This window comes from Pinus tabuliformis, chromosome 1_2 (genome assembly GCF_031772625.1).
Source record: "Pinus tabuliformis cultivar Carrire ecotype Pingquan chromosome 1_2, CPIR1, whole genome shotgun sequence".
Classification (NCBI taxonomy): Eukaryota; Viridiplantae; Streptophyta; class Pinopsida; order Pinales; family Pinaceae; genus Pinus; species Pinus tabuliformis.
Window position 1 is genome coordinate 79,607,074 of NC_142298.1, and position 144,179 is coordinate 79,751,252.

The 144,179-nt window shown below is 39.1% G+C and overlaps 1 protein-coding gene across 1 annotated transcript; it reads right to left on the reverse strand.

Moving 5' to 3' along the window:
- Nucleotides 1-23,854: 23,854 nt before the first annotated feature.
- Nucleotides 23,855-100,480, reverse strand: LOC149204520 (Trm112p-like protein). The gene is made up of 3 exons (XM_089393307.1): nt 100,242-100,480; nt 100,053-100,107; nt 23,855-24,460 (listed from the first exon to the last, which is right to left on the reverse strand). Exons 1-3 carry the CDS (start codon nt 100,307-100,309, stop codon nt 24,341-24,343), a joined length of 243 nt encoding a protein of 80 aa, XP_089249433.1. The 5' UTR covers nt 100,310-100,480; the 3' UTR covers nt 23,855-24,340.
- Between the last annotated feature and the right edge of the window lie 43,699 nt (nt 100,481-144,179).

Below are 144,179 nucleotides of genomic sequence, written 5' to 3' on the forward strand. Positions count from 1 at the left end.
AATTCTCCTAACACAATAGAGCAATCCTCTCGGGCCAAAAGTAGTCAGAAACAATAGACCTAGGAAACGATAGTCAGATGCAGTTGTATCGACTTCGGATTTGGATCACCAAGGGATGCGGCCCTCAAATAGCTTTGATATCATGTAGTAATTTACAGGGTAAGTTCCTTACATAGAACACCAAAGGACACCGCTCACAAACAGATCACAAATCAATACACCAGTATTCTTGACGTGGTTAAAACCCTCAAAGAGGGAAACAATCCACGACTTGAGCCAACACGGCCACTTCAGGCAATTTATTAATGTAAAATAAAGAAAATTCACATAAGCTTCTCTCATGAACGGTCACCTAACAAATGACCCTCCATGCTCTTTAAATAGATATCATGGACCAATCAGGTGTTAAGCCACGGATCAAGTGTTGGTAATACCGAGGAGAGAATGAACTGTTAGATCACTTCATGTCTAGAACATATTATAACCATCAGATTGTAAGTTACAAAAAGTACATACTAAAGAAACACACTTTACCTAACTATACACTATACCAAGTTATACTTAATTATTTCCTGTGTCGGAATATCCTAACATGTGCATGGAAGATCTCAAAATGATATGATCTATGAAGAGTTACAACACACACAATACTACAAATTAGATACCTGACCAGGGTACTCTAATCGGATGGAACTAAGGTGTACTCAAGTTTTAGCCACTCTAGGTACCATCAGACTCTAACACCAACCCAGGTATCTACGTGCGTATCCAAGGTAGGAGCTCCAAGACTAGCTCCACCCTCCCTACTTTAGGATCTAGACATCAACACATAGGCCGGCCAGACATTACAGGAAATTTCAGCATGAAAGTGGCCTCCTAAGGAAAAATCAAGAAATTAATAAAAAAATGTCATGTAGACAATTTTTTAATATTACTTTACTTTTTATCTATATTCTACAATATTTATTAGCACGAGATTTAATAACATTTTAAATATATTATTTCTAATTTTTTACTTTTATCGAAATCCCTCAATATATGGCACTTTTATTACAATAATTGTCTATATATATTTTATATTTATATTTATTTATCTATATTTATATTTTATGTTTAATTACTATATATATTTTATTTTTAACTAATTATTTTGGTGTTTTTTTAATGATATTGTCTAATAAAGCAACAATTTTGCCCAGAATATATTTTTTGGCCAAAATCTGGTAATCTGCGCTTTCTAGAGTACGTTTTTAGCTATTCTATATTTAATTATTTGACTATTTTATATTTAACTATATATTCTATATTTTTGGACGAAATATAGTAATTTGTCCTTTTTGGAATACGTTTTTTAACTAATTTATATTAACTATAAATATAATTTAGTTTTAACTATTTAATGATTTTGTATTTTATATTTTATCTTTATCTACTTTTTAACTATTTTACTATGTTATATTTAACAATAATTATATTTTATTTTTAACTATTTAACTATCTTATATTTAACTATAACTGTCTATATATATTTTGTTAATTTTTCTTAGGATTATATTGTTCTTTGCTTTGATAATTGCATTTTATCTTTTTCTTATCCATTTCACCCCATGAAATCATAAAATTATTCAGATTTACATCATTATTCAGCAAGAGATGCAAATATATAGAAAGAACAATATCATCATCAATGCAACGGAACATAAAGGAACAATAGAAGAAAATCATTCACACATAGAGACACCAGGATTGGTCGTAGACCAGGTAAAAACCCCACAAGGGGGAAAACCCTTCCAAATTCTTCTTCTTGTTAGATTTTCATAAAATGTTCAACAAAGAGTGGGTACAATGATCCATATCTTCATCCATACAACTATACAGTAAAAATTAACTAACCAATATCTATGAGATGAACCCAATCATATTTATACTCAAAACCCTGATTCAGAAACTTGTAATGAATTGTCATTGTTTGTGGTCAATTGTTGAACTTTGCGGTGAACGAGCAAAAACTTCGAAAGACTGAAATTCCATCTTTAGGTCCTAGTCGCATGGAAGAGGAGTCATCCGAGCGATTGGGAGAGCCCATTCGCTCCCTTAAGCCTGGTATGCGAGCGACTATGGTCAAATCTTAACTGAGGCACGTGTGCGACTGAGATTCTGAAAACCCTAACTTTGAGTCGCATTAATGGTGTGTTGTTCATGTGACTAGAAAGCTCCAGTCATACGGATGAGTGGCTACGATCATATTCTTTCTGTGTTGTGCCAACGATTGAGGCCCAAAACCCTAAAACAGAGATGCGAGTTTCGGACCCTGCAATTTCAACTCAAAGCGAACCTATTCCTCTATAGATCTGTGCGAGCCAAAAACAAGAAAGATAATAGAATAATTTCCCATGATGATTTCCAAATGAGGTTGAGTTCATTTGTATTTATAGCCTTCAAAGGTGTCCAATTTTCTTTAGAGCCGATCTGATCAAATATGCACATATCGATACATAGATTCAAAATCTAACTTCTACTTGTCCAAATAAGATGATCTTTAGGTTGATTTTGGTCCTCTCGAAAATAGGAGTTCAATGCAATCATCATCTTTATCAAATGAGTTTTCCAAGGTAGAATTTGACCCTATTTGCACAATTTAACACTCCCTCTCAACTAGGAAGAATTCCACCTACCAATATTTGTCTGTTGATTAGCATATCATCCTGTCATCAAGTTATATCCAATTAAATGTCGTCACTACTCATATCTTGCTTATTCATGTTTGTCTCTTGATTTTCCCTGCTCATATGTTGAGCATTATCGAATATAAAAGAAGAAGAATTTGTTATCGGAGGGGAGCTCATTCTACAACCCTCTATTCATCAAGAAGCCACTGCTACCACCTGGAATCACTACCAGGGGGGAGCCATTTCTACAACCCGAATCATCATCGAAGAGCATATCTTCAGGGAGCACATCTCAACCTGGAACCTCATCAGGGAGCACATCTCAACCCAGAATCTCATGGGGGAGCTATACATCTACAACCCCATATCAAGCAATAGGATACACATGGGAGCACATCTCAACCCTGGAATCACATCAGGGAGCTCATTCTCAACCCAGAACCGCATAAGGGAGAAAATATAAACCCAATCCTATTACCTGTTAATATTCCCATCGATGACTCTAAGAAGTCATGTGGTAGAACACCTGCATCATAATCTGGATGAGATACTCGACTTACCAAGAGGTAAGGATCACACGCCTCCAAGCCTCCTCAACTCGTTGGCCAGACGGGGAGGGACAATCCCAACAAGCCCTGATTGTGGGTATGATGCCAACTGGGGTATAATCTGCAATGACTAAGGTGGGGGAGATACCCGAATTTTCAAATCGGAAAAGGATCACACACCTCCCATGGGTGACGAATAGGGGTGATACCCTATTTTCCAGATATCCCTCAACCCCGTGAGCTCTCTATCTCAATTACACACCCTTTGAGCTCAAACAGGGGAGGAAGAGATGGATTAGTGTCCTCGATCAATGATGCTCTATGTAGATCAACAACATATCATCATGCTCATATCTGATAGTCATCATGTCTGAATAGAATGTATCTCGTGTTTATACAGGACATCAAATCAAATATCATATTAGAAAAAAATATACATATAATAAAAATGATACCATAGTCATCCTCCCTCTCAAAGAGGTGCCAACCACAAGCCTAAGCTTGTCTCGTACATCAACATTGTCTCAATGAAGGTATTTCAATCCCAGCAATATAAGTGATTCTCTTCCAATTAGATCCTATTAAGTATTATTGCAATGTATCTTTGTCATGTCCAGAACTTGTCCAATCATCTCTTTGAAGAGTTTCTTCATCATGCCTCATAGTTAGTCATGCCAGCAATATCGTACTCAACGTCGGTCGTGCTCAAAGCTAAGGACTTCTCATCAAAACATCATGGAATATATTTTATGAAGGCAGTACCCAAATTTGATCATCTTATCAATAAAAATCCCAAACAACATCATCACATATCGTAGGAAGAATATCTCAAACTCAAAAATTGATCATCGCATGAAAATATCTTGAAGGGTGCATGGTGGAAACTCAATGTTTATGAAGCATCTCAATCATGAAGCCAAACATATATATATATATATATATATATATATATATATATATATATACATCAATGCTTCAATCAACTGTTAGTTGTCAAGTTAGGTTCAATAATGTCTTTTTCATAACTTCTTGAAATTCAATCTGAGTGTCCAAGGATTTGCATTTCCGTTTTCCAATAATTCTTCAATAGCTTCACTATATAGATTCAGCATGCCATGATTCTTCATTTCAAACTTTAGAAGCCATCTCCCTCTTACTTTGACCATCATAGGCTCATCACCTATCAAGAATAGACCATTAGCATATAAAACCAAAATCAAAGTCATACATTCGATGAATTTTTGAAATAATTTGTCAATGTGTACATATCAAGCTCGAGGAGCTTGCTTCATACAAAGATTTCTACAAACACAACACTTGACCAAATCAATATTCTTATCCTTGCATAAATCAATATTGTGCAATCAAATTAAATCAACTTATCAAGCCTATATCAAAACCATCAATATCACTATAACAAATTCTCAGGAGACATCAAATATCAAGTTGCAACATTCTTTTATTTTCCAAGCACTATCCAATCAAAATTTATCAGGTCATCCTCATGATCGTAGCATGAGTCATTTATGCTACTAAATATGAATGGATACATCAGATACAAATCATATAGGTTTCATGTGTATACCAAGAATGAGTCATACAAATTTCATCCATTCATTACTTCATATTGAATCACAACAGTTTATACTTCAACCAATGTACCAAGGATAATGAGGCCAATACAAAATCAATGTCAACATTAATCACAAAAATTAATTATGTCCATATAGAAATGTCATCAAGGAAAATAATCAAATATCAAGTCAAATCATTAGTTACCAATTCAAAACCTAAATTTGTTATCACAATGAGTTCTATAGCTCCAAACATATCAAAGTTATAAATTATTATCAAGCATCATGTCAAGCTTCCAATAAGCCAAATCTTCTCAAACTATTGCAATTTTTATCAGACATTGTTATAGACTAGCTTCAATGATCAAATCAAGATATCATATGGATATGAATATTTCGGTCACCTGCAAACACAAGTTTAGTCAACATGTCCACATTATCGTAAGTCAGACTTCCCTATTATTTGCTCCGTGTATGTAGGATTGTCATCCTTTAGGTGTAATTATGATTTTATGCACAAAACTTCATTTTTGCGTCCTACAAGTGTATTTGTACCCATAGGCCAAATTCCATGCAGTTGAGGCTTACAGTAAGGACAATTATCTCTTCTTAAATCAGAACTTGTTGCATACCAACAATATTAGATATGTGTCTATTTGTCCACAAATCTTATTTCAACAGTAAAGATTATTTTATACATATAATTAAAATGATAATAGGTGTAGGGATATTATGGAGAGATTCTCCCTCTAAATGGGAAGCCACTTTAGTCATCTTAGTTTAAGTCATCATCTTGTCTATAATATTTCAATGCATCAGTAGATATGTTAAATCATAAAGTCAGCGATATATCCATCATGGTCATAACATGTTAGCATCATCTACTTTACCATCACATCATGAGATCAATCTTTTATCAAGGGTTAGAGTCAAATAGCTAATAGGAGTATACTTCAAGAATCATGACCACAACATTACTTCTTTGTCACGTAACTTAATCCATTAAGTCAGGGCATTAAATTTTACCATATGCCATAATTATCAAAACATAACCATGGTCAACAAAAGATCTTTAATATGAATTTAATTGTTATACTTCTATCATCATGGCTACCATGCTTTTCACAAACAATATCAATAGTGTCAAGTTATTATCTACTAGAATCAAGGTGTTATCCTTCTTTACGGAATCAAGATATTCAAAATGATAGATGTTGGCCAAACATCAAGTATACCACTATATCAAAGATCAATATTAAGTAGCTTCATACAATCAAGAAGTTCATCATGTCTAAAAGGTAAGATACTTGTTTACTATCAAGTGCACCATTTCATTATAAGAACCATGAATCCAAATCACTTTCATATGCATGAACCATTTGTGAAGGAGACATTTTCATCATACCTTGGGGCTTACCCTACCATCCAATATAACATTGAAACAATGCACCATACATACCTTGAAGTATCCAAATACCTGTGCACCTTCTTGTTTTACATAAGTAGTTGTAACACATTGTCAACTTTTCATCAAGTGCCTCTCAACGCTAGTTCTTCTTTTCCTACACTAGTCATGATCCTCAAGAAGGATTCACTTATCACAACTCATCAGGAGGTTATTAGCATCTAAATACTCACATATACATGCAAGAAGTATAAGTATTAATCAAAGAAATAATCAAATCTTAAACAAAATTAAAGACATAAAGAAGCACCATAAATAGAAAAAGTACTTATTTTAAATGAGAGGTGATTATCTTCCTCTTGAACCATCCTTCAAGAGCCATCACTATCCATTGCTCATATGATAGTGTTCCCTTCAACCAACTTCATCAACAACCAGGCCTAATAGAGACTATCCCATCTAGGACTCCATCAAATCAATCACAAGTGCTTGAATATCTTCATATTGACCATGCTAGGGTTTCTAGATTGCATATCTCAATTCTTTGCCATAAACCAGGGTTTCTCTCAAATCTTAACCTCATAATATCCATCAAACCCTAATACATGAGTTGCCTAGGGTTTCCTTCAAATCCTAGTATTATTTTAGGTCTCCTCCATTTTCTCTTGCTTCCATCAAAGGTGTCTCCATAAGGGTGATCTTCAATGACTTTGCTTTAGCCTAGCTATGATACCATGTTAATTTTTCTTAGGACTATATTTCTCTTTGTTTTGAGAATTTCATTTTATCATTTACTTATCCATTTCACCCCATGACATCATAGCATTATTCAAATTTACATCATTATTCAAAAACAGATGAAACTGTATAGAAAGAATAATATCATCATCAATGCAACGGAACATAAAGGAACAATAGAAGAAAATCATTCACAAATAGAGACACCGGGATTGGTTGAAGACCAGGGAAAAACCCCACAAGGGGGAAAACACTTCCAAGTTCTTCTTCTTATTAGATTGTCATAAAATGTTCAGCAAAGAGAGTATACAATTATCCATATCTTCATCCATACAACTATACAGTAAAAATCAGCTAACCAATATCTATGAAATGAAATCAATCATATTTATACTCAAAAACCTGATTCAGAAACTTGTAATAAACTGTCACTGTTTGCGGTCAACGAGCGGAAACTTCGATAGACTGAAATTCCATCTTTAGGTCCCAGTCGCATGGACGAGGAGTCATTCGAGCAACTGGGAGAGTCAGTCACTCCCTTAAGCCTGGTATGTGAGCAACTATGGTCATACCTGAACTGAGGCATGTGTGCGACTAAGATTCTGAAAACCCCAACTCCCAGCTGCATGGATGGTGAGTTGTCTATGCGACTGGAAGGCTCCAGTTGCACGGATGAGCCTTTGTGTGATCGGCTGTGATCGAATTCTTCTTGTGTTGTGCCAGCGATTGAGGCCCAAAACCCTAAAACGGAGATGTGAGCTTCAAACCCTGCAATTTCAACTCAGAGCAAATGTATTCCTCTACAGATCTACCTCAGATTTGTGCGATCCAAAAACAAGAAAGAGAATAGAAGAATGTCCCATGATGATGTCAAAATGAGGTTGAGGTCACTTGTATTTATAGTCTTCAAGGGTGTCAAATTTTCTTTAGAGCCAACCTGATCAAATATGCACATGTGGATAGATAATTTCAAAATCCAAATACTGCTTGTGCAAATAAGATTATCTTTAGGTCTATTTTGGTCCTCTCGAAAAGAGGAGTTCAATGCAATCATCATCTTCATCAAATGATTTTTCCAAGGTGGAATTTGACCCTAACTGCAGAATTTAACATATTTTATATTTAACTAATTTCTTTGGTGTTTTTCTTGGCATGGTTATTAATGTCAAATGGGCCCACATTTTTAATTTATATTTTTCACTAATATCAAGATTTACACTGCATTAATAACATTTTCGATATTCTAATCATATGGGTAAGGTAGGTAAATAACATTAATAAAATATTTCACAAATACCGAAATTAATAATAAAATATTTCACGAATGCCGAAATTAATAATAAAATATTCCACCAATAACCAAATTAATAATAAAATATTTCATGGATACCCAAATTAAAGAATTTAAAATTATTTAGGAGATGTACCTCTTTTTTAATTTAAAGGATTTTGATTGGTTTACATATTATGACATGGAAATTACGTGAAAACTTCATGGGCACTTTTAGGCTAAAATTTCTTCTAATGTGTCCTCCCAAGCTTCTTGTTGCCACAAGATGCTTCATTTGTCCTTATCAACTAAACTAGATATATATACACCAATCCAAGCATGCTTCAAACATTCAACCTTTTTACAAAGAGACCCTACACAATCACAACCCCAATCAGTAATAAACCTTATATACAAGTAAACAAAAGCCTTAGGGGTCCTCAATCATCATGATGCTACTTATATCATCATCAAGTTATCCAAATACAACTTGTCAGAAGCTTTCTCATTTCTTCAGTAGCATAGCCCTAGTACACTTCAACTCTTTTGTTTGCAACTTCATGAATCGTGAACATCCATCTGTAGTTCATTCATTCTTCAGTTTCATTATTTCTTCAACGTATTCATTATGACTATCATAATATGTCCTCCCTCTTAACTGGGGAGATATACCTTCTCTTCTAACCATGCTCCCTATCAACTTAACAACTTCCTTCTTTTATAGCATTGGAGAGACCTTATCCTTTCAAGCCTTCATTTCTTTCTCATGGAATCAAAGTCATCTTCAAAATCATCATTCTTATAGCTTCCTTCATCTATCATTATTATCATCTTCAATTATGAATATCTTCAACATCATTAAGATTATGTACTTGCAAAACTTTAATAGCACGTACAACCAAATACAAATATATGAAGTTAACTATATCAAAACTATGTCATTATAATGGAAGAATAAAAACATGCAAGCTTTAAATATCAAATACCTAAACCTAGTTAGGTTCATATTCAACAAGAGTCACATCTTTTATATTCTAGACTTCAAGAACTTGCTAGGGTTTTGTTACAAACCCTAGACTTCATCATCAAGACTTAAAGCAAGACATAAATCCACTCATAGCACTAGGACTTCAATATTACTTCCTAGAATTCATAACAGATTCTACTAGGGTTTTGTTACAAACCCTATATTTAATTAATCAACAATCAAGTTAGCACACTCGCATATACATAGGATTTCATTATCATGCACTATCATCTCATATCAATATCTATTAGGTAAACCCAATATACAAACATCAATATATTAAAGTTAGATATACAACAATTTTGACCAAGGATAGGGTTTCGAATATACACCTAGGGTTTCATTCCTAGGATCTTACTTTAGTTATTTACAAGGGTTTTTCTCATAAACCCTAAAAATCTAGGGTTTTTATTATATAACTTAGACAAACCCTAAAGAGATAGGGTTTTGACCACAACATTACCAAAACACTAAACTTCAAAGAATAGGATTACATCATATGTTCTAGACTTTATCAATAACCTTTAAGTAGACTAGGGTTTCATTATTAACATTGACATGATGTTAGCAACAAGAGGTTAGGGTTTTATAGTGAACCCTAAGGGTTAGGGTTTCACAAAAATGACAAGAGATAGTATAACGAGGGTAGATTCAATCTAATGATTAATCACCCTAGCAAGAATCTTTATGATTCAAAACCCTAGACATAAGGATGTTAGTAATGTAAAGAAAAATTCAAAGGTATAATGATCATACCTTTTGTATGAAGAAAACCTTGCAACAAGTCTTGTAATCTATGACATACCTTGAGTTGTTCTTTAACAAACCTTATAGGACATCAAATCTTGAAGGGCTTCCCTTGCAACAAAACTCCTTTCATGACTCAAGTTTATCCTTTGAAGTTTCCTCCATAACCTTTGTCTATTCTGCCAGCTCTCCTACCAAAGAAAATATAAGGAAAAGGTTATGAGAATACAATACAAATGAATCTCAATATGAGGAGGAAACCAAACATGAAAGATGAAAATAAAGAACATTATACTTATATTTTGATAAAATGATGAAGGATCCCTCTTAATTTCTAAGGAATACCTACAACTTATCAAAACAACTTCAAGAATTTTCTAACAAGACATATTAGATCTATGAATCCTAAAAATCAAAACATAAAACATTACAAGACTTAGAATAAAAGGATATGCAAGGGACAATATCCCTAAGAGACTTTAGCAAATAAGTCTTTGACTTCGGATTCTTCATCCTTGTTTTTCTTGGGTGGAGCTTCATCGGCAACACTTGCATGTTCTCTTTCTCTTCTTATTTCTTGGGTTCTCAGGACATTGACTTTTGTAGTGTCACATCTTATGACAATTATAGCATTCAATCTTTGATAAATCACCCTGCTTCTTTGGTCCTTTGAACTGTTTGTACACTCCCTTCTTCTTTTGATTCGCAAGGTAGGTATTTGAGCTGTTGTTTTCATCATCCTCCTTTTTGCCACTTACTAATGAGATACAAGCTTATTCTTAACTGCATGCATTCCACATTTTTTCAAAGGTTCGTGTATCCTTCCAACTACTAATTCTTGATGCAAAAGAACTCCAAGATTTTGGTAGACAAAGTAGTGCAGCAATCACGAGTTCTTTCTATGATAAAACTTAATCTATAGCTTGGAGTTCATCTTTTATTCTAGAGATCCTTATAAAATATGATGAAACAATATCACCTTTTGTCATCTTTATTGTTCTTAGTTCATTCTTGAGACTAACTATTTGACCAATGTTCTTGATGGTAAATAACTTGGAGAGGGCTTCATACATTTCTTGAGAAGAATCTATATTGGATATGTATGGGATTAGATTGTCCTTCACTCCATCTACTATTAGATTCATGGCCAAGATGTCAGTTTCCTTGAATTTCTCCTTTCCTGCGTCATTTGTAGGTTTCCTAACTTTTCCTTAAACAAGATCCAAAACTTTATGCTTAGCAAGAATAAAAATTATCATCTTCTTCCATGCCCTGTAGTTGGAGGATCCTTTTAGCTTGTTTTCAGACTTCATTGTCATGTCTTCTTTTCTTGATATAGAGAGTAGACCTTCCTCTTCTTATATGATCTCATCCTTTGGCTATTTTAGTAGATCTTCAAGTTTCCTTTTTATTTCCTCCTTCACCTTAGCTCTAATTCCATGTTAGAAAATCAAAAAGGCAGAAAGATTCTTTTATGTTGATAATTACTTGCGATATTCTTGTATTCTTATTAAATTTCCTTATGTTTTTATTTTATCTTATTTTAATCAAGCAATCATCAAATCAAAACATGAAGATCAACGATACTAGATGTAGGCACCCAACCAAGCCTAAAACCCCTCTCAAGGCGAAAACCCAGTCAAAGTCTTCCACTAATCAAATTGAGATAGACCAAGACCTTAGACCTAACAAAGGATTCTTCTCACTCCACCAAGTCAGCCCTCAAACTGTCCTTCTAGACTCCAAAGATCAACTGCAACAATATTGCATCACAGACATAATTTCAGCCCAACTACTTCAGAATTTCAACCCAACTACAATTTTGCAATTTAGGCCCTCCTGCAACTTCAATTCCTTCCACGTGTGAGACAAAGAGAGAGAGAGATAATTTGATTTCTTTTGCTTGTCAGAGACTTCCTTCTTCTTCGTTAGTCTTTCCTCCCTTTAATTTCACACCCTTTTATTACTTCCATCTAGTGCAGATCGAACTTCTTGGTTGATTCTCCAAATGAGGTCGAATAGTTGCCTTTATTTAGTGAATTTGTGAGGTCAAATTCCCTTGATGAGGTTGACTTGTCCTTCCTGAGGCTGACTTGGTGGAGGAGACCTAAAAGACCTAATTTACATCAAAATAAAAAAAATTCTTGATAGGTGAAGCCCAAGAAGGGTCTTTTACATGATTACAAAGACAAGGACTCTTGACATAAATCTTAGAAGCCTACAATGGAGACTTTGACCTTAAAACCATTGACCCAAGCATGAAACTCATGCTTTAATTAGTCAATAATAATAATAATAATATATTTCTTTTGATAAATACATTACATCGTGACTCAAGTATAGTTATGAAGACTGACACTAGTTACACTTATCAATAGTTCAAGTCCCAACTCCTTATACCCTAACCTCGTTGGGGACATGCACAAAAAATAGAGAAAGAGTAGATCCCTCTAATACCACTTATCTAAATTTATATGGGAACGAAATGAAATATAGAATTAAACATAAATACAAAGCTATAGTGAAAATTGAACTTCAATGGAGTCTGGGTTGGATCAGATGGACGCTGGTGCTTGGTCTGCAATCTGAACTAGGGTTTTGCTTTAGGGTTTTTTCGCTGGTCACCATGGCGGGGCGCGGAGGAGGGAGTTCAGCTCCCTCCTACAGTCAAGTGGTTGCGGACAGAAGCAAGGGAGATGGATCGCATCGCTTCAAGAAACCAACGGAGATGGTAACAGAGGCTACGAATACAGAAAAACGAAAACCATCAGACCTCAAGGACAGGAAGAGAATCATGAGGAAGCTAGTAAGGAGAAGAGGACAAAGGTTAGCAGTCAGAAAGTTGCTCCTATGAGTACATCTGGGGTCTGTAAACCCAAGTCGACCACTATTCCTTGAGTCGTTTTAAGTGACCCAGCGATGCAGGTGCACAGAGAACACATGGCGGAATATGTTGTTATCTGTAAATTTATGGGGATTTGGCCAATGGAGAAGGCTTTGCAAGCATGGATAAGGAACCACTGGAAACCAAAGGGGAACATTAACTTGCACCTTGGGTCCAAGGGCTTCTTCATGGTGGTGTTCACAAGCTTAGAGGATAAAGACAGAGTGTTCGAGGGAGGACCCTATTTTTATGCTTTTGCAGGCCTTTATATGAGACCATGGGTAATGAACTTTGTCCCAGAATGAGAAACTTTCACCTCAGTGCCGGTATGGATAAGACTCTACTCCCTTCCTTTAGATTATTGGCTACTGGAGTCTCTAAAGGCTATCGGCAACAAGCTAGGGCATTTTATAAAGATCTCAAATGCTACTCTAAGAGGCAAATACACTTCCTTCGCCTGGATATGTGTGGAAATGGACTTATCTGGGGCACTTCCGGATGCAATCATTTTAGAAGTGTATGACGAGGAATGGATGCAGGCGGTGGACTATGAACACGTCCCATTTAGGTGCCGTAAGTGCCATGAACACGGGCACCTATACAGGGACTGCCCATTGAACAAGCTGGAGAGCAATATGAAAGCCACTACAGGCAAGGATCCTGAAGGTTTTACTAAGGTTGGGGGTAAAGGGAAAGGAGGCAAGTGGTACCAAAAGAAAATTAATGAAGACGGACAACCGAGCAACAATAGTTTCAAGATCTTAGAAGAAGAAGTCAAAAACAACGGGACAAACCAGGAATCGGAGAATATTCCCACTGAGAAGGAAAGGGATGCTAATATGGAGGATATACCAGAAAAAAACAAACAAAAGGATGATATGCCGAGCATTATGGAGCTCAGTAGGGACCATGAGATGATCCCAAGTGAGGCTAGAATGGAAGACCATGAACTGCAGGAGATTCTAGAGAGGGAGAATTTAGATCTAGAAAAGTTTCTGGAGCAGGGAATCACCAAAGGGGTAGACTCTCTACCAAAAGAGGAGTTTGATAGGGTTCAACAGCTCTTCCTCTGGAGATCACAAACGAAGTGTTCTAGAGTCAAAAGAAACCATGATAGCCAGGAGAATAGGGGAGTGAAAACGATGGAGGATACACCGATGCATTCTTCCAAGAACCTGGGTAGGAAAAGAGGAAGGAAAAAACAGAATGAGCTGCTGACTGAATGTGGGAAACTTATGATTAACTTAGGTAAGATGAGGGATCTCACCAGTTACTCCTTTACAAACCTTTCTTAATGAATCTTACAACTTGGAACATTAGGGGTCTAGGAAGTAAAAGGAAACAAAGAACTCTTAGCAGTAGAATAAAAGAAGAAAAATCAGATATGGTTTTTATTCAGGAAACAAAATGTTCGATGGACAAGATCAGAGAGATACACAGCAAATGGTTAATCAAGTATGAGTATCTAGAGGTTAAAGCGGACAACTCGGCGGGTGGGATTCTTACTCTATGGGATCCTCAAAAACTTGGAATCCTGGATGCTGAAGCTTCTAGGAACTATCTATCATTGGTGATTCAACCTTTGGGTGATAAGGAGATCTACATGATCACTAACGTCTACGGTCCTCAAAAACTAGAAGACAAACTTAAGCTTCTCGCCTCCATTGAGGAGCTGAGAGAGATATATCTAGACATGCCTTGGATTCTGGCAGGGGATTTCAATATGATCAGATCTCTTACAGAGAAAAAAGGTGGTACCAGAACACTAGGCAAAGACTCCATTGCCTTCCAGAACTTCATGAATAACATGGGGCTAGTGGACACAAAAACAGTAAATGGCACTTTTACTTGGAATAATAAGAGGGGAGGGGCTTCTCAAGTCGCCTCTAAATTAGATAGATTCATAATCTCATAGGACCTCCTTCTCACAGGCCTTGATATGTCATCTTTAATCCTTCCCTTCGGAGGCTTGGACCATTGGCTTGTCCAGCGTGAAGCTACTTTTATGGGTACACCAAGGAACAGACCTTTTAGGCTTGAAAATATCTGGCTCTCTCACCCTGACTTCACCAGCAATATTGACAAATGGTGGACGGAAGATGTTGCCGTTCAAGCAACTAAAATGTTCATGTTGCAGCAGAGACTTAAACACATCAAATCTAGGCTGAAAGATTGGAACAAAAAAGAGTTTGGTAATATTTTTAAAGCCAAAAGGGAAGTTGAGCAGAAACTCCAGGAGCTTAATCAGATCATCATCTCAGAAGGTTTTACAGTGGAACCGAAAATTTCAGGTTGACTCTCTTCAAAACGAATGGGAAGATCAGTGCACGTGAGAGGAGATTTTCTGGAGACAGAAATCGAGGGTGCAGTGGATTAGAGAAGGAGAAAGAAACACGAAGTTTTTCATAGATCAACTTTGGATCACAGATCCCATAACAGAATTTCATAACTTAAAGATTCTCAAGGGAAAGAGCTCGTCTCTCACAAAGAAATGGAATATGTCCTAGTTCAACACTTCCTTAGCATAGCAGAGGAGCCTCTCATCGACAGAACTCGGTTCATTAACAAATTCACAAAGTTCATTCCTAAGCTTGTAACCAGGGAAGACAACCACAATCTTAACAGGCCAGTGTCTAAAGAGGAGGTTAGTGAAGTTATCAATGAGATGCAAAATGGGAAAGATCTTGGCCCTGATGGTTTCAATGTGGACTTCTTCAAAGCTTGCTGGAAAACAGTCAAACAAGATATCCTTGATGTGGTGGAAGACTCTAGAAGATCCAAAACTATTTTGAAAGCTCTTAATGCCTCTTTCATATCTTTGATTCCAAAGCAGGAAAAGGCTATGACACTGGACAAATTCAGACCGATAGCTTTATGTAATGTGGTGTACAAAATTATTTCCAAAGTGATCGCTAACAGACTCAAGCCTCTTCTTCCTACTCTTGTATCAGAGGAGCAAACTGGAATTGTGGAAGGAAGACAGATTCTTAACAAGATCATACAAGCTCACGAGGTGGTACACTCACTTAAGAGAAATAAGCAAGCTAGTATGATCATGCAGCTGGACCTAGCAAAAGCTTATAATAAGCTAAGGTGGTCTTACAACAGGGCAGTGCTAGGAACTTATGGCTTCGACCACAACTGGATAAGATGGGTTATGGCCCTTGTATCCACGGCTAGCTTCTCCATTCTACTTAACGGCTCTCCCTCTAGAACCTTTATGCCTTCTAGGGGTCTCAAACAAGGGGATCTGCTCTCCCCCTTCCTCTTTGTTCTCATGATGTGTTAAACTGGAAACTAGGGCCAAACTCCATGTGGGTCAGCTTATTTATGACAGCTGATATTTTTATTGGATCCCTCTCGTCGAGAGGTGTAGGATTGATTTAAAGATCATCCGATTCCGATAAGTATTTATGGAGATATGAATTTATTTTGATTATGGATTTATTATCTAGCCGACCAGCATCTTATGTAGGCTCAAGAAGCCCAAACGTCATGTCCATTCAACCTCCACGTTTTAGTATAAATAAAAGAAGACTTTAAGTCATTCGACACACTCACTCTCTCGTGATCTCTCTTAATCCTGTTTTGGGTTTGATGGAGAAGAGATCTAAAAGGAGTGCCCTAATGGAGAATGCAGTCATGAATTAGCAAGCAATGGAGATGTATTCATCTATGAATAAAGCCGCAGGGATATAAGTAAACGCAGGACATAAAGCGCAGTTATGAAGAAAACGCAAGACATAATGTTATATATTAAACGTTGTTCATGTTATATATCCAATGTTGTTCATGTTATATGGAACCACGTATATATACGCAATATGGAACCATGTTATACGCAGTCATATGAATATGGAATCATATTATATATGCAATATGGAACCATGTTATACACAATCATATGAGGAATGGTTATACGCAGTCATATGGATATGGAACCACATATATATACGCATCATCAAAGACCTAACACATAGGCAGAACGTTGGGTCATGAAACCTCCACGCAGATCAACCCAGATATACCACGCTATGCTGGGTAGTCAGATATACCATGTAGATCATGATACGCTTGGAATTCAAGTCATTTATTAACACGCAGGCAGAACGTTGGGTCATGAAACCTCTACGCAGATCAATGCAGATATACCACGTAGTTGAAACACTGGACAGTCATGATACGTTGGGCATTCTGATATATGGAACGCAACAATCATGGGATGCTACACTGTATGGAACACAGTCAACTAGACTCAGTCATATATATATATACGCTTCATGATATATGGAACGCAGCATCATGGGATCCAACATGGTTATGAAGATCACTGGTCATATTGACAGTGATAAGCAAATAATGGACTACGTGGAGGATAGCCTAGCTGTTTTGCTAGGATGCAAGCCATAGCAAGCAGCTAAGGCTGATAATTGTATGAACTCCATAATGAAGGAACAGAAGGATAGCATGGGCAACATTATGAGCAGCATGATGGGCAACATTATGAGCAGCATGATGATACATGATGCAGCATGATGATGTTGCACGGTAAGGTGCAGCAGATGAACGAAATGGATAGGTGAAGCCGTCACCTAGGAGAATCAGTTGAAGCAGAATGTCTTCAACTAATCTCATGTATCATCGTTATAGGAGATGATCTATGCTCAGATCTAGATAAGTCAAAGTATTGACTTCTGATGTAAATGTACTATCTCTCTCACTTTCTCTGCTGAACTTTGAAGAACATAAAAGAAGAATTGATCAAGGGTTTCCCCACACATTGTGGGGTTTGTCCCTGGCTAGCGCCACATCTTGTGTCCTCTTGTCTTGGCATGTCTTCTGCGATTTATATTTATGTTCTATCTGCAGTTTATCTTAATGCTGATGTGATTGCTAACTGTGAAAATTTAAATAAATTGCTCTAGCATAGAACATACCTAAATTTAACATGATGGAAGGGCTAGGCAAAGTGATCAAAATGGAAAATGTTGAAGGAAGAACCAGGGTCTAAAACTTACCTCGGATGGGGCTACTTCTACTCATCAAAAATTTGTTGATGACACAATGCTGCAGGGCATTCCTACGGTCAAGGAAGCTAGAGCTTTCAAACAAATCCTGAATGACTTTGCTTTGGCCACTGGTACAGAGGTAAGCCTCGACAAATCAAAGGTGGTTTTTTTCAACATTGACATTGCTATTCAGAGGAACCTCACCAGAATTCTCAGGTTTCAAAGGGATCAGTTACCTTCCAAGTACCTTGGAATGCCTCTTACTGACAAACCTCTGAGCAAGGGAGTGTGGGAGTCGGTAACTAATAAACTTCAGGACAAAGTCAGGAAATGGACCTGCAGGTCTTTGAATTTGGCGGGGCGTCTTGTGCTTACAAAGGTTGTCCTGCAGGCTATACCCATTTTCATGTTTTCAGCTCTTCCTGCTCCCAAAGGAGTTATGCAACAAATCAGGAGTATTCAACGAGATTTTCTTTGGGGCAAAGGGGAAGAGAAAAAGAAGTGGGCTTTGGTAGCCTGGGACAAGCTCTACAAACCTAAGGCCCATGGTGGTTTGGGGCTTCATGAACCTGAAATCCTCAGCAAAGTTTCGGGAGCCAAACTTTGGTGGAGGTGGCTCAAGGAATTGGCAACCCCTTGGGCCAAGCTTTGGAAACAGAAATATGCAAATAATTGGCAAGAGAGGGATCATATCCAAATGTCAGGGCTCATCAAGGGCTCCCACATTTGGAACCTTGCTTGGGAGAATAGAGCCATTGTCCAACAGCATAGTTTCTGGGAGATCCGAGTTAGGAACCTTGCACGGTTTTGGGAGGATAACTAGCAACAGGAACCAAATTTGTTTAGAGAAGAACTAACCGCTCTCAAAAATGACACTAACAACAAAGGTTTACTTATGGTAAGTGACTTCTAGGATCAGGTAAGGGACAATGGTAAATGGAGAATGTGGAAGGATCTTGGTTATAGTGAAGAGAGTCCTTTGAAGGCCCAGGCAGATTCCCTTGCTCTTGACCTGGAGCAGAGGAAGATTTTGGTGTCATCCTCGTCTAACCAACTGAGATGGGGTCGAAACACCGAAGGCACCTTTAACCTCAAAGAAGCTAAACGCATGGCCCTAGGTTTTGATTATCCAAACCCTGATTAGGTTTGGAATGACCTTTGGCAGAACTCGCAATGGATGAAAATCAAGTTGTTTATGTGGTTGGTTCACCAAAAGAAAATTCTCACATGGGAGAATCTTCTGAAAAGGGGATTTGTTGGCCCATCCAAATGCCATCTATGTGGCTTACAGGAGGAGACAATGGAACATTTACTAAACCTTTGCCCCTTCACCTCAACCTTGTGGGATTGGGTGGCCTCAGTCTTCAGGCAAACTGACAGGGACAGACTCAGCATCACCAACACTTTGAAGAATTGGAGGAAAGACTTCTCAGGTAATGAAATCATGAAGGCGTGGACTCTAGTTCCAGGCTTTATTATCTGGGATTTCTGGAAAGAACGCAATGGCAAGATTTTCAAGAACAAAACAGGCTCGACCCAGAACATCATTGTCCAAATTTTACGACATCTCAAAGATACCGTTGGAGCCCTTATGCGGAAAATTCCTAAGGACCCTCCATTGCCCCGGGATGCTAGCATACTGTTGCAGTTGGGTCTCCATTCTCTGGTTCCCCAAGGCACTGACAAGGGTGTGAGCAAAACAACTACTGGTAAAGATATCTGGCAACCTCCTCCGCATGGTTTTTTGAAAATCAATATAGACGGGGCTTCTAAGGGCAACCCAAGGATGGCTGGATTTGGCGGTGTCATAAGAGATGAGCAGGGGTGCATAAAGGATATCTTTCATAGTCATTTGGGGACTGCCACTAATAACATGGCGGAGCTCATGGCCTTAGAGCAGTGCTTGGAAATCCTGATCGAGTCAAATTTACACAATGCCATCATTGAAGCTAACTCTGAATTGGTCATTAATGCGGCCAAGAAAATGTGTAATGGAACGGCACCTGGAAAAGTGTCAAAACATTGGAGGCTATCGCAGGTCTTTCAGCGGATTCATTCCCACTTGCGAACCCTGAGAACCATCAGCTTCATTCATGTGCGAAGAAAATCCAATATGTTAGCTGATCGTCTGGCGAATGAAGGAGTGCTATGTAAGGAAAGCTATATTCGGTACGATTGGGATTCTATACCCTCTGGTAAACTGCGTGATGATTGTCAATGACAGGCTGCCAAAGATATGGCGCACTTCCAGACCATGAATAATGAGCAGGAGGAAGACTAGCGGAAGTAGGAGAGAGCGGAAGTCCTTGAGCCTGGTTGAAGTGCCGCAGTAAATCCTAACCATAAAAACTCAAATGAAGAGAAGAGCGAAGAAGTGAAGTGGTGATGCACAGTAACCGTTGGATCTAGAAGATCAACGGACAATATTTGTTCATGATGGGCGGCCAAGATTAAGTCGCATAAGATGGAGTTAAGAATTGAAAGACGGAAATTCAATCTAAGTATTGGCGGAAGGTGAAAGGCGAGAATCAATCTAGATCGTCAGATCGACATGGTGGATCGACAGTGATCAGTAGACTAGCGGGAGTAGGAGAGAGCGGAAGTCCTTGAGCCTGGTTGAAATGCCGCAGTAAATCCTAACCGTCGATCCCACAGTCAATGCTTACGTCATAGTCAACTACGGGGGTCGAGAGCTAGTTAATCCGTATGCTAGATGAAGGGTCACAGACCGTAGGATTTAATGGCCTTCGTCATCCAACGGATATCGGGCCGTAAAGAGATCAAACTTTAACCTCAAGGGCGGACCCGAACATTTATAGATTAAGGTTGTATAATCCTTATCGGCTCCGTAAGGCTGTTAAATGTCGTGTAAGTGGTCCGATCCGATGTCATTGTGGACCATCGAATCAAATGGGTTTTGATCTACGGTGCTAGATCACCGAGCAGCTCTGTTGATCAGAGGAAGTATTAACCGTCGGATTGAAGGTAAGATCGACGGTGGAGATTGAGTGATAAGGCTTGGGCGAGTGGACCCGAGAAGATTATAGGCGCGGTTTCAATTTATTTGAAGTCCGGATGTTATCGCATATCGCATGCGAGAGCGATGAAATCACATGATGGTGCGATGCGATATTGAGACAATCGTTGATCTAGCAGATGAGATCAACGGTGGAAAAGGGAAATCGCATATCGCAAGTCGAGAATCTTGTGTGCATATGCTTTTGAGTCTTTGTAACTCCGCGATGCGATATATGATTTTGGGTTTTGTTGACCCTATTGTCTGGTAACCATCAACGGGTTTGTCTTTTGCTGGTCTTTACACGTGTAAAGACGTGTACCATATGTAATCTTTTTATCGGTTAATTGAAGGCTCCACTCTTACTTGACCAAAAAAAAAGAAAACTGAACTTCAATTAATTAATAACAAATATTGAAAATTGTATATATGCAAAATGGAAACAAACTAGCTCAAATAATGGAAGTATCTCTGAAAAAATATGTGACGACTACATGTCTTCTGAACTATGTTACAATGAGGCTCAAAGGCCTTTTTGTTATTGAGAAACAATGGAAAACCCTAACCATCCAAAAACCTAACCCTAATAGATGAAGCGCCAAAAATTTGTGGACCTCATTAGGGTTAGTTGGTACATCAACTTCCCGGGGTCGTAACTTTGGCATACGATCTTTGTTTGATGCGTACGATACTTTGTTAAAACAATCTATCCAAGGACAACAAAGCACCAAAAGTTTGTGAACCTCATTGCGGTTAGTTGGTACAACAACTTCCCGGGGTCATAACTTTGGCATACAATTTTCATTTGACGCGTACGATACCTCATTAGAATGATCTATCCAAGGAAAACAACTTTCAACTACAAACCCTTGCCATGGGTTGTGGGTCTTCCTGTTTTCCAAAAAAAAATGTCGTTTAGGGCTTCAAAACGACTCCAGAAGTTGACGACCTGAAAAACTACCAAAAATAGTAAATTGTGCTACAATTAAGAAAACTAAAAGAAAGTGTCGGGGGTCCAAGTGGAATAAGCGGGTGGCCACCAATATCCACTTGGATCACACAATGTTTCTTTTAAAACTAGAATTAGTCAAGAAACCAATATTTTTTGTTAAATGATGACATTTTTGCTAGTTTTGGAATTAGCACAAGAGTTTGGTGTACCATTCACAATGCTTTGGAGACTCAATGTTGGTTATGAAATGGATGTGCAAAAAGAATTTTACATTGTGATCCTTGTATTTTGAAGTTCATGATCTACTTACATCTTACATACATCTTTATCTCATATTTACATGATAGGAATAGTGTTGCGAATGAGCTCTTAAAAGAGAATGGACAATGACAATATAATAATGGATCATCGGCCTAAACTTTAGTATTTTAGTGTTTTATCTAAGATTTCTATAATGTTGGACTTTCATAGTTCATTTAATGAATGGCTAATGTATTAAATTGAATCATTTTTGTTTTTTAAGACCCTACAAATGTAACTGAACATAAACAAACTTCATTTTTTTTCTATGATGAATCAGATATAGGAATGTCAACTAAAGAGCTCAACAACACTTGTGAATGTTATAGGAATTTAACTATGCATTTTTGTTATATTAATAAAAATACTTTTTCTATATTTTTATTTTTACTTTTTACCTTGGGAAACGAAGAAAAAAAAAAAATATATATATATATATATATATATGAATTTTAGCAAAGATCTTTGGCTAAGCAATTTTTCTCATACTTTGTTATTGATGAATTCGAATATGAACACAAATCAGGAAACTATGCTACATGCAAGAGAACTCCCATCATTTTACTTTTGTACACACAAGGAAAATGAGCCCATTAGATGATAAACATTGCTACAACCCAAGTAAATGTAAATGGAAGAAACTTAATTATAGATATACAAGAACTTAACTTGATGTTTTAAATGAATATCTCAAACTATTTGATATGCAGAGCAAATTGATTGGTGTTGCAATTGTAAAGGGAAGCTAATATCTTCTACTGAAAGTTAATTAAAGATATTCAAGCACCTAATCTGATGTTTAAAATGACTACCTCAAGCTGTCTGAAATGCAAAGTAAAATTATTGGTGTTTCAGTGATAACTTGAGGCTTGTATCTTGATGAATAACAGTAAACACGTCTTTATCTTGATCAATCAGAATTAATGTGACCTACGTCATGCATAATTATAAATAAAATAGTAAACATGATTTATGATGTAAACGAGGACATTACTATCTTCAACAGAACTGTTACAACTTAGGGGGTTTCTGTCCAGATCTTTCAATCTAGCTATAAGGTTTTAACAATCCAGACGTCTTGGTCCAAAATTTAAATTTTACACGAATCCGACAAACTCACTGGTAATATAGGATCCGTTACCCACTATATATTACTTCTCCAATTACAATTGTGCCATGCAGGATTTGGAGTACATGGTACAAAAGACAGTCCAATTTAACAGTCAATACTTGTTGAACTTCGATTTTCATTTACTTATTTGCATTCTAGATGGCTTCAACTAATGCAAGGATCTATTTGATATTCAGAAAAAGGTACATGTCAGGACAGTATATAGTGGTTAGGAATATCCAAATGACATGTGAAAGCATGCACAAAGTCTATACAGATCAGAATGCTCTCAGGAGGTTCACCATTCCTACTTGTATTATTCAGATATTCCTTGTGTGATCATACCTAAATAAAACTCTTTCACTGAAATGTCTTTTGATCGTGTAAAGCCTAAAAGGGAGTTCATTGAGACTTGCATGGAAATTTCTATCAAACAGGATACCTTGTCACTTTATAGATGTAAACTAATAAGCTAATAGCCGCATCATGGAAGAAAACGAATGGTTTTTCCAATTTTTAGTTAATAACCAACAATATTTGCAATTGTTAGCATACGTACCAACATAATTACCTTCATAATGTAACAGAGCAATAGAAGCCAATATTGCTAAACATAATGCAATTGTCAATAGAGAATATACAATTTTTGGTTCAGTGTCAGTTAGAAAACTTTCAGATATTAAATTTAACCAAGAACAGACAGGATTTTACAATAAATTGATAGTAGCATGTCATGAACAGCAAAGGCTTGATCAGCATGAGGCAGAATGAAGATATAACCTCGCATTCAGCTCTGACATGATCGTAACCTTAACATAAATTTCACAATGTTCTTAACATGACACAAGACCATGCAATTTCTATTGAACTAAGAGTAGCTTGAAATCTTTACCATGCTTATTGAAACACCAAGTCCATTGTGTAATGGTACAATGTTTACTTTGACTGATTTCTTTGCCATCTTGTTGCTGCATTACATAGTTCTATAATGACCAAAGACTGCAACATGTCTTTCTTCACATAACGTAGCATTAAAGAAGTTAACATCTGTAAATAAAATATTTAGTTGCATGCAAAGTGGACGCCCACACTATGTCTTCCCTTCCACAATCCTATTTACATCATCAGATGAAGACACAGTGTCTGATGCATCTTTTGTATTTAGCAGTTGCCCATCCACTGGTACTAAACATGGAATACCATCAATAACCTGCCAAAAATATGGGTTAGATACTATGAATAATAAGAAAATTTTAACAGATATCCTAAAGCTAGGATGGAAAAAAATGTTTGTTTGAACTATATTTCAAAGTAGTGTAGAAGTAAAAAATAAAATATCATTTTAAAACAGAACCTGGTACACAACAGTTTCATATTGTGCAGATCTACATGGAAAGTGAACCAACAAGGCACGCATGCATGTTTTAAGTGACAAGCATCAATTGGTACATAATCTCATATGAGGACAATCACTGGTTTTCATTCAGCCCCACTTTACTAAAGCAGGGAACCTCTCCATGCAGAAAGAACAAGTGTATCCTAAACAAATATCCAAATAAAACATGCCATCCTAATGTAAATTTGTTTTACATGTAACTTATTACCCACCCTTCAGCCGATAAGCAAGAGTCAGATATTCTTCCTGGCTCACAAAGAGCCTCAAGCAACAATTGGCTCACGAAGAGTGAACATGCCACAAGTGGGATTTAAACTTGGGTGGGGAGGATAACAAGTTCGCCTCTCAACCACCTGAGCGAGACCCAATTGACAATCATCCCAATGCACTCCTCTTCATACACATCACCACCTATGACCAAGCTCCTGAACATTCTGCCCAAGAGCAAAACTTCCAGTATCAGGGTGCCAAAAACAATCAACAATAGAGTACACAGGATGATAAAATTTTACAGGATTTACAAAGAGTCCCCATGTAATGGAATCATCAAAGTGAAAAACTTAATCCCAAATGCTTTAGCCTCTGCTCAACTGAAGACTTGCCTTTTTCTTCCTGTTCATATATGTATTCTACACTATTCTGTGTTGCTAATCCATAGCTAGCCATCCCTACAATCTTTAAAAAGGTTGCCCTGGCTTTAAGTTCATCTTGATTTCTAACTTGTCGAAGCCACTGCTGAATTCACCTTCATATTTTTCTCTAATTCCTTAAAATCCATTGCATGTTCGGAACCATTCATTCTCATCCTTAAGTGCCTTTGGACTATACTCATCATTTGGAACAATTTACCCTTTTTAAAAGTTTGCCGTCAAGTGCTCCAAGCTTATACTTCCCCACAATTTACATCTCCAGCTAGATCAAAAGAAAGCCAATTTTCCTCCATCCAAGCTATCATTTACACTTAAGGATTTACTGTCTTACATCAAGCTCTCCAAGAAGGCTTACATAACTGCAAACCTTGCCTCACACAATCCCTCACTTTGTTAATGCATGTTGTAACTCTCGCCCCATTGACAATGTGTACTTAGCAAGCTAATATATTTTCTCTTTCTTCTCTTGCCAGTACCCACTCCCTTTTTGTGACTTTCATTTTGCTCTTCCCCTTCCCCTATCATATGCCCATATATATTCTCTATATGTATTAGTATGTCTTCCAAGGATCTTTTGTTGAAGCTGGTTTTTAACCCATGTTCTTGGCTAACTCACAAAAAGAATCTAACACCAGTGATTCTTTCCTCCTCCATCAAACCATTGCTAACTCCAAGAGAGTTATTTTTATTGTGTCTCCTTATATATATATATATATATAAAGAGAGAGAGAAATACCTTATCCTTTTCACCTTTTCCAAATGCAGTATCTAGACACAGGACTCATCTTGTTCCCCAAAAGAAGAAATTCCCTTCTTAAATTCATCCAATTAGATAGTATAGATGGCTACAAGCCTTGTAGGAAGGAATTAATTTACTTTGGCTTACATAACTGCAACTTTGCCTAACACAATCCCTTACTTTGTTTAGACATGTTGTAACTTCCACGCCATTGACATTATGGACTTAGCATGTTAATATATTTTCTCTTCCAGTACCCACTCACTTTTCATGAGTTCCATTTGCATCCTCTCTATACATTAAATCCGTACATCTTCCAAGACTCCTTTGTTGTAGCCAGTTTTTTACCCATACTTTTGGCCAATACATAAAAAGAAGCTAACTCCAGCAATTCTTTCCTCCTCCATGGAACCATTGCTAACTCCAAGAGAGTTGGTTTCTATTATGTGTCTCCTTAAGTATGCAAATATACATATACCTTATTTTTTTCACCTTTGCCAAATGTAGTATCTAGAAAAGTGTAGGGCTTATCTTGTTCCCTAAAAGAAAAAATCCCCTTCTTTAATTTATCCAATTCGATAGTATGGACAGCCACAAGTCTTGTGGGAAGGAATCAATTTACTTTAGCATTCATGGACGTAATGGAATCAATAGTCATTTGTTCTCCTTCATCTATATCACACTCTTCTCCACACCACAGATTACCATCAACTTCAATCATTCTTCCTGGCTCCTAATACCTTCAGTTAATTTCCTAAAGGTTTGAAGTCCCCTCTTGGACACTTGGGAAACTATTGAAAGTTCCTTTTCACACACCAGTGAGCATCCTGCAAACTGCAATGTGCCCCTTGCTCAAAATAATCTTGCCTGTGATCCACAATAGGCCAAGCTATCCTTTAAAAGCATGAATGATGAATGCCTTCTTAGACAAAAGAAAGATAAGTTTCTTTTATTAAGGAGTAGCAAATTCTTTCACACGTTTTAAGGCATGCCAATCAAGATAAATTCACCTCAAAAATACAAGTCACAAAATTTTTTGTCATGTGGAATCCTCAAACCTCATTATTTCAGTTTTTTCAACCAAATCCCCATAAACTCTCAGGCCAACCAAATTCATGCCACTGCTCCAACTTTAGATAATTTGCAAAATTATTTTCACAAGCTAGAAAAGTTGAACATAACAAAGGTTTTCATCCTTTTTTTTAAGAATGGTACAAGTCATCCTTACGTCGTCCTTCAAGTATTCAACGAAGTAGTCTTCTCGGGTTTCTTTTGCAACTTGGATCGCACATTTCATCCCATCTCCAGAAAAAAGTGATACATCACCTTTTGAAAAATATTAAATCCATTACAAAAGGAAATTACTTGTACCAATTGTACCTCACTGTCTTTACATATACTTCTAGAATGTCCAAATGATGCAAGCTTAATGGAAAAAGAATTGCCATGTTTTCATCAACAACTAGCTCCCAGACTACATCCATGCCTTCAAAGCTATCGCTAAGGAATCTTCTTCCAAAATGTGTATCACTTCATGCATTTTCATAAGGGAATTATCTCCAAAAATCATCTCTTTGAGAGGTTTCACACACTTGTAATGTTAGAGAATATCATTGCATCAGTAATGAAGCTTTATCAAAGTGAAAGGTGTTGGAAACTAGGCAATTACTGAGAGGGAGGGTGAATGAGGAATTGTGTCTTTTAGCAATGACCAATTTCAAACTATTTTAACAGCCTTTTAACTTTTTCTTTAACAATTAGCAGAGTTATATAGGTGTTCAACAATTAACCACGAATTCAGATGCAAACACAAGCAACACATGTAGACACCAGATATAAGTGAAAACCCATAAAAGGAGAAAACCACGAATTTTGTTGTAGCTGTAAAGGCAAGCACCCACTCCCTCTTTTACATCAATTTTGAAGGCTTCTACCTATAGGAGGCTTCAACCTCTCTTTTATTTGCAAGATACGACTTGCTAGAAACACTCACCCCCACTTCTTACAGGCTCCAACCTATTCTTTTTCAGACTACGACCTGAAAGGAGACACCAATCCCCTAATACATGAAAGACTTATTTTGCTGGCCTACCTGACCTTTGATTCTGAATTATTTCTTCTCTTTGACTCTGTTCTATACTTTGTCTCTGCCCCCTTTACATTTGTCTATCTCCTCTACTCCTCTTCCTCAATTCTGTTTCACTTCTACTCCTCTTCCTTTTTCTCTCTTTGCTAGGCAATTCACGAACTAGGTCTCACAAAAATTCAATTCACTAGCAGCTCTGCATTCCAAAATCTATCTTTATATAACTCTATGTCTCTTTGTATTCCAAAAGTGTCTCTTTGTGGTCCACCTATTCGTTTCAAATTCTTTCACATTTTGAAGATCAAAACGAAACAAATGCATCTTGAAATATTCCGATTATGATTATTCATTTCAAATTGCAAGTTAATGATATTGTCATTTATAGAATCCAGAGAAAGAAAGCATGCTCCCTCAACTTCGGGATGTTGCCTAGTTTTCATCTCTGCGATCTTATACTCAGTTCATTTTTTGTTTCCATGTGCATCTATTCTGGAAGCTCTTTAGTTATATCAGTTAGTTCACAACTTTTGCTTGGAGAGGTATGCAACAACCAAAATGACTTGTTTGTATTGACTCCAACCAATTCTAATGCCACTAGCCTCATCAACCCATAGAATCCAGAGAAAGAAAGCATGCTCCCTCAACTTCGGGATGTTGCCTAGTTTTCACCTCTGCGATCTTATACTCAGTTCAATTTTTGTCTCCATGTGCATCTATTCTGGAATCTCATTAATTATATCAGTTAGTTCACAACTTTTGCTTGGAGAGGTATGCAACAATCAAAATGACTTGTTTGTATTGACTCCAACCAATTCTAATACCCCTAGCCTCATCAACCCAAAGCATAATGATTGATTAGTGTGCTCCCTTGCTGCCAAGAAATGTCCAGAGCGAGCTGACTTCTCCTCGAACTTACGCATGGTTTGTTGATGCAGGAACGAGTTTGGATCCAATCTGGTATCTCACCTGAGAAGTTTGAGAAGAATATACTCATTGATGCAATAGATAGCCTCATCAAGCACTACTGCGGTGAATAGAGTGCCAGTTGTTCACCAGGTCACCAATTTGTGTCCCCAGTTTAAAAGATTTGATTGTGAGTTGATTGAATGTTGAGAGACTTGGTTCAAAAGTTGCCTGGCAAAAGAGAGAAATAAAGAGGAAGAGGAGCAGAAGTGAGATAGAGGAGCAGAGAAGATAAAGGGGCAGAGACAGAGTACAGAACAGAGCCAAAGAAAAGGAAGAACTCATAATTCAAAGACCAAGTAAACCAACAAAGTAAATTTTAATTCTATCAGGGGATTAGTGTCTCCTTTCAGATAGTAGCTTGAGAAAAGAATAGGTTGGATCCTGTAAGAAGTGGGAGTGGGTGCTTCCAGCAAGTTGTAGCTTGTAAAATAAAAGAGAGGTTGAAGCCTCATGTAGGTAGAAGCCTACAAAATTGATGTAAAAGAGGGAGTGGGTGCTTTCCTTTACATCACAACAAAAATTTGTGGTTTTCTCCCTTTATGGGTTTCCACTTATATCTGGTGTCTACATGCGTTGAATGTGTTTCGTGTGTGTTTTCCCTCAAATTCATGGTTAATTGTTGAACACCTATATAACTCTGCTAATTGTTAAAAAAAAAATTAAAAGGTTGTTAAAATAGTTTGAAATTGGTCATTGCTAAAAGACAATTATTGATTCACACCCCCTCTCAGTCATTGTCTAGTTTCCAACAATTGGTATCAAAGCGGGTTCCTTTTGTATCAACCTAAGAGCTAGAAGGAAGATCTAGCTTATAAGAATGGCCAGTCAGGAAGAGTATTCAACAAATAAAGTTCCTTAGTTTAATGGTACTAATTATACCTTTTGGAAAATAAGAATGAGGGCATATCTCATGTCCCTTGGAAGTTGGTGCAGATGTCTGGGGCGCAATGGAGAATGGCTATGAAGAGCCGCCTGTAATAGCTAAGTTCTTTCTTGGAGTTGATGAAATTGTTAATGTCATGAAGGGTCTAGGTGAAAAAATTGAGTCTACAATAGTCCAAAATGTGTTGAGATCACTCCTTCCCAAGTTTAATCCTAAAGTATCAGCTATTGAAGAAATGTCTAACATTGAAACCCTAACAATAGATAAACTGCTTGGCTCTCTAACAGCATATGAGATAAGAATAACAAAAGGAAAGTCTACATCAAGAGATGAAACATTTAAAGCAAATAAAAAATCTACAAAAGACCAAGAGTGTTCATGTTCAGGCTCAGATGAAGAAGAAGCACAATTTGTAAGAAGATTGAAGAAAGGTAATAGTAAGTATAAAGGCAAACTTCCTTTTAAGTGCTTTAATTGTGGAAGAGTAGGGCATTATGCCTCAAAATGTCCATTAAAAAGGAAGAGAACAAGTCTAAAGGTAAAGAAAAGAAAAAATATAACAGAGTGAAGAAAGAGAAAAGATTTAAAAAGAAAAAAAAATTATACACAAGAAGATATCAGCTTCTATGAAGACAAATGAATCTTCTAATGAAGAGGGAATTAGTGATTTCATTCTTATGGCCCTAGAGACTCAATCTGGAGAACATAATTGAGTGTGAGTTGATTGAATGTTGACAGACCTGGTTCGAAAGTAACACGGCAAAAGAGAGAAATATAAAGAGGAAGAGGAGCAGAAGTGAGATAGAGGAGCAGAGAATATAAAGGGGAAGAGGCAAATTACAGAACAGAGCCAAAGAAAAGGAAGAACTCAGAATTCAGACCAGACAAACCAACAAAGGTAATTTTAATTCTATCAAGGGATTGGTGTCTCCTTTTAGGTAGTAGCATGAAAAAAACAGGTTGGAGCCAATAAGAAGTGGGAGTGGGTGCTTCCAACAAGCTGTAGCTTGCAAAAGAAAAGAGAGGTTGAAGCCTCCTATAGGTGGTTGTGTTGGTTGATGTAGCTTGGACAGGTGTTCTAGCCTCAGGTGATGTCAATGAGGCTAGGAACACAAGAGCAGAAAATATCTCCAAGCCCAAGTTATTCTTTTGAATGGAAATGTCTTAATTAAATTAATTAATTAGTTTTAATTATTTTCCTAAGTTTTAACTTAGGGAAATAGATTAATTAATTAGTAATAATTGAGACATGGTCGATTTTCCTCTAGAGACTTCTAGAAAAGTTTCTAAGTGATCTTAGCCATCGATTAGATCATTTCAGATCTAGATCTTGGTCGTTGATTTCTCAACAAGAGATTATAAAGGAAATCAATGGGAAGCCTTGGAGATCATGATCATGGTTATTGGTGTTTAACACCAGCGAGGGTTTTAGCAGTAGTTGAAGCAGTGAATATTTTCCAGGCTTTTCTTTCATCAGTATTCTTCTAGTTTCCGAGATCTGAAGGAGGAATTCTCCCAGAGTTCTTCTGCAGACAGGGAGGCTGAGTTATTGAGGTTGTGAGGGTTCCAGGAAGGTTGTTTTCTCTGATAAAGGCCAATATTCCTTGTGGAAGCAGTGTTTGCCAGTATGAGGTCATGTTAGGTTGCAGAGGGAGGTTGTGAGCCTTCCAGGGGTTAGATCGACTTGTGGAGGTGAAGAAATATTTTACCGGAGCTTTGTAGACATTTGGCAAGAAGTATTGTAATATTTATCAATTGCAGAATTTGTTGAAGATAATAATAATAAAACCCTCAAATCTAAAGAAATGGTTTTCCCTTCGAGGTTTTTCCAAGGAGGTTTTTGTTGAGAAATGTAGGGCATCATGAATTAGGTGATTTCTCTTTAATTAGTAACTGCTTGTGAGAGCCTTTTATAACTTTAGATTAGGATTTTCTTCACTTAAGTTATTTAATGTTTTTCTTCATCAAACAACTACCAATGCATAAACAAGATAGACAAGAGACACAGAATGTAGGCTATGAGCCAGGGCCAAAACCTCTCACTCTTTGAGAGGAAAACCAGCACAAAATTCTTCTTATAGAGATTTCAATTGACGAATACCAAGACCAAGACCCTTGACCTATTTTCCACTCCAAGACCAAGACACAAGTTCTCTTGACAGTCAACCTTCTTCTTGACTCCTCTTCCACTTCGACCTTCTTAGCATTGAGACATTGTCACCACCGAGATCTTATCACTGTCTTCACATCAAGATCTCCTTTACTGTGAGACCTCCTCGTTGTCATATTACCGAGACCTTACTTCTGTGATGGCACCGAGTCCTTTTTCTACATGATAACATTGATTCCTTCTGTGGTGCACCGAGACTTCTTCCTAAGCTAGCACCGAGACCTTTTTCCTGAGATAGCACTGATATCTTTCCTTTAAGATAGCACTGAGACCTTTACTGAGATTCCACCAAGATTGTATCACTGTGGTGAGACTTCATTACTGTGTGTATACTACAAACTCTTGTTGTAGTAGCACCGAAGATAAGATCACCTATCCGAGTTCCCTTTCTGAAATGCTTGTCACTGTAACTATGATCCGAATTACAAAGGTAAACCGAACTCCTTGACTCTTCATCGAACTGTAGTCTCCTTACCGAACTATGTTTCTCTTCCTCTCTGAAATAGTCATTCGAATCTCAGAGCTAATCCGAACTTCTGTCTTTGTGGAATAGTTTGAGGTGCCTATTTATAGTAGTCTCCTATGAATATACGTTGACAAGACCTTATGAAGGGTGTGTCTCTAATCAGGTGAGCCGAAATTAGTCTTCTACTTCATTTTGAGGCCGACTTTGAAGAGGAGAACTTGTGCTTGTCTTTGGAGGGCTTCTAGACAATTCTATAGACTCAGATACATTGTACCATGCCCAAGAAGGGTTCTTCGTGACATTGACTCTTTTGACAAATCCTAAAGGCTCACAATGGGAGCCATCTAAAAATAAAATCTCTTGCTCATCAAACCCATGAAGCAAGTCAATAATAATTGTATTTTCTTCTTTACATCATTTACAAAAATCACAATGACATGTCATTATAAAGACCAAACCTAGTTACACTTTTCAGCACTCCCTCTTAACTAGGGAGATATTTATAATGGTACTTGGCCATTCTCAATCTGAAGAATTTCTCATAAGAAGAATCGGATTGGTAACCCATTTATATAACATCATATCAACCAGCATTGTCACATAGCAAGGCCTTGACTAACATCTCTATCTCTCCACAAGATCTGAGCTCAATGTTGGCGAGACCAATGATTTATAGACACCCTAATCATTGTCTCTCCTGGAACATACCCCACCCGGGTTCTCAAGGTGTGTTCCACTAGGACTATTCTTATCTTGGATTCCTAGTCCTCAAAGAATATCGGTCCTCTACGACTACTCTTATCTTGGATGCCCTATCTCATCCTCAAAGAGCATCAAATGCCAGATGTTTACCCAATCCTCCATTTTGTCTTCCCAGGTGAAGACCAAAATGATGTGTCTATCTCCCCCTCTCAATTAGGGAGGACATATCTATTCCAATAAAGGAATGTACTCATTTCTATGAAATGAATGTACCTAAGCTCCCTCTTAGCTTAGGAATTTCCAAGTTTCTTCCAAGTAAGAAACTTGTTTCCAGACTCCCTCTTAATTAGGGACCTACAGCAGCTCCTCAGGTGGTGATAGATCCCTATACTACTAGTGTAACCCCTTATTGTTATTAGTGCAACCCCCTTATTATATTGTTGTGCCCATCTAGTCCCCATATTGTTATTATTGTGCCCCATAGAAGCCCAATATTGTTATTGTTGTGCCCTTACATTATTATTGTTATGTCGGCTCTGATTATATTATGACCTCTTAGACTCCTATATATAGAAAGGAGGTCTTGTCATTTGTATCATCCAAGAATTGTTCATTTGTGTAATGTAAAGGAGGTTGCCCCCTCGAAGAGGCTGATTTTAAAGTCGTTGATCTATTTTTCTATCTTTTTGTGAGTTGGTTTCATAACAGGTGGAGATGAGAAGACAACCAACTGCTTGAAGAGCTCCTTCCTTTGATGTCATTAATTTCTTTGTCACAGAGTCTTCATCTTTTGGGATTTTTTCATAGGGCACAGACCATCCATCACTTTCATCCATGAGTCAACCATGTCATCATTCCTTTCATCAGAAAGAAATCCATTAGTCTACATCTCGCCTTGCTTCATGTCAGGCTATCTTCTTCGGAAGGATCTTACATCCTTCTACATGGTCCTCTTGGAAGACATCCACAGTTCTTCCCTTGGCAGTCCTGCATAAGCCCATCCAGATATTTGTTCAAAAATAAGAAATGAACACTTAAATCAAAATTACCTTTGTGATGGTCTTTCATCATGACATCTTCCAGTTTGCATCAGCATCCTGCATACATGTTGACATATCTCCCAAAGATATCCATTGTCAAGGGTCTCCATCTTTTTCAGACTTCCATCAGAGTCTTCATATCTTTCCGGGAGATTTCCTAGTCAAATCTTCTAGTTCTTGGATGTTGATTGCCTTTTCCATGGTTGCATAGTCCACGATCTCTTCCTTCCTTTCTTCACATATTTCATTCCCAAGAACTTCCAATCAGAGTTCCTCTAAATACTGTCAACCACCTCATTTTCATATGAGGACATATTATGTTGATTTCATCTAGTGTGACCCATGCCTTCCTACATCCTTTCATAGGAGGAGATTCCTTTCCTTTGATCATGCTTCTCAAGATAGAGCAGTGATCCATGTTACCTGCAACCATATGACATGACTTTATAGTACAAGCATACATACCTCATTTACCTTTAGGTCATCTAGGCTTCTTTCAGCAGCTTCCTTGGTTTAAAAGAGCTTCAACCCTTGATCTGCTTCATCTCTTATGTCATCATACCATCATCCCATGAATTCCACAAGTTGGAGTTCCTGATGAAACACTTTCTTCCTCTCTAGATTGGTGAACCTTTTGATGAATATTCCATCAGAGAATCTTGAGGATCTTGCATATCCCTATCCAGCAGATGTTACCTTTTGATGTATGATGAGCCTTGTCCTGGATGACTTCTTCCTTTCCTTAAGTTTCCAATGAGGTTCCCAAGAGCTATATCCTTCATATTTGATTGCCATAGATTTTGTTCCAGTTGTCCTTCATGTTTCCCTATGGTGATGTCACGAGCTCTTGCTTCTAATGCTTTTCCTCTTTCTTGGACTTCCTTCTTTTCAGCTTCCTCCATTTCTTCGGTGAAATGGGCTTCTTCTTCATCTTTCTAGATATTGCCCTTCTTGAACTTAGGACAATCTTTCCTATAATGCTCCTAGCATTGAATCTTAGCTATGTTCCTCTTTCCTTCCGATAAATGTTTTAACACTTTTTGCCCTCAACCTGTCATCTCCTATCTTGCATAGAAACCACAAGTTGTTGAATGGGATAGCTTTCTTATCCTTATAAACATTTGTTACCTTGTTCATCATTTAATGCATTTAGAACAACGAGGATTATCTCCTTATCTGATATCATCTCTCCCAAATCTTGTAGTTGAGATCTTATGAGGATATCCCTTCATCCTTTGATACCTTTGATTTGTGTAGATCAGATATAAGTGATATATAGCATTTTTAGAGAATAGTTCAACCAGCTTCTCACATATCTCATTTGATGTCTCCAATCCTGCTACGAGGGAATCCTTGACGGATTCCATAAGAATCTCTCGAGCCCTTAGATCCTTTTCCATGTATTCAGATAGTACTTTACCTTCATATGGTTTGGATACTTTTATAATAACTTTGTTTTCTTCAAGGACTATTTCTATCCTCCTTTTCCATGCAAGGAAGTTTTGATGACCCCAACCAGCTTATAGATCTCCTTGCACAATGAAATCATTTTACTAGATTAGATTATAGAATAAAGATACTTACTTGACAAGTGAAGATGAAATCTTCAACTTGATCCCTTTGATGGTGGTTGACGAAGATGTATTAGTGCCCCTTTTGGATGATAACACCTTTTGATCTAGCTCCCTTTGTTGATGGTGATTGATGAGGATGTCTTGATGCTTCCTCGGATGATCTTCTTTAAGGATAAGGAGGGGATCCTTGCTTCAATGAGAGGGAACTTGCCTTATAGCCTTTTGAAGATGATGGCAATGCCTTTAGCCTTCTTTGGATAACTAGCCTTCAAGATACTTCGACTTCTTCGGTGGTGAATGAGTGTAGATCCAGAAATGCTTCTAGGGTTTCGACTTTCTCCAAGATGATGTGATCTTTGTCCTTGAAGTGCTTCTCTTGGATGTCTATACTTTGGGCTACCTTGCTTTGTAGATCTCTTCAACTTGATGAGGGTCTTTGTGGTCTTTTGATGATGACTAGAGGATCCAAAATTTTTGTTGGTGTAGACTTCTTCTTTGATGTAGATCTCGAATTCACTTTGATATCCTTTGACTTGATTTGATGCCTTTCTTGAAACTCAATCCTTGAGTGTCTCGATAATATGCCCTTCCTTGACTTAGTCACCTTAGCTCTGATACCATGTTAAGGAATCTAGGGCATCATGAATTAGGTGATTTCCCTTTAATTAGTAACTGCATGTGAGAGCTTTTTATAACTTTAGATTAGGATCTTCTTCACTTACGTTATTAATGTTTTTCTTCATCAAACAGCTACCAATGCATAAACAAGATAGACAAGAGACATAGAATGTAGGCTATGAGACAAGGTCAAAACCTCTCACTCTTTGAGAGGAAAACCCGCACAAAATTCTTCTTATAGAGATTCCAATTGACGAATACCAAGACCAAGACCCTTGACCTATTTGCCACTCCAAGACCAAGACACAAGTTCTCTTGATAGTCAACCTTCTTCTTGACTCCTCTTCCACTTCGACCTTCTTAGCATTAAGACATTGTCACCATCGAGATCTTATCACTGTCTTCACATCAAGATCTCCTTTACTATGAGACCTCCTCGCTGTCATATTACCAAGACCTTACTTTTGTGATGGCACCGAGTACTTTTTCAAAGTGATAACACTGATTCCTTCTGTGGTGCAACGAGACTTCTTCCTGAGCTAGCACCGAGACCTTTTCCCTGAGATAACACTGATATCTTTCCTTTAAGATAGCACTGAGACCTTTACTAAGATTCCACCGAGATTGTATCATTGTGGTGAGACTTCATTACTGTGTCTATACTACAAACTCTTGTTGTAGTAGCACCGAAGATAAGATCACCTATTCGAGTTCCCTTTTCGAAATGCTTGTCACTATAACTGTGATCTGAATTACAAAGGTAAACTGAACTCCTACACTCTTCACCGAACTGTAGTCTCCTTACCGAACTCTGTTTATCTTCCTCTCTAAAATAGTCATCCGAATCTCAGAGCTAATCCGAACTTCTATCTTTGTGGAATAGGTCGAGGTGCCTATTTATAGTAGTCTCCTATGAATATAAGTCGAAACGACCTTATGAAGGGATGTGTCTCTAATTAGGTGAGCCAACATTAGTCTTCTACTTCATTTTGAGGCCGACGTTGAAGAGGAGAACTTTTGCTTGTCTTTGGAGGGCTTCTAGACAATTCTATAGACTCATATACATTGTACCATGCCCAAGAAGGGTTCTTCATGACATTGACTCTTTTGACAAATCCTAAAGGCTCACAATGGGAGCCATCTAAAAATAAAATCCCTTGCTCATGAAACCCATGAAGCAAGTCTATAATAGTTTTATTTTCTTCTTTACATCATTTACAAAAATCATGATTACCTGTCATTATGAAGACCAAACCTAGTTACACTTTTCAACAGTTTTGTCCAAAAATATCAATGTCCATTTTGCAATTGGCTTTTCTCAGAGTTTTCACAGTGTATTTTTGGTGAATATTGCAATCGTGTTTTTATTCAGTGTTTGCAGGAAAATAATTTTGCTCTGAATTAAATACATTGGATAATCACCAATTGATTGCAATAAGCGATATTTTTATCAATTTTTCACAGGGTGTTTACAAAAGCTTATGTAAAAAGGGAGTGGGTGCTTGCATTTACATCACAATAACAAAATGCATGGTTTTTCCTTTTATGGGTTTCCACTTATATCTGGTGTCTACATGTGTTGCTCTTATGTGTTGATTCTTATGTTGTGGTTTAATGTTGTTTACATGTTAGATCTGTTATTCATATGATGTATTGTTGCTTATCTAATAGTTCAGATAACTATTGAAAGAAAAGTAAAAAATTGGTAATTGATGACCATGAATGCACTATATTGATTCACACCCCCCTCTTAGTATAGTCAAGCTTCCAACAAAAGGTTGGATCCATACCTCCCAAGGGATTTTACAAACATCAAAATATTTTTTGGGATTAAACAAGGACAACTTGTCATCAACAATCTCGATTTATATACATATAAGCCATAGGTTACAACAATCTCTGAAAGAAACCACACATACAAAGATTATAATTGCCTCCTACACATGTTGGAACTTGGGACAGACACCCAATCATCCATGCAATTCCACTTCCAATGCTGGGACAAAATCCAACACCCATGCAAGTCTATTTGTGAAATTGGGACAAACACCAAACACCAATGTAATTTCCCCCTGCAACACTGGTCAAATCACCTCTAGAGTTGATTAAAGGAAATAGCAATATCCATGTCACATGCACTTACAACCATACAAACAACAAAAACCTTGTCATGGGTCACACATGTCTATGTAAGACTTACACCTAAATTATACCCATTTACAATTATGTGAACTTGGAATGTCTTCATCTCTTTAACTCTCCCAAGGTAAAATCTCTTGGGTCTTCCAGACCTAAAACACGTTGCTCTAACACCATGTTAAAAATGGAAAGTTATGGAATTTCATTACATAAGAACCAATTCTCCCTTCACCAGGGTCAAAGAATACAACCCACAAAGGGCATGCCATCTCACTCAATCTCTAGTCTAATGCAATGCATCTACCTTCCGTTTTACACGATTTCTATGCCTTCATCGGTTACATGAGAGACATTGTCCACATCTCTAAACCAGTGGCTACCAAACTTAAAAACAATAGTTGGGCTCCATTCATGTTGTAGTGGTTTGGATGTATTGTAGTCGAGGACAAATGCAACAGTTAGTGGGTCAATGTGTTCAAAGTTGTAGGGAATTGCTATTTTTGAGATATTGACTGTGTTTTTTGCCGGTTTGTCTATGTGGTGAAATAATGTGTTGCAGAGTGTTATTGCAAAGAAGAGAAGTTGCAGAAGATTGTTCATAGTAACAACATTGGATGATCTAGAGATCGATCTACTATGTGAGAGGCCCAACCTAGGATCACACATGAGTTGATCATTTAATTGTTGAGGAAACTATTTCAATGCATTGTACCTGCAGGGTCAATGGAAGAGATTTTTGTCATGGTTGAGGACTAAAGTGATGCATAGAGACTTTTAGAAAGCATGATGTATGGTGATATCTTTATGAAGTGATTCTTGGAAAGAGCTTGCATTGGTGTAAGTCACCAAGGTGTTACTATATTAGTTAAATTTGAAAAGTTCATTTAGTTGTATTAAAATTGTAAAAGGGTATACCACTACAAGATCCAAAATGGCATGAGCAATGCTTAATTTGGTCATGTCAATAGGAAGTGGGTCCATTGCTTACATTAGTTTAGTTCTAGCATTTCTAACAACGGTATAGACAAGATAGAGAGGTTGTTCCTTTATGAGAGTTGTTGACACTTGAGCAAGTGGGCTATTTGTTGGTTGTGGGCTCTTGATGGCATTGTAAACCTTAGTGTGATTCAAAGAGTGGCCATATATTTACAGCTTACGATGCAATCAATAACTTATATGGAGCATTTATTGTTGAGGATTGGCTAAAGACTTTACCAAGGAAGGCAACAAATTCGGTAAAAGATTCATAACAAGTGCTTCTCATGGGAAAGTGTTGGAAATATACAACCGATGTTGAAATTCTACAAGGTGTGTAGTAGAACATGATTTTCTGATAGATAATTTATTCCCAATGATTTTCAACCAATATTCTATACTACTATCATTGAATAATTACACTTCAAAAAAATATCAACAATAATTGAAGCGAAACAATAAAGATCATATTTAGATAGCCATGCACAATAGAGACAACAAATTTTACCATGGGAAACCCAACCTTGGGAGAAAACCCAACAACTTTTCTTTAGGAGAAATTATTCTTTAGCAAGGTTTACAAATCAACAATTTGTCTAAAAATATGTGCTAATATCAAATTCAAACTTGATCATACTATAGTCAAAATCTGCGGTCAATGCCCAATCAAACTCATTCAACTCTAGTCAACTCAATCCAAAAACAGAAATCAACTCGCTGGTCAAAACTCGCCCTTCTTCTCACACATGTAGTTGTCCAAGAGAGATAAGAATGATGGAGAAAACTTGCTCTTTGTTGATGTTGAAATGAGGCATCACAATGTCTATTTATACAAGTTGAATGGGTGTGATAACCCAAGGGATATGTCCCTTCACTGGCCTAGGCCGACATGACTTTCCTGGGCCAACTTTTTAGGCTGACTTGAAGACTATTTAGCAAAGCGGGAATACCTTCTGATGCTATACAAAAATCAACACTCCCTCTTGGCGAGGGAGGTATTATCTTTAGCTGAAAACAGATTTCCCCTCAGCTAAAATTTCTCCTCCACAGGAAAAGTTCATGAGCTTGCTATGTTGATGTAGTGTCTCCTCATATGCATGTCTATAGATATAGATCACTCCATCCCGAAACAGCAAATGTGAGCAACACAGGTCATTTACCTCCAGCCAAATCAGCATGGCTTCTCAAGTAAATGTATCCATCTCCCCTAGTCAAATCAACATGGCTTCTCAGGAGAAGGTTTGCCCCTAGGCCATTCACCCCCGACCAAATCAACATGGCTCCTTAGGTGGATGTATCAATCTCCTTTGGTCAAATCAATATGTCCCAGCCAAATCAACATGGCTACTCAGGAGAAGGTTTGCTCTACACTGTAGTTGCCCTAGGCCATTCACCCGTAGCCAAATCAACATGGCTTCTCAAGTGAATGTATCAATCTCCTCTGGTCAAATCAGCATGGCCTCTTAGGAGAAAGTCTGCCTGATCCTATAAGGACATCAACACTCCCTCTCAATGAGGGAGACATTATGCATCACGCCAAGCTTGTCTCTGAAGTATACAAAGTTCGCTCTAGACAGAGGCTTGGTGAGAATGTCCACAATTTGTTTGTCTGTGGATATGTACTGGAGCTTCACTACTCCCTTCTGCACCATGTCTCGGATGAAGTAATATTTGATCTTCGCCTAATCAAATAGCCCTACAAGTAGCTTCCAGAGCCACATTGTTTCCTGCCATGCAACATTGGTTGTGATATACTCTGCCTTTGTTGTACTGAGTGCGAGAGAAGTCTGCTTCCTGCTAAACCAGGAGATCATAGCCTATCCCATGTTGAAGTAGCACCCTGAGGTGCTCTTTCTGTCCTCTGCACTCTCAGCCCAATCCAAATCAGTATATCCCTGCAGCCTCACTTCACCACTTGAGACATATCTCAAACCATATCCAATTGTACCATGCAGGTACCTCAACATGTGCTTTGTTGCATGCCTCGGCTCAACCATAAACTGTAAAGCTTCCTTCACTAGATCCATCACCATAGCGGCTTTCTGGTCACTTTGAGTGGGTGCTACCTGTCATACTTAAGCAGATCCTCCTATGGCGACCTTGGTTGCTCCCTTTGTCACAGAAGCAAATCCTCTTTCCACTGTTGCTCCCTATGTTACCAAAGCATACCTGTTGTTTGGCATGGTCCCCTCAATGAAGGCATACTGCTTCTAGAGACCTCTCATCTCTAAGCATCTAGTCTAACAATCTCAATCCCATGATATCCTCTTGGAAGGTTGCTCTTTCCACTTTGCCTGATTGTTTGTACATCGTGGGATCCACCAAATCTAAATCTGAAGTGAAATCACTCAACTTCTTCAGATTTGTCACCATAGGTGTAGCCATGGACTTGCAATACATCATGTTGAATCTCCTCAAAAAAATGGATAGTGTACTTCCTTTGTCAGAGGTAAGATCTCATCTAATCTCTGCCACACCTCCAATCTCAAGAAATAATGCATCAAGCCAAGATTCTTCATCTCAAACTTCGAGGCCAACTCCCTCTTGCACCCGACGATGAGTCTCTTTGTTCTAGTAAGAAATAAACCGTCAACATCTAGCGCCAATATCAATGGATCACCAACAACCATGAAGTAAAGGCCTGGATCCACGACATTCTTGGTGAAGCCCAAACTGATCAAGTATCCATCAATCCTGGAATACCATGCCCTAGGTGCTTGTTTGAGTCTGTATGTTGGGTCCCTATAATACTAGTGATTACCCCATTACTATTGTAGTTATACCCCTTATTTATATTGTTGTGCCCCTACTACCCCCATATTGTTATTTTTGTGCCCCATAGAATCCCTCTATTGTTATTTTTGTGGCTTTATATTATTATTGTTAGGTCGGCTGGATTATATTGTGACTCCTTAGACTCCTATATATAGAAAGGAGGTTTTGTCATTTGTATCATCCAAGAATTGTTCATTTATGTAATGTAAAGGAGGTTGCCCCCTCGAAGAGGCTGAATTCTAAGGCGTTGATCTATCTTTTCTATCTTTTCTTGAGCTGGTTTCATAACATTTGGTATCAGAGCTTTGGATTCTAGGGTTTCGCTGCTCCAAACAGGTCATCGTGGCATTTTCGCTATAACTTTTTTTCTGTGATGTTTCAGAAGTCGCAAAAAAAACCCATTTGAGAAGAAATCGCGCTGAACCTTGGGTCCGAATTTCAGAGCTTTTCGCGCGATATTTGCGGAGATATGATCTGAGGAAGTTGGTCTTTTTGCAGACTCCTGAATTACATTCAAAACAGGTGACCTGGGGAAAATCGTCATAACTTTCTCTCTGGGGATCGGATTGAAATTTCGTAAGAAGGTACAGAAAGAGGACGGACTGTAGTTTCTTATGTGTGTGTTTCAGATTCAAAGGTTGAAACAGTGACTCGTGGCACGTCGTACAAGTTCGCTCTACTGAACCAGTCTAAAAGCAAGTCACTGTGGGAGATTTCACATAACTCTTCCTTGGAGAATCCAATTTGGCTCAGACTTGTGGCATTGGAAAGAGGATGCAGAAGGCTACTACAGGTAACAATTTCAGAACTGGATGATCTGAAATTACAGAGATACATCAGATTCAATATCAGGCTTCTATAAAGTGAAAAAAGGTGTGTAGTTTTTTTTTTTAATTTTTGTGTAAGCTTGGTTTAACGGAATTCAAAGGGCATAGTAAAGCATTATTATCGGTAACTGATGCCCCGAGGAAAGAAAATGCAAACACCTAGTAAGGAACCTGAAAGCTCTAGCATGACTCATGAAGAAGAGGAAGAAATGCTACATGATATATCAAAATTACAAGAACAAGTGCAACAAATGTCACGCTCACAAAAGCTAACAGAAGCTAAGATAAGTGGCGTGGAATCTAAGATAAAGGGCATGGAAGCTAAGATGGATGATTCGAAGACAGATTTGAAAAGAGACATGGCAGATTTGAAGATAGATTTGAAGACAGACATGGAAGAATTGAAGAAGTTGCTACAAGAAAGGGTCACTAATGGTGAAAAGGTAGTAAAGGAAACTCATGATGAGAACAAAAGAAATGTTAATCATGATTCCATAGACGCTAATGTTGGATCGAAGAATCACCATATTCCAAAAATCGATATGAGGAAGTTTGATGGCAAGGATCCCGCCACATGGATATTACAGATGGAGCAATTCTTCGATCTCAATAATGTGCAAAACACACAAAAGGTACGTATGGCAACTGTATATTTGGAACCAAATCAGTTTGTATGGTATCAATGGCTTTGCTCTCGTAAACAATTTATCACTTGGGCAATTTTTACGGAAGAATTGATAGCACATTATGAAGATACAAAAAGCAACACTTTTTTTAGCCAATTGATAAGTCTCAAACAAAAGGGTTCAATAATGGAGCACATTGAGGAGTTCCAAAAATTGAACATAAGGGTAAAAGATATTCCAGAGGAGCATAGGATTGATGTGTTCATAGGGTCTTTAAAGGATAATATCCAACATGATGTTCGCCTTTGGGAACCTGATTCATTAGAGAAGGCATTCAGGTTAGCAAGAAAAATGGAAAGCAAAATTATGGCAACCAGGAAGCATACCACTCACAACTATAAAGACGGAAGTGTTGTTGCCCCTAGTCTTCCACAACCTATAAGGTTGACACCACAACAATTGGAAGAAAAAAGAGCAAAAGGGCTTTGTTACAGTTGTGATAGCAAATACACTAAAGGTCATAAGTGTGCTGAGAAGAAATTATTCTACATAGATTGTGAAGAGGAAGAAGAAAAGGAGCAAGAAAGGTCAAAAGAAGAAGATATACTCCAGGAACAAAGCCTAGATGAAGAACAAATAAATCCGACCATATCTTGTAATGCATTGGCGGGAATTACCACTCCTCAAACCATCAAGATAGAAGGACAAATCAAGAAGAAAAAGGTAATAGTGTTGATTGATTCAGGAAGCACCCACAATTTTATTCATTGTAGGGTAGCAAAAGAATTGAATTGCTTCCTATATCCAGCACCAGAGTGTCAAGTGATGATTGCAAATGGAGGAACAATAAATTGCTCTGGAAAGTGCCATAATATCAAGCTATCCATGGGAGAATATGTATTGACTAGCCCAATGCTTTCCATTCCAATGGGAGGTGCTGATGTTGTACTAGGAGTCCAATGGCTACAATCCTTGGGTACAATAGCTTTTAATTTTCAAGAACTTTTCATCAAATTTTCTATGGAAGGAAAGGAAGTTGAATTAAGGGGTATTGCAGGGAAACCAGGAAAGATAATCAGCTCTAATGGTATGACAAAGCTTCTAAAAAAGGAGCAAAGAGGTGTAATTGCACAATTATGTTCGCTAGATGTTTCCACATTGGAATCATCTATTTCTCCAGATCTCCAAAAAGTCCTGGACAATCATTCCAAGGTATTTGAGACTCCCAAAGGTCTCCCACCTATGCGTGATCATGATCATGCTATTCATCTGATTCCAGGAAGTGTTCCTCCAAACATCAGGCCGTACAGATATCCCTATGTCCAAAAAAGTGAAATTGAACGTATGGTTGCAGAAATGCTAGAGGCTGGTATAATTCAACCGAGTCAAAGTTCTTTCTCAGCTCCAGTAGTATTGGTGCACAAGAAGGATGGATCATGGCGCATGTGTCCAGATTATAGGGAGCTCAACAAGCTCACTATTAAAGATAAGTTCCCCATTCCTGTTATTGATGAATTACTGGATGAATTGCATGGATCAATTTACTTCACCAAGTTGGATCTTCGTTCAGGATATCATCAAATCAGAATGAAGATTGAAGACATTCCGAAAACGGCATTTAGAACTCATGAGGGTCATTATGAATTTTTGGTCATGCCTTTTGGCCTTACCAATGCACCTTCAACATTTCAAGGTTTGATGAATTCAATTTTCAAACCATTCCTTAGAAAATTTGTGTTAGTATTTTTTGATGATATACTAATCTACAGCAAGTCTTGGAAGGATCATGTTGAACATGTTGACAGGGTGCTACAACTATTGGAGGAGAAACAATTATATGCAAAAAGATCCAAATGTTTCTTTGGAGTCCAGGAGGTGGAATATTTGGGTCATATTGTATCTCATGAAGGAGTTAAGGTAGACCCTAGCAAAATTAAAGCCATTAAGGAATGGAAAATCCCCACATCCATAAAGCATCTGCGAGGATTTCTTGGGTTGACAGGGTATTATCGCAAGTTTGTTAAGAATTATGGGAGAATAGCAGCACCTCTAACAACATTATTGAAGAAAGATTCATTTTCATGGACTCCGGAAGCAACAAAGGCCTTTGAACATCTTAAAGAGGCAATGTGCCAAGCACCGGTCTTAGCTACACCGGACTTCACAAAAACCTTTATTGTGGAATGTGATGCTTCAGGAAATGGAATTGGTGCTGTTCTAATGCAAGATGAAAGACCCATTGCTTTTGAAAGTCGTCCAATCAAGGGAAAGTTTTTAAGCAAAGCTATTTATGAGAAGGAAATGTTGGCAATACTCCATGCACTTAAGAAATGGCGACCCTACCTAATGGGAAGACACTTCAAGGTAAAAACGGATCATGATAGCCTTAAATACTTTTTAGAACAAAGATTATCCTCTGAAGAGCAACAAAAGTGGGTCACAAAGATGTTGGGTTATGACTTTGAAATCATCTACAAAAAAGGGAAGCAAAATGTGGTGGCAGATGCACTCTCAAGAAAGGATGAGGATGTGGAAGCATTGTTGTGTGCCATTTCTATTATCCAACCAGATTGGATAAACGAAGCAAGGGAGGAATGGAAGAATGACGAAGAAGTGTGGGCACTTATTCGAAAGCTACAACAAGATTCCAGTACTTCTGATACATTTAGCTGGCAAAATGATTCGTTATGGTACAAAGATCGCTTATACCTCTGTAAGAATTCCCAGCTAAAACAAAAGATTCTTATGGAATTGCACACTTCTCCCTTAGGAGGGCACTCAGGATTTTTAAAAACTTACCACAGGGTTAAGAAGGAATTTTTTTGGGATGGCCTTAAATCAGATATTCAAAAGTTTGTGGCGGAATGTTTGGTTTGCCAACAAAATAAAGTTGAAACAATTAAGACACCGGGTCTATTACAACCTTTATCCATTCCAAGCCAACGTTGGGAGGAGGTTTCAATGGATTTTATCACAGGTTTACCCAAGTCTGAGGGAAAGAGTGTCATCATGGTGGTAGTTGACAGACTTACCAAGTATGCACACTTTTGTGCATTATCACATCCATTTAAAGCCAGTACAGTTTCTACTGCATTTATGGAAACAGTTCAAAAGCTACATGGAAACCCAAAGATTATTGTAAGTGACAGAGATCCCATTTTCACTGGAAATTTTTGGACAGAATTATTTTCTTGTCTTGGTACTCAGTTAGCTCATAGCTCATCTTATCATCCTCAATCTGATGGGCAAACTGAGATAGTAAACAAATGTTTGGAAGGATATCTTCGTTGCTTTGTATCTGATAAACAGACACAATGGGTCAAATGGTTGCCTCTGGCTGAATGGTGGTATAACACTTCCTTCCATACAGCAACAAAAATGACCCCATTTATGGCACTTTATGGGTATCAACCACCATCCATCACATCATATTTAAGAGAAAATTCTAAGGTTCAGGCAGTGGAACATCACATCGAACATCAACAACAAGTCCTCCAACTCTTAAAGGATAACCTCGTGTTGGCACAAAATAGAATGAAACAACAGGCAGATCAACATCGCAGTGAAAGAAGTTTTGATGTAGGTGATTGGGTATTCCTACGGCTACAACCATATAAGCAAATGTCCCTAAAGCAAGCTAAGAAGGATAATAAATTATCACCAAAGTATTATGGTCCGTACAAGGTGTTGCAAAAGATTGGTACTATGGCATACAAATTGGAGCTTCCTGCAGCTTCTCGATTGCACCCAGTTTTCCATGTTTCATGTTTAAAGAAGGTTATAGGTGACAAGCTCCCAATTCAAACAATATTGCCAGAACTTGACGAGGAAGGAAAAATTATATTGGAACCGGAAGCAGTCACAGAAACAAGAACTCGACAGCTACGAAATCGATCAATTTCAGAGTATCTTATCAAGTGGAAGAACTTATCCGCTGAAGATTCCACATGGGAGGATGAGAATTTTATGCAGAAGTATCCAGAACTACTCAAGCGTTGAGGACAACACTTTTTTGAAGGAGAGGGGCATGTTGGGTCCCTATAATACTAGTGATTACCCCATTACTATTGTAGTTATACCCCTTATTTATATTGTTGTGCCCCTATTACCCCCATATTGTTATTTTTGTGCCCCATAGAATCCCTCTATTGTTATTTTTGTGGCTTTATATTATTATTGTTAGGTCGGCTGGATTATATTGTGACTCCTTAGACTCCTATATATAGAAAGGAGGTTTTGTCATTTGTATCATCCAAGAATTGTTCATTTATGTAATGTAAAGGAGGTTGCCCCCTCGAAGAGGCTGAATTCTAAGGCGTTGATCTATCTTTTCTATCTTTTCTTGAGCTGGTTTCATAACACTGTATAATGCCTTCTTCAGTCTACAGACATGGGACTCCTTCCCATATACCTCAAAGCCCTGAGGTTGCTCTATGTACACTTCCTCCTCAATCACACCATTGAGGAACGCGGTCTTTACATCCATTTGATGTATCTTCCAACCCATAATTGAAGCAAGAGAAACAACAATTTTGATAGAAGTGTACCTGGTGACTAGAGTAAACGTCTCCTCATAGTCCACTCCCTCTTTCTGGGAGAACCTTCTTGCCACAAACCTCGCTTTGTACTTCTTGATGTTTCCATCTGTTGTATGCTTGATCTTACAGATCCACTTGGAAGTCACCACAGACTTCCCTCCCGATCTCAAAAATATCTCCCACACATCATTCTTCATGATGGACTAGCACTCCTCCATCATGGCATCCCTCCAAACCTGCTGGCATTTTGCCTCCTCATAACTAGACGGTTAGAGCCTAGGAATCAATGATTTGGCTCATCAATGCCATAGAACTCAAGAACATTTATGGTCACCTACTCTCCTTATGGGGAGCTACATGATCTTTTGTATCCTGCATGGTGTCACGAAGCCATGCTAGTCTCTTCCTGGTCACGACAACATCTCTAGGCGGATCCACTGGCTCTACTAGCTCTACTAACTCTTGATAGTCTGAAGGATGAATAACTGGAATAGAGGGGCATGTACTTGCATCCTTTGCAGCCTCCTCCTCACTATCAATCTCCATGTAGGACTCTCTAGACTTAAGGAAGGCTACCTCCTCATCAAAAGTAACATCCTGACTAACCTCGATCTGATGTTGTCCTGGAGTGTAGATGAACAAATCTCCAATGCCATACCTCATACAAATCAATACCAATGCCTGGATTAGTCGTTTTATCAGTCTATATAGCCCTCCCTTTCGAACACCAATCACTTCCACTAAGTCTATACTTGAGCCCTTAGGCCATACAAGAACCTTACCATCAATAAATGCAACTCTAAAACCTCTATCCTCCAATGTTGAGATAGAGAGCAGGTTCTTCTTCAATCCTAGTACAAACAAAACATCTTTCATATGTAGAGAATCCCTGAACTCCAGCTGAAAAGAAACTGACCCAACATCTTTCACTGCATACTTGGTATTATCACCAAGTTCCACCTGCAACGTTGAATCCCTCTCTCTCACATCTGAGAGAGAATCTCGAAAACCAGTCATGTGCCTAGAAGCACCATTGTCCAGTGTCCACCAACCAAACATCATTGCTATAGGTAATAGAGCAGAGACAAACAAATATTTCTTTGAATTCTTTTGCTTGGCTTTCTCCCTAGCTCCCTCTAGTTCTGGAATAACTTCCTCCACAAGATCCTTAAGCTCATTTTCTTCCAAGGCAAGGAGTCTCCTGGTCTTCCAAGATTTGAAATTGATAGCACCATCCAAACTATCTTCCACTCTAAGACTTGGCACCATTTTGACAAGAGATCTAAAATCCAATCAAGCTATTGAATACTACCTCTTAGGCTGACTTCAATGGTTGCTCTTTCAACAAAGCTTTGATACCATGTTGAAATTCTACAAGATGTATAGTAGAATACGGTTTTCTTCTAGATAATTACTTGTAATAATTTTCAACCAGTACTTTATACTACTATCATTGAATAATTATACTTCAGAAAATTTCAACGATAAATGCAGCAGAAACAATAAAGATCATAGTAAGACAACCATGCACAATAGAGACCAAATTTTACCCAGGGAAACCCAACCTTGGGAGAAAACCCAACAACTTTTCTTTAGGAGAATTATTCTTCAACAAGGCTTCAAATCAGCAATTTATCTAGAAATATGTGCCAATATCAAAGTCAAAATACTAGTCAAACTCATGCTAGTCAACCTTGGTCAAATCTGTCAAAAATCACTTTTGAACTCTATGGTCAAACTGCATTCAAAATCTGCAGTCAGATATGGCCCTGTGGTCAACGGCCTGCAGTCAATGCCCAGTCAAACTCGATCAACTCTGGTCAACTCAGTCCAAAAACAAAAATCAGCTTGTTGGTCCAAACTCACCCTTCTTCTCACACATGTCATTGTCCAAGAGATAAGAATGATGGAGAAAACTTGCTCTTCGTTGATGTTAAAATGAGGGATTACAATGTCTATTTATACAAGTCGAATGGGTGTGATAACCCAAGGAACACGTCCCTTCACTAGCCTGGGCCGACTTGACTTGTTGATTTTTACTAGTACTTCAGAATCAGGTCTATGTCTAATCACGATCACAAACACACTGAAATACTCACAACTTCAAGCACTTTGCACATCGAAAATGTCACAGCAGTGAACCAATTAAGTACACAAATTTTGCAAACCCAAAACTTGTTTATACAAATTTAATACAAAAAGCATAGGGATATTGTACCAGGGAACATGGCCCTTATAAAGCCCTGATACAAGAAAACAAAAACTAGGGCTTGAAGTCAACAATATTTCATTGCCAATCTACCCAAGATCAATGACAAAACTAACAAACTTGCTAATGATACACTTTATGCAACAACTCTTTCAACTCTCTTTGTCACTGAACACTTGGCAGGTCCTTTGCCACTTGTCTCACAGAGTTACTACTGCTCTAATACCTCTGCACTCCAATTGCTCACAAGATCTTTGCTCCTTCAAAACTCTTGCACAATCAGCTCCAATATACTTTTCTTTATCACAATGACTTTGCCTCTTCAAGGTCACTGTATGATTAGCCTCTTTCACCTCAACTTCTCACAGTGACTAAGCCTTATTAGTTCATTGTATATCATCCTTCAACCAACTGTCCTAACACTCCTTAGTAGGGCAGACTTCACACTTTAATCTTTGCAATCATCTACACCAAGACACTGCCTAATTCCTCCTTTGTTAGCCTTTGCTCAGGCCTTAGAAAATTCAGTCCTGTGCACACTTCTCTAAGGCTTCTCGTCCCTTAACCAAACCTTTTTGGCCACCTCAGGTTCGGGCCATGAACACAACCTGCGTCTACCTTATCTTAGCCTCAGTCCTGCACTTGACTCTTACGCTTGGATCTCAGATAACTCAGCCCCAATACCAAGCTCCAAATAATGTTTTCAACCTTCTATCAACAATAATTTATGGCTACGGACCCCTCCAAAGCTACAATAGAACTTGACCTTGTACAAAAACAGAGATGGGGTGCTCCTATAAACCAAAGACACAGATACTTTAGCACCAAAACCGTAACACCATCCCTCCACAACTTGGTCTGATTAGATAAGAAAGATACTCGTCCTTTTCTACTCTAGCTTGGCCTTCTTGAGGGTCTACGTTCTTCTCTTAGGCTAAGGTCTTCACACAAGATGAATTGCAATGATGGTAAGACTTCTCTCAAGTCTCTTTTATTTATATCTCTTTCCAACCATTGACTTAACGCTTCTTAACTCCACTAAGGTGCCCTCACACAATAATTAGAATAAACAATCAATTCTTTTGGGTCTTTAGCCCAAAATCTTGTGCCCAAAGCCCACCACTTGTGTACATTTCCCACAAAACACCATTTTTGTGGGTCAAATCCTCACAACCTAGCAAGCCAAGGGTTGTGGGAGCACCTCCCTGTTGAAATTGTAACTAGTGTCAGTCTTCATAAAGTAATATAAATCTACCATTGATGTATTTTTTATATTTATTTTTGGTCAAAGCATGTTCTTCATGCTTATAGAGTCAAAAAGAGTTAAAAAGAAATTATTTTGAGTCAAAGAAAATGTACTTAAGTCATGTCCCATTTGGACATTTGTAAGAAAAAGAAAATTGAATTTTTGTTTGAGTCAAATTCCACCAAAATGGTCAAAATCGGCCCTCCTTGGGAACAAGTTGGCCTAGGCCTCCAAGAGCCACCTACTCGACCTCCTGGACAGATATATATATAGAAGACAATTCGACCTATTGGCAGATCATTCAAGAACAATACAATTATACAAGTAGCATTTTTCTGAACTAGAAAAGGAGAAAGGAAGCCAAATTAAAGGAGAAAGAATCCAGTACATGTGGAGGATAATCTCTGTGAATAAGGACGAGTTTCTGAGGCAGATACAGACATATTTTCAGCCCTTTAGTGCAGACCCGAAATTTCAGGACGTTGACCAGAAGAGGACCAAAATTTCAAGAAGAAGATCAGATTTGGACCAGGTTTGACCTGTGTTGACTTTGATTCTTGGAGGTGACTTGGAGGAGGGTTGGACTTGATGTTTTGGTGGCAGTTTTGGTCTTGGGTCTTGGATATCTCATTTTGATCTGATTCTATAAGAGAAGGATTGTTGGGTTTTCCCCCTTGTGGGGTTTTGCCCTGGCTTGGAGCCTAATTTTGGGTGTCTCTTGTCTCTTTATGATCTTTATGTTTTGAACATTTGTATAGTTGTTTGATGAAGAAAATTTAAGAAGTAATAAGAAGACATTAAACATTCACAAGTAATTATCAAGATAAAGAAATCAAGCCTAACCTCACTACATTTGATTTCTCAACATGGTATCAGAGTTATGGTAAAAACAGGAGCACTAAGTTGGACAAGGTAAACCGAGCTTTAAAGAAGCAAAGGAAGAGATAACAAGGAGTAAAATTCTGGGGATACATCCGAGTTTCATGTGGCATACTGTGAGAAGAAGAGATCCGAACCCTGTGTACATCTTCTGTGGAATTTCGGACCTGAAGTTTTTTTCAGACCTGTAGCACCTCTTTCTCGGAACTGTGACACCTTCCTTTCGGACCTGTGGGATCTCAGTTTTGGACCTGAGGCCTATTCCTCCTCAGCTCTGTGGCCTACAATCTTAGTCTTGTAATTTTTCCTGTGACCTTCTACGTTCAACCTGTGGGCTCATACTCTTGAACCTATGGATTTTCTTCTTGTGAAATGATCAGACAATAATTGAAGACAGAGCTTGGAAATTGAACATTCTTTGAAGCAGATTAGAGACATCATTTGGAGTAGCCTAGTGACAGTGGTTGAGGCAAGCCTGAAAGCATCTTTGAAGTAACTTGCAAGGACTATTGAAGACATTTTTGAGCATTAAAGATTGTTGAAGACACTCCTTGTAAAGCCTTATTGAAAACCTTATTAGAGAAGTCTTGGAACCTATTTGGAGTCTTCAAGTGTAGCAGCCCTAGATTGATGAGTGACCTTGGATGATATTGTACCTATCATTAAAAATTTCTTAAGTATTTATTGTAAATATATGAAGAATCTTGGAGACTCTTTGAAGCCTTGCCAAAACTAAACCTCTGTTATGTAAAAAATTAGTTAGTATTTAATTTTAGGTTAAATTAGACGAAAGGGCACGATCATAAGATCATGCCCTTTCCCCAAAGGGTCTCCATGGCGATATATAAGCCAGGAACCCCCAATGTAAACAATCATCATCTGTCAATTAATCATTAATACATATATATATATATATATATATATATATATATATATATATATTTCTACATATCAAGAAGTTTTTCACTTCATTGGTATCAGAGCGGTTCGCTCCCAGGACGCTGTTGCTACTGCACCTGTTCGTCGTTGCTCGACAGTGAATACACAGCCGCCCACATTCGTTGTCCGACTGTGTCATCGCTGCAATCTCTCCGCTGTTTTTTTCCCCTTGATTTTTGCCTGCGTTATCCCCGTTCGAACCAAAACCACCACGTGCTGCAAACCCTCGACTCTGTTGTGTGCCTTTGACGTCCACCTTCGATTTCTGCTATCCCTTCCGTGCACTGTTCGTGCTTTCCGCCATCCCTTCTCAACCTGTCTAGTGCATTACCGTCTCTCTCCGCATTACACCGTGTCCCTGCAATCCGTCCACTGTCCGATTGCTATCCGCAAACCCCGCTCACCTTTGCGTCTGACATCTACCTGTCAGTCAACCAATATGGCGTGACATTCATTCGGTCCTTGGTCCTCGCGGTGATATCCGCTCAAAGCATCGGTCAAATCGATTGTAACCTTCTGGGTGGACGTGACTGTCCGTATAATATACATATATAATATATATATAAAATATATACATGATATATTATATATAATATATATTTATACCATTAATTTATGTGTAACATCAATTTATATATATAAGTTATATATATTACATAACTTAATCCAATTATAAGTTTTATATATATATATATATATATATCGATCGTAACCTTCTGGGTGGACGTGACTGTCCGTATAATATACATATATAATATATATATAAAATATATACATGATATATTATATATAATATATATTTATACCATTAATTTATGTGTAACATCAATTTATATATATAAGTTATATATATTACATAACTTAATCCAATTATAAGTTTTATATATATATATATATATATATAACGTCAATTTAATTAATTAATATTTTAATTAATTAATTAATTAAAAAAAAATTAAGCTGGCAGATAAATACACGCCCCCACAAACTCGCTCAATGTCGACAATGACAATGGCGGATTTCCAAAAAAAATTGGTTGACGCGGAGCATAAGATAAATAACAACCACGACGAGGTCAATAAAAGATTAGATGATTTCCAGATCAAGCTTAAGGGGCAGGCTGACAATATCAAAAATCTTCAGGATACGACAAATCGAATAGAAATAAAGATGGAAAATCACCGTGTCCAAACAGAAGTAGATCTCAAAGAGGCCTTAACATTGTTGAAACTTCTGTGTAAAAAGATGAATTATACAACCGCACAACTACTACAAGAAGATGAAGAAAATCAAGAGCACAACTCATCAAATTCAACGAAATCAACAGACTCTCATGAAAAAGCTGAATCCCCAAAAAAATCAGCGACACCCCACCAAGAAATGAGTAACGCGACTCTTACAAACAAGCAACTCTGGGATACCTTTACCAATCAACACCCCTTTTTCGCTCAACCATTAGCGACATACCAGCAAAGGGCAAAAGTCGAGATGCCTAAATTTGATGGAAACGAAAAAAACAACATTGCATGGATAAATAAAGCAGAAGAATACTTTGAGATATATGACATCAATGATGATGACGAAAAGCTCAGGCACGCATCCATGAAAATGGAAGGGGAAGCATATAATTGTTATATGTGGTGGAAAAAGACAACACATGTCATTAGTTGGAGAAAATTTAAGGATGCATTCTTTAAAAGATTCCAAGGTGTAAAGGAAGAAGAGTTATTTTCAAAACTCATCAAATTACGACAAAAAGGAAGTGTGGACGAATACACTAAAGAATGGGAGACCTTAGTAACACGAGTACCTGGGTTATCAGAATCTCGTCTAATTCAATCATACATCTCGGGACTCAAAACCCATTTACAAGTAGAACTTGAGATGCATGACATTACATCAATAGAAGTCGCAAGACGAAAAGCAAAAACAACCGAAAAGAAATTCGAACAAATATTTTCTTCAAAATCGGAAAAAACATATTCAAGACGAAGAATACCCCAGTATGTGGACTCAAATAATACAATATATGTTCCACCACATCGTCGTGAAGATGAAAAATCTAATGTGGAAACACAAAGGATAAAAGAGGGTAAATGCAAACGTTGTGGTGAGAAGTGGGACCCCAAACATAGATGTGCTAAAGGAAAAGAACCAAAGAACCTATATAATTGTGAAGCAACCAATGATTCAAACAGTGAAGATTCTGACATAGAAGAAACAGAAGATGCCCCATAATTCTCACCAGAATTAGATGACGGAAGTATTCCGCAAGTGTCATTATCAGCTATGACAGGTATATCACAACCTCAAACCTTAAAGTTAAAAGGACACATAAAGAAGAACAACGTAGTGGTTCTCATCGACTCTGGTAGCACACACAATTTTTTAGATGCAACCATGGCAAAGAGACTCAATATTTTTTCATTTCCCTTACCAAACATGAAAGTGATGGTAGCTAACGGTAAGAAGATTGAAAAGGTGGGGAAATGCCATAAGGTCAAATTGCAGATTCAAGACTTTAATTTAGAGTCTCCGTTCTTCACAGTACCGTTAGGAGGAGTAGATGTAGTCTTAGGTATCCAATGGCTACGAACTTTAGGTACTTATGCCGCCAACCATCAAGTACAATTTATAAAATTCAAATGGGGAGGTCAGAAGTACAAATTACACAAATTCCAAGCACCAGAGAATCAAATTGTATCATCATCTCAGATGATGAAGATGATTTGAAAAGGAGCACCCGCTTATGTAGTACAATGTCACCAATTAGAAATGTTATCTGCAAATATGACCAGTGAAGAGTCACCAGAGGTACAAGATCTAATTTGGAAGCGTGAAAAAGTATTTCAAGACCTACCTATGAAGATGCTGCCTAATAGGGAAATTGAGCATACAATAGAAGTCAAGGTAGGGTCAAACCCCGTCAACATCAAGCCATACCGATATCCACATCACCAAAAAACGAAAATTGAGAGATTAATCCAATACCTTTTAAAGTGTGGGACCTTGATCATCTTGGAATATCTGATCAAGTGGAAGGACTTACCCGAAGAAGACGCTTCTTGGGAGAATGAAGCATTTTGTCAACAACATCCGTTGTTACGTATGCTTTGAGGACAAAGCATTCTTTCGAGAGGAAGGCAATGTTATGTAAAAAATTAGTTAGTATTTAATTTTAGGTTTATTATTTAATTTTAGGTTAAATTAGACGAAAGGGCACAATCATAAGATCATGCCCTTTCCCCAAAGGGTGTCCATGGCGATATATAAGCCAGGAACCCCCAATGTAAACAATCATCATCTGTCAATTAATGATTAATACATATTTATATATATATTTTTCTGCATATCGAGAAGTTTTTCACTTCAACCTCATCTTGAAGCAGATTCGAAAGTGTGTTAGCAATTATGAACAGTCTGAACCTGTAGTGATACTCTGAAAAGATACAAATCTGTGAAGCAATCCAAATCTGTGGTGATACTCTGGTGTTATAGAAGATCAGAACTATGTGTGACAATGATCCGAATTCTCTGTGACAAAGATACAAATTGTGTAGAAATCCAAATTGCCCATGACAGAAAATTTCTAAGTTGATGAATTTCTCTATGGAAGAATCTGAGACTCCTTTCTATGGCAACTTGAGCAAAGTTTTATGTCTCTGCATTATGACAATATATGTCTTTACCTCTTATACGTTTCTGTGACAATGTCTGTACCTGAGGGACGTTACGCCATAATATATTCGAAGGACAGAAGTTTGAAGATTTAAGCATACAAAAGATCACCCTGTCAATGGTATATAATGGATGGGACCGAAGCTATAAGGACCATCTCTGTAATTTTGTGAGCGCTGTGGAATAATTGTGATAAGGTAGACAATGTATGTGCAAAAACATTGTAAGCAGTATATGGTTCACATCCTAGTTCGATGGTTGAAGATCTAAGGTACCTTTGGTGGAGAAAAACGATATATGTCAGCTAAAGAAGAGGCAAATAATCTATATTGCAAAGGACAGGATCTTTGTAAGGATGGACAGGTAAGATTGATTTTGTTCATTTGCAATCAATGACCTATGTCAATTGTAGTACATGTAATGCTAAGATAGTGATCCAATGATCTCTTGAAAGATAGCAATGCATCATAAAAGAGGCCTGTGTAGATATATTTTAAAGATCAATGACATGTAAGCATTTGAAGTCTTTCCTTACATATAGAGACTAGGATTCTGAAATCAAGGAATGAAATGAATTACATCTCACATATAGAGAGCTTGCTAATGACATTTCTAGGGTTTGCAACTAACTCATTAGTAGGCTTGTAGAATTTGCAATTCTTAAATGGCAGATCTTGAAGACTTTGGAGAATCTAGGGTCTGTAAACCCTAGCAAAGGTTTGAATTAGAAACCCTATGAACAAAAACCTAATTAATCGTTTCTGCCGAAAGAAGAAGATCTAGCTTTTGAAGATGACAAAAATGACAAGGTCGGTGAACATGTCCAAGATTAAGAAGGAGCTGACCTTCCTCAAAAGATAAGTACTCTACATCTCCTTTTTTTTACTATTACTATTGCTATTTTGTCTATGCGCTGTGTTTTTTTGTTCTTTCATAGTCTTCTAATAAAGTTTGTAGGTCAAATCAAGAAATATCTAAGCTTTATTAGCAGATGGAAGAATTGGAAGATTGTAGCAAAGCACGAAGATTTATTTGAATCTTAATATACATAAATGAAGAAGGAGAGAGCAGTTTGAAGTATGCATCAAAGAAGTCGATTAGATGGCAACATGACTTAATAAAAGGGAAGAAGTTCACTTACCTCAGTTGGAAAGAGGGAGCTACAAGATCTTGGATGGATACGTCATTACTTGAGCTAATTGAATTCCTGATTCATTCAAGGACACATCAATTGAATTGGCACTACTGATGATAAATAAAGATACTACTGAAGGTTGGGAACTGCTAGGATTTCTTGGAAGAGCATGAAACAAAATTATGTCGGAAAGTGAAGGAAGAAGATGTGAAGGCTTGTAAAATCAGATGTTAAGAAGTTTGGCTCCATAATGTGCTTGATAAACTACTTGATGACATGTTGGATTCGATTATGATATTGATCAAAGCTACATGAAGATTGTCAGAGAACCAGGAAGGTCGAAGTGCTTTATAATTCGAGAATATGATGCAGATAGGACCCGAGACGTTACAACAGATCTCCACGCAAGAACAGGTAGCTGATGTAAGGGAAGTATGAGTACTTCCGAAACAAGCTTGGGATTGTGGACATCTCCTCCCTGGTTGAGAGGGAGTGAGGGTGGACACCATGTTCTCCATGTGTCACGTACTATGGCCAAGACTAACAGTCGTAAGCATAGTGCATGAACACTTGTAGGGAGAACAGTGGATTAGATAAGCATCGGGGACGTACATTCTTTAGTCATGTATTGTGATTGACTAGGATTAACATCATAAGTTGGATACATAGACTTGGTAAAGAATGGTCTGAAGGATGTACTTTTCCTTGGATTAGGAAATGGTCCTGTGAGGTCATACCTTGGGAACACCCAGGTGGGGTATGTGCCTTGAGAGGTGATGGTGTCCAAATTTATGCCTCCCAACATTTTGCTCTGATCTAGTGGAGAGATAGGTCGTACTTGTCAAGGCCTTGGTATTTTGACAATGCTAGCTATGATGATGTAAATCATCATTAATGCTTATCAATATGAATCATTTCTTATATGAATATTTCAACTTGAGAATATCATGTTGAGTCATTATGAATACCTCCCTAGTTAAGAGGGAATGTTGAAATTGTAACTAGTGTCGGTCTTCATAATGTAATATAAACCTATCACTGATGTATTTATTATATTTATTTTTGGTCAAAGCATGTTATCATTGCTTATAGAGTCAAAAAAAAAATATTTTGAGTCAAAGAAAATGTACTTGAGTCATGTTCCATTTGGGCATTCATAAGAAAAAGAACATTGAATTTTTGTTTGAGTCAAAGTCCACCAAAATGGTCAAAGTTGACCCTCCCTGGGAACAAGTCGCCCTGGGCCTCAAAGAGCCACCTACTCGACCTCTTGGACATATATATATATATATATAGAAGACAGTTCGACCTATTGCCAGATCATTCAAGAACAATACAAGTAGTATTTTTCTAAACTAGAAAAGGAGAAAGGAAGTCGAATTAAAGGAGAAAGAATCTAGCACATGTGGAGGATAATCTCTATGAATAAGGACGAGTTTTTGAGGCAGTCATAGACATATTTTCGGCCCTTCTAGTGCAGACCCAAAATTTCAGGACGATGACTAGAAGAGGGCTGAAATTTCAGTACATTAACTAGAAGAGGACCGAAATTTGAGGAAGAAGATCAAATTTGGACTAGGTTTAACCTGTGTTGACTTTGGTTCTTGGAGGTGGCTTGGAGGAGGGTTGGACTTGATATTTTGGTGGCAGTTTTGGCCTTGGGTCTTAGATATCTCATTTTGATCTGATTCTATAAGGATTGTTGGGTTTCACTCCTTGTGGGATTTTGCCCTGCTTTGGAGCCTAATTTTTGGTGTCTCTTGTCTCTTTATGATCTTTATGTTTTGAACATTTGTATAATTGCTTGATGAAGAACACTTAAGAAGTAATAAGAAGACATTATACATTCACAACTAATTATCAAGATAGAGAAACAAGCCTAACCTCACTACACTTGATTTCTCAACACTCCCAAGCTACACTTTCAACACTCCCTCTTAGCGAAGGAGGTACTTCCACTACTCCGAAGTAACTTGTCAACAACGCTAGCCCAATCTTTGGCGTCCACCAGAGTAGAATACCCTATAGAATGAACAACACTATCCTCAGTAGTGTCCCTTCCACCAGAAGCCTCTCAATTCCTCTTCTCAAGATAGGCCTTCAGCCCATTCCATAGTTCCTTCTTGCCATTTGTAGCAGTCTCCTTACTTCCCACTAACCATGTGCTCTTCTTGGGTTGTGGATTCTCCCTCTGAACCTACAAACTCCCTCTCGAACTTACTCCTCCCGAGTCTCAAGAACTTGCTTCTTCCCTTGATCTATAAGCTTGCCCGTCAGCCTATATAGACCACTCTCCCTAACTCCAATGACTGCTCCAACAGAGTTAGAGCCTTTGGGCCTGAGTATCACTTTCCCATCTCGGAATATCACCTCAAACCCCTTCGCTCGATCACTAAGATAGACAACATGTTGCACTTGAGCTTCGGTACCCACAATACATCTTGATCTCATAGCAATCCACCTGAGTCCATCCTTAATGGCACAACACCTAACCCTTTGACAAATTTTTGACTCTTATCACCAACCTCCATGTGAAAATTTGAGTCCCATTCAGTTAGGGTCTCAAAAACTTCCCACGAATCTGACATATGCTTCGATGCTTCGCTATCAACGTACCATGCGCCCTCGTCAATGGTACCCTCAGAGAAATGAGAAACCAGAGTAAAGTCTTCCTCAAGCCTTCTTGAGAAGTCATCTAGCTTACCTGAAGATGTAGCAGCCATTGCTATTTCCTTCTTCTTCTCATTGTCTCCCTTCTTTCAACATGAACACTTACTCGCATAATGACCATGCTCGCCACATGTATAACACTTTACCTTACTCAATTCCTTCTTCGATTTGCCCTTCATCTTCCCTGCAAGAGCCACATTCTCTTCAGTAGATTTTTCTTCTTATGAAGATCCTCGTCCTGCAGTTCTTCTTGGATGAAGTTGTCCCATAACCTATTCCAATCTAGCAACATATCTTGAGCAACTATCCTTTTGATAAATGTCTTCCATTCCTCGGAGAAGCCCTTCAAAGAAGTCCTCACTAGCCCTGACTCTGGAAGGTTATCACCAATGATAGCAAGTTCATCACGAACTTGAGAAAGTTTCGTCAGATATAGAGCCACACCTTCGCCATCCAACATCTTGGTGCTCTTCAACTTCTCTCTCAATACTAACAACAGGTTCTCATTCGTATTTTGGAACAAATCTTGAAGAGGCTTCAACAACTCTCATGCAGTGTTCTTCTCGGTTAGATGAGGTATCAAGTGATCCTTGACACCATTTAGGATGATGAGCTTAGTCTTTGCATCCAACTCTTTATAGACTTCCAACTCCTTAGGGTCTGTTGGTTTTTGAATCTCCTTGTTAGAGATTCCCAAATCTTGTTCACCAACAAGACCAGCTTGATCCTTTCCTTCCAAGGACTCTAGTTGGACAAGCCATCCATCCTATCCTCATACCTCAAACTAGTAACGACTTTCGCCATGATTCTAGTTCTTCAACAACAAGGCAAACAACTCCCCCTTGAGTTGTTCACTATGCACATTTTGATTCAATTGTCCCTTCAAAGTAGCTCTGATACCATGTTGATTTTTCCTAGTACTTCATAATCAAGTGTTAATTTTAGGTATGTTCTATGCTTAGAGCAATTTATTTCAATTTTCACAGTTAGCTCAATATCTTTTCCAGATTAGCAATCACATCAGCATTAAAGTAAACTGCAAATAGAACATAAACATAAATCGTAAAAGACAAGCCAAGACAAGAGGACACAAGATGTGGCGCTAGCCAAGGACAAACCCCAATGTGAGGAAACCCTTGATCGATTCTTCTTATATGTTCTTAAATAGTTCAGCAGAGAGAGAGAGATAGTACGTTTACAACAGAAGTCAACACTTTGACTTATCTAGATAAGAGCGTAGATCATCTCTAAGAAGATGATACATGAGATCAATTGAAGACATGTTGCTTCAACTGATTCTCCAATGTGACTCCTTCACCTATCGTTGTGCTGCATTTCGTCATCATGCTACACCTCACCGTGCTGCACCATGCTACACCCATCATCACTATGCTGCATCTCATCATGCTTCATTAATCATGACTGTACCCATCACTGTACTGCATTATGTGCCATTGCTGCACCATGTTGCCATACTGACCTATGTGCTGGCTGCATCTTGCTTGCTTGTTGTCCCTAGCTTGCTTGTTGTCCCTAGCATGCTTGTTGTCCTTTGCATGCTTGTTGTTGCATGCTAGTTGTCCCTTGCATGCTAGCTGTAACATTGCATGCTTGGTGTATTTGCTGCTAAGTACCATACAACTATCCCAATGTTAGTTAGTTGTCCCTTGCATGCTGCTCTCCTTCGGAGACAGATGCTCTCGCTGTTCCGGAAATTTCAGTTGTTCCCGGCAGTTCTGACAATTCCGACTATTCCCAACAGTTCCCGCTTTTCCCAGCAGTTCCGGCTTTTCCGGCTTCTGCCCTCTGCGTTAGCTTTCCTCACTGTTCCAGCAGTTCCGGTTGTTCCTGGCAATTCCAGCGATTCCCGACAGTTCCAACAGTTCCGACAATTCCGGCTATTCCCGGCAGTTCCCGACAGTTCCGGCAGTTCCAGCTTTTCCCGACAGTTCCAGCAGTTCCCAGCAGTTCCCGACAGTTCCAACAATTCCTGTTGTTCCCGACAGTTCCGGCTTCTGCGCTCTAGATTAGGGCAGCATTATCCCTTAGGATCTCTCCTCCTACTAAAACCCAAAGACAAGTAGAGAGGAAGAGATCCCAAGTGTGTTGAAATGACTTGAAGGCCACCTCTATTTATACTAAAACGTTGAGCACAAGTGGAGTTTATTTGGTCGCTGGTCGACCTTGACGAATTGTCCCATAACACAAATAAATTCATATCTCCATGAATATTTATCGGAATCGGATGATCTTTAGATCAATCCTACACCTCTCGATGAGAGGGATCCAAGAAAAATATCAGCTTCCATTAATAAGATGACCCACATGGAGTTTGGCCCTAGTTGCCAATTTTAACATCAAGTCTATGTCTAATCACAATCACAAACCCACTGAAATACTCACAACTTTGAGTACTTTGCACGGCAGAAATGTAACAATAGTGAACCAATTAAGTACACAAGAATTTTGCAAACCCAAAACTTGTTTATATTCCAACTTTAATACAACAAACATAGGGCTCCCATACCAGGGATCATCGCCCTTACAAAGCCCTAATACAAGAAGAAAAAAAGCTAGGGCTTGAAGTCAACAACATTTGGTCGTCAATCTACCCAAGAAAAATGACAAAATTAACAAATCTACTTGTTGATGATACACTTTATACAACAACACTGTCAGCTCTCTTTGTCACTGAACAATTGGCAGGTCCTTTGCCACCTATCTCACAGAGTTACTACTGCTCCAATACCTCTGCACTTCAGTTGCTCACAAGATCGTTTCTCCTTCAAAACCTTGCACAATTAGCTCCAATCTTCTCTGCTTTCCCACAATGACTTTGCCTCTTCAAGGTCATTGTATGATTAGCCTTTTTCACCTCAACTTCTCACTGTGACTAAGCCTTATTAGGTCATTGTATATCAATCTTCAACCAGTTGTCCTAACACTCTTTAGTAGGGAATACTTCACACTTTAATCTTTGCAATCATCTACACCAAGACACCGCTCAATTCCTCCTTTTCTAGCCTCTGCTCAGGCCTCAGCAAACTCGGTTATGTACACATTTCTTTGAGGCTTCTCGGCCCTGAACCAACCCTCTGTGGCCACCACAGGTTTAGACTAGATTCAGCCTGCAACCACCTCAGGTTTGGACCATGAACACAGCCTGCGTCTACCTTATTTCAGCCTCGGTCTTGTCCTTGACTCCTGCGCTTGGATCTGGGATAACTCAACCCCAATACCAACCTCCAAACAATGTTTTTGGCCTTCTTTCAATAGTGATTTAGGGCTACAACCCTCTCCAAAGCTACAACAAAACTCAACCTAGTACAAAAATAGAGATAAGGTTGCCCCTATCAATCAAAGATAGAGATACTTTAGCACCAAAACCATAACACCATCCCTCCACAACTTGGTCTAATTAGATAAGAAAGATACTCATCCTTCTCTGCTCCAGTTCGGCCTTCTTGAGGGTTTGTGGTCTTGTCTTAGGCTAATGTCTTTACACAAGATGAATTGCAATGATGGTAAGACTTCTCACAAGTCTCTCCTATTTATATCTCTCTCCAACCATTGACTTAGGGCTTCTTAACTCCATTAAGATGCCCTCACACAATAATTAGAATAAACAATCATTTCTTTTGGGTCTTTATCCCACCATCTTGTGCCCAAAGCCCACCACTTGGGTACATTTCCCACAAAACACCATTTGCGTGGGTCAACTCCACACAACCAATACCCCAAGGGTTGTGGGAGTACCTCCCAAGTTACACTTTCAACATGACTTTCCTGGGCCAACTTGATTAATAAAATAAATTTTTTATATAATTTTTCTAGGCCAACTTGAAGACAATTTAGCAAAGCGGGAATACCTCTTGATGCTACAGAAAAAGCAACAACCTATTTATTTTGGGACTATTGAACATGATCCGGAATGGATCATTATATAATTTTTCATTTATCTTGGTACTTTCTAGGTGTAAAAATTGGAGGAATTGGCTTGCAAAGCCCATTTTAGGGGCAGACCTAGTGTAGTGATTTGGGATCTGGAAACATCTAGAGTTGGTTTGAGCCAACTAACAACACTTTTTAGCATCAAAATATTGCAAGCATATCTCTCATCCCCTTAACATTGTTCTATACACCAAAAGATTTCAATTGATGCAAAAATCACCTCAATTGGAGTTTGGATCTCCCAATTTGACCTACCATATTGACCCCCATGGTATCAAGTGGATAACATGTCAAACCTGTGAAAATTTCAACTATTGCAGCTACTAGAAATTATTCTTCTAACTGAAAATTTAATTATGCAATTTATTTGCTACGACAAACAACGAATAAAATCACAACTGCAATTTTCACCATAAAAATACTACGGAAAATAAAGTACTGGAAACTGAGAAATTCTAGCACACATACAAGAATTTTGACATAGTTATTTTTGGACAATTGTCCCCGGAAAAACCCAATGCGGGAAAACTGGTGCAGCAGATGAGGGTTTTATTATTATTCTTCAGCAGCAATTCTGAGTACAATTATTTAGATGCCCAACTGGCGATCTAATTTGAGGAAAATACTGGCAAAATCTAGTGAGGAATTTTCTCTCACCCCACAGCTATTTTCTGCCTCCAAAATTACCTCCCCAACCTCTGCGCTGAGCCTCCTGCGTCACCCTCTGCGCAGAGCTTACGCTGGCCCTTGAGAATTTCGGCCTTCCTTCCTTTGCCTCTTCTGGAGACTGGAAACCTTCCTCTCGGAATACTGCTGCCCTCCTCTTCCACCTGCTACTCACCCTCTGGATCTATCTTCTTTGTTGAGCTACTGCTACTGAGAAAATCGAACTGCCTGGGCAACTGAGTATCTGCACTGGTGTGTTCTCCATCACCACATCGATCTCCTCTTATAATCCACTGTTGGAGCACCAACGGCCAATATTAAAACTTAATCAATGGCTAGGATCATCTCTGGATCGATCCGTGTGAGTTTCTAGATGATTCTCACCTTATCTCAATTAATACTGATTAATTAACCATATTCCCTAAGTTTAGACTTAGCAAATATTTAAAAATCTGTTAATAATCTAATTGAGACACTTCTAGGTGGAGTTTCCAAAAACGATTTTTGGGTTTTGGTGATCTCGTGTATTCTAGCCTCTCCACCAAATTTCGTGGCTAGAACACATTTGATGCTACAAAAACTAACAAAACCCATTACTCACACATGGGGCTAGTCGCATGTGGACTTTCAAGATGATTCTAGAGGGTCCAAAACCCTCACATTAATTGATGGTTGACGCATGCAAAAACACTAATCCTAACCCTAGATGTCTATTGGGCTATGTTAAATACTAGGTTACTAGGAAAGGAAGGGGTTCTATTCTTTTGGTATTGTAATTGATCCATAGTTGAGCAAAGCATCTAGGAGTGGGATATTGAAGCATAACAAAACAAGTAGAAGATTATGTAGCAACCATTTACGCCACAATGTGCATGGAAACTCCATAGTGAGTGCCTATTTCTTTGTACTTGCATTTCATAATTGAGAAATAAAGAGGAAAGCATAGGACTCATCTTCTAACTATATTTTCTCCTGTATTGGATTTTCCAAGTCAATGTTCATTTGTATGGATGGTGTGTTCATTTGCTTGTTTCTTTCATTTTGGTTTCAGCTATTTCCATACTTTTGAGTGTTATGCTAGTAATATTAAATCTGAGATCTAAATTAAGAAATTGAATAATAAAAGATTTCATAATATTGTAATATCTCTTGTGATGAATTGTTCCAATGGAATATCCATGATAGTTTATAGATCATATTGGTATTAGAGAAATTTTCTTTGGGTTTTGTGGGAAGTTGTAGGATCCAGAAATTGGCTTAAGAAGGAAGTCTCAGAACCCTAACCAAGGCAGATGAGTCTAGTCGTAACAACCCTTGAGATGAGGCAAAGGAGAGATTTTTGAAGTTGGAAGAACACATCACTAATATCTTTTGTAACATGGCCCTCCTCATGGCGACACTAGAGAACAAGTTTGGACCTTCTAGGGAGGTTGGTGGCCCTATCTCAAAAGATGGATCTAAGGAGAAATTGGAAGATAATGAAGACCTAGAAAAGGAGCTAGAAAAAAAGAAACCAAGTTCCAATGTCATCACTTTGTCGCAATCTCTATTTAAAATGGAAGTGAAAGTGGACATCAAACCCCATCGAGGTGAGACTGATGTTGATAAGTTGAATCACTATTTGCAACAATTAGAAGTTTATTTTAGTGTCCATAACATGGGAGAAGAGAAAAAGAATTCATTTGCCTGATTGAAATTAGAGGCCATCACCCAACCTAGTGGGAAAGTTACATCAAACACTTAGGATGGATGGTGATCCCCCGATAACTAAGTGGGATTTGTTTAAAACCCTCATCAAGTCTCAGTTCTACCTTTTTGGGTATGTAGAGGACCCGTGGATCCATCAGCATCACTTCAAGTAGAGGCAAGGGAAAAGTATGCAAGAGCATGCCGAGTTCAAAAAAATGGAGATTATCTCAAGTATATCTCCCAAGAACCCACACGTGCTCCCTTAAGTATTTGAAGGGTCTACATACTCATTTACAAATAAAGTGATGCTTTTTAAACCTATGATAGTTGATGAGGCATGTCTGCAAACACAATACCTAGAGAATTTAGGAAATAGAAAAGGACAATCAAGTGGTTCCAAACAAAAAAGACCACCAAAATGCTTCCAAGTAGGAGAAGATGTGTAAAGTAAAGTACAAGAACAATCATTGCACATTATTGCAAGGAATAAAACATTGTGACCATTGTAATATAGATGGTCACATCAAACATAAGTGTTAAATCAAAAGAACCATAAGAATGATGCTAAGAAGGAGAACCTGCTAGCGATGGATTAAGGCAACTAGGTCCAAAGTAGCTCAAATGTAGATGAAAAGATTGTTTGCATTACACTCGAGAAGAAGGTGAACTTGAGTTAGCCTTCATCACAAGGAAGAAAAGGATATAACTAAATTATTCCATATTAAGATCCAAGTCAGGAAGACAAAGGTGGATGTTCTATTCAATTCTAGTTCACAGGCCAACCTCATAGCAAAAAAATTGGTCAACAAACTTGAATTGGAAGTTCATGATCATCCTAACCCATATCCATTAGGATGGGTAAATAAGGATGTAAAGTTTTTGAGACAGGGTTTTGGCAATAATCACATCAAATCCATTGTTACAACAAAATCTAGTACCCCCGTATGATGTAAAGTCCCAGCGATCAAGGAGCTAGTTTGTGCAACTTGGGAAGGCTACCCATTGTCATCACAATAGCTCTTCCTCGCACTTTTTGTTGGCTTTTATCCAACTTGTTGGGGGCTTCCCTAAAGATGAGGATTGCTAAGGCTATAGAGTAGAGGCTCAAGATGATTTTGTGAAGAGTTAATCTAAGCAAAACAAGTGATTGTAGTAAAAGTGGAAGAAATGAGTGGTGTGGGAAATAAATATGAAGGTAGAAACCCCAAGACCAAGTGCCTAATCACACCTTGGGCAAATGGAGTCATGGGATCATAGATCAAAGAGGGAAAGTGCATGAGTATGTAAGGCAATAGGGGCCGCTATGCATGACACAAATAAGCCTTAGCTTGCTGATTTTATGACAGAAAGTTATGTTGCTATACGAGACACACAAGCATGCTTGATGAATGTGAGGTTATGTCCACATAGCAAAAAATGGGTTTATTATATCATAGGCTAACATAACAAACACTAGAAATAAGAGGTTTGAAACGTCAAATTACTCCATCCAAGATGAAACACATTTCATTATAAAGGCAATCACAACATGCTACAAGGGTTTCCAAATGAAAAATGAACACAGACAGTATAAGTGCATAAGAAGCCTCACATCAAATGAGAAATGTTACCTCCAAGTCTCCATTAGGCTCCAAGTATGTGGTATACAAATGAAATCCATGGGGAGAGCTCCTCAATCCTCAAAATCCCAACCATTTACAATGGAGAGAGAACTCCTCTTTATAGAGTGAGTCTTTTCTATCTTATAATAAAACACTATTATCTTTTAACCAACTCCATGACAGGTTAAACAAATATAGTAGTTAGAACTCTCCTAAATCCATGGTTGACCACGCTATAGCATGTGGAAACTATCCTCTCCAAGGCAATTTGCCCCCATCCAAACACAGTAGTAGGATGCACCAAATATTGTTGATAAAAGGGACGCACCACCAAAAAAATATGCATCAAACCAAATAAAATGCCAAATTACCACATTAAATGTGCCATCCAAGAATGAGCATTCATGCCACCAATCCATGCATGTGAATCCAAGGTAACCAACTTCATGGATGAATGTGTAAGATGCCAAGTGGATGGAGCACTCCACAAGAAAAGATATGGTCAAAAATCCCAAAATAGTAAGTGAACCACTCCACAAAGCAAATTCCAAGATATATATATCCAAGAATAGAAAGAAATATCTCCACAAGTGCACCCTCCAAGAATATCCAAAAATAGAAAGGAGACCAAGTACAAGAGCATGCTAAATCAAGCTTGTGACCCTTCTCATGTGCTACACACCTCATCCATAACCACCCCAAATAAAATAATATACATGCCAAGTCAAAGAGGCGAGGTGCTTTCCAATGAGTCAAACAATGCTAAGTGTAGATGGAATATCCTTGCAATAAAGATGAGAGAGCACTTAGGAGAGGTGCACCCTAGAAAAATGTGCCATGTAACTACCTCAACTACCCAACAAGTCATAAATATTCTCTATGTGAAGTGCAGCCTAAGAGAATGTGCCAAGGTGATTAGAACTCATCAATAAAATACTCCATTCGATGTCATAAAAATGTCCAACCAACCCAACAAAAGTGTGCCAACCTCTCTAAGCAACAAATAATACATTGCATGCCTTGAAAATTGTGCCCATGAAGGGGAGTGCACCACTAGAAAGCTTCAACTAAGTCCAAATATCCACTTCAAGTGTGAGAAGGAAGCATATAAAGTAAGACTCTACAGGTTGCTATCCCCTCTTGGTCAAGCTTTAGTTCACATTGAAATCAGCCCATGTGAACTTTGGAATAGGAGATTTGGTCATCTTTGTTTCAAAATTCTTCCAACTCTAAGCTCTCTAGTAGATGGAATCCTCGAACTAAAAGAAGATCACAAAGGAGTATGCAAAGGATGTGCATTGGGTAAGAACACCAAGAGACTATTTGGAAGGAGTGCTTCATGGTCAAAAGAAATCTCGGATCTTATTCATTCCAATGTTTGTGGTCCTATGACTCCTAAATCACTTAGAGGTCATCTATATTATGTCACATTTATAAATGATCATTCAAGGAAGACTTGGATTTACTTAATGAAATCCAAGGATGAAGTATTTACAAAATTTCAAGAATTCAAAGCTAAAGTAGAGAACCTTACAGAAAGAAGAATCAAGATATTAAGATCTGATAATGGAGGAGAACATACATCCAAGGAAATCATAGCTTTCTATAAGGAGTCTGGGTTGAGAGGGAGTTGATAGTCCCATATAATCCCGAACAAAATGGAGCTGTGGAACAAAAGAATCGATCCATTGAAGAACGTGTAAAAGCAATGTTACATGATCAAGACTTACCAAACTTGTGAAGCTACAAAGACAGCTTTATACATACAAAATTGAAGTCCCCACAGGTCTCTAGATAACAAGACTCCCAAAGAGGTGTTCACTGGAAAGAAACCAACCGTAGATCATCTCTGAATTTTTGGTTGTCCTGTCTATATACATATACCTAAGGAAAAAAGAAAGAAGTTGGATCCATCTGGCATGAAGGGAACCTTTATGGGCTACAGTAACTCTTCTAAGGCCTATAGGATCTACATAAAGGAAGGACACCGAATAGAAGTCAGTCGAGATGTGATATTTGATGAAAGTATTGCATTCAAGAAATCAAAGGATCTCCCTATGGACTCTGATGAAGAACTTTTGGTATTCGAAGAAGTTACTAGGGAAGAAGAAGAATCAAACCATAAAGATGGTCCCTGTTAACCAATACAACCTGTGGTAATTCCCGAAACTAGAAAAAGACCTAACTGGTTGAAGTCTACACTTCTAGATGCAGAAGGTCATGGAGCAGCTCAAGGTACATTCAGGGAAAGCAAGAAGCCCAAACAATATTCTGGGTATGCAGCCTACATGACAAAACTAATTGAAGCAGAGCCATCCACTTTTGAAGAAGTTGTCAATCACCAAGAATGGAAGGATGCCATGAATGAAGAATATCAATCTATAATGAAGAATGGAGTTTGGGAGATCGTACCTAGGCCTGAAGACAAATTTGTGGTAACTTCCAAGTGGCTCTACAAGATCAAACATGCAGCAGATGGAAGTATTGATAAATATAAGGCAATATTTGTGGCTAGGGGCTTCTCTCAACAAGAAGGCATCGATTATGAAGAGACATTTGCTCCAACAGCAAGGTATACAACTATTTGTTCGTTGGTCTCTTTGGCAGCATCAATGGGATGGAACATCCACCAAATGGATGTCAAGATTGCATTCCTAAATGGCACAATTGATGAGGAAGTCTATATAGAGCAACCCTTGGGATTTGAAGTTAAAGGAGGCAGAATGGAATATGTTTGCAAGTTGAAGAAGGCACTATACATCCTCAAGCAAGCACCAAGGCATGGTATGCTAGGATGGATGCATACCTTCAAAGCTTAGGCTTCTCAAAGAGTTTTGTCGATCCAAACCTTTATATTAAGGTTGTGAAGGGAGAGCCAGTAATCATTCTTCTGTACGTGGATGATTTTCTCTTGATAGTTGTGGAAAATCAAATTAAAGAATGTAAGAAGCATCTAGCAGCAAAATTTGACATGAAGGATCTAGGGCTGATGCACTACTATTTGGGACTGGAAATTCTGATGAAATCTATCTAGGTCAAAGAAAGTATGTGATCAAGATGTTGAAGAGGTTTGACATGATGGATTGCAAACCAATGACAACCCCAATCATCACAAACTTGAAAAGACTAAGGAGTTATGAATCAAGCCTTGTGGATCCTTCCTGGTATAGGCAATTGATTGGCTCACTGATGTACTTGATGAATTGATCCAAAATGGATTTTGGATAGATTCCTAAGTCAAGGTGTTCCTCACAAAGGAAAAATGAAAGTCCAAGGAAGTTCCTGGAAATAGCCCCATTGCAAAGATCTTCTCCTCCTGAATCTACTGCAACTTGAATGGGAAAAAATGGACTTAGGATGCAGAAGTTATCGCTTAAGGAAGATGCCCTTTGTTCCTTAGAAAAAGAGGCAAAATCCTTTAAAAAGGCAAAAAACCCTTCAAAAGGGGAAATCACATCGGACCAGGGCAAAAGAGTGGATTAAGTGAAAAAGGGAAGCCACCCCCAATCGCCGATCCCCGACATATCGGGTCGAAGGAAGGCACATGTGATATAACATAGGGATCGGGCCGAGCAATATGTCGATCGCTGCCACGAGGCAAAGGTGGGACCCCGCGACGCGCGATATGTCGATCGCCGATATCAGCAGATTGCAATCGGCGTTGGCATCGGTCATGCCATATGGGAAACCCCAGGCCCATGCGATATCGCAATATCCCGTCGGGGTCATGCGACGGAGCGAGCCACATATATATGCGCCAATGCGATGCGACAGACCGGAAAGGGTTTTGTAAACGCCACTGCATAAACATTTCAAATCCGTCTAAAGCGATTTTACAAGGTTTTTCAGTGTTTAACGTATTTTTTTAATACAAAGGAAACAAGCGGGATTTCGGGAGGACCCAAGGTGGTAAGAGGTTTTGGCCGGGCTCCGCTCGAGCCCATACATTGGCTGCCACGTGTCTGGGCCCTGGAGAGAGAAAACCACTCTTTTCGGGCGGTTAACTCCCGTACGCATGGGCCGCCCAAAATGAACCACAGCCGTTGGATCTAGATCTTCCAGATCAACGGTGGAGATGCGATAAGCGATTAAAAGGCGGACCTGATAGGAGTTATAAGGCGGAACTTATAATATTTCAAATCCGTAAACGGCAGTTTGGCGAATTTCCTGTGTTTTTAGTGTATTTCTCTATAAAAACAGAGAACGTTGTTGCCGGGGATTTCAAAGGCCAGATGACCCATTCCGTTGCAGAACAAGTGTCCACCTTCCCTGAAAGCGTTTGTTACCTTCCCTGAAAGCGTTAACAAATGATTGTTAAACGCTCAGAAGGGGATTTGAGCAGGCAGAGGCCGAGAGCCGAAGAGCTCGAGAAGGGGAAAACGAACAGACAACGCCAGTTGGCTTAAAAAGCCACAGAACGACAGAGACAAGTGTTTGTTGAAGGTTTTTGGGGGTTGTTGCTGAAAGCGAAGCCAAAGCAGGAAGCTAAGGCGAAAAAGAGTAGAAAGAGGCAGCACAGAAGGAAAAATAACAGCCAAGGGAGCCACTTGGAAGTCAAGTGAAAAGCCAAGAGAGCTGTAAACTGATAAAGGGCCTAAGAAACCAGAGCCGAAGAGCCAGAGTCAGAGCCAAGAGCCAGAGCTTCAAGAGCCAGGGAATGACATGGTGTCTGAACCCACTGTTTCTGTGCAAAACAGTAGGAGTTGAGCCCAAAGCTTGTAAAAAGGACTTATACCATAATCCCAGGGAGCCTAGTCAAGTTGACTAGAGCTCAAGGAGACATAGCCCAAGAGTTTTGGGTGAACTCCAGATTAAATCGTTGTCTTATGTGCTTGTTTTACTGTTGTATGTATTTATATATTAGTTTCAGCAAATAAATTTATAGCACCTGAACAGTTTAAAACAAATACTAGCATACACCTTAATATCAAGCACTTATTAATTCCGCATTGGTTAATAAATAAGACTTGGGAAAATTTAAAGCTTTGGAAGTGGGGGAGGTTCTTGTAAGTTAGACAAGAAGCCTAAGTGCCCCATTTTTAGATCATGAATACTCGACTAGACATATGTTTTGCAGTAAATATTCTCAATCAGTTCCAAGTGGAGCAAAAGCATGATCATTGGATAGCAGCAAAACACATACTAAGATATCTGCAAGGAACAATCTAGTGTTGCCTAAAATATAGGAGGAACGATGTCTACTTGATTGGATATATAGATTCTGACTGGGGAGGCAGTGAGCAGGATGGAAGAAGCACTACAGGAGGATGTTTTAGTTTGGGATCCTCCATGATCTCATGGATGAGCAGAAAGCAAGATACGATTGCTTTGAGTAGTGTTGAGGCTAAATACATTGCAACCTGTGAAGTAAGCAGAGAAGTTGTCTGGTTAAGGAAGCTACTATCGAACCTATTTGAAGGACCAATGGACCCTATAGTGATACATTGTGATAACACCAGTTGTATAAGATTGTCTGAAGATCCAGTATTTCATGGAAAGACAAAGCATATCAACAACAAGTATCACTAAATTCAAAAGCTAGTACAAGATGGTGTTGAAACTACAGTATATCTCCACCGATGAACGGGTAGCTGACATATTGACGAAATCTCTTCCTAATAAGAAGCTTGTATATTTGAGAAACAAGCTTGGTTTGGTTGATGTATCCTCCCTGATTGAGAGGGAGAGATAGGAAAATCATTCTTGTCTTCACTTGGGAAGACAGAATGGAGGATTGGGTAAACATCTAGCATCCGATGCTCTTTGAGGATGTGGTAGGGCATCCAAGATAAGAGTAGTCGTGGACCAATATTCTTTGAGGACTAGCTATCCAAGATAAGAATAGTCCAAAGAAGGTCATACTCTGTGAACACCCGAGTGGGGTATGTACCTTGAGAGACAATGATGATGGTGTCTATAAATCATTGGTCTCGCCAGCATTGTGCTCTGATCTTGTGGAGAGATAGAGTTGTTAGTCAAGGCCTTGCTATATGACAATGTTGGTTGTTATGATGCTAAACAAATGGGTTACCAATCTGACTCTTCTTATGAGATCTCTTCAGATTGAGAATGTCCATGTATCATTTATGAATACCACCCTAGTTAAGAGGGAGTGTTGAAAAATGTGTAACTAGGTTCGGTCTTCATAAATATGAAATGTACTTTTTATTCTTGTAAACTGTAAAATGAAAGAAAATTATTATTATTATTTTTGGAGCATGGGTTTCATGCTCAAGGTCTTTTATTTTATAGGTCAAGCACCCATTGAGTGCTTCTAAGGTTGGTCCTAGGTCAAGAAGTCAAAAGAGTCATTGTCATAAGTTGAAGACCCCATCAGGCACATTGTAACTTGTAAATAAAATTATTTTTGTCCTTAAAAGTGTCAAAATACCCTTCAAGACCAAGTCGACCTAGCCGCTGGCAAGTTAGCCTAATTTGAGGAGCCATGTCCACCTTGAGAAGCCTATATATAGGAGGAAACTCAACCTCCTTGAAGCACATTCATACTCTCTCATCCAAGCGAAGGAGGAACAAGAAGAAGGCAAGTGAAGAAGGAAGAGGACAAAGAGACTTGTTTTGGGCTATTTCTCTCTCACACGTGCAAAGGAAGGCAAGGATTTCTGCAGCAGATTTCTTCTACAAGTTCGATCTTGAAGAAGGGAAGGAAAGAAGGTCAAGTGAAGGTCACAAGAAGCCATCCTCAAGCTCCGGAAGGAAGAGAAAGCCAAGCGAAGGTCTGAGGAAGCCTTGAAAGGCTAAACAAATCTCACACGTGTGGCAGCAGTAGCTGCTGGAGGGCTGAAAATTTCAGGTCTGCAGTGGAGGTCGAAATTTTGCAGCTGGGGGTCGAAGTTGTGCTACTGGAAGAGATTTGACTGGGTTTGACTTGTTCAAGGAAAGCACATCATTCGGAAAGGTTGGACTTGGTCTTGGAGGGTATTGGTCTTGGTCTAGAGGCCTTGGAATTCGTCAATTAAAGAACCTATAAGGAAGAGAAGAAATTTGCAGTTTTTCCTCTCAATTGGAGAGGTTTTTGCCCTGGCTTGCAGCCTATATTTTGTGTTCTTGTTCTTCTTGTTTTGGTAGCTCTTTGATGATATACAAACATAATAATAAGTAAAGAAGTTAATAAGTAAGAAAAAGTTAAAATACATCACAAGCAGTTATCAAGGAAAGAGAAATTACTCTAATCACTGCCTTATAGATTTCTCAACACTATATATATGTGCCTCATTCTTTCTCCACTCACTACTTGTGTATTGTGAAAGAAGAATTCGAACTTGAGAGAGAGTTGGAGAGAGTTGAAGAAGATTGTGAGAGAGAGACTTGGAGAGTAAGAGCAGAACTTGGTGAGCCAAGGTTGATTCAGTGCTTCAGTGTTTTAGTGTTGATTCAGTTGAAGGGAAGGTTGATTCAGTGTGTGCATTTGTTGCTGCTACCAGTGATCTTCATGCTACAGCTTGTTCAGATTTGGGTGAACTTACTCATTCTCTTGATCTCTCATTGTACTTTGTATCTTTGTTGAACATTTGATTTCTAATAGAAGAAGAATCTAGTTGGGTTTTCCCCTTGTGGGTTTTGCCCTAGTCATTGGACCTAAATTCTCTGTGTCTACTTGTGTTCTTGGTTGTCTTCTATTTTGCATATGGTGTATGTTCTATCTACAATTCTTAATTAATATTATAGAGGAAAGACGTCTTGGAATAAGTAATTGTTGCAGCATAGAACATCAGAATTTCAACATAAGTAAAACTTAGGAAATAACATATAAATCAAAGTACTAACATCATGAAAATTCTCCCCTAGGTGATGTTAAGTAATTGTGACATTATAAAGTTAAATCACCTAGGAAAATTCCACAAACACAACATGAATCATCCCACCATAGCAACATCAAAAGAGAAAGGGACATCATAAAAGGCTAACCCATCCAACCATCAAGTGTGTCCCCAATCACACATCCAACATATAAATACCACGTAGAATTGTTAATTTTAGGATAACAATGGTATGTTCTATGCTTAGAGCAATTTTACTTCAATTTTCTTTATTAGCCCAATATCATATCCAATATAGCAATCACATCAACATGATAGTAAAATGCAGATAGAACATAAACAATAACAGTAGAAGACAAGCCAACACAAGAGGACACAAGATATGGCACCAGCTAGGGACAAACCCCAATGTGGGGAAACCCTTGATCAATTCTTCTTATAATTCTTCAAAAGTTCAGCAAAGAGAGAGAGTACAATTTACAATATTCACTTGCCCAAACTGATTAGTCAAAACAGCAAAAACAGAAAGCCCTAACCAGAAAGTCAACGTTGGTCAACAGGGCTGAAATTGACCTCCAAAATAGCTCGGTCAACCTTGGTCAACTCGGCCTCCAACAGCAAGATAATGCAGCCCAAAACAATCTGAAAATAACCAATCAAATATGGTCAACAAAAGTCAACGTAGCAACCTGAATTAGGGCAGTCAATGCTAGTCAACGCAGGGGTCAAACTGCCTCAGTTTGTGTGCCCAGAACAACGACCTGCCAAAACAGAAGTCTCCCTCACAAACCGAAGTCAAATAGGGTCAACGCTGGTCAAAGTCAGCCTCCTGAAATTTCGGTCAAATCTGGTCAACGCAGTAGCTAGAAAAGACGGCCTTCCTTTCGCACGTGTGGATGAAGAGAGGCCCAGAAATCCGTACCCAATCAAGCTGAGAGAGAGAAGGATGAATGAGATGAGATGTCAAAATGAGGAGGAGGCACCTTGTATTTATATGCAACGTTGAACGCTAGAGGAGGCTAATTTGATGGTTGGCCGACCTTGACAATTTGTCCATAATCAAAATAAATTCATAACTTCATTTGTACATGTCAGAATGGGATGATCTTTAGATCAATCCTACAGCTCTCGGAAAAAGGAATCCAATAACAATATCAGTTGCCCCATAAGAGTTGTCCAAAGTGATGTTTGGCCCTAGTTTCCAAACTTAACACTCCCTCTCAACTAGGGAGAACAGCACCTGCCAAACTGTCTAATAATTTGTACCATCCCTATCACTACTCTACTCTGCTATGTTGAACCATGAAGAAAGAAGAAATGATCGAGAATGTATCATACCATTCTCCATTGACCCAAAGTCAGTCTCCAACGACAGAGAGTGTGTCATACCACTCTTAACTGACCCATAGTCAGTTTCCATTGATCCCAAATCAATATCAACATCCTAGCATAGGGAGTACGGTAGTACACGATGCATCCATTGGTAGTACTATGGTCCCTATCCTCATTTCCCTACTCATTGGCCAGATGAGAGGTACTTCCCATGAGTCCCAAACTGCATGGGTAGGATGTGCCGACAAGAGAAGGTGAACCATTCATCCTACTCATATGCCATAGGGGAGGGTGAACCACTCAGCCTATGCATATGCCACCATGGGGTATCACAGGGAAGGTGAACCATTCACCTTATACACAACACACCACTAGGGGAGGGTGAGTCACCCTATGGTCACTCATCGCTCCAAGAAGTACCCCAAGCCCCCCGGAGCTCCCAAAGCTCACTATCCATCTCATACAGGACCCTCATAAGAGGGTCTCTCCACGACTCCAAGTCGTTCACAGAAGGTTAAGAATTTGACCTTCCCAAGGGGCTTCGTAAGAATATCGGTGACCTGCTCATCGGTCCCAATATGATGGAGCCTTATTGCTCCCCGTTGTACCATATCCCGGATAAAGTGGTACCTGATATCAATATGCTTGGAGCGATCATGAAACACGGGATTCTCAAAAAGACGAATCCCACTCTGGTTGTCACAGAAGATCACAGTGGTATCTAGCTGTTGTAGTGGCTACAACCACCCTCCAAATTTTGGCCTGCACCCCATTGCGGAGCCTCCCTCGAGAGTTTCACTTGATGACTGCACACAATCGGGTTCACCCCGTGAGCTTGTGTGAGTCTTTGCACCCACCTTGCTTGATCATTTCACCCAAGTTTTTGCATGTTGATGTCAAAGTCATGCTTGCAACCATGTTCTGGTTATACTCAAAGTCTTTGCTTTGTGTGTACTTGTTGTGTTTGCTATGAAAACATCTGTCGCACTCACACATGGAGTCAAATTCACTGTCGCACAAGCGTTGTCACGGTCGACCAACGATCAATCACAAGTGTCGCGCTTGTCGCTTACACCGTCAATCAGTCATGTTGAGTATATGTCTGGATGGTTTGAGTCGTCTCGTTGTCAAGTCATGAAAGTGTGTATATGCAAGATCACGTAAGCATCTTTCGCTCGTTCACACACTTAGTCGCTTTGTTGAAGTTCTGACGACCGGATTCCCCTCTGACAACCGACCATCACCCCGCCATCGACTCGATCGACTGTCACCCAGAACAACGCAGAAGCACCAAGCAAGCCATTTCAAGTTGTGTTGCCCGCAAGCAAATCAATCAACCTTCATGCTGGTCAACCAAAGAGTTTGACCCGGCAACCACCCCAGGACTGACTCCCCTCAAAAATTGCGCAAAGGCTGCAGACCTTGCCCGCTCCGCTCTCTAAGAAAACTGCGCAGACAAGTCGGACAGACACCAAGTGCCCGTCCCTGTCCCCCTCAGAAATTGCACAGTTTTTCCAGTCAGTCGACCGGCTGCTCACCCAGAAAACTGCGCAGTTTTCATGAGCAAGCCCTCTGCTGCCCAGCAGTCCGCTCAGCTCAGAAACTACGCAGAGGTGATTAGCAGGCCAGCCTCCCAGCATCAGCGCAGTTTTTCCCACCAACAGCTCCTGGCAACCGACTGTCAGTTCCCTCCAGGAATTGCACAGTTTTTGCTGCCAAGCTCCAGCAGCGGACTGCCAGTTCCCTCCAGGAATTGCGCAGTTTTTGTTACCAGTGACCCAGCAGCGGACTACCAGTTCCCTCCAGGAATTGCGCAATTTTTTATGCCAGTGACCCAGCAGCTATTTGCAAGTTCCCCTCAGGAATTGCGCAGTTTTTGTTGCCAAGTTCCCGCTGCCCACTCGTTCCGGAAATTGCGCAGATTTTGCCTGCCCAGCCTTCCCGCAGCCCGGACTATTCCTCCCAAAAACTGCGCAGTTTTGTCCTCCAGTTGAGCCAGACCCTGCGGACAGTCACTGTCAATCCGGATTGTCCATCTTCATCACCCAGTGACTCCTGCGCAATTTTCATCAGCAGTGCCCAGAACCTCCATCCCACCTCACAACCTTGTAACCTCTCCCGGTCCCCTGCATTTGAAACGATCATGCATCATGGTAGACTAGGAGGTTTATGGATTTGATGTTGTCTCGTCATGAGTGACTGTAGACACAGGTACACAAACAAACATGGCGTGACGACGGATGGGATGAACAAAGGGAGCACATGTAGAAGGACAGGTTCGCCAACGAACGAACAGACGATGCATGCAAAGAGATGTGCTCGCGAATGGATGATCATGCAAAGATGTGTTCGTGGACGGACGGATGAGAAAACATGCAAGATTTGTTCACGGACGGACAGGCGGACGAACATGCACCATTATGGACGAACCTGTCAAGCTTACCAACATACAAGCAAGGAGCAATGTGTGAATGCAACATCAAGCGAACCAATGACCATCGAAGACTCCACGCACTTTGCCATGTGGAGGTGAAGTTGTGACACACCATGAGGACATCCATCACCTAGCAGCACTGCAGCTCGACATGCACACCAGCAGCAGCACAAATGTACCAACACTGTCATGTCGAGTCATGTCATGAGTCATGTCGTCCACATCTCTACTGTGGGCCATATTGTCAATCAATGTAATGTAACGTGGAAGTCCAAGAGACCCACTTGTTGTATGAAGAGTCATGTAAAGTCGAAAAGTCATGGAAGTCAAACAGTCATGAGGGTAGTTGAACAACCACAAGGGTCAGTTTCACCCTTGGCTATAAATACCCCCTCATTTGTACATGCAAAGGACTTTTCACCTCAGCTCCTCCCACATAGCCTTGAGAGTCTGTAATCTTTTCTTTGAGGAGTAAGTAGTGGCTCCAACGCCCCGCACACGGGGTTAGTGATGTATGGTGTAACGATGTGTCTTGGAACTTTCGCTTAATACAGAAGCCTGCTAACAGGCTAGCACGTTTTCACACATGTATTGTAATTGTTGTAAGACTAATCTTGAACACTTGTAATGCATGTTGCTTTAACCTGTGTTTAACACTTGAACTCATTCACTTGTTGTAATACATATATGTTAATGAAAATGTGTTGTATGTGTTGTTAACACTGTCTCGCCCGTGTTGGCTACCCTCCCGGACATTAGACAGACCTTTCACGTAAACTTGCTATAACGACCGTCGCACTCGTGCGGACTCATCCGTTGTGTTTTATGTGTTATCTTTCCTTGTGTGTTGTGACTGTCGCATCTGTGTGGACTGCTCCTCCGGAAGTTGTGCACGTCTTGTTGTGTTGTGTGTTCCTAACAAAGTTGGGACTTCCTCCCATCCGACTTGGGACTCACTCTCACCCTCTCCCTCTGCGGTGAAAGAACCATTGACACAAGTAGCACTAGCAATCACCAGGCACGCGAACCTCGCTACTCGAAGACAAAGCAGACCACTCTCCTGGGCTGACAAGCAAGAGTTGAGGCAAACATTTAAGATAATGGCAATTGGGCCATCGTACCAGATGGGACTCCTACACCAAACGGTGTGAGGTCTAGTTGGGACTTCATACCGGGGAGATCCCCTGATGTTGGCAGGTCCAGCGCTGTCAACACTAGCACATGTCCAAACAACTCACTAAAGAGCTTCCTCAACCAAACAGCTTCAAAGGAGGCCAAACTAGCAGCAATGTATTCAGCGTCAGCGGTGCTTAAAGCAACCGACTTCTACTTCCTACTCATCCATGATATTGAAGCAAAACCTAGAGAAGCGACGTCTTGATGTGCTTTTGAGATCCACCACACGGCCGGCCCAGTCTGCATCACAGTAACCATGGAGCCTCACACTCCCGACAATGTATCTTAGTCCATAAGTGATTGTGCCTGGAGATATCTCAAGAGATTCTTGGTAGCAATCCAATGTATATGATGAGGCTCAACCATAAACTGACTCAATGTGTTCACTGCAAAACATATGTCCGGATGGGAGTTCACCAAGAACATCAGGGCCCCTATGAGTTGACGATACTCAGAAGGATTTCTCAAATCGGGCCCTGCAGCACTTCCACATAACTTCTTGAAGTTAAATTCCATTGGAGTAGTCATGGACTTGCAGTCCACCATCCCAAATCTTTCAAGTAGCTTCCCAACATATTCTCCTTGAGAAAGGAAAATCTCCCCTAGCTTTTGCCAGACCTCCAACCCTAGGAAGTAATGCATCAGTCCTGGGTCATTCATATCAAATTCGGAAGCCAACTCTCTCTTACATTGATGAATAAGAGGGTCTGTAGTTTTCAGAAAGAGATCGTCCACATAGAGTGTCAAGATGAGAGGTCTATCATTCTCAACCTTAAAGTAAAGGTTCGAATCAGCGTCACTTCTTGTAAATCCCAGCGTCATCAGATAGCTATCGATCCTCTCATACCAAGCCCGGGGTGCTTGCTTCAACCCATAGAGGGATTTCTTCAAGCTGCATACATGTGTCTGACGATCTTGAACTTCAAACCCCTCAGGTTGTTCCACATAGACTTCCTCTTGAAGTGAACCATGCAAAAAGGCAGTCTTGATATCCATCTGGTGTAGATTCCATCCTTGCAAGGCAGCAAGGGCTATAAAACGGATGGTGGTGTAGCGAGCAACGGGTGCAAATATCTCATCATAATATACACCTTCCTTTTGAGAGAAGCCTCGAGCAACAAATCTGGCCTTGAACTTCTCAACACTTCCATCAGCACCATGCTTGATCTTGTAGAGGCATTTAGAGGTGACAACAGAGTTGTCCTGGCGTCTAGGGACGATATCCCAGACATCATTCTTCATAATTGACTCGTACTCTTCGTTCATAGCATACTTGTTGCTTCTCAGCTTCTTCGAATGAGCAAGGTTCAGACTAAATAATGGTGCTCATACCAGTTAAGTACCCTTGGTACCTATTAGACTTCTTGCTTTCACGAAATGTCCCCCTCGGTGCAACATGTCTCTCGGCATCTTCGAGAGTTTCCCTCAGCCATGAGGGTCTCCTTTTGGAGGAGGAGGATCAATGGGATCCATTGGTTCTTCAACATCGGGCATCGGCTCATCCTGCGAATCTCCCTGATTTCCTGCATCTGCTTCTTTGTCCTTCCTTGGAATAGGAAGGTTGCTAATCTTCCTTAGGGCAACATCCTCATCGAAGGTGACATCATGACTCAACTCTACTTCTCTTTGACCAAGCACATAGATTCTATATGCCTTAGAAGTTTCATTGTAGCCCACAAAAGTTCCTTTCTTCCTAGATGCCTCCAATTTACTTCTCTTTTCTTTCGACACATGAAAGTATATGGGACCACCAAAAATTCTAAAATGAGAAACATCAGGTTTCTTACCAGTGAAAACTTCTTCGGGAGTTTTGGAGTCCAATGCTTGATGAGGGCATCGATTTTGAATGTACACAGCAGTGTTGGCAGCTTCTCCCCATAGGAACTTTGGAAGTCCTTGATCATGAAGCATGGCACGAGTGGCTTCTATAATGGAACGATTCTTCCTTTCAGCAACACCATTTTTCTCAGGAGTATATGCAGTAGTAGTCTCCCTCTTAATGTCAGCTTCCCTACAATAGTCATTGAATTCATTTGACTCATACTTGGTTCCATTATCGGTCCTCAATATCTTGATCTTCTTCCCTGTTTGACTTTCCACCAAGGCTTTGAAGGCACGGAACCATGAGCATATTTTGTCCTTCTTCTTCAAGAAATATTTCCAAGTTTTGCGAGTGAAGTCATCCACAAAGAGAACATAATATAAATATCCTCCTAATGATGTCACAGACAACATACCAGATAGATCAGAATGAACCAATTGCAAAATGTTTGTGGTCTTGCTATCACTTGAGGGGAATGGTCCCCTTGTATGTTTTCCCTCAGCACATCCCTGACATACACCTTCATGCTCTATTTTGAATTCGGGCATACCTGTAACCATCTTCCTTACATCGGGTAGAGCCTTATAGTGAAGATGAGCAAACCTTCGGTGCCATAGTTCAGATTGAAGAGATGTGTCGCAAGACATGGCTCCCAGTGGACTTCCTCCAACTTGATATAAATTTTCAACCTTGAATCCAAGAGTAAATGCTTCTTTGAAATTTCTTTTCCACACATGTACCTTTCCATCGATGAATGCCACCTTGAATCCTTTGTCTTCCATCACCGAGATAGACACTAGATTCTTCTTTAGATCAAGTACATATAGTACTTCTTGAAGATGAACGATGTTACCTTGATTCAATTGAAGGGTAATATTCCCAACTCCCTTCATAGGATAGGTGGCATTGCCTCCAAGGATAATTTCCAAACATGTATCCTTCTTTATCAGATTTGAAAGAGCTTCCTTATATCTGGTGAAGTGCCTTGAGGCACCACTATCAATCAACCAATTTCCCAAAGTATCTGGAGGAGAGACAGTAGAGAGAGCAGATATAAGATAAAATTCCTTTTGCTTAGAATTTACAACATCAGACTCATCATACCTGGAGTTTCCTGTTCTTTTAGAAGCTCAATCATTTCCAAGTTGTGTAGCGGACGCATTCCTTTTTCGTTTGTTGTTGAACCTGCCATTCTTTTGATTGTTGTTGTTGCCCCTGGAATGATTGTGATCATCATCATGAGATGTGTCCCTTCTATTTGGACACTCCCTGGCATAGTGACCAAACTTGTTGCAAACGAAGCATCTTCCCTTCCTTCCATTTTTGAATCCTGGTCTTCCTTGACTTTGCTTCTTTGAACCTGCATTGTTCTTCCTCTTGGCATGAGCAGAGAATGCGGTAGGATTATTCCTATTCGAAGGCATCTCCAATTCCATCATCCTTGTTTCTTCTTGAGAACATCTAGTCAGCAATTCTTCAAAACCTAGAATTCTGTCGTTATTGAGAATAGTAGTGTTGAACACATGCCATTCGGGAGGAAGACCTCCAAGGGCAATGAGAGTGAGCTCCCTGTCAGCGATAGCTTCACCAATCGAAAGATCATTTTTTATCTCGGTAATCCTCATGAAGTAGGATTGAATATCCTCACCTTTTCCCTTCTTTATATCCTTCAGCTTGTTCTTGAGGAAAAGAATTTGATTTGCATTGCTAGATTTGAACATGCCAACCAACCTGTCATATATCTCCTTTGATGTATTCAAATCGAAGATGTAAGCAACTAAGTGCTTATGAATAGAATCCCTGATGATCTTCTTGGCTTTGACTTCACCCTTCTTGTACTTTGTCTTAGCAGCAGCCAGTGCATTTGAAGGAGGTTCCGGAATCTTTCCCTGCACATAATCCATGACATCTTGCTCTTCTAAAGTCAAATCAAGAGACATCTTCCATGCATGATAATCAAACTTATCATGAAGCTTATCATCAAACTTGAAGTAGGATGTGGAGGCCATTGAGACTTGTTCTTAATCAGTGATTTCTCCTCTTAGTGATTGATCTTCACTCTTGCTTGGGCTTTGTCTTCACCTCACCTCTGATACCATGTTAGTTTTAGGATAACAATGGTATGTTCTATGCTTAGAGCAATTTTACTTCAATTTTCTTTATTAGCCCAATATCATATCCAGTATAGCAATCACATCAACATGATAGTAAAATGCAGATAGAACATAAACAATAACAGTAGAAGACAAGCCAACACAAGAGGACACAAGATATGGCACCAATCAGGGACAAACCCCAATGTTGGGAAACCCTTGATCAATTCTTCTTATAATTCTTCAAAAGTTCAACAGAGAGAGAGAGTACAATTTACAATATTCACTTGCCCAAACTAATCAGTCAAAACAGTAGAAACAGAAAGCCCTAACCAAAAAGTCAACATTGGTCAATAAGGCTGAAATCGACCTCCAAAACAGCTCGGTCAACCTTGGTCAACTCGGCCTCCAACAGCAAGATAATGCAGCCCAAAACAATCCCAAAGTAACCAATCAACGCAACAACCTAAATTAGGGCAGTCAACGCAGGGGTCAAACTGCCTCAGTTTTTGTGCCCAGAACAGCGGCTTGCCCAAACAGAAGTCTCCCTCACAAAACTGAAGTCAAACAAGGTCAATGCTGGTCAAAGTCAGCCTCCTGAAATTTTGGTCTCTTGAAATTTTGACCTCCTGAAATTTTGGTCAAATCTGGTCAACGCAACAGCTAGAAAAGACAATCTTCCTTTCACACGTGTGGAGAGAGAGAGGCCCAAAAATCCGTACCCAATCAAGATGAGAGAGAGAAAGATGAATGAGATGAGATGCCAAAATGAGGAGGAGGCACCTTGTATTTATATGCAACGTTGAAGGCTGGAGGAGGCTAATTTGATGGTTGGCCGACCTTGACAATTTGTCCATAATCAAAATAAATTCATAACTTCATTTGTACATGTCAGAATGGGATAATCTTTAGATCAATCCTACACCTCTCGGAAAGAGGAATCCAAGAAAAATATCAGTTGCCTCATAAGAGCTGTCCAAAGTGATGTTTGGCCCTAGTTGCCAAATTTAACAAGAACACCCCTCCTAATGCCCTCAATTAATACCACGCAGTAAATGTGCAAAAGTCACTAGGAAAATTCAACAATCATGAAACATATATCTCCTCACCATCATCATCTCACCCCTTGGCGGGCTAGAACCATCATCCACATCCAAGATAAGCATACAACTAAACCACCATAATGTGATAATATGCTCCACATCTATCAAAAGTGCAACCAAGGGGTGATCAACAAGGAAAGCATATGTGGGAAGAACACCAATCAACCAACACAATGACCATCCAACCCAGAAGAAGTGACTCCCCCAACCAAAAATCTTCATCAAGTGATCAAATGCAATGAACAGAAGGGGCTCCATGAAGATTTATTCCCTCAAGTCAATCCAATGCTCCAAGAGTACTAGCAGCAAATGTCCATCAATGTGATGAAAATCACAAGATGGAAGCTCATAAATATCAATTGTAACAATCACTAAACAGTATAAGATCAAATTTTCTATAATTGTAAACTATATTGATGAAGTGGAGATAGATAAGACAAGATAATTTTATCAATGTCCAATTGATGACCGCAAAAGTAGGTCAATGGGATTTCCAAGTACAATGATGTCAATACAAAGTAGGAACACCAAAATGTCTTCCATATAAAGAGCAAGATACATAAATTAAACTAAAGCCTAATATCTATGTTAAAGCATGAAAAAACCTTGACTTCGAGTACAAGAAGTTACGCTAGGAGGAAGAAGTACATAAGGAAAGGATCCAAGGACTAGAGAATCATGGTCCACTAGATCCATCTCTCCTAACATCCAAGGTTAAATGAAGAAAACTTAGAATAGAATGATGTCATGAGGAAGAGTTGGGGGAAGATTTGTCCCAGCCACTACGTTGCTATCTAGAAGAGGTAATTCACTATGGATGCTTTATCTCGTCTACCTATTGGTAAGGGATCTTGTTCAACTCTACCTAATAGGTAAGAGGTGATTAGGCGCATCCAGGGAGTACTTGAACAAAGGAAGCCAATAGATCAAAATACCAACAAACTCTAAAAGGTTTGAGACCCCCACAAACCAACACCTCGTATGATTGAGTGAGATAGAAAAGGCAATGGAATTTGATGAATGGTAAGCCAAGTATGGGTACCAATCCCAACCCTTCATCAAGTCAGTGAAACTTCAAATATGGTGTAGAACTGAAACAAGGATGAAAACAATCTCAAGCCAAAAGGGTTAGGCACCAAACTATGCAAGAATGATGTGCCAAGGTATTGTATGCTTGCATCTAATATGAGTCAAAGGAGAAGGGTCTACACTCTCTTGATTGAAGCCCAATTAGCCTCAAGAAAACAAGACCCCCAAACCTCTAAGTCATAAAGAACTATGGGTTGGACAAGGGAATCCATGAGGGACATCTTGGATGGAATGTCCTAAAAACAATGCTAGAAACCCTGTCTCTCAAGAAAAGCTAAAGATTTGTAACCTTTGTTGACCTGGGTTTGAAGAGCAAGTCAAAGACCAAAGCAAGGCCCTAAGGATTATACCCCAAATAAGTATAGGTGTTGGTGATCTCATCCTTTCCTTTGAAAAGGAAATGGTGATCCAACAGTATCTTCTTTGATCCATTGAAGATCATTACCTTGGTTTTACCCAGGTTGGCCATCACCTATCAAAGACCAAAGAAGTGTGTTAAAGCATCTCGCTATCTTTGTAGGTCCCTTGGGATGAGGCCAAGAGGACCACATTGTCAACAAAGAGCAAGATATATATCAAGACTCCGTGGAGGTGGCACCCGTCATCATCATGGATATGATTGTTTAGAAAGGACTTTAGCTCATCTATGTAGATACTAAAAAGGGTGGGGGGTAGAGGGCACCCCTGTTTGACTCCATTAGTACTCCTAGCAAAGTCAGACATCTTGTGTACAATATGGAAAAGACCAAGGGACGAACTCATACAGGCGCATGATGGTGATCAAGAGTGTCTCAAAAATGTCAATGCCTCTGAGCCTCTAGAATAGGGCCTCATGGGAAACATAGTTGAAGGCCCTCATGGGAAACATAGTTGAAGGCTTTCCAAAAGTCTACAATGAAGCAATAGACTTTTGAAGAGTGATGTCGCACCTCCTCAAATGATGGCCGAGAGTGTAAGAATGTGATTTGTGGTTTGATGTGTAGAACGAAACCCTGCTTATTTTGTAGCTCTAAGGAGTCTCCCATCAACCTCCCTCGAGAGATTCATTTGAAGGACAGTAGTGCTTAGAAAAGGTGCAACCCTCCATGATTTTTTTGTAGTTGTTTGGATCTACAATGCAGCCCAATTTATGGATCATGTAAATAGTGTGTTGTTACCAAGCTCACAAGAAACCTATATGGACAAAATGGTCAACATGGGTAAACAATTTGACCAAGTGGTTATCTAGGGCATGAAGACCATGCTTGAAAAACTCTACTTGGAACTCTTCCTCATCTACCACTTCGCTAGTACTCATCACATAAACAACTTCCCAAATATCTTCGTATGAGAATAAATAGCGAGAGGAGAGGGAGGAGGTAACTTGAATTGGGACTTGCCTAGGGACATCATACAAAGTGGAGGTATGGGAGAACATGGAGTCTAGTTCAAAGATCAGATGGGAGAGGGGGAGTGGAAGGGGAAGATGGTGTGCTAAAAGATTTTGAGGGAATGGATAAGGGAAGTACACAAGTCAAATCTCCTCTGTGAAATGAAGAGGGCATTTCTTGTGGCAGAAGAGGCAACTGTAGAAAGCTCTAAGGCTGGGATAAGGACACTGATCATGAGAAAAGGCATGCCTAAGTTGGCTATGGAGAACTTTGCATTCTACATCATACCATTAGTTCAAGGGGCATGAGTCAATTTTGGAGGAATGAGAGGTGGACCAAGTGATGTGGGGTAGGACTTAAGGGTTGCTATTGTAATCTAAAGGATTACATAGAATTACCAGTAGATATTCACAAAACATAATATACACAAAGCATTGTATAGTAAATATGCATACACACATAGAAGAAGAGAAGAAAGAGACAAGTAATGGTGAGACCAGTAACAATTATTTTATATTACAATTAATACCACACCAATACAAGTCCATATCATATGTAACTATACCTTAAAACAGTTGGTAGGTAGTTGCAACTACTTTAACTACCCCGGTTGATCAACCCGATCAGTTGTTGACTGACTGACATCCATATGCTACTAATCCTCCAATTGACTAACTTTACATTTGGTCGACTAGTGGGTCTAGTCGATAGAGTCAAATAGGCCCTCCAACATCTCCCCACCCTCAAATCTTTCTTTGTCAGGATAAAGAGGGAGAATTGGACTTGCATTACAATATTAATTATATGCCAATGTTTATAAACTCTAGTGTGCAAGATCATTCGATTTGGATCCTTTATGGTGACTTGTGTGGTAGAAGCTAGGTTCTTTCTCTATGTTCAACCTAGATTATAGAATTTGCTCAATCACCACTCTCGCCACATGGTCCTTGTTGCTTTAATGGACTGCAAGTTGGACTAATGGCTCTATCACCACTCTCACCAATGAACTGTTGTCGCTCTAGTGGTCCTTTGGCTAGGAGGATGGCTCAATCGCCACTCTCACCAATAGACCCTTAGTGATTCTGGTGGCATGTTCCTGTGACTCCACCTTTCAAAGTATGATGTGGAGATGACCATTGACCAGTCAATACAGAGTTACCTTCAATTGAATTGTACCATACCATAGGATGGTTCTCTTTGTTTTGTGTTGATAGGGGGAGGTCCCACTCCCAATTTACTGAAAATGCTAGTTGATTTTTGTGTGCTAAAGCCATTACCAAAATTTGTTGCACTCTTTATGCAGAGTTTCAATCCCAACACCTAATGTCTGTCAAAATTGTGGCCTACCTCGTGGAGTGTTGGCTCTTCCTAAGATTACTAAACATATTGATAGAACAGCTACCATGGTCATTCTAATTGTAAAAATTTGCTAAGGACTCAACTGTGGAGTGCTTAACACACTGCTTTTCCTGTGTGCTAGCCAACTCTATTTGCATATGACCCTTGATGTCCCTCAGAGCTTGTAATTATAGCAAATTCACATGCATGATGATGTTTGCTTCAGCTATCATGTGTACTATGCATAATGATTTCAATTTGTGTGGTTGAATGCCTTTTCTGTGATTTGGTCACCTGTTGGCTTGAAAATCAATGTCAACTACTTTTTATTCTTCGATTGACGCTTGCTTTTGACTAGCTACCTAGTGGTCGACAAAATTAGTTTGTCCATCTATTTATGCCTATTGAGTAGTTGGGGGTATCATGCCTGGTTTTACTTATGGACCTGACTACAGTTCCACTTTTACGTTTGATGATCATTATTGCGAAGATTGATGGATTGAGGCTTCTGGCACTTCTGCTTGTGGCATGTTTGGCTGGTCGACTGATGCTTCTTCCTGATGTGCCTTGATTGCTCTTGTTGCTGTAAACTGCACCATCTATTCAAAGGACTCACCTATTGTGATTTGAATTGAATGCAAACCATGGTCATGGTGGGGAAGCAGCTTGCACTAGTTGCTGTGCTGTGGATGTGCTTAACGGTGGTTTTGAGAAAAGCTAGTAAATATGTGATGCACTATGCTATAGTCGAATTTCAAAGTCTTGTCAATCTTCTACTACCCATTCTACCTACAAGTCAAATGTTTTCATTTGAAGCACATGGCCTAGTTTTTCAAGGATGGAAGCATTCTGAATAACCTCCAAGTCTAGACTGTAAGTTGCTTGCATGTTCTTGAATATTAGAATTGTATTGACCAAGTGCTTGGATGTAATCACTGCTGTGACCTATGCATTTTTTTCCTTCCTAAAATCACTGTTGTTCCTGGTTTAACAATTCTTTTTCAACCTTTTTTTCTTCCTCAATTTGTTTGGTTAAGTCATCACAGGCATGAGGAATGGACGTGACATTCCTTCGGCTAGTCAAATCTTCAATAAGGGTTTGTTGTACTTTTAGTCGACTGCATGTTTTGGCAAAATGCATTGGCTAATTGGTAAGGACTATGTTCATGTTAGAAGCATGGGTATTTACTTCTTCTATGGTTGCCCTTGTTTGCGTGAATTTGACATGCTCCTTTCGCAGAATAGCCATCGTTTAGTCCACTTTGAGCCTTTTGCTTTCCTGCTGCAATTGTTGATTTTTGTCTACCAATGTATGAACTAGCCTTTTCATGCAATCAAGACAATCTGTTGATGATTCTTCAATATTTATCTTGAGCTTGTTTTGAGTTACAGTCCTACATTCTTGCGAAATATTTTGTTCTTTGTCTCTTCTTATTGTTAATATTGTTTTTTCTTTTATTGATGTCTTCCATCTTTTCATAGTTTTTCTGCGGAGTTTATGGTAAAGCTCCAATATTTCGGCGTCAAATGTGGTCGGTAGGTTGAATATTACTTGGGTTGTGAATCCTTCCTGCAGTCAAAAAATTGGAAACAATTTTAACTTCTTTTGCTTTTGATCTGATCCTGTGTTGTGTCCTTTTGATTTCTTTGGTTGGAATGATGCTTTTGGTGTTGATGCAGCTAGTGTGACAATGGCCTTGTTGAAGCTGCTTGGGGCGGGGCTATGAAAGTTGGAGCAGCTAGCGATGGTCAGTCAAGGGAGAGAATCTGCTGTTTCTCTTCTCAACTGGGCTGATCAGTCTATTGTTGTGCTTGTTCATCAGCCTAACCAGTTGGTTTTTCTGTCGTCTGTAGTTCCTATGGTTCGTCCTCAGCCTGTTGTTGTTCCACGTATTGCTCTGTTGTATTTTATGTAGCCCATGCTTGGCATGTGGGCTGCACATTGTGCTGAGAAGTTGGATGTCCAGCCGATCGCTGCTAAGTTGGTTGTGCAGTCAATTCTTGCTCAGTTGATCATGCAGCAGACTGCTGCTCAGTCGGTTGTGCAATTGATTGCTGCCCAATAGTTGTGCAATTGACTGGTATGGTCCAATTGTGCTTTGAGGCTTCTTGTTCTATTGCTGTTGGCAGCACTAGTGATGACTCCTACATTAGCTCAATTGGGCCTGTTACCACTTAGATTAGCACCGTTTGCAAAAGTCCCAACAGTGGTGCAATGAGGGCAAGCACACTTGGGAAACGTTCCACTATCACCTCAACACAGTTTCCCCTTTAGTTTAAGCCAGTTCCTTGAAGCCACAATAGTATCCCAATCCATGAAATGAACTTCTAAAGTACATCATTGTAGGCACTAAACAATTCACTTCACCAACAAACACCTGAATACGAATTAGATAGACCAGTGCCAATCAAGTGATAAAATTCCTTAAAATTGTCCAATGAAGAGTTAGGGCATCAATCAATCACCACCTACTAATGAGGATTAGTGTTGAAAAATGTGTAACTAGGTTCGGTCTTCATAAATATGAAATGTACTTTTGATTCTTGTAAATTGTAAAATGAAAGAAAATTATTATTATTATTTTGGAGCATGGGTTTCATGCTCAAGGTCTTTTATTTTATAGGTCAAGCACCCATTGAGTGCTTCTAGGGTTGGTCCTAGGTCAAGAAGTCAAAAGAGTCATTGTCATAAGTTGAAGACCCCATAGCCTTCAAGACCAAGTCAGCCTAGCAGCTAGCAAGTCGTCCTAATTTGAGGAGCCACGTCCACCTTGAGAAGCCTATATAAAGGAGGAAACTCAACCTCCTTATAGCACATTCATCAATCAATCATCCAAGGGAAGGAGGAACAAGAAGAAGGCAAGTGAAAAAGGAAGAGGACAAAGGAGACTTGTTTTGGGCTATTTCTCTCTCACACGTGTGAAGGAAGGCTAGGGTTTCTACAACAAATCTAGGGTTTTCTTCTACAAGTTCGATCTTGAAGAAGGGAAGGAAAGAAGGTCAAGCGAAGGTCACAAGAAGCCATCCTCAAGCTCTAGAAGGAAGAGAAAGCCAAGCGAAGGTCTGAGGAAGCCTTGGAAGGCTAAACGAAGCTCACACGTGTGGCAGCAGCAACTACTGGAGGGCCGAAAATTTCAGGTCTGCAATGGAGGCTGAAATTCTGCAACTGGGGGTCGAAGTTGTGCTACTGGAAGAGATTTGACTAGGTTTGACTTGTTCAAGGAAAGCACATCATCCGAAAAGGTTGGACTTGGTCTTGGAGGGTATTGGTCTTGGTCTAGAGGTCTTGGAATTCGTCAATTGAAGAATCTATAAGGAAGAGAAGAGATTTGTGGGTTTTCCTCTCAATTGGAGAGGTTTTGGCCCTGGCTTGCAGCCTATATTATGTGTTCTTGTTCTTCTTGTTTTGGTAGTTGTTTGATGATATACAAACATAATAATAAGTAAAGAAGTTAATAAGTAAGAAAAAGTTAAAATACATCACAAGCAGTTATCAAGGAAAGAGAAATCACTCTAATCATTGCCCTATAGATTTCTCAACATGGTATCAGAGCTAAGGTTGGCAGAGGGCATTATGAAGATCTCTACTACATTGAAGAAGTTCCTAAAGAAGTGTTCAAAGGTAGCAAGTCATCTCAAGAAGGGTATCAAAGAAGCATGGAATCTCCTATTTACTCCAAAGAAGAAAGTAACCAAGACAAAGGACTCTTCTCAACACTCACTAGCACATTTCAAGATGAGAACATTTGGGTAATCAATAGTGGAGCATCAAGGCACATGACCAGGCATCACAAGCAACTAAAAACATTGTCAAAAGGAAAGTCTTCTTACTTCATAGAGCTTGGAGATAATAAGAGCTATCCTGTGAGAGGAATTGGATCAACCTCAATAGAGTTGGAGAATGGAGGCAATATTCATCTCAACAACATCCTATTTGTTCCAAGTTTGCATAAGAACTTGCTCTCCATTTCAATTCTAGAAGATAAAGGTGATAGAGTGGCTTTCATTGATGGAAAAGTTGTAGTATGGAGTAAAAACTCAAGCATAGAAAATGTTGGAGTAATTGAGATTCGTGAAGGAAGACGCTACAGGTTGTTATCCCCTCTTGCTCATGCTTTAGTTCACATTAAAATCAGTCCATGTGAACTTTGGCATAGGAGATTTGGTCATCTTCATTTCAAAATTCTTCCAACTCTAAGCTCTATAGTAGATGGAATCCCCGAACTAAAAGAAGATCACGAAGGAGTATGCAAAGGATGTGCATTGGGTAAGAACACCAAGAGACCATTTGGAAGCAGTGCTTCACGGTCAAAAGAAATCTTGGATCTTATTCATTCTGATGTTTGTGGTCCTATGACTCCTAAATCACTTGGAGGTCATTTATATTATGTCACATTTATAGATGATCATTCAAGGAAGACTTGGGTTTACTTAATGAAATCCAAGGATGAAGTATTTACAAAATTTCAAGAATTCAAAGTTGAAGTAGAGAACCTTACAGAAAGAAGAATCAAGATATTAAGATCCGATAATGGAGGAGAATATACATCCAAGGAAATCATAGCTTTCTGTAAGGAGTCTAGGATTAAGAGGGAGTTGATAGTCCCATATAATCCCGAACAAAATGGAGTTGCAGAACGAAAGAATCAATCCATTGAAGAAAGTGTAAAAGCAATGTTACATGATCAAGACTTACCGAAATTTCTATGGGGTGAAGCTACAAAGACAGTTGTATACATACAAAATCGAAGTCCCCACAGGTCTCTAGATAACAAGACTCCTAAAGATTTGTTCACCGGACAGAAACCAACTGTAGATCATCTCCAAATTTTTGGTTGTCCTATCTATATACATATACCCAAGGTCAAAAGAAAGAAGTTGGATCCATCTGGCATGAAGGGAACCTTTGTGGGCTACAGTAACTCTTCTAAGGCCTATAGGATCTACATAAAGAAAGGACACTGAATAGAAGTCAGTCGAGATGTGATATTTGACGAAAGTATTGCATTCAAGAAATCAAAGGATCTCCCTATGGACTCTAATGATGAAGAACTTCCGGTATTCGAAGAAGAAGAATCAAACCATGAAGATGAAGGTCCCTATGAACCAATACAACCTGTGGTAATTCCCAAAACTTGAAAAAGACCTAACTAGTTGAAGTCTACACTTCTAGATGCAGAAGGTGATGGAGCAACTCAAGGCACATTTAGGGAAAGAAAGAAGCCCAAACGATATTCTGGGTATGCAACCTACATGACAAAACTAATTGAAGCAGAGCCATCCGTTTTTGAAGAAGATGTCAATCACCAAGAATGGAAGGATAACATGAATTAAGAATGGAGTCTGGGAGAACATACCTAGGCCTGAAGACAAATCTGTGGTAACTTCCAAGTGGCTCTACAAGATCAAACGTGCAGCAAATGGAAGTATTGATAAATATAAGGCAAGATTTGTGGCTAGGGGCTTCTCTCAACAAGAAGGCATCGATTATGAAGAGACATTTGCTCCAACAACAAGGTATACAACTATTTGTTCGTTGGTCTCTTTGGCAGCATCAATGGGATGGAACATCCACCAAATGGATGTCAAGACTGCATTCCTAAATGGCACAATTGATGAGGAAGTCTATATAGAGCAACCCTTGGGATTTGAAGTTAAAGACAGAAAGACATATGTTTGCAAATTGAAGAAGGCACTATACGGCCTCAAGCAAGCACCAAGGGCATGGTATGCTAGAATGGATGCATACCTTCAAAGATTAGGCTTCTCAAAGAGCTCTACTTATCCAAACCTTTACATTAAGGTTGTGAAGGGAGAGCCAGTAATCAATTTTCTGTATGTGGAAGATCTTCTCTTGACAGGTGTGGAAGGTCGAATTGAAGAATGTAAGAAGCATCTAGCAGCAGAATTTGACATGAAGGATCTAGGGCTGATGCACTACTATTTGGGACTGGAAGTCTGGCAAGGACCTGATGAAATCTATCTAGGTCAAGGAAAGTATGTGATCAAGATGTTGAAGAGGTTTGACATGATGGATTGCAAACCAATGACAACCCCAATGATCACAAACTTGAAAAGACTAAGGAGTTCTGAATCAAGCCCTGTGGATCCTTCCAGGTATAGGAAATTGATTGGCTCACTAATGTACTTGGTGAATACTTGACCAGACATATGTTTTGCAGTAAATATTCTCAGTCAGTTCCAAGTGGAGCCAAAGCATGATCATTGGATAGCAACAAAACACATACTGAGATATCTGCAAGGAACAATCCACTACTACCTAAAATATGATAGGAGGAATGATGTCCACTTGATTGGATATACAGATTCTGACTAGGGAGGCAGTGAGCAGGATGGAAGAAGCACTACAAGAGGATGTTTTAGTTTGGGATCCTCCATGATCTCATGGATGAGCAGAAAGCAAGATACGGTTGCTTTGAGTAGTGTTGAGGTTGAGTACATTGCAGCCTGTGAAGTAAGCAAAGAAGTTGTCTGGTTAAGGAAGATATTATTTGAAGGACCAATGGACCCTACAGTGATACATTGTGATAACACCAATTGTATACGATTGTTTGAAGACCCAGTATTTCATGGAAAGACAAAGCATATCAACAACAAGTATCACTACATTCGGAAGCTAGTACAAGATGGTGTGTTGCAGCTACAGTATATCTCCACCGATGAGCAGGTAGTTGACATATTGATGAAATCTCCTCCTAATAAGAAGCTTGTATATCTGATAGACAAGCTTGGTTTGGTTGATGTATCCCCCCTGATTGAGAGGAAGAGATAGGCACATCATTCCTGTGACCTGTCTTCGCTTAGGAAGACAGAATGGAGAATTGGGTAAATATCTGGCATCCGATGCTCTTTGAGGCTGTGGTAGGGCATCCAAGATAAGAGTAGTCGTGGACCGATATTCTTTGAGGACTAACTATCCAAGATAAGAATAGTCCAAAGAAGGTCATACTCTGTGAACACCCAGGTGGAGTATGTACCTTGACAGACAATGATTATGGTGTCTATAAATCATTGGTCTTGGTAGCAATGTGCTCTAATCTTGTGGAGAGATAGAGTTGTTAGTCAAGGCCTTGCTATATGACAATGCTAGTTGTTATGATGCTAAATAGATGGGTTATCAATCCGACTCTTCTTATGAGATCTCTTCAGATTAAGAATGTCCATGTACCATTTATGAATACCTCACTAGTTAAGAGGGATTGTTGAAAAATGTGTAACTAGGTTCGGTCTTCATAAATATGAAATGCACTTTTGATTCTTGTAAATTGTAAAATGAAAGAAAATTATTATTATTATTTTTGGAGAATCGGTTTCATTCGCAAGGTCTTTTATTTTATAGGTCAAGCACCCATTGAATGTTTCTAGGGTTGGTCCTATAGGTCAAGAAGTCAAAAGAGTCATTGTCATAAGTTGAAGACCCCATCAGACACATTGTAATTTGTAAAGAAAATTATTTTTGTCCTTAAAAGTGTCAAAATACCCTTCAAGACCAAGTCCCCCTGGCAGCTGGCAAGTTGACCTAATTTGAGGAGCCACGTCCACCTTGAAAAGCCTATATAAAGGAGGAAACTCGACCTCCTCGAAGCACATTCATGAATCAATCATCCAAGCGAAGGAGGAACAAGAAGAAGGCAAGCGAATAAGGAAGAGAACAAAGGACACTTGTTTTGGGCTATTTCTCCCTCACACGTGTGAAGGAAGGCTAGGGTTTCTGCAACATATCTAGGGTTTTCTTCTACAAGTTCGATCTTGAACAAGGGAAGGAAAGAAGGTCAAGCGAAGGTCATAGGAAACCATCATCAAGTTCCAGAAGAAAGAGAAAGCCAAGCGAAGGTCTAAGGAAGCCTTGGAAGGCTAAACAAAGCTCACACGTGTGGCAGCAACAACTACTAGAGGGCCGAAAATTTCAGGTCTACAATGGAGGCTGAAATTCTGCAACTAGGGGTTGAAGTTGTGCTATTGGAAGAGATTTGACTGGGTTTGACTTGTTCAAGGAAAGCATATCATCCGGAAAGGTTGGACTTGGTCTTGGAGGGTATTGGTCTTGGTCTAGAGGTCTTGGAATTTGTAAATTGAAAAATCTATAAGGAAGAGGAGATTTGCGGGTTTTCCTCTCAATTGGAGAGGCTTTGGCCCTGGCTTGCAACCTATATTCTATGTTCTTGTTCTTCTTGTTTTGGTAGTTGTTTGATGATATACAAACATAATAATAAGTAAAGAAATTAATAAGAAAAAGTTAAAATACATCACAAGCAGTTATCAAGGAAAGAGAAATCACTCTAATCATTGCCCTATAGATTTCTCAACAATTAGGAGCTAACTAATAAGTGCTGAAATATTTTATATGATATGCTTCAGCAGAAATATAAATCAGCACATTGATTACACTCTTGAAGCTAGAGAAAATAGTTGACTTGCTTGAGCAGCATTTTGGCAAAAAAATAGATTTAAAATGGAAACATGTCCTCAGATCACACTCAACTAAGTATTACCTTTTATTCCCTTTGTCCTTTCTATGATTGGCTACTCGAGGCTAGTGCTATCCTTCCCTTTAGCTATCTAATGAAAGCCATGGTAGATTGGTTCCTCTACCTAGGATGATGGTTAAGAGAGAGATCATTGATTAAAGGTAGAAGAATGGCAATATTATTAATGTTGTGGTCTATTATGTCCCGTAGGGTTGTAGTCATTTGAGACAAGGCATCACCATGCAAATGATCCAAAGTTCAAACCTCGGTAGGTATATTGCCATAGAACAACGCGTGCTGAGCCAAACTTGACAGCTACCGTGTTGAAGAGGGACCATAATAATGGCAATCCTGATAATGCAAAAATGGAGCTCATAGCATTTTCCTATGCCAAAAGAAGAAAAAAATAAAACTCTGCACCATTACATTAATAGACTGGAATTTTTTAGCTGTCATGGCTTCAAGAGATCAAACAAGACAACCTATACTTCGCAGTGATCCAAAAATAATCATAGGGGTTAGGATAGGTCCAAAATGTCACAAAGAAGGTTGAACTGATGGAACAAGGTCTGTGGCAAGTAGAGAGAAGAAGCTATATAAACTATGTATCGTGAATCTGTTCCACTGAATCATGTTTATCCTTGGCTTGAGTATAAGTAGATAATGAAAACAATGAGAATTTATGAGTAGTTAGCTAGGGACAGACTGCGAAACCTCCTGCAAGAGAGAATATATTTATCCTGGCAAGGGAAATGACAGAAATCTTACGTCTTTTAGGTAGAGTTGGGGGGCAATAGAAGAAGAATCTATGTAAGCATCATAGGCGTGCTATGAAATTCTTCGAGATTGGCTGATCAATTTCAGGAGTTCTGAACCAAACTGAATAAGAATGTGAGAATATAACAAAAAATATTCGAAAATGAGGGGAGAAGGCATGAGTCTCACCGGATAAGAAATGCCGAGCGAATCACTGATAAGAGTATTTGACTTTGGGCAAAACCTGTTGGGCGTCCCACATTATGCAGATCATGGATTAGATGAAGATCAGAGATCATAATGATTCTTAAAAATCTGAAAGACTGGTAGCAGAAATGGAAATTGCATTTTACTGGGCAGATGACTTCTCAACCAGACCTCAAAGGCTCTTTAGAGAGAGGACACACAAGAAAATCCAACAGTTTGGTGCTTACACTCCTTGCCATGTTACTTTATTTCCAATACGCAACCCTCCACTGCAATTTTTGGCTTCTATCTCACACCGATACGATTTCTAACATGTCTTATCCTAAAATCCCAATATCATTTTTAAAATAGTATACTAAGTTCAAATTCCATGGAGGTGTGCATTATATTCTCAACGAGGGAGTGTGGAGTTTGTAACTCAATGCTCTTATCTCACCCCAAAGAAAAGAGCTTTGTAAGTTAATTTGAACTCCAATTGGGATATGATTTTAAACTATATATATATTCTTGAAGATAGATATCTATATCAAAGTTGAGTACTAGCTCAAGTTATTTATTTATGAGATTCTCAATCTAAAGAATAATAGGTATTATGAAATACAAGTTTAAACAGAGTTTCTATGGGTTTTTTTAGATAGGGTGATTCTAAGGGGACCTTTTTTTAGATAGGGTAACTCTAAGGGGACCTTTCTAGGGGAGGGGCTAGTGGGATACTTCAATTCTCAAACAACCATCCTAATGTCCTTCTCAGCATGATTTGAATGATTTGAAACGACAACCCGCTGCAACAAATTCATGACTTTTAAACTCACCATTTAACTAGTAAGAAAAGTGGAATACCATATATATGTGTGTGTGGAAATGGAGATTCTTAGGTAGTCATGAATTGGATGAATGGGAATTACACTTTATAGAGTTATGCTCTTTTCAAAATATCAAAAAATATTTTTCATGATTTCACTCACCTTACTTTTGACCATGTCTATAAGGAAAGGAATCAAGAAGTTGATTGCCTCTCCAAAATTAGATTGGAGATGGACTAAGGCTCATGGAAAGTACAAGAAAAAAACCTAGGATCAAAAGGAACATTGGAATAGTTATGCTTTGAATGGTTGTCTTTGGTGCAGATCTGGTGAGGAGAAGTTGCCTTAGCTCTTCCTTCGAAATGCTCACTATCATTAGGAGGTTGTGATGCACTCTCGGCCTACATTGATTTAGACTTGTTGCTTGAAGACTCTCTTGCTTTTGTGGCTTTGGAGTCTCTTTCATCGATGCACTACAAATTTACCAAGGCCTCTTTTGTCGCTTGTAACTCATGTTGCAATCTTTGCTTCTCCTCTTCTCCTTCTTGTACCAGTCTTCTCAATTTAGCATTCTCTACTTGAATGTTATGATGATGAGAAGAAGATGAAGAAGATGAATATTCACTTGAAGATAGAGATGGAGGTTCTCCTTCATTCACTTAAGCATTGTCCTATGCTTTCTCATCCTTCTTCTTTTCCTTCTTTGCCAATTTATTCTCATAATCTGCAAACAATATATCTACCATATCTGCCATCTAATAGAAAGCCTTGTAGAGATCTTTGTCATTCTCCATTTTCCTTCTTCGTGTTCACATCCAATCTCTGATTATTATTCACACTCGTAATTCACATCAGCAAGAAGACCACTTTGATACCAAACTTGATCTGGAACCTCTAATTTACTGGCTTAATCTAAGATCTTTTCTTTGGTTGTTGTTAGCATAATTGCATAAAAGAGCATGTAAAAACCATTTATGCAAAACACTTAAAGAAGAAGCAACATAAAGGAGACCATAAAGATAATGCACACAAAAAGTTTGATAACAGAGTTCGTCAAGTGTGGACTACATCTCCAGGCCCTGCTTCAATAGTGGGGAGTCGCTTCATTCATCTCATCAAAAAGGAAGCAAGTACATGGGAAAATACATCATTATACCTCCATTTTGGGAGTGACTTGAAATTCAACTGCTCAAAACACAGCAATCACAACATGAACAAGTTTGTATTGTCCTCCTGAGACTTTTGATTGTAAACATGTCCTACTTTTGAAAGGCGCATTGTTATCTCGAACTTTGTTCCCAACAATTAATAAAGAAGGTGAGTTTCTCCCATGACCCCTGAAATATGTTGCTCATATACAAAAATTAACTACACCATTGCGATCCTTGCAAAATTCTAGTTAAAATGAGTATAAAGTTAGCCACATTCTGCCACCTGCAATTATGGCTTCACAGGGAATCTTTCAGATTCCTCACAACATCAAAAAAATATTCTTTAGGAATATTCCTCTCTCAAAATTCATGCAGCAGGGTTCTACCCTCTAGGTTCCATCACATCACGGTTTTGAACTGGTCTGGGTTCCATGGCCCATTGGCGTTCCAAAATATGAGTTCTACTCTCGACCAACCCCTTCAGTCAGCGTTTGGATGAACAAGAGTTTTAAATAAATTGTTTGGCAAATTTTCTAACAATCCCCACTGGCTCATTAGTTGGAGACATATCATATAAGGCATATGGTTCTAGGTCGTTCGGAAGTTCAAACCATTGGACCTCCACTTTTATATAACCATAGGCCCTCCACTTGTTTTAACTGTCGTCATTTAAAATGGAGTCGTTGATTAATATTAGTCATTGTTTATATGTTGTTTGGTTTAATATGGGTTAAAACATTTAACCATCGAAACTTTGTCCTCTGTCGAGCTGGAGTTTGGCTCCACCATAACTGTTGCCAATTTAAAATCGTTGACCATTGACTATCTAACTACGAATGTCGTGTAATTAACTACCAAACTCGCAATACCATTTATATACATACAAATCATGGGTTGTCGCTATGCTTGGAACTCCGCCAAAAAGTTGGAACTACGACTAACCACCTGTCATTTGTTTGTTGGGTTTGGGTTGGCGTCAATCATGTTATATCGTATAGTTGGCAAGTTGCTCCAACTTTGGCGATCGACACCATAATCGTCGTCGTCAATAATACATTTGACCCCATCGTTGCCAAAGCAAACACCTTGTTTGTAACTATTGGTTGAAACCATTCGCTGCTAAAAATAATATAACCACTTCCATTATAACTAGTTAAAACTTGTTGGTTAGTCCATAGATTGGAATTCTGCCAATTTTTTTGGAACCGTGGGTTTTAATTGGCATTGTATAACAATTGTTTGTTATCATAACTGCCAAGCGCCATTTGATTGTTGCCATATAGTATCCATATGACTGGGTCATGTCAACCTCGCATGGTTATCATAACCGTTAATTGTTCAATGGTATGCCAATATAAAACTTGACCACCAACAATTCGTTTGCCAAAACATATAACCGGGTTTGGGGTTGGTCCAACTGACCACTGTTTGGGTGCCATGTAGCACCACCCCATTGGGCCATGTGGAAAAACCCCATTAGTCCTCTAATTTTAGTGGCTTACGTTAGATTTGGTTGTGTTGCTATATTTAGTGGTGTTGCTAATTTTATTGGTGGTCTGCTAAATTTAGCTCCAAAGCGAAGTTTGACCAAAACTTTGAGGCACCATTTGCACCATTGGAATCTTGGTGACGATCTCTTCGATCTAACGTTGGTTTCATTGAGATTCAAAATATTCTATTTTTTGGGCCATTAGGGATCCACTTGGATCACCCCTCCAAAAGTCATGAGAAAACACTTTTAGAGGTGGTTCTTAGAAAAGCCCTCGAAAAAGTTCAAATTTTCATGACTTTCATGGGGTTTTCGAAAACTACCCCTAAATACCTAAAAAAAATAAAATTAGAGACAGTTTTGGTAAGACCGTCATAAGCCAAATAGCCCTTAAAGGCCTTTTTTGTAGTAGTGTAGGTGCCAATACGTGCCAAGTGTTAGTGCATTCTAAGTGCCAAATATTCCTCTATTACTTCTCTCCTACTTTACAATAATTGATCTCTAATATTAAACCATGCCAAACCATGTTGACACATGCCAAAGCATACCAAGGCATATCAATGCATGTCAAGCATGCTAAGACTTGCCAAGTGTCAACATGTTCCAAGTGCCAATGTGTCTCACGAAGTGTTATGCATGCTATGGAGTGGCAAGCATGTCGAAGAGTGCTAAAGTGTAGCGTAGAGCGTTAATGCATACCAAGGAGTGTTAGGGAGTACTAGGGACACACAAAGGAGCACTAGGTTAAAATGCATGGAAATGAATGAATATGATGGTGTGCCAAGGAGTGTCAACGAGTGTTAGGCGTGCTAAGGAGGGAGTGACAAGGTATGCTAGGTAGTGGTAAGGCATGCTAGGGAATACCAAGGCATGTCAAGAGTTGTTATAGTGTGTTAAGGAGTTACAGGGTGTGCTAACATGTGCCAAATATTGCCAAGACATGCCAGGTGCTAAGGCATGCCAGGATGTGTAGGGTGTCAGGGTGTGCCAACATGTGTCAAGGAGTGTCAAGGCAACAAAAGGGAGAACCAAGCTAAAATGCAAGGAAATGAACACATAAGAGGGTTAATAAGTCAGGACTTTACCTTTTTCAAAAGGGGCATGCTAGGCACACTAACAATAGGTTCCAATACATGCCAAGTGCCAATGTGTGCCAAGTGCTAATGTATGTCAATGCATGCCAAGGTGTTTCAGGGCATGCTAGGGACTATAGGGAATGCCAACACATGTTAGGGGAGTGCTATGTTGTGTTAGGGCATGCCAACATGTTCTTGGGCATCTTAGTCATGGCAAGATGTTCCAAGACATGCGAGGTGCCAAGAAATGTTAGTGTGTGTTAAAGCATGTTAAGGTATGCTAGGAGTGTTGAGGAGCGTTAGGTATCTCTTATTAATAGAATTGGTCGAGCTTGATTATGTATTAAATAATATAATTCTTATACACACTAGTGGAACTTCATCTAAAGGGAATTTGCTAGATAACAAACCTAAAAAAGATGAATCATGTGTTGGCTCATAGGAAAACTATATTCTCATTACTTGAGGGAAATGATACACACTAATAACTTCTTAAAAAATTGATTGACTCTAACCACTATGGCCTTGGAGACATAATGAAAAAGACTCCATAATCATAAATCATTAGCTTTTGATAAAAAATAAAGCAATAGTGGAATAGCATCATCAAAAACTCATTGGAATGATCAATGATAACGAACATTTTTTTACGACCACCAAAAGCAACCAAAAAGAGCATTGGTGAGGGAAAATAAATGCTTGTCACTAGAAGTGTCACCAAAGAGATAATTAGTGATGGGCTTTTAACAACCCTCACCAAAAGTGTCATTTAAAATGGCTTTGATGACAAACCTTAAAAGACCATCACTATATGCACTTACAACAAAGCTTTTTTAAGGACAGTCACCATATGCAACATTGGTGACAAACCTTAAAGGTTCGTCATAGGCATGACCCTCACTAATGGCCTTTTTTGTTGTAGTGCATTTTCAAATATCTGCATGATGATCCTCCATGTTCGTGAAAATTACCATAAAAAATCCTTTAGGTCTTAGGCAAATTTCTGCATTGCCTTTTAGTTGCTAATTCATTTGAATCCATTTAACTAGATCTATCTCCCTCAACCAAATAAATTGTTATGGTTCCTCCAAATTATTGTTCGAAATTACAAACTTAGGGTTTGTTGTTGTCTTCAGTAAACATCTTCCTCTAATGTGGGATTTCCATTAAGCCCCAAGAAGCAAGGTTTCACTCTTGTTACTAGTTCCTTCTAAAGATTTAGCCCCTTTTGTTTATGGTTAATGAGAATCGGTGACTACATTTCAAGAGGAGGGGGTTGCACCCCTCTCCCCGGCTCCATTAACACAACCATTTAGGATGACCCAAGTAGTAAAAACCCAGATATAAATGACTTAGATCTATGGATAAGATTCTAACCCTAATTATTCAAAACAAAAACAAAAAACAAAAAAACTTAGCATTTGCAAAACTTACATTCCACATAACATTGGTGAGTATATGCCACGATAACATAATTAATCAAGAAACGAAATAGAAATAAAATCCACCCCACAAAACTAACAATGAAATGTTGAACAAGGATTTGCAGAAATGAAGCTCTTTTATTAGATGACACTTATCTCATATGGAAACAACAACTCTAGCCTTTTAGAAGATATTTTTAATAGCCAGCTAATGATTAGTTGAACTCCTCCTCCATTAAGTTTTTTTACTAGTCATCCAGAAGTTGGAGACATAGTATTTTTTTTCATAAATATTAAATTACAAGGAATAATTTGACCACTAATGGGTTGATATGACTCGTATTTCCCAATTTGGTCCACAATTTCTTTTGTTAGTGGTTTATAATGATCAATCATGAAGTAGAGTAAAAAGAAGTATCTCAACTTCCCACTAATTTGTCCTTAAAATAATTTGACTTGGTTAGAGGAACTTAACTCAATCCTTAGGGGATATAATTGACTTTGTAATGACTACTTTCTTGGTCCATAATATAACTTCTTGGTTTATGATCTCTCCAATGGATAGTTAGACCACCTAATGACTACTTGACTTCACCAATGATTAGCTTTATTTAACTTTCTCCCTTTACTAACTCAACTTGGCCACCTACCCACTAGATCTCTAATGCCCTTGACATTTTGACAATCTCAATACCTAAATATGCCTGATCCAAACATGATTTGAACTAGGTCTCTCTCAAAATATTCATTTATTTTATACCATTTCCACAACATCCTATCTCGTCGTCATCTATCCCCTATGCTAGTTCCATAACAGCTTGAGGAAATTGAGAAATATGGAACATGGGTATTGTTCCTCCCTTTATGTTGATCATTTTTTATGTAATGCATGCATCATTTTACCCAATGCTAACCTATTTTTGTCACCTAGAAAAATATTAGAGTTTTTGACCAAGCTATCACTAGCCACTAACTCCTCTAAGTGGAAAAAAATCAATGTGACATGGATTCCTCTCATCAAACTGGTCAATTTGAGACCAAGTTGACTTTTTGACCATGTTGTTGTTGCGACAAACACCCTCCAAAGTTTTTCCTACACTCAAATTTTTTAGCATATTGCAGATCTTGCGATTGGTCGTTCTGTAGTCACTTCTTGGTTAGTTGATGCTTTTGAGCTCCCTTCTTGGATTGGAAGTGTCGAGGGTACTTGCTCACACATGCTCAGTCCACAACAAGTTCATGAGCACATTCTTTTACACAAGCTTGAAACAACATAGCATGGTCCATCAAGACTATGCCTATGTGATGTCCAGTCCATGTCGACAGCTAGTGCGCACTGACATCGACAATTTCTCACTTCTAGCTGCATTGTACTTCTACTTCAATGAGTTTTGCAAATGTTGCTTTCACGCACCTTTGTTTTCATGAGTGTCATTTTCATGTTTCAGTTGTCGCGTTTGCTTGCTTTCACTCTAATTAGTGTTGTTTTAACGTTACCTTCACTTTGGCATGTGTTGCTTTCAATGTCATTCACATATCGCAAGTGCCATTCGCACTTTAGCACTTGTCGTCTTCCAGCATGTTACGTGTCATAAAATGTACATAAGATTGTTTTGGTGGTTTCAAGAGGTTCTCCTTGTGTAAATGAGTCGATATTACCATGTAAACCTTTGTCGCACTCATTTCCAAAGTTTTAATCATTGTCGCATAAGTATCGTCAGAGTTGTCGCAAAGTGTATCTTTAGTGTCGCACTTGTCATAAGTTGTCGAAAAGGTTGTCCCATGAAGGGAAGTATGTGTTCATGTGTTCCAGATGATATATGGTGTGTCGTTAAGTGTATAAGTGTGTGATCACATTCAATTCCTAACACTGTTCACATCAATTTAATTGATCCCACACTTAGCCAAATTTCGGAAAATTCCTAGCAACTTAGCCTCATCTGGCTTTCCTGAACTACATATTGTGCAATCCCAACCCTCAAGTTGCAACCTTTCCTCTTGACATTGCGCAATGTGCAGTTCCTTCCTTCCAGGACTGCGCATTATGCAGTTTTAGTGCTCAAGCATGAGCCTTGGCCTCCAAAATTGTGCAATTCATCCCTCCATCCTAGCCCCAATTGTGCATTGCACAATCTCTGAGCTCGAGCGCAAACCCTGAACTCTTGAACTACATAACTGTGAAATCACCAGGTCTTCTCTGCCTCCCAGAACTGCGCAGTTGATAGAAACAGTGAAAAACCCTGCAGCCTAGCTCACTGAGCCTAAAAACTGTGCAATATGTCTGCATAGTCCATCCTGTATTGTGCATTGTGAAGTATCAAGGCTCAAGCCTCAACCCTGAGTTCTTGAACTACGTAATTGTGCAATCACCTAAGCTCCCCAACCTTCCAAAAATGCGCAATGGGAAAAATCAGTGCTCAAGCCCTCAACCTAGCTCCCTGAGCTCCCCAACTGCACAATCTTTTTGCTCAGTCCAAGCCTGAACTACACATTGCGCAGTCTCAAGGCTCAAGCCTGACCCTTGAATGCCTCAGCTATGCAACTGTGCAATCACTAATCCTCTAACTCGACCTACCACCCAGTTCCACCTTAGTCAGTGGATCATCAAGCAACGTCTTAGACTAGGTGTTTATTAAACTGATGTCGTCTTGTCATGAGTGGACCGCAGATGCGAGAACTCTATCATGTTATGGAAAGATGATGAAGAATGAGATGGAGGAGGAGGACATGCTAGAAGACACCTAAGGAGCTGAGGAGATTATATGATCATCAAAAAAGAAGGCATAGGAACATTGGATTACAACAAAAGACCAAAGATCAGAACCGCATGAAGACTTCATCTGATTCACAACCCTTTGGAAGGTAGATATGAATAACACAACATATCTCTCATGAATATGAAGCATTGTATACATCTCTTATTAAAGACATAAAATAAGAAGCAACAAGAAGGACAGATTGACATTGCCACATCATCATGCAGTCCATGTTATCAGTGTCATGTCATGTCATGTCATGAGCCATCATATGCCACATCATTATTGTGGATTATGTATTATATACTCAAAATGTATTGTAAAGTGCAAGTCCAACGGACACATTCAAAATATGAAGATTCATGGGGGGTAGTCAAAGAGTCACAAGGAAGGTGAAACATCACCTCTTGGTTATATACACACTCCCATTATATGAGAAAATGACTTTTCACCTTGTCTCCTTCGGCAAGGCATTAGAGAGACAAGCTAGTTCTTTTGGGGAGCAAGTAATGGCTCCAATACTTGAAGCTTGATGGCTGACATATTTTCATGCATGGATTGTGAATATTTGTAAGACTATTTTGTGAATATTTATGATTCATGTTCGCTTTCACCTGTGCTAAAGTAGTTGAACTATTCCAGTGATTTTAGTTCTTATCTAATCGAGAATGTGTTGTAATGGTTGTTATAAATGTCTCATCCTTTTGGACTATTCTTTTGTATGTTAGACAAATCTTTCTTGTTTATAATGGTTGTAATGATCGTCATATCTTTGTGGACTATTCCGCTGGATGTTAGACGGATATCTTATGTGTGTGTGTGTCTCTCTCTACTAGGGTGGTACTATTACCTCTCTATCCTAGAGGATTACTTTCCTTTCCCTCCGCAGTAGAAGAATATTGACACATATACAATTGAACACACTAGGCATACTCACTTTTGATCTGAGATTACCCATGCATAACTCTCTTGCATTGAACTTTGCAGCCAAGGAAAGCCTATAAGAATAAGAATATATGGCGATTGGGCCGATATCCCGGATGGGGATCCTATTCTAAACGATGTGAGTTCTAATAGGGACTTCACATCGGGGAGACCCCCTTGGTTGACAGATTTCCAACACCATCAACAAAATGGCACTAGAAGGAGGGCCAGATGACAAGTTGTGCATGTTGAGTCTGTTTTGAATATCTTATCATAAATGGCTCATCCTCAAATCATAGTCTCGGGGTTTTTTTTCCAACCTATCCCCTGGTAAACTGTTAATCCTCGATGAGCCTCTTTATCACTTGTCTCAATTGAAGTTTAATGGCGAGGATGGAACATCCATAACCGAGCACATTTCTAATTTTCTTAAATTTTGTGAACATTACAAAATCAATGATGAAGATTTTGCTTGTGTGGCTTTCTTCCTCACCCTTGAAGGTCGTGTTAATCAATGGTGTCATACCTTACCATCTACTTCCATCCATTCTTTTCATCATTTCCTCAAGGAGATTTATCAAGCCTTCGATAGGTATGATTATCGATATGTTCTTAAAAGAATCAATCAGCTAAGAATGAAGCCTAATGAATCAGTTGAGGATTTCTCTAATTGATTCCTTCACCTTTGTTATGAATTTCTTGAAGAAGACACGAATTGGGATTTCTTTAAGAAAAAGTTTGAGCATTTGGTTCACATCTCTCTACACGGTGAATTTGAACCTCCTAATGTTTCTACTTCCCCAACTCTTGTAAATCATGAGACACCTCTAATTTCAAAGGAGGAATCTATGATTCCTTTTGTTCCTTGTCCTCCTCCCTTTTCAGTTTCAATGTGGGTGCCTCCTTGCGATGATAATAAAGTTGGGATATATGTTAATCAAATTCTTAATCCATCTTCTCATTCTTCTTCCACTTTTCATGACTCAGATTCAATGGAGGAAATCCCAGAATGGTTCATGAAGCCCATGGTGAAGAATAACTCCTCCATTCCGCAAGATGATGTTACTATTCATAGCTCTAGTCTCAAATATGATCTGAATTTATGTTATCCTCTATCATCTACATGCCATGACTCTTTGTATTGTGATCAGACCGATCAATTGGCTCCACCAGCTAGTTTTTCACACTCTCTTGATTTTCAAGTTGTTGGTTTAAATTGCGATCAGGTACAAGGTAGTCACATTACACAGATAGAGGAGAAGGAAGGTGAATATTCTTTCAATATTTCTTCTCTTTTTCAAAATCCTCCATGTGAATATGATGTGCTTCCATTCTTGGATGATTTTCAATCTACTAATCTCAGTAGTGAGTCAAATGTAATCAATTTGTAGCCTTGGGCAACAATCATTCTGATGGTGATAATTTTGTTGATGTAAGTGATGATGAATGCCCAAGTGCACCAGTTGATCTTTCAGTTTCTCATGAATATTTTAATTTAGATCTAAAATTTGATTCGGTCAAAGAAGATGCTTTTATCAAAATTTCCTCTTCATCTCACTATCCCTTGTGCTCTACCATTTGCAACGCATTTACTTGTGACGAAGATACTTCGTGCTCTTCAATTTCTTCATTCGATGGATTAACTTCTCAATTGACACAAGGTGGTGAGATTATCCATGATGAAAATGAAAAAAATCAAATCATTGAGTACTCCTTCCATCCCTCATCATCTCTTCTCTTGCATGAAGACAACTCTTCAAATTAGCTTGCTCATGAAATTTCTTTGATTGATACATCTTCCAATTTGTGATCAGAAGAATATTCCAACTTGAGTAATTTGGTTGTTGAATTTGAGAAACCTGGTCAAATTAGTGACAAAGATGGCTTCCATCTAGTGAGAAATGGCCTTATTGAAATCAGTGATATCAATTATCCTCACACCATGCACGATCTGTTTCAATCTTCAAAATGTGATTTTACAATCTTTAAAAGTTTCTAGACTTGTCAGGAAATCAAGGCACTTCAAACTTCGGTGATGTTTATGTCAGGATCTCATGACATGGTTTCACTCGATGCAAATTTCTTTTTGAAAGATGTTTGGTATTCTAGATGTAGCCTTTCAATTTTTCAAGATTTTACTTTTGATCAGATTCAAGAATCTTCTTCGGTTGATTCATATTCATGCAAATCTCTTGCATAAAACTTGGGTTTGGAATATGTTTCTCTCATAGAGTCATGGAATTGCAAAGTTGAACATTTCAAAGAATATATCTGGCCAAAGGAATCATGCCTATCAGATTCATTTCTTAATAGTCAGCTCTTGGTTTCTCTTGTGAATGTTATATTGCAAGTCTTTCCCTTCATCGCACCTGAAATCCTCTTGAGTGATAATGAATGCATGAGTTATTGCGTGAATCAAATTCTTCCTCGTTCACTGTGTCCTGACTTGTCTTATGTGTGCGTTGTGCTAGAATTCCTTTTAAATTCTTTCGATAATTACGATGCTTGTACATTTTGTCACCAGTTATAGGAAAATGGTTTGTCACATTCGACAGGTGAGGAAGTTGATTCTAATATTCAAAGAATTCATAAAGATGTTCAAACTAATCTATATTTGTTATTTTCTAACCCATAATATCATGCCAAAAATGGTCCATCTGATCATGATATTAGTTGTCATTCGTTTCACCACTTTCCCACTAGTATATCCAATGACAATTGTTTTACATTATTTGATCCTCATGGTTCAACATCCCACCATTCAAATACTTTCCGAGGAGTTGAGTCACTTTAGCCATTGCTGATGGTTAAGTCCTCATTTTCTTGGCATGTCTATTGAATATGATCAGATCTATTTTCCCTCATGAGATTCTCATCATGATTTCACGCATCTAATTGAAAATTCATATTTTCAAAGATTTTAGGGTTTTTAAGACGATTGTCATGAATTTTATGATCCAATCACTGAATGGTTGGAGCATTGTTACATGGAAAGCTCCATTGCAAATAACAAGTTTCGATCTTTCCTCGCGCTTGTTAAGGATGTAGAAATTTTGAATAATATGACACATATTCACAAAGATTATCCTGATTATACACTTATAAGTGGAACATGCATAATACATAACCTCCTCTGCGTTGATCATCAATTTACAGAAGCAGAAACATTCACAGGCACACATAGAAGCATCAATCAAACTCATTAACACAGTATGTATCCTGGGGAAAGCATCTCGCTAAAAAACCCCACACTATCTGTATATTATATTGATTGAATCATGTAACATTACAAAGTACAATGCTTATCACAAGCAATCCAGTACCAGCTCCACCTGTTACACACAATACATCTCAGATCTGATCTCCAAATCTATTCCACTACTTGCCTGCCTCTATAGCTCAATACCTGCTCAAGAATTGATGAGAATGGCTTACCAAACTCGTATTTGACTTGCAAATAATCACTCACACTCTGTTGGACATGAGCACAGGCTACAAATCTTGATATTGGCCAATTCGTTGGCATACTCAATCCCTCTGATTGTGCAAATCATCATGCACACCTATAGTCACAACTGATAGCAATCTGATCCTCTAACACCTGTCCCTGCTGAACTGAACATGCACTGACATGCAACTGAGTTAACTGATGTATTCTATAGTTGCATTATGAGTTAATAACTTGTGAATTAATTAATAACTAATTCACCCAACTCATCTCTAGTCTATTGATCAGTTAGACTAAATACAACTAGTTTAACAAAGTTAAACTGAACACAACTCCATCAACTGCACCTCCAGTCCACTAAACTCAACTCACTTGAGTTCTAACTGAAGTCCTGCATGCAAATATTAGTCATCCCATAGGTAACCACGTATTTCCCTCTGGGATCTGCATGTACCACATCCGTAGCTCATCCTGAAGTGCTCCAAGAGAATAAGATCAAGTTTATAGTCCAAATATTATTATGAGACAATAATATTTGACTTTTCTATTTTTGACAGCCAGTCTAAAAATAGACTTTGATCACTCACACTATGATCACTCACACTGTGGTCACCCACACTGTGATCACTCATACTGTGATCACCCACACTGTGATCATCCACACTGTGATCACTCATATTGTGGTCAAAAATAGAACTTGCGCCATAATTTGCCTGCGGGCCCACTTAGTGAAGGCGACTCTTTTCACTAAGCTCCATCATCTTGTTGCATTCTCAACAAGCATTCCTTGTTGCACACTTTTCAACACTCCCTCTCAACAAGAAATGCTTCCTCTCAAACCCGATCCTGTAACTCTGGAATGTTCTCCATGCAACACATCTGGCCGGTCCACTTGCTCTATCATCAAAGTCTCTGACTGTTATTGCCTCTGTCGACTGAAGACTCTGCATCTCTGTGCTCTTCAGTATCTGACTGCTCTAGCCTTTGTCACTTTGATCTCTGACTGCATCCGTGCTGCTGCTGGTTCTATCTCCCAGCATTGCATCCGCACTGCACCTCCCAACTGACCTCCCTGTTGGGCTAGAAACACCCTCCGATGCTGAAGCTCTACTTGCTGCTGACAAGTGCTCCCTCTCTGACATCTGCGCTACTGCAACATCTCCATGCATCTCGCACCATTGCACACCTCTCTATGCCACCTAGCACTGTGCAAAACACTTGTGCCTCTCGCATTGCTGCAGCCTCCTAGCTATGCGCTGTCCTGGGATTCCCTGCACTGTCGCTCTCTCTGCCGCTCCATCCGCATCTGTCTCTACCCAATCAGTCAGTTCCTGCTACTACACATCTGGGGCTCCCGTAGCAAGGTCTCATCCAAGAGGTTGGGTACCTCAAGGATCTTGCCCCTCCTCCTTGGGACGATCACTCTATATCGCTCCACCTCCTACCTGGAGGTATGGCTGCATGTGATCCCTCAGCCCACCTGGCTCGAAGTTTCCCTCTACTGGAGGTCTCTGCATGAGTAGATGCCTCTACACGATCTCCTCTTAGCTTCCCTTGTTGTGGCTACTCCACAACCTCCTGAAGCTACTGCACCAATCGTGGCTCCTCCACAATCGTCTGAGACTTCTTCTGGCTCTGCATGTTGAGAGGTAATATACGCTCCCTCTCAACCACCAAGTCTCCGTCAGTTGCCTCGCTGCTCAAGGCTTTGCATGCATCTTGAACCTCAAGAGCATACAGGTTCCTGACCCGTGAACCAATCTCATGACAACGAAAGCATCGCACTTTCGATTTGTCAACCTTCTTCCCATCATTGGAAGAACTGGATTCGGAAAGAGAAACCTTCTCCTTCCCCTTCCTCACCTTACTCGCTAAGGCACAGTTCTCCTCATCATGCATAGATGAAGAACTGTCTCTGGTGCGCCGTCTAATCTCCTCCTGCACAAGATCCGACCAAAGTCTCTCCCATCCTGGCAGTTTCTCCCTTCCATTCACCGAGTCCTGGTAGCTATGCCAACTCTTAGGAAGGTCAAGGAGTGCTAGACTCACCATCCTCATCCGACAGTCACCCCCACACTTCCCAGCTCATCCCGGCATTGGGTGAACTTCGTGAGATACTGGGGCATACTGTCTCCATTCTCACACTAAATGTTTCTGAGTTTTATCTCTTGCTTTGGAATTAAATTTGAATTCCACCAGCTCAAAACTCAACCACTTCCGATCTAGAATTCGTGAGAACAAAGTATTTCTTGTACAGAGATTGACTGTCTGGGCATTCACCGAATATCTCACCTTCCAAAAGAAGGATGAATCCAGAGGCTACCTGGCCCGATTACAAACTCTGCCTGAAGAAATAAATTGTAAACACTTTCTAAATAGTAGATCTGATGATCAATCCTCGCTTTGATATCTTGTAGAAATTTTCCTACAAATCAAAGGCTCCGATATCATGTAGAAATTTTGAATAATATGACACATATTCACAGAGATTATCCTGATTATACACTTATAAGCGGAACATGCATAATACATAACCTCCTCTACGTTGATCATCAATTTACAGAAGCAGAAACATTCACAGGCACACATAGAAGCATCAATCAAACTCATTAACACAGTATGTATCCCGGGGAAAGCATCTCGCTAAAAAACCCCACACTATCTGTATATTATATTGATTGAATCATGTAACATTACAAAGTACAATGCTTATCACAAGCAATCCAGTACCAGCTCCACCTGTTACACACAATACAGCTCAGATCTGATCTCCAAATCTATTCCACTGCTTGCCTGCCTCTACAGCTCAATACCTGCTCAAGAATTGATGAGAATGGCTTACCAAACTCATATTTGACCTGCAAATAATCACTCACACTCTGTTGGACGTGAGCACAGGATACAAATCTTGATATTGGCCAATTCATTGGCATACTCAATCCCTCTGATTGTGCAAATCATCATGCACAGCTATAGTCACAACTGATAGCAATCTGATCCTCTAACACCTGTCCCTGCTGAACTGAACATGCACTGACATGCAACTGAGTTAATTGGTGTATTCTATAGTTGCATTATGAGTTAATAACTTTTGAATTAATTAATAACTAATTCACCCAACTCATCTCTAGTCTATTGATCAGTTAGACTAAATACAACTAGTTTAACAAAGTTAAACTGAACACAACTCCATCAACTGCACCTCCAGTCCACTAAACTCAACTCACTTGAGTTCTAACTGAAGTCCTGCATGCAAATATTAGTCATCCCATAGGTAACCATGTATTTCCCTCTGGGATCTGCATGTACCACATCCGTAGCTCATCCTGAAGTGCTCCAAGAGAATAAGATCAAGTTTATAGTCCAAATATTATTACGAGACAATAATATTTGACTTTTCTATTTTTGACAGCCAGTCTAAAAATAGACTTTGATCACTCACACTTTGATCACTCACACTTTGATCACTCACACTGTGGTCACCCACACTGTGATCACTCATACTGTGATCACCCACACTGTGATCATCCACACTGTGATCACTCATACTGTGGTCAAAAATAGAACTTGCGCCATAATTTGCCTGCGGGCCCACTTAGTGAAGGCGACTCTTTTCACTAAGCTCCATCATCTTGTTGCATTCTCAACAAGCATTTCTTGTTGCACACTTTTCAACAAAGGAGTTTAGTGTAGATTGAGACACATTTGCAGGAAGATTCCAAGGTTTGTTGAATGATGGTTCTCATTGAAAAGGTAAGAATATAAATTGGTTAGAAGTGGTGGCTATGGCCTATCTTTCTACTGACAAGGGAGACCTTCAAATTTTTTTGCAAGCTCTTATGTTTTCTATTGCACATTGTTTTATATTTGTTTTAATCGATCACATCATTGTGATTGCAGGTCGGGAACAATTACGGTGGCTACATTGGAAATTCCATTATACATTACCCAAAACTTCTAGCTAGTTATGTTAAGAGTAGGTATAGTTGTGTTTTATTTTACCGGCACATTCATCCTGCATTTGTTTCCTATGGTTTGTCTTGTGTTTTCTAGTTTTGGTTTCACATCATGTTTTGGTTTAGCCACTTTCTGTCTTGTCTTCTAGTTTTGTTTCCTTGTTGTGTGTTGTCTTTCCTTTCATTTTGTGAGACCTTGCATGAAGATGCTTTGTTGGCTCAAAAGGGAATGTGGAAAAATAGAAAAGGACTTTGTGACACTGCAACATTTGGCTAACTCTCTGTCCTTCTTCCTTGTCTTGGTTACATATTTTGGTCGATGATGTTCCAACGGAAAATACGATCCTTGCGTTAAGAAAGCCTTGTGTTGAACCATGATCTCCATGTATATTCTGGAAACCTCATGCCTACACTCGGGTCTTTATGTTTCAGTGTTTTCAAGCTGATCTAATCAAGTAGAGAAGGACAAGGGGAAAATCTAAATGAGCAAACCAATATCAGAGGTCTTATATATGCTTCTCTGAAGGGGCAAACTCTTCTGCTCTCAATAATTTGGGATCCCTCTTCCACCCATAAAATGAATAAATGCTTATGCACAATCTTATTTAAATATATAAATAAAGGCAAAAGAAGAGAAATGGTTCATGCGCGGAGAGGTGAAGCAACTCCGCGGGGGTACTGTCTAGGCTCGCTGGCAGCAGATCAATGTTTGTGTTACTATAGTGGCTCCACTGGAGTACTGTCCAAGCCTGCTAGCAGCAGAACAACACCAGAGATGAAAAATTATACTATGAAAACCTAAAGCTCGCGAACTTCATTACCATATCCTGATTCAAAACATTATGTGATTGTTGATCTTATGTTTGTTTTTAACCAAGTAAAGGAATGAAGGGGACTATGTTTATGCACAAGGAAATTGGGGAAGCCATGGTAATTTGAATGATGAATAAATACTTCCTGACGAAGTAGACCCTGCATGAAATATTTGTCCAAGGTAGAGAAGTTGGAGTTCTACCAGTTTTTCGCTGTGACAAACACCCTCCAAATTTTTTCCTACACTCGAATTTTGGAGCCTATTACGGATCTTGTGATCGGTCATTACATACTCACTTCTTGGTTAGTTGATTTTTTTGAGCTCCCTTCTTGGATTGGAAGTGTCGAGGGTACTTACTCACACATTCTCAGTTTGCAACAAGTTCATGAGTGCATTATTTTACACAAGCTTGAACAATCATAACATGGTCCATCAATATTGTACCTGTGCGATGTCCAATCCATGTTGACAGTCAGTGCACACTAACATCGATAGTTTCTCACTTCTAGCTACGTTTGTACTTCTACTTCAATGAGCTTACAAATTGTCACTTTCGCACACCTTTGTTTTCGCGAGTGTCATTTTCATGTTTTCGGTTGTCGCTTTTACCTTCTTTCACTCTAATTAGTGTCGTTTTCATGTTACCTTCACTTTGACATGTGTTTATTTCATTGTCGTTCACATATTATCACAAGTGTCATTTGCACTTTAGCTCTTTTCGTCTTCTAGCATGTTACATGTCACACAATGTACATAAGCTTGTTTTGGTGGTTTCAATAGGTTCTCCTTGTTGAAATGAGTCAATCTTACCATGTAAACCTCCATCGCGCTCATTTCCAAAGTTTTAAGCACTATCGCACAAGTGTCGTCATGGTTGTCGCAAAGTGTATCTTGACTGTCGCACTTGTCATAAGTTGTCGCATAAAGGGAAGTATGTGTTCATGTGTTCCAGATGATATATGTTGTGTCATTAAGTGTCTAAGTGTATGATCACAGTCAAGTCCTATCAGTGTTCACATCAGTTTCACTCATCCCACACTTAATAAAATTTCAAAAAATTCCTAGCAACTTAGCCTCATCCGACCTTCCTGAATTGCACATTGTGCAGTCCTAGCCCTCAAGTTGCAACCTTGCCTCTTGACACTACGTAATGCGCATTTCCTGCCTTCCAGGACTGCACACTGTGTAGTTTCTGTGCTCAAGACTAAGGCTTGTCCTCCAAAATTGAGTAATTCAACCCTCCATCCTAGCCCCAACTGTGAAGTGCACAATCTCTAAGCTCAAGACCAAACCATGAGCTCTTGAACTATGCAATCACCTGGTCTTCTCTACCTCCCAGAATTGCGTAATTGACAAAAATAGTGCAAAACCCTACAGCCTGACTCACTGAGCCTCAAAATTGCGTAATCTACCTACATAGTCCAGCCTGTATTGCACATTTCACAATCTCAAGGCTCAAGCCTCAGCCCTGAGCTCTTGAACTATGCTATTGAATAATCACCTAGGCTTCCCTGTCTTCCAGAATTGCACAATGGAAAAAAATCAGTGCTCAAGTCCTCAGCCTGGCTCCCTAAGCTCCTCAATTGCACAATCTTTTTGCTTAGTCCAAGCCTAAACTTCTCATTGAGTAGTATCAAGGCTTAAGCCTGACCCTTCACTTCTTGAGCTACGCAATTGTACAGTCACTAAGCCTCTCCCTCGGCCTACCACCCGGTTCCAACTCAGTCAGTGGATCATCATGCAACATCTTAGACTAAGGGTTTATCAAACTGATGTCGTATTTTTATGAGTGGATTGTAAGTGCAGTAACTCTATCATGTTATGGCAAGATGATGAAAAAGGAGATGGAGAAGGAGGACATGCTAAAATAAACCTAAGGAGCTGAGGAGATAAGATGATCATCAGACAAGAAGACAAAGGAACACTGGATTAAAACAAAAGACCAAAGATCAGTACCACATGAAGACTCCATCTGATTCACAACCCTTTGGAGGGTATATATGAAGAACAACGCATATCTCTCATGAAGACGAAGCATTGGATACATCTCTTAGTGAATACAAAAATAATTAGGCAACATGAAGGACAGATTGGCACTGCCACATCATCATGTAGTCCATGTCATCAATGTCATGTCATGTCCTATCATGAGTCATCATATTCCACATCATTATTGTGGATTATGTATTATCTATTCAAAATGTATTGTAAATTGGAAGTCCAAAGGACACATTTTGAATATCAAGAGTCATGTAAATTCAAAAAGTCATTGGAAGTCAAACAATCATGGGGGGTAGTCAAAGAGTCCCAAGGAAGGTGAAACATCACCTCTTGGTTATATATACACCCTCATTGTATGAGCAAAGAAATTTTCACCTTAGCTCCTCCGGCAAGGCATTAGAGAGATAAGCTATCTTTTTTGGGGAGCAAGGAGTGGCTCCAACACTCCACTATTGGGGCTAGTGGTGTTCGTTGTATACACGTGCCTTGTGAATTTTACTTAATACTTGAAGCCTGATGGTCGACACGTTTTCATGCATGGATTGTGAATATTTGTAAGACTGTTATGTGAATATTTATGATTCATGTTTTCTTTCACCTGTACTAAAGTAGTTGAACTATTTTGGTTATTTTAGTGCTTATCTAATTGAGAATGTGTTGTAATGGTTGCTATAACTGTTGCATCCTTGTGGACTATTCTGTTGGATGTTAGATAAATATTTCTTGTTTATAATGGTTGTAATGACCGTTGCATCTTTGTGGACTATTCTGCTAGATGTTATACGAATATCTTCTCTGTGTGTGTCTCTCTAATAGGGTGGTACTATTACCTCTCTCCTAGAGGCTCACTTTCCTTTCCCTCCCAGTAGAAGAATATTGACACATATACAACCGAACACTCACGAGGTATACTCACTTACTAATCCAAGATTACCTATTCATAACTCTCTTGTGACGAACTTTGCAGCCAAGGCAGACCTATAAGAATATATGGCAATCTGGTCGATATCTCGGATGGGACTCCTATTCCAAATGGTGTTTGGTTTAATTGGGACTTCACATCGAGGAGACCCCTTTGGTTGATGGATTTCCAACACCGTCAACAGACCACCAAGGCCACTTTGTATATGAATAGTGATTTTCCTTAGGAAATGTGAAAATACGTTAATGTGATAATGCCATGTGTGAGAGTTGTCTAAAAGATATTGCACCAAATCCAAGGCCACCTACTGTTATAGACAATTTTGTGCCTTACATCAACAAGCATGAATTGTCAATAATCCAAGGGATCCAAAGTTCCCTAAACATGATGTTCCTACCCCTAGAGGAACAAGGTCAGCAAACCAACAGCTCTCAGATCAGTTCTCCACCTGAAAACACTCAAAAACAAGCAATCCTGAAATCAAAGCAGGTGCTCCACTAGGTTTCTGCGCTGAAACTCAGCTGCTCCATGGTGTACCTGCGTTGCAAAGCAGGTAGAACAAAGCCCACCTGCGTTGAGCGAGTTTGGACATGTGGCACACTGAGTCATTGCTCTGGAATCTTCCAAAAATGACACTTGGATCAGGGATTTCGCCTTGTGATGAGTCAGAGGCTTTGTTTCTCCAAGTGGAAGCAAGGTTCACCAAGTGGACTCAAGAACTGAAGATCAACTAAAGATTAACTGAAGAGAGAGAGGACACAAGGCAGCTACACATCAGTTGCAAGCTGACTCATCCTTTCTCAATTCATCTATATATTGAGCTCTCTCCTATGAGCTCAGGAGGCTGGAATTTTGTGCAAAGTAATGATATGATGTTGGTTTCACTATTGAGTTATTGGGTGATTGTTTGAGAGAGGTGAAGAAGAGCAATTCTTTCTGCTGGGAGGTGTTGCTGGGTTGGAGCCTTCAATGGTTGTAATACTCTCAGAACCTTTATTTCTTCATTAATAAAAGCTATTGAGGTTCTTCTATGTGCTCTTGTTTCAATTATATATTGTGATGATTGCATGTTTGGTTTACACTAATCCATGAACCAGTTATGATTGCATGCCTCTTGTAGTTTCCTTCTTTGTTATTTTGCAGGATCTCATCGTAGCTGGGCGAGCAGAAGAACAAAGAGCTAGGAGCAAGCGGCCAAAGAGAAGAGTTTGGATTCGACATTAAGCGCAAGGCAACGGTTAGTGCTTTCTCCATTCTCTTTTGCTTTCATAAAGAAGTAAACCTTAAGTAGTTTGTTTTACAGTTGTTGCTAAGGAACTGTCACCCTTAGAGTGGGATAGGGTCATCCGAGTCGGATACTTTTCCCTACAACAAACTGGCGACTCCGCTGGGGATCGTATCCGTTTGATTGTGTTTGTAGTATTTTGCTATTCATTTCCTGAACAAAAGAGTACCAAATCGAAAAGCTTTTGACTATATCAAAAGCGAAGTAGAGGGCAGCTACTCTTGCTCATTTTCTGAGCAAATTCATGATTTGAAGAGCTGATCTACAAGGATCCTTGTAAGCTCTTAGTGATAGCTTTTCACCTTCTTAATCATCCCTTTGAGTGTGCTTGACTGATTGCTTCTAATTTGAGCAAAAACCGTGCATTTTTGAGAAAATTATGACCCGGAAACTGTGAAAACGCAATTCTCGTTTTCCAAAGCAGGTAGTACACAGGCTACCTGCTTTGCAACGCAGGTCCCGAAGGGGCTACCTGCGCTGAGAGCCAGTTTGGCTGTGCAGAGCCTGCGTTGGCCCAAATTTGCCTAGTGCATTTGGGGTTTCCTCCTTTCTCTTGCCTGTTTTCACTTAGTTTTGCTGCTAGGTGTCAGTCTTGTGCCTGTTTTGAAACCAATATTACTTGCCATCATTCTGCCTCTGTTATATAACGAAATTGTACTTGTTCTTTGTATTTCTTACTCATTTACAATTTCCCATAATGAAAAGTAAATTAGTCATGCTTTTGGCCTCTTAGATTTGAACCTGTGTTAGGCATTTTGCTGGTCTAAAGAGTTAGCTTGTTTGCTGTCCATAGCTGATTAGTCTTTTTACTTTCGTTAGTATGGTTTGATTTCATGTATTTCCAGTGATTAAGCAAGTGAATCTTAAGGTGTCTTTTGATTTTGGACAAACTTGTTTACTATCGCTTTAAATCGAAATCAAAGTTATATGACCACTTTCTTTTTGTAATCCATCCACATTAAGAAAGGGAAAAGAAAATACATGCATTGTGCATTTTGCATTTGAAAAAAGTTTGCATGATGATTTAGGAGAAAGTGCATTAGTTTGTGTTGTATGAACTGTGTGAAAAGAATTTGCCTTTCTTCTCCCTCAGTAGTTAAGATTTTCATCAGTCAAAAAGATTTGAAAAAGCTTGCTTCTCATCTTAGGCTGCATTTAGGAATTTGTCATATACATCTCGTGGTGAACCTTGAAAGGCAAACTTTAAAAAGATCAACTTAAAATATACTGAATGAACCTAACAACGCATTTGAAACATAACGCAAACATCTAGAGGTCTAGGTAGAGACGTGTTCCGGCGTCGTTAAACATAGTGACTGTCGATCTCTACGAAGGTGGGTGATTCCTCCTGAGAGTCGGTGGCACTAATACGGACTTGTGCTCCCACGTACCGTCGCGTATATATTGGGAGACCCCTATAGGAAATTATCCTTTATCCATAGGAAGCCGTGTCGGCCGCCCTACTGATCGCGATGCAGTGAACACAGCATTCACGAAGATCGACCACCTGTACCGTAAAACGTATTTTGTGGTTTCGCGAAAGGTTTGGCACACCCTCTGCCTAGATCTCCAGAGCAGTTTCTTTTGGCCTTTTTCAAACTCTATAACTGAAAAAGTCCAACCGAGCATTTGTCACTTCGGGCTCGTTAATACATCGAAGGAGACTAGAGTCATCTTTAGCTTTTTCTCGACTCTTAAAACATGAAAAAGCAAAGTTATGTTTAAAAGCGTCTAATAAAATTCATTCAAATCGGAATCACAAATTTTCCCCTTTATATTTTAGTTGATCGAGTAATCCGCAATCGTGGAAGAAAGTCAATTGAATATCCGTCGTTCTCGGAGGCTTGCGAGTCAACCGTCTTTGTCTCCGGAATCGAAAACAATCCGGACAAAGCGAGCTCGTCGAACCAGTTCAAAATCTCCTTTAAAAGTTAGAACAAGTGTTCCAACAACATCTGAGATTCTGGTCACTCCAAACATTTCCAGAAACCCTGCCTCTATAGAAGAAGTTCGATCGCCACAGAGGGACAGTAATACTGATCCTAGTCTGGGGGCAAATACTTGTATGACTGAACCAGTTCCATCTGTAACCGGTCCAGAGAGTTTTGTTCCTCAAACATCCGTCGCGGTCGATACGACCCCTTCTTCGGCACCGGAAATCTTTTACGGACCTGACGGTCTTCCTCTTCCACCTGGTCTGATTGCGATAGAGGAAATTATAGAAGAACCGCAAGTATCCACTCCAATTCAATTTTGAGTAGGGGTCACTCTATTTCCTGCTACAACAGAGGTTTGTCCATCACCAGTGGAAGTTCCTATAGAATCACTAGGTGATCAATTGGATAGACTAAAAATGACTGAACAACCGTCGACATCTAGGACTGTGTTGAATGACACGGCGACGGCAGAATTACCTGCTGCAAATCCAACAATGTTCGCCAGCATACCATCTGTCCCAACTAGCTCTCAGTCGCTAGAAGGAGTCCACCAAGAGACTATCTCGACAGTATGGTCTGTTCCTGTTTGTTCCGGAGTAATGTCTGGTAACTCTCATGGTGAGACTCATCAAATTGACCCTTTTGGGAATCTAATTAGGCCATCCAGTCCTCCAGGACAATCAATTGCCTTGAGTTCTGGGTTGCTACCGTATGGGGGGCAGTATGCCCTTTCATTACCCCCTCCGGGAGGGTACCCATACGGGAGTTCTCAACCTTATTCAAGTTATGGCGGAATTGCAACGAGTAGTTGGGTACCTATGCTATCCCAGCCACCGAGAGTTGTATATTCTATGCAACAGTGTGTACCTGTGACAAACATCCCAACTACACCGGCTATTGTGACCGTGTCGCAAGTTCAAACAATACCTGTTGTATGTCAACCTCAGATTTCTCAGGTTCTCATACAACAGCCCCAACCACAATCACCTACTGGTGGGGCAACACAAGTACAGTTGGGTACAACTACCCCACATCTTGGTCCAATGGTTAGTGTAGCGCAACGACCCATGGTGTCGCAACCGTGGATAATGCAATACCAACAGCCGCAATTCCAACAAGTGTACCAAGGTTCTGAACAGCAAATATTTGCGAATACTGGACAACCATATATTCAAAATGGTCAAAATCAACCACTTTATAGTGGTCAAGTCCATCAACCGTATTCATCATACCAACATCAACTCCATTATGCTGGTATGCAAAGACCGACTGTTCAGGCGATTCCATCGTATCCTGGTTACGCTTCACCTAACTTGAACCAGCAGTTACCATTCGTGGCGACTTTAGAGTTGCCTGATTTACATCGGTTAACCAACGATCCAATTGCTTACGCCCCTTGGTGGCCAGTGATTCCGCACAAACTCCCATCCGACATTCCTAAATTCAATGGAAATCCAGGTGAAGACCCGTCGAATCATGTGATGACATTTCATCTATGGTGTTCGTCGAACACTTTGAATGACGATTCGATAAGGCTTCGCCTCTTTCAGAGGACATTGACAGGTCCAGCGGCAAAATGGTATATAGAATTGCCAAGAGCTTCGTTCGACAATTTTAGCTCCCTTGCCACGACATTTTTAACCCACTTTCAATTACCAATAAGGTATGAAACGGGAACAGAAATATTGACTAACTTCAAACAGACAACCGCAACTCATATATCAGATCATATACATGAGTGGCGACGTCGACGAAGAATGGTTAAAACATACGTTCCTGATCAGCTTTTAGCTGAGTGGTTTATAAAGTCGTTACTTCCGGCCATAACGGAAGATGTGGCAAAGGGGGGGGTCGTAACAGAAGAGCAGGTTATTGCTCGTGCACAATATTTGGACTTAGTATATACTCAGTCCGGCACGCTCTATGACAAAATACCAGACGCCCCTAGACCAGAGTTTTCAATCCCTCCTCCTCCTAAATCAAATAGTGACTCTCATGCCGGCGATGGCGTGATTGGCACGGCAAACACGAATCCGAAAAGGACCAATCAAAAGAAGGCTCGTAAGGATTCGAATCAAAATGCGCATGAGGAAATTCTTGCTTCGGAAGTAAATGCCGTATCGACAGATAAAGGCAAAGAAACCAATCAACCAGGAAGCAAGAAGAAGCAAAACAAAGGGAAGAAGAATAAACAAGGTGAGTCATCCCCTAAGAAAAATTCTTCGAACTCTCCTGGGAATAGGAAACCGAATCCATGTCAAATATGCGATGACAAAGATCATAACACTAAGAATTGCCCATTCAAAGCTGAGCTAAAGAGGTTCTTTAAGAGTCCGCATACCTCAGCTGTGTCAAGTGATCCATTTCCTAACCCAGGTCAAAATCTGGTTGATAGTGGAAACGCTTCCCCGTCTCAAGTACTTATGTTGTCGATTTCGAAACAGCAAAATGATGCTTTGATTTCGACAAGGAACAAAGATTACGGGAATCCACAGGTGTCGAACGATAAAAATAAAGATCAACCTAGCAGTTCGACAACAACTTCGGCAGAAGTTGTACCCCCCATCACGCACGAATTAACGATAAAACCGCCAAAGGGAGTAGTACACAAGTCGACATTTAATCCTCGTGCCAGAGCGGCACAACATTATAACATAGTGGAAGATTTGGCACAATCGCCATCTGCTATGTCGACTCTTGAGGTACTACAACATTGCCCATCCCAAAGGCAGGCATTGTTATCAGCAATTGGTGGGGTGGACCCTAAAGATTCCAATCTGGTATCCTTTGATCACAAAGGGTATGATCCTCAGTTACCAGCTCAACTAGCTTTCCTCGTCCAAGTGAAAGCCCTCAACAAAACAGTTCATAGAACGATTATTGATGAAGGGGCATCGACATGTATTATGTCGATGAGTTGCTGGAAAGCTCTAGGATCTCCAACCTTGTCGCGATCATCGACAACATTAAAAGCATTCGACGGAAGGATATATACCCCTTACGGTATCCTTAGTAACCTGAAGGTTGAACTAGGGGGCAAAACAGTAGAAATAGATGTTGAAGTCATCGATGGCAATCTTGACTATAACATCCTACTAGGAAGGCCATGGATTTATGCCATGCAAGTTGTTGTGTCGACTTATTTTAGGAAGATCGCATTCCCCTTTGAAGGAGGGATTACGGTCGTCGATCAACAAAACTTCCTCCCTAATGGTTCACAAGTTACAGGAAGCGTTCCCATGATCCATGGCAGCGACCGGTCAATTCAAGACATTGGGGTGGGTCTGTTGAAAGACCCCACTATGATGGGAACTTTCGCGCTACCACCTCCTAGTTGCATAGGAAATGTACCATTTGTAGCAACATGCAATATGGTATCCACCTTGAAAGACACAGAAGGCAGAGTCGCTATGGATCATGCAATGGTTTTGCCACCAAGCCCCATTGAAATATTGTAGCAATCAATGTTTCATGCATGGGAGGCAAACCCAAATCAACGCTCGTCGAGCGTTTGGGTAGATAGATCTAGAGAATATGGTACCCCATTAGATCCTTGGTCGAAAATACATGGGACTGACGAAGGAATCTTACAATCAATGATGATTGAGGGGGCACCATGGAATGATCACCACCATCGTTCCCTTCTTCCAGAATACGAAGAAGATACTCAAAAAGATCTTTACCACCCTTCAGTCTTTGAATTCCTAACAAATACTGTAAACACGGTGGATTCCGAGCGAAACTTATCAAATATTGAAGAAACTATAGCCATAAATATCTCGACAAAACCTGATGTTGTAGAGAATATTCATGTTGGCAAAGGTTGTTCCCCTTCAGAACTGGAAATATATAACGCTCTCTTTCGCGAATTTAGAGATGTCTTTGCTTGGTCATATGATGAAATGCCAGGCATCGACTCGAGTATCGTTGAACATGAAATTAAAATGTATCCTGATGTCAAACCAGTAAGACAACGGCTTCGACAGGTGCACCCTAAGAAAGCCGCTGCCATTAAAGCAGAAGTTGAGAAACTTCTCCATGCTGGATTCATCTACCCGGTTCCTCTAACCGATTGGGTATCGAATATTGTCCCTGTTATGAAAAAACAAGGGACGATAAGAGTGTGCGTCGATTATAGGGATGTAAACCAAGCTTGTCCGAAGGACAACTACCCTACGCCCTTCATCGACCAGATAATTGATGAATGCGCCGGATGTGAAATCTTTTCCTTTATGGATGGATTTTCCGGGTATAATCAAATAAATATCTGCCCACAGGACCAGTCAAAGACAACATTTATATGTCCGTGGGGCACATTCGCTTATCGAAAATTACCCTTTGGCTTGAAGAACGCAGGGGCAACTTTTCAGAGGGCTATGAATTACGCTTTCCATGACATCAAGAGCATTTTTCAACCATATCTCGACGATCTTCCGGCTCATTCGCGAAAGCGGACTGATCATCCGCAACATTTAAGAGCGATATTTCTACGTTGCCGACACTACAAGATAAGACTCAACCCTCACAAATGTGTGTTTTGCGTCAGTTCTGGTCGTTTACTTGGCTTTGTGGTCTCTAAAGATGGGATTCGTCTCGACCCCTGTAAGGTTCAGGCAATCATTAATTTGCCTCCACCTTCGAATTTGCTTCAGATTCAGAAACTCCAAGGGAAAGCAAACTTTCTGAGGAGGTTCATTCCAAATTACGCAGAACTTGCTAAAGGTTATACACGTCTTTTGAAAAAGGATGTACCCTTCGATTGGGACCAGGTTGCGCAAGCTTCCTTTGACGCTTTGAAAGAGTCTCTAGTAAAAGCATCATTAATGTACACCCCAGATTATCTTAGGGATTTTAACCTGTATCTAGCTGCGGCAGATACAACCATTGCAATGGTTTTAGTACAAGAAGTCGATGGAGTTGAACATCCTGTATATTATTTAAGTAAAAACTTAAATGATACAGAAAGTAAATATTCTTACGTTGAAAAGCTAGCGCTCGCTGCTGTTCAAGCGGTACAGAGATTTCGACATTATATCCTCTTTAGGAAAACTACCATTCTGTCAGATTGCAACCCCATGACTTATATACTGTCGCGACAGTTGCTGGGGGGCAAATATTCCAAATGGATAGCGATCCTTCAAGAATTTGATCTGGAATTTGTGAAATCCAAGTCAAAGAAAGCTCTGGTATTCGCAGAATTATTATGCGATCTCCCATCATCGTCCAACGACGAAACTTCCAAGGAGTCAATAGTGGACGAGACTTTATTTATGATATCTGCAAGCGATGAATGGTATGGAGATATAATTATCTATCTCCAAACCCAAAAGTTTCGGCCTGACACCTCACACTCCGAACAGAAACGTATACGATACCAAGCAAAAGACTACATGATCGTCGGTGATACTCTTTACCGTCGTGGTATCGATACCGTTCTGAGGAGGTGTCTCACCCATGAAGAAGCCGAAAAAGCCCTGAATGAGTGTCATTCAGGCGCATGTGGGGGGCATCAATCAGGTTTCGCTACAGCCCAAAAGATATTGAGAGCAGGATATTTTTGGCCAACAATGTTCAAAGATTGCATAATCGCAGTCCGAAGTTGTCATTCCTGCCAAATCTTTGATAGCAAAACCAGAAAACCACCCGCACCGCTGCAACCAATAGTTGCGGTTGGGCCTTTCGCCAAATGGGGCATCGATTTCATGCAATGTAACCCCACCTCGACCGGGGGGCATGGGTATATTATAGTCGCAGTTGACTATTTTACCAAATGGGCCGAGGCGATGCCTACATTGGACAATACTGGTGAAACAGCTGCCCTATTCTTTTTCAATCATGTAGTCGCCCAGTTTGGTGTACCCCAGGCTATAGTTACAGATCATGGATCGCACTTCCGCAATCACATGATGGTCGAATTAGCTGCCAAACTAGGGCGCACTTTCTGGTTGCAATGGACACTTGTGTTGTAACTTGTATTCTAAGTGTCGCAAAGCTACGTTTTAACTGTCGCACTTAGAAGTAAGTGTCGCTTTGCTATCATTTCAAGGTGTGCATGTGTAATTTTGGTACTATGCACTCTTAAACTTGTTTTTATGTTATCTAAGGTGAGATCATTATTTCATAACTTGTTTACTTGACTTGTTCTTTCTTGTCTCATTGATCCCACACTTAGTCATTTTCAGAGCTTTCACTGACTTTGCAACCAACTAACCTTTCTCCCTCCTGCAGTGATAAATCACAGTGAAGCATCCTCTACCTATTGAAATTGAACACTGCGCAGTCTTAGAGGACATTTTCCCTCAATTGTACATTGAGCAACATGGAATTCTAGACCATCACTCTAGCTGCTTAGCCTTATCAACTATGAAGTTCGTGATCCATCCTACCATGTATTGCACATTGTGCAATTGTAGCAGACAGTGGGCCATTCTGGTGTCACTTTCATTCCCACCTACATAATCCCCCCAAGCTTCCTCCTCAACTACTACACATTCTGCAGTCACAATGAACAACCTTGCCTCTTGTTTCCTTGTCTTGCCCAATTGCATAATCCCTTCATCTAGTGGGCCTCCTACTACACATTGCACATTTCTAGAGAATAATGGGTCACGTTTAGGTCACTGAAACTCTCAACTATGCAATATTTGGAGTCCTCCACTTAATCATTGTGCATTGTGCAGTTACAATGGCTAGTTTTGTCCCTCTAGTTGGCTGAAACCCCCCATTAAGCATACCTTGTCCTATATTTCCTCCTTCTACACACTGTGAAATTCCAGTGGATAGTGGGGTCATCCCTCAATCCCTCTGATTCTTAATTGCGAAATCTCTAGCTCCTCTTCCTTCACTGTGCATTGTGCATTCTCAGTAAACAAGCCCATCACCTTGTCTCTTGGACTTCCCTACTGCGTAGAACCATGACAAGCCTTCCCTAATTGTGCATTGCACACTTCCAAAGGATAGTGTGGTCATCCTTGGGTCCCTATAGCCCTCAACTACACAATTCTCAACCCTTGCTCTCAAAATCCTTATATGTTGCCTCATCACAGTCAACATCTTCCATGATCAAGCAAAGGTAGAATAGGTGGTTTCTGGACTGATGTTCTCTTTTCATGACTATACTTCATCTATAGGTAAGGTGATCCTCAAGGGAGGTCATCAAGAAGAGGCTGCAAGAAGGCACTTGTGAAAAACAAGCAAAAAGAGTAACCATCATGAAGGACAAGAAATAATATTGGACCAAGATAAAGACATGGTAACTGATGTTGACTTGGAAGGTTTTGACACTCATTTAGACCCTTTGGAGGGTGAATATAAATAACAAGAAAATAACCATCATAAATAAGTCAAAGTCATAAAAACAAGGAGAAGAGCTTGGCATTGATGAGATGAAGTCTTATGTCATTGTCACCAAGTCATGTCTTCTCAAAGTGTCATTACAAAGTCATATGTGTCAATGTATTTTGCCACATCACATGTGGAATGTAATTATGTAATTTCCAAAAATGAGAAATGTAAAAATGTGTGGAAGCCCATTTTTATGAAACCAACTCACAAAAAGATAGAAAAGAGAGATCAATGCCTTAGAAATATGCCTCTTCGAGGGGGCAACCTCCTTTGCATTACAAAAATGAAAAATTCTTGGATGATACAAATGATAGGACCTCCTTTCTATATATATGAGTTGGAGGGATCATAATATAATCAGAGCCGACATAACAATAATAATGTAAGGGCACAATAATAACAATAGTGGGCTTCTATGGGCCACAATAATAACAATATGGGGACTACATGAACACAACAATATAATAAGTGGGTTGTACTAATAACAATAAGGGGTTACACTAGTAGTATAGGGACCTAACATGCCCCTCTCCTTCAAAAAATGTTGTCCTCAACGCTTGAGTAGTTCTTGATGCTTCTGTATAAAATTCTTGTCCTCCCATGTGGAATCTTCAGTGGGTAAGTTCTTCCACTTCATGATATACTTTGAAATTGATCGATTTCGTAGCTGTTGGGATCTTGTTTTTGTGACTGCTCGAGGTTCCAATATGATTTTTCCTTCCTCGTCAAGTTCTGGCAATATTGTTTGAACTGGGATCTTCTGCAACTTTTGAATGAGTGGCCACACTTCTTTGTCCTTATTTCATTCATCCCTTGCTTCGTTTATCCAATTTGGCTGGATAATAGAAATAGCACAAAACAATGCTTCCACATCCTCATCCTTTCTTGAGAGTGCATCTGCAACAACATTTTTCTTCCATTTTTTGTAGATGATTTCAAAATCATAACCCAACATATTTGTGACCCATTTTTTCTATTCTTCTAAAGATAATCTTTGTTCTAAAAGGTATTTAAGACTATCATGATCCATTTTTACCTTGAAGTGTCTTCCCATTAGGTAAGTTCTCCATTTCTTAAGTGCATGTAGTATTGCCAACATTTCCTTCTCATAAATAGCTTGCTTGAGATGTAGTCGTAGAAATACTCAATCGCCTACATCAAAACTTCTTTCACTGCAATGTTGATTTGCCTATTGTTTCATTCAATTCTGCACCAAATTGGCCTTATCCTTTAAAAGTTGGAGAACTTGTGTTGATGATCGATGTGATCTTTCACTGCTTGAATCTTTTTCTTCTTGATATGTCCTTCTATCTTGAGAGTTTGAGGAGTGGTAATTTCTTCCAATGCATTACAAGATATGGTCGGATTCATTTCTTGATGCTCGATGTGATCTTTCACTTATTGAACATTTTTCTTCTTGATATGTCCTTTTATCTTGATAGTTTGAGCAGTGGTAATTCCGTCCAAAGCATTACAAGATATGGTCAAATTCATATCTTCTTTCTTGATGTGATCTTTCACTTCTTGAACCTTTTTCTTCTTGATATGCCCTTCTATCTTGAGAGTTTGAGAAGTGGTAATTATTGCCAATGCTTTACAAGATATGGTCAGATCCATTTCTTCTTTCTCTAGGGTTGGTTCCTGGTGTATATCCTCTTCTTTTGATGTTTCTTGATCCTTTTCTTTTTGCTCTTCGCAATCAATGTAAAATAATTTCTTCTCAGCACACTTATGACCTTTAATGTATTTGTTATCACAATTGTAACAAAGTCCTTTTTCTCTTTTTTCTTCCAATTGTGGTGGTGTCAACCTTGTAGGTTGTGGAAGGCTAGGAGAAACAACACTTCCATCTTTATAGTTGTGAGGGGTAGACTTCCTTGTTGCCATAATTTTGTTTTCCACTTTTCTTGCCAACTTGAATGCCTTCTCCAACAAATCAGGTTCCCAAAGACGAACCTCATGTTGAATGTTATCATTTAAAGTCCCTATGGAGACATCAATCTTCTACTTCTCTCGAATATCATTTTCCCTTATATTCAATTTTTGAAAGTCCTCAATGTGCTCTACCATTGAACACTTTTTTTTGAGATTTATCAATTGGCTAAAGAAGGTGTTTCTCTTTGTATCCTCATAATGTGCTATCATTTCCTCCGTGAAAATTGACCACATAACAAGTGGTTTACGAGAAAAAAGCCCTTTATACCATAAAAATTGATCCGGTTCTAAATATGAAGATGCAATACGTACCTTTTGTAATAGTTGCACCTCATGTAGATCAAAATATTGCTCCATCTGTAGTATCCAATTTACCAGATCCTTGCCATCAAACTTCCTCATATTGCCTTTTCTTGATTTTAGGAGCTCGATATTGAAACGACTATAACTTTGTAGTTGCGGAAATTTTAGTTCTGAAATCATGACCTACAGTATCCCTCTGCGTCCTCTTTCCAATGCCACTAGTCTGATCGAAATTGGATTCTCCAAGAAAGAGTTATGCACAATCTCCCAAGATGACCTGATTATATACCTTTTCAGAAGAGTGAACTTGTATGAAGTGCCACGTGTCATTGTTTTGACCTTTGGATATGAAAAATATACACATAAAACCACAGTCCTTCCTCTTTCTACAAATTCTTACGAAATTTCAATCTGATGCTCAGAGAGACAATTATGACGATTTTCCCCAGGTCACCTATTTGGGATGTAATTCGGGAGCCTGCAGAAACCCTAAATGTCTTGGACTGTATCTTTGAAAATATAGTGAAACAAGATCTAAAATTCAGGCTCGAGCTTCCCCACGATTTCTTCTCAAATGGGTTTTAATTTTAGAGTTTGAACCTTCGTAGAAAACAAATTATAGTGAAAATTCCATGATGACCTATTTGAGATGAAATTCTGGAGCTTGCAAAAACCCTAACTTCCTCAGATCATATCTCCGAAAATATAGTGAGACAAGATCTAAAATTCGGACCTGAGGTTCAAACGGTTTCTTCTCAAATGGGTTTTTGTTTTAGCTTCTCAAACTTCATATCGAAAATGTTATAACGAAAATTCCACGATGACATGTTTGGAGCAGCGAAACCCTAGAATCCAAAGCTCTTATACCAAATGTTATGAAACCAGCTCACAAAAAGATAGAAAAGATAGATCAATGCATTAGAAATAAGCCTCTTTGAGGGGGAAACCTCCTTTACATTACACAAATGAACAATTCTTGGATGATACAAATGACATGACCTCCTTTCTGTATATAGGAGTCTGAGGGGTCATAATATAATTAGAGCCGACATAACAATAATAATGTAAGGGCACAATAATAACAATAGTGGGCTTCTATGGGGCACAATAATAACAATATGGGGACTACATAAGCACAACAATATAATAAGTGGGTTGTACTAATAACAATAAGGGGTTACACTAGTAGTATAGGGACCTAACACCCAAGGGTCCCACATGGAAAGTGAAAAGTCACTAGAAAGTTCTAAAGTCATGTAGAAGCTCAAAGCTCATGTAGGAATTCAAAAAGTCGTAGTAGAATCTCAAGAGTCATGAGGGAGGTTAAGATTCATATGGGAGGTGTAGGGTCACCTCATTTGTTATAAATACACCCTCATAGCTCAAGAGATGGGACTTTGGACTTTACACCTTGGATTATCTAGCTTGGCATGGGAGAGAAGATATTTCTTTGGAGGAGTAAGTGACTTAATGTTCCAATATTGGGGCTAGTGTGGCGGCATTGTAATTGTATATCTTGGGACTTTCACTTAATATATGAAGCTCTCAAAGTCGACGCACTTTCATGCATCGGTCACGAATGATTGTGAGACTATTCTTTCATTGTTTGTGGTGTATGTTTATGTTAACACATACTAATGAAAATGAACTATTTCATTGGCTTTGGTACATATCTTATTGGATGTGCATTGTTACTTGCTTTTATGATCCTTGTTATCTTGCAAACTATTTTGCAAGTTAACTAATGATTCTTTCCATTCTCTTGTGTGTCTCTTTCAGGATAGTACTATTAATTTTCTTCTAGAGGTGCACTCTCTCTTTTTTCCTTCCGTGAAAGTACCTCATATACATTGTAATTGTATGTATCATAGTGTCAACTTGCTTGCTTGTTTCAAAGATTGTTTGCATAATCTCTTATGTTGATAATTGCAACCAAGGGAAATCCCTAAGAATTATGGAAACCTACCTTTTTCTCTGGTTGGGGCTCCTACTCCAAATCGTGTGAGGTCTAGTTGGGACTTTATACTGGGGAGACGCCCTTGGTTGAAGGATTTCCAACACCACCAACAATGGTTCTAGAAGGAGGGCCAGATGACAAGTTGAGCCCGTTGAGTCTGTTTTGAATCTCTTATCTTGAATGAGTCATTCCCAAATCATACTCCTAGGATGTTTTTCTAATAGATCCAATCTTAAAATTTCAATCCCTGTGGAACTTTTTTATAACTTGTCTCAATTAAGTTTTGATGGCGAGGGTGAAATATCCATAGCCAAACATACATCTCATTTTCTCAAGTTTTGTGAATCGAAATCAATTGTGAATATGTTGCTTGTATACTATTCATATCATACCATCTGCTTCTATTCATTCATTTGAACAACTTTTCAAGGAGCTTCATCAAACCTTTGACATGTATGATTACCAATATTTTTATAAAAGAATTATTCAACTTAGAATGAAGCCTGGTGAATCAATATAGGATTTTGTTAATAGATTTCTTCACCTATGTTATGAGTTTACTAAAGAAGAAATGGATTGGGATTTCTTCAAAGAAAATTTTCAACTCTTGGTTCATATCTCCTTGACACAATCTGAATCTGAATCTTTGGTTAATAGTGCTCTCCCAACTTTTATTAACCATGAGCCACCTCCAATCCCAAAGGAGGAACCTATTGTTCCTTTTGTCCCTTGTCCTCCTCTCTTTTCATTGCCTAACAAGGTTGTCTCTAGTGTTATTGTTGAAGTTGAGAAGTTCGAAAATCAAATTGCTAATCCATTCATCGCATCCTCATTTTATGTCTTCGCACGAGAAAACCTTTAATGTTTTAATAAATCCATGGAACCTAAGGTGAATATTGATCCCTTGATTCCTCAAGATCACCTAAGTTTTGAATATGATACCCTAGAAAGTAGTATTTCTTCAAGGGATACGTGTAATCCTCTATCATCTACATCTCATGACCCTTTGTACCTTGATTCGCTTGATTAATTTGCTCCAACAGATAGTCCTTCAAATACTCTTAATTCTCAATTTGTTGGTCCAAGTTTTGATTTGGTAAAGGGTGGTCACATTCCACAAATAGAGAGATAGGAATTTAAATATGATTTTAATCCCTCTTCTCTCTTTCAAAATCCTTTATGTCAAGATGTTGTTCCTTCATTCTTGGATGACCTTGAATCTTGTGATCTCGACAATCAGTCAAATGAAATAAAAGCTCTTAATTAGGATAAAACCTTGGGAAACCGTCATTATGATATAAATAAATCCATTGATATACATGGTGATGATTTCATTGGTACATCGGCCAATCTTTTGATTTCTCAAGAAAATCTTCTCATGGGAACTTCTTCCTGAGCTGACTATCCCTTGTGCTTTACTGCTTGTAATGAAGTAACTCATGATGAAAATATGCCATGCTTTTCGAATTCACAATCTGATGAGAAGGATTTTGATTTGACACAAGGTGGTAACGTTGCACATGATGAAGAAGAAAGCAATCAAATTATTGAGCATCCATTTCATTCCTTACAGTCCCCAGTCATGCATGGGGATAATTATTTAGTTCAGGTTATTCATGAAATTTCTTTGATTTGTACATTCTCACATGCAGTTAGAAGAATATTATGACTTGAGTAATCTGTATGACGTAGAAAAATTTGATCAAACTTGTGATGTATATGGATTCCATCTCAATAATAGTGATCTTGTTGCAATAACTAGTAGTGGTTGTCCACATACAATTCATGATCTCACTTAGGTTTCAAATGTAATTATTCAACATCTGAAAGTTCCAGGATTTGTTAGAGAGTCAAGGCACTTTAAATTTCGTTGATGGTTATGTCAGGTTCTCGTGATCCTAATGAGATCCTCGAACAATTTCAAATCTAGATTATCTTGAAATTTTTTTCTTCATATCGTTTTATTGGATGCAAACTCATTATTGATAGATTTTGGGTTTTTTTTGAGAAAATTTTCCTTATTTTAAAGATTGGGGATCAGATCAGATAAAATATCTTGTTTTAATTAACTCATCTTCATGTAAACCTCTTGCATCAAACTCGAGATTGGAATGTACATCTTTCGCAGATGCACAAAGCTATAAAGCCTACCATTCTAATTATGATCAGAAAGATTATCATCAGTTGAAAGCTTCATATCTATCAAATAATTATGTGAAAGATCAACTACTAGTCTTTCTTGTGAATATTGTGATGTTAATCATTTTCGTTCTAGCACAAGCTATCCTCTTAAGTGTTGGTGAATGCTTGAGTTATTTGGTGAATCAAATTCCTCATCTTGACAGATTAATTTCCCAAGTTGATACGAAGGTTGAATCTAATTCAACACATGTTGATCCGTTGTATCTTAATTGGTTTCCCATATTTGCTATACTAGCATTCATTTTTAATTCTTCCAATCAGATGCAAGGAAGTGGTTTTTTGTATTCAACAAGCGAGGAAGATGATTCTATTATTCAAAGAATTTGTGAAACTACTCAAATTGATCTATCTGTATGTTCAAATAATGAATAATCTTATGCCTTAACCAACCCATCTGATGAGAACACTGGCCTTAACACCTATTTTTCGATTAATCATTTTCCCATTTTAGTATTTGATGATAATTGTTTTACATTTATTTATCTCATCAAGGCCATCAATTCTTTTGACCCTTCATTTCACTATTTGGATCCTTGTCAAGCAGTTGAGGCACTTCTACCTTGGTTGATGATTATGACAGGTCCTCACAATATTGACAAGGATTTTGAACAAGATCAGATCAAATTCCCCTCACAAGATTCTCTTTATGATTCCAATGCACTAATTGAAAGCTCATTCTCTCAAGAATTTCAGGGTTTTCAAAAGGATTGTTTTGGATTTCATGATCAAATCTATGATTGGCTATAATGATCTTACTTAGCAAGATTTGTTGTCAATAATAAGTTTTGATCTTTCTTAATGTTTGATAAGGTTGGAAACACAAAGAAAGGTACATTCACGAGAAGCTTTCAAGGTTTGTATGACTTTTGTTCAGATAAAAAAAGGTAAGATTGTAGACTGGTTCAATTTAATTGTTATGGCACATCTTTATGTCATTAGGAAAGACCTTCTATTTTTTGTGCAAGGTATTCAAGTTGTTATCTTTACTTTTGCACATTGCTTTATATTTTTTTTATATTTGTGTTTGCAGATCAGGAACAAACTTCAGTGCTTACATTGGAAATTCAATTTCAGTTAGCCCTGACCTTCTAGCCAGTTAGGTTAGGAGTAGGTCTGGTTGCATTTTAATTTTCTTCTGCATTGCATTAACCATGCACTTTTCCCTGCATCTATTTTTGCATTTGCTTTGTTCTCTTGCTTCCCATGTTGCATGTTGATTTAATTTTAGTATTACATTTGTTATGTTCTCTTGCTTTGTTTTCCTTATTGTGTCATGTCTTTTCTTTTTCATTTTTTTTAATAAGATTGTGCATGAAAAATGATTTTTTCTTGCTGAAGAGAATAATGTGGCAAATTTTTGAAAAGGAAATCGTGATGATGAGAAAATCTTGGTTACTATATTATCCTATTATTTGTTTTTCTTTACATATTTTTAAAGTCAATGATGTCTAGACAAAAATATGATTCGTTTCGGACGAAAAGCCTTTGGTTAAACTACAAAACCCATATATTTATTGGGATCTTCTTTCTAGACTCATCTTTGTATTGAATTATGTTTCTACCTATCAACTCAAATGAGTAGAGAAAGGGAAAAAAGAAAACTTAAGAAAAACATATAAATTCCAGTTATCATTATATCCCTCAAACAAGGAACAACCTCTCTTGCATGTAAAATAAGTCGGGATGCCTCTTCCACCCTCATGAAAATAAAAAATCCAATAAATTCTAAAGCGATCTTTTGAAAATAAAATAAAGGGGGAATAAGAGAAAGGCTTCCCACGTAGAGAGGTGAAGCAAGCAACTTCGTTGGGGTACTGAACAAACCTGCTGGCAGTGAATCAATGCTTGTGATTCCTTGAGGTGACTCCATCGGGTACTGAACAGTCCTGCTGGCAGCGAATCAATACTTGTGATTTCTTGAAGTCACTTCGTCGAGGTACTGAACATGATCACTAGAAACATAACAACACCGAGGAATGTGCTTAAATTATGAACATCAAAAGATCAATATACTTATTATCCTCTTCCCTAATTGAAACAATTGAAGTATGACTAGTCTTGTAAATTTGTTTTAAGCTGAGAATGGAAAAGGAGAGACTATATCTTTAACCAGGATAAGTGGCAAAGCTAGAGTAATCTACATGGTGAATGAATACTTGCTAAAAGACTAAGACTTTGTGCTCAAAGAGATACCTAAATAGAGAACTTGTAGTTCTTCTAGTGTGTTTCCAAGTGTTGTTGTTGTGAAAAACACCCTCCAAAATTTTGCCTACAATTGAATTTTGGAGCCTCCTTGTGATCTTATGCTCTGTTCTTTCAAGTTTACCATTGTCACTTCATGATCGTTTGATGTTTTTCTAACTGATAAAGTCATCTTCTAAGAATATAAGTGTTGAAGCCACTTTCTTACACATGCTTAGCCTTTTGATGAATTCTCAAGAGCACCCTATTCTTGCAAGCTCAATAGTCAATGTTTACTCTTGAAGAAAGGCATTGCACAATCCTTGAGAGTAGTGCTTGCACAGACTCTGGAAATAGTGTCTGTGTAGTCCCTAGATACAGTGACTATGTAGTGCTTAGTGACAGTGATTGTGTTGTCCATAAGGATAGTGCACTGTGCAATCCATGCCGACAGTCAATGTGCAACATCATCGGACAATCTCTCTCATTCTTAGTTTCAATTGTATAATCATTCGAGTGAATTTTCTCAACTGTCACTTTTGCACACCTTCGCTTTCACAAGTGTCATTTTCACTTTCGCGACTGTCACTTTTTCTTTCTTTCACTTTAACAAGTGTCACCTTTTCTTTTTCTTTGTTATGGCATGTGTTGTTTTCACTTTCTTTAGCTTTTGCAAGTGTCATTTTCACTTTTTCTCATGGTCGTAAGTGTCTCTTTTGGTTTTTTTCACTCCTGCATGTGCTGCACTTTAGCACAAAACTAGAGAAGGCTCTTGCACACTATTCTACATTATTTGATCATATATATCATAAGAATACACATTAGACAGTCTCCCACAACTTAGCACACTTTCTAGTTGCATTCGACACTTGTGTCATAACTTGTATTCTAAGTGTTGCAAAGCTACGTTTCAACTGTCACACTTAGAAGTAAGTGTCACTTTGTTGTTATTTCAAGGTATGCATGTTGATTTTTGGCACTGTGCACTCTTCAACTTGTGTTGATGTTATCTGAGTGTGAGATCACTATTTCAGGACTTGTTTGCATGTCTTGTTCTTTCTTGTCTCACTGATCCCAAACTTAGTCATTTTCAGAGCTTTCACTGTCTTTGCAACCTGCTAACCTTTCTCCCTCCTAGAACCATGCACTGTGTATTCATAAGTCATAGTGAAGCATCCTCTACATCTTGGAATTGTGCACTGTGCAGTCCTAGAGGATAGTGTCCCTCAATTGTACATTGAGCAACCTTAAAGTCTATACCATCACTCTAGATGCCTAGACCTGTCAACTACACAGTTCATGATCCCTCCTGCTTTGTATTGTGCATTGCATAGTTGCAGTGGATAGTGGGTTATCCCTTTTTCACTGTAATGCCCAACTACACAATCCCCCAAGCTTCCTCCTCAACTACTGCACATTGTGCAGTTACATTGGCTAGTTTTGTCCCTCTTACTAAATAAAACCCCCCATTGCGCAACACCTTGACCTATCTTTCCTCCTTCTATATATTACGTAGTTCTAATGGACAATGGGGTCATCCCCCAATCCCTATGATGCTCAAGTGCACAATATTTTCCTCTTCTTCCTTGAGCATCGCGCACTGTGCATTCTCAGTCAACAAGCCGATCACCTTGTCTCTTGGATTTCCCTACTGTGCAGAACCTGGAAAAGCCTTCCCTAATTCCACGTTGAATATTTACAAAGGACAATGTGGTCATCCATGTGTCCCTATAGCCCTCAAATATGTAATTATCAGTCTCTTGCTCTCAAAACCCTTATTTGTTGCCTCATCACAATAAACATCTTCCAATGAGAAATAAAAGGTAGAATAGGTGGTTTTTAGAATGGTGTTGGATTTTCATGAGTGGAATTCATCTGCAGGTAAGGTGATCCTCAAGGGAGGTCATCAAGGAGAGGTTTCAAGAAGGCACTTGTGAAGAAGAAGCAAAAGGAGGAACCACCATGAAGGACAAGAAATAATCTTGGACCAAGGCAAATACATGGAAACTCATGTTGTCTTGGAAGGTTTCAACACTCATCTAGATCCTTTGGATAATGAAGATAAAGAATAAGCAAAATTACATCATAAATAAGTCTATGTCATAACAACAAGGACAAGAGCTTGGCATTGATGAAATGAAGTCTTATCTCAACGTTACCAAGTCATGGCTTCTCAAAGTGTCATTAAAAAGTCATATGTGTCAATGTATTTTTCCACATCACATGTGGAATGTAATTATGTAATTTCCAAAATTGAGAAATATAAAAATGTGTGGAATCCCAACAGTCCCACATGGAATGTGAAAAGTCACTAGAAAGTTATAAAGTCGTGTAGAAGCTCAAAGGTCATGTAGGAATTCGAAAAGTCATAGTAGAAGATCAAGAGTAGTATGTGAGGTGGAAGGTAACCTCATTTGTTATAAATAAACCCTCATAGCTTAAGAGAGGGGACTTTGGACTTTTCACCTTGACTTCTCTAGCTTGGAATAAGAGAGAAGATATTTCTTTGGAGGAGAAAGTGGTGACTTAATGTTCCACTATTGGGGCTAGTGTGGCAACATTGTAATTGTATAGATTAGGACTTTCACTTAATATATGAAGCTCTTAAAGCCAATGCACTTTCATGCATTTGTCTTGAATTATTATGAGACTATTCTTTCATTGTTTGCAGTGTATGTTTATGTTAACAAATACTAATGAAAATGAATTATTTCATTACCTTTGGTATGTATCTTATTGGATGCGCGTTGTTACTTGATTTTATGATCATTGTTATCTTGTGAACTACTTTGCAGGTTAACTAATGATTCTTTCCATGCTCTTGTGTTAAAAATGCAGCAAGAAGATCTAGTTTTGACTTTGCCTTGGTCAAACTAGATTAAAATTTGAATTTTCTATTTCAACGGAATACTTGGAGGTAGTTAACTGAGGTGACATGGCTCTTGTCACTTAGTTAACTCAGTAAATTCAAGTTGGGGAAGCTTGAGTTCAGCTCTACATGATTGATTTCTAATTTATAGCAATATATTTAAGTTAATATGAGTTATTGTCAGTTTAACTAGTTCTAACTGTTAGAAGAACTAGTGGAGGTCAAGTTGTGGAAGTGGAACTTTGGCCACACTCAGTGATCAACCAGATAACTAATCAATCAACCCAAAGTAATTGTTTCATCCAGAGAATTCGAGTTACCCAATTGAGATGGATATTCCAAGGCAATGTATTATCAGTTGTAGCATATTCCCATGTGTACAGGTGGTGCATGTAGTCAGAGATTGACCTAAGGCTATTACGCAATTCCTTGATGTGAAATTCCTAAAAATTAGGGGCAATTTCCCAAGGGAACAATGCAAGGAAATAGGACCTTGGGAAGGCTCAAAATTGGATAAGTGTTGGGCCAAGTTCAACCAATTAGGAAGGGGGATAAATTATACACTTGTAGGGTGTGCTAGGGCTTGAGCAATCATTGTATTTCTTCTCTATTCCATGATTAATGCAATACAGATAGTAAGGGGTTTTGAGCAGTTGCTTTCCCCTACATAAATCTATGTGCATGTGTGATGCTTCCTTTTGCATGCCTATGATTCTTGTTTTAGATGGTGAATTAACTTCCACAAATTAGTAGAGTAGCTTCAAGTCTTGTGATTTAGCAAAATTTCATGAGAAGTATTGAATATACACATTAATTTCTACATGGTATCGGAGCTAGAATCACTGTAGAGCAAAGATTTCAAATTCGTCATTACAGGAGGTTTGAGGTTGCAGATCAGGTTACTGGTTTTCTTCAGGATTCAGAAGATGGATTTCAATGGACTAAGGATTGAGTATGCCCTTTAGGGAAGCTCGAATTATGTTGCATGGAAGGACTGCATGGAGGAAATACTAGAGGATAATGTGTTGAAGGGATTCATTGATAATGATATTTCGAAACCAACAACAGCTAATGCTCAGGATCTAGAATATTGGAAAAAGTGTGTTGCCAAGGTGAGGAGGATCATATTGGAGGCAATAGGAGGTCATATTGTCTCCAATATCCACGGTAAATAGATTATGTATGCAATGTGGCAAGCGCTAAAAAATATGTTCCAGAATAGTAGTGACCACAGGAAATTGACACTCAAGGACAAGCTTCGAAATATCAAGATGCAGAGGAACAAGACCATTCCACAGTACTTGAGCAGGTTCACACAATGTCGTGATGAAC

Excerpts from the sequence above, each read along its gene's own strand:
- LOC149204520 (XM_089393307.1), bottom strand. The coding sequence starts at position 100,309 with ATGGCAAGGAGTGTAAGCACCAAACTGTTGGATTTTCTTGTGTGTCCT. Across the intron at positions 100,108-100,241 it reads CTCTCTAAAGAGCCTTTGAG|GTTTTGCCCAAAGTCAAATA; the intron begins GTCTGGTTGAGA and ends GACGCCCAACAG. Across the intron at positions 24,461-100,052 it reads CGCTCGGCATTTCTTATCCG|GTTATTGATGGTATTCCATG; the intron begins GTGAGACTCATG and ends TATTTTTGGCAG.